Raw genomic sequence first — 139,971 nt, 5'->3', positions numbered from 1 at the left:
GGAGGCAAGTGGCTGGAATGCATGAGCCACTCACAATTGCCAGGAGAACTGAGGGCTGGGACTAAGGTTAAGGCACCTGGTGGGGGGAGGGGTGGAGTTTTACCTCATAGAATTTGTAAATTTATTAATTGCTAGTTTTCTCAATTTCATTCTGTTGTGTCCCCCTCCTATCTTCTCCCCAAATAAAGTTCTCTCTCTTTTTTTTTTTTACTGAGTGCTTGCAAGTATTGCCCATCAAGGTGGTGTATACAGTTCCCCAGGCTTCTGGTTGGGGGCTTGAGTCGGCATTAGTTAAATCTTTAAAGAATCCCCTAGAAAATTGAACCCAGCCCTTTTTGCTGCCATCGGCACCTGGCAGAAGAGTTACGCAGAGTTGAGTAAGAATGATTGTCTCCATTCTACTGATGGGGACAATAAGGGACAGAGAGGTCCAATGATTTGCTCAATATCATACAGTAGTCAGTGGCAGAGGTGAGAATAGAACAGACGTCTTCTGACTAATAGCCGGATCAAACTGCTTCCCTTGTAAACCAAATATCTCATAAACTAAGCCAAAGAGATATTTTCACCCACAGGTGTTAAGGAGGAAAAAATGGTGGATACAAAGGAACCTGTTCACAGCAAGCTTGGATAAATACGTTGGGCTCTAGTAGCCTGAATGTAGGCCCAGAAGCCAGGACTTTCTGAGTTCTGTTTCTGGCTGTTTTCCTAACTTCATTTATGGCCTTTGACAAATAATTTAATTTTCTATCTCAGCTTCCTTATCTGTAAAATAGGGATGAGAATAATAGGGCTGAGAGGTTTAATTGTTTAATGTTTGACAAGAGCGTTGACAAGGAAGGCTGCTATGTATTTAGTGAAGTAGAATGTGACACATTGTCTTTCAGGAAGCTATAGCCTGCCCTTGCAGGGGGTGCCATTAGTAGCACAACAGCTCTTTTCTCTCTCTGCTGTGGTACTTGGGTAGTGTTTTAACCCATGCTACAGCCACTGTACTTGGAGCACTCACACCCCAAAAACTCTGATGCAGGTGGCATGCCAGAGGTGAGGCTGGGGCCAGGAAGGGGGCAAGTGCATAGCTACAGACAGCCTCTGTGCCACCAGCACCCATAGGGAAGCCAAGGGAGGCAGTCATAACTGGGCAGTCCAGCTTAAGTGTCACTGAGGGTCATTTCAGCTCCCAGAGCACCCTGGAACCAGAAAGATTGCTGCTGTGTAATCCTTCTCCTTTACCTGGCAGCCCTTAACGGGATGCAATCCTGAAGAGAACTAGACCAGTTCACAAGAGAGGGTGCCTCTGCCATTGGATGCAAATGAGCTCCTGATTTTCCCAAGCATCTGTCTGCAGGCTGGGCTCTCTTTCCCCCCTGCTGCAGCTTTGGGGCGGGGGCAGGGGTTCACAGCAGCCCAGGAATCTCCTGGCTGGTGTAAGAGAGAGGTGAACAGGGATGGCCGCCCTCATTGGTAAAAACAACAAGCTCTTGGCATAGGAGGCAGGGGGGTTGTACTCAGTCTCTCTCTCCCGCATCTCCTCCCCATGGCTGACAGCTCCATTTCCAAGCTGTTGGATGGAACATCTCTCTTTGGGACACTCAGCCCAACTGGTTTCTCTGGCTGTCATTCAGCTGGGAAAAGCCCCCATGCCCTAGACTTGGACTTTGTCTCCTAACCACATCCCCAGCACCCTGAGTGCCGTGGCAGCTGAAAGTGTGGGTTGGAGTCTGCCCACAGAGATTGGCACTACCAGGCTACCACCAAGGGCAGCTCCTCGTGGTACCATTCCCCAAATGGATCTTGCAGGTCCAATGGAATCCATGCCAATGGATGCACCCAGACTTGGCTCATAATGATATTTTTCTGTGAAAATAATGATTTCACTGAAGGAGGGTGCCAGTGTATTAAAAAAGTAAGAGGGAAAGCATTTTTCATGGTGAACACTTGCTGTCAATATAGATAATGAGTTACTTGATGCTAGTTCCTTTCTTTCCTAGGACTAAACGGCCATGGACGTTTGTGAAAAGCAGATATTATTCAGCTATTTGTGAGCAGCTTGCAGACACTGGTAGCGCAGGGTCATTGCATCTCTAATTTTTTTTTCCTTTGGGCAGGTGGCCTAGCAGCATGGCAGCTGATCCTCTTTTTTAAAAAATTAATTTTAATTGAATGCACTGCTAGAGATGCCTTAAATTGACTCTTTTTGTTTAAATTTCCTATGGGAATTTGCCCCAAGACCTCTATTCTAGCGATAACTTATTCTGGCCAATGGAGCCAGTGTATATTTATTGTATATCTCTTCGCTCCTTCTCTGGCTTCTGCTACTATGAGCACTGCGGTTGCTCATGACTAGAAAATTACTCAAGTGTGAACTGTTTCACTGTCTGTCACTTTCCTCATTAGGCTAGTGAGAAAATGTATCTATGACTCTGTCACACAGTCCTCATTAGGTTAGCAGCATATTGGGCTCATTTCGTCTTTTAAAGAGGGCTGCAGGAAAATGGTTGTTTAGTTGATGCTCCTCAGTAATAATTGTAAATAGTAAAAGCAGGGCTCAACTTATTCCCCTCTGAAATAATTGGGATGTTTGCACTGTCTGACTCATGGAATTGTCACCGTTAGAGGTTTGCAGGAGGATGTATAATCTCATTTCTTATTCTGAGAAGATGTAGAGGTAGATGCTTGAGGTAATAAGTATTAACTGTGCAATGGGGTGGCAAATACAGGACCGGAGCAGTACCATATTTGGTATCTGCTTCTCCTTCTTGCTTATACCAGAATAAATCTGGAGTAACTCCATTGAAGTCAATGCATTTTCACCTGTGTTAGATTGATATGAGTGAGATGAGAATCAGACCTAATGGGCATAGGTCTAGTGGAGCCAGGAACTGCTGAGTTCTAAGCCCCTGTTTCACTTTGGGACAGATTCAGCCAAAAAGGTGCAGTCACACATAATGTACAACTCTCTGCATCAGTTGTGCCCCAGAGGGAATTCTCCCCAAGAGAGGGCTGGATGGAAGTGGTACTGCTGCCAAACATCCCACTGGGTTTATGCTGGGAGATGTGGTGTGATGAATTAGCGCATGCCTTCTCTCTGACTAATGTTCCTTACATACATTGGCTCCCTGGTCCTTCTTCAAAATAAAGGTAAGCTTTCACTTTCCACATTGGGGAAACCTGAGCTGAAATGGCCCCAATGACTCCTATGTGCTTTCAAAAGGCATTTAACTATTGCTGTGTCTGAATTTCCTTATTTAAAAGGAGCAATGCTAAGGACTTGTCTACAATGGGGCATTTTAGCCCTCAGAGTAGCTACACCAACTTATCTCTACCCATGCAGACCCCTACGGCGGACATGCTGCACTGGTGTAAACTGTGACTTGTACCACTTAAGATGCACATGTTGGACTGGTGTTCCATCTCTACGCTGGGTGTTTGCGCTGGGGCAACTACATCAGTGGCTAAAAACACCAATACAAAGAAGGCCTATCCTACCAAATTCCTGGCTGTTGCTAGGATTAATAAGTGAAGGTTTTGTAAAGTGCTTTGCATATAAAGGGTGCTAAACTGCCATTAGAAAACTTGTTTACCAGGGAGGCTGTTTTTGTGATTTCCTTTTGATGGTCTATTTATGATTTCTCACATTTTCTCATTTTTTATTCATGGGGACAAAGAACTGTAATCTAGATTGCACACTGCCACATGCAGGCTTGACACATGAATCTTGGTAGAAACGTAGGGTAATTTCTAGGTGTAACATCAGACTTGCAGTGTTTATGATCCATTTTTGTTCTACCATATAAACTTTCTTTCATTAGCATTTGTGTAGAGCATGGTGATGCACTGTGGCTAATTAGGTTCATGGCAGATATGTGTCCCCCATTTTATCAAAATCTTATGGCCTCTTTCCTTATTTAAAGTTAATATTAGACTCAACATTAAATTGGTTATCAAGTGCTTGACTTGCTCTGCATATATTCTAATACTTTATACATATGATTCTTCTAATTATCTGCATTTACAAATTCAGAGGCAGTTAGCCCTGAAATTGCAAGAAATGTGAATGAAGTTAGAAGATCCTATTTCCTTCTTAGTTTGAGTTTAACTCTGTGATTTGAAGGCCAAGGTAAATAGAACAGTGGGATCAGATGGCTCAGGGTACTATTACTGGGAAATAGAATATTTACCTCCTAGACTCATGGGTCAAACATTGGTAAGTGGTTGCTTTTTATTGGTGGCCCAGCTGAAATGAGTTTCAGTGCAGATCAGAGGGAATGGATATCCACGTTACAAGAAACATGACCATTTGAAGAAGTGGTGATCTCATTAGAAGCCATTCCCTGAATAGATAGAGAATGCAAACTTCCCTCTTAACTAGAGTGTTCCTTTATGTCCCAGATGGGGTATATTGGTGAATATGGAAGCTTGCATTGCCACTGCCTGCTCTGTACCTGTAATATAGCTAGCTGAGGTGACTTGTCTCCTTCTGCTTTCACCAGCACTAAATTCACTAAAGACTGGTCTATGAACCCACACTGGTGAGTTGATTCTGATGAAAGTAGTCCTATTGCTCACCAGTGTGAGTAAGAGGTTCACAATCTAGTTCAGGTTCAAAATTGCTTGAAATCAAATTTTAGTTGTTACTTTTCCTGTAGGTATAATTCTGCTTCAGACAACCAAACTTTTGAGGAAAATAATTCACTTATAACAACGTTATTCCTCCCGCCTGCCCTCTTTCTAATAATTCTTTCTTAATGCCTAGGTATAGGAAATTGAGTTTTTGCCATTCTGACTGCTAGTAAGGGGATTCTGAGAGTTTCTATGAGCAATAAGCATGAAAAGAGCTTGAAAAGAGTCCAGGGGGTGACAGCATTAACACAAAACAAAAAGCACAAATCTTCAAAATGCTTGAAGGTTACATGCTTTAAATTATTCATTAAACAATGCATTATAACCATCCTCCCAAAAGTCCACAATTGTAGTTTAAAAAAAAAAAGACCAAATCACTTTTCCTTAAAGGCTTATACAAGTTAATGTTGATCATTTTCATGTAATTAAAAGCAACCTTGACATATGATGAAAGATCAAAGAATGTTTTCTGTCTCACAGAATGATGCCTCTTGAGCTAATTTTTCTGTAAAGCAACATTCTCACAAAGAGATATTGGTTTCCTGGTCATAATTACCTTTGGACTCTACATATGGACCATTCAAAGGACTGTGGACAGTACCAATCCCTTGTTATTATTTTTATTTTTATTACAGCCAGGAGAAGCCAACAATAGATGATTTGGCTTGTTAGCATGCATAAGCAATCAAAAGCCTTCTGCAATCAGAAAAGTAAATAAGTAACTATATAGCATGAAGACATTATGCATAAAATGTCTTGAACAGGGGTCCCACTAATATTATATGACCTGCTTTATAGAACCATATCTTTAGCAGACTAAGTGGTTAATTGTTATTGATTAGCTCTGCCCATTGTTCCAATATCAGACATTATTGAAATAATCACCATATCCTTCATTAAACATGCATCTGTTTTCATGGGAATGCATTTTTAAATAAGAAGTGTTATTTGAATATTATTGGTTTCACTGGTTGTTCAGGCACTTAGTACTGTGGTTGCCCAATCTGTCATAGTTAATCAACTCTCATCTCTTAACACTGGCTGCAGTTATCAATGAGGTGAGGATTAATATTCTGGGCGAAACAGATGATAAATCATTTGTATATAATTAGTGTACAGCAAGGTTACAGCTGACATGAATTTTTATCTTAATTATGAGAGAAATTTGTTCCATTAATTTAATTTAGTTTGCATGAGTGGCTAGACACCTAGCAAAGTTAATCTTACACCTGTCATTACAACATTAAGGAGAGTCTCATTTTCAAGCTGTAGACACAGATACTCTAAGTATATAAGGATAATATTGCTCATTCTGATTCAAAAGTAGATGATTGTAGACAGAAGATGTAGAGGCTACTCTTTTTAAAGTCATCCCAAAGGATTTATGTGAGAATACAGAGGAGATTCAAATCATGTTGCCAGTGTATTCAATATTACTTCTATTATTCCTTCTAAGCTAGGTACAAAGCACTTACGCACAAGAGGAGAGGGGCTTTTTGTTTTTAAATTACCTATAAATAAATAAACTGGAGGATATCTGACATAGTGAAATACTATTTGTATGACATGATATGTAAACTGATAATTGTATTAAAGGCAATGGATGAAGAAATATATACTACTTAGGTTCTAACCTTGATGTTTATCTGGAAAAGAGTAATTCATAACTTGATCTACTGGTAAATGGCAATTATGCAGGAATTCCTGAGGTTTCAGCACACTAAATAAACCTAAATCCTGTACTAATTATCCAAGCAACTATTAAGTCTGATAAATCATACATGATTGATAGATAAGGTGGGGCTGTTTGGGTAGCAGGATATGGTGTTAGTTATTTATTTTGCTAATAATTAACCAAGAATATAAATGAAAAAAGCCTAGTTGTGGCATCCTTTCTAAAAATGTTTACATTTATAGATTTGTTGATTATAGTTATTTTATCCTGGCTATATGACTTTTTGCAAAAAAGAATACCCTATACCTTGGTTTTTTAATACCTAATGAAATGAGACTGAATACAGTAGATGCTCAAATGTAACTGAAAATGGCAGTCTGCACCAGCACAAGTACAAAATACATATTTGTAATATAAGCCACAGTCTCCTTCACATTTGCGGTATAAAAATAACCCTTGAACAGAAACATTAATTGAACAGTAACTCAGATTAATGTTTTGTAATATTAGTTCACAATTACTACTCTCAGATAGGGTCAAGAAGTATATAGTTGAATATTCACAAAGAAATGGCTGATTTAAAAACAAAGAGCGCTAATGGAATTCAATAGTGCTTTTCAGTCATTCTACTTGGCATCTCTATTACCTGAAATGATTCACAGTCCATTATGGGAGCTTCCATGCTAATAGAATGTCTATCTTCTGTAATACAGACACATCAGGGCACTAACTGAGAATCTGTCACAATGAATTTCATCTAGATTTCACTTCATCTCTTCATGGACTGTAAAATTTGCTCTTGTACAATGCCTAAATTTACTGTGGGTAATTGAGAGAGATCTATAGATGCAGCACTCGGTATAAAGCAGTTTTCCAAAGATCTATTGTAAATTGTGTAGATTTGGTTCAGTTGGGAAATGATTATGAAGTGCTGAACATCAGTCTTTGCTAATTAAATGTTTTGGTGAGCTCTGAAAATATTTTGAATGGATTCTGGTGGATAGAAAGTGAAAATGTATCTTTCATAGCTGAGAAGGCAATGCAGAGAGTTTTTTGAAATGTAAGAAACCTTAAAGGGGCCAACAAATGAGTTTGAACACAGGCTTCATTACCTTTTGTAAGACTTATGGATCATATCAAGCAGACATATGATTTCTTTTATCTGTCTTGCGTTTACATAGTGCAATGTGGGATATCATCCACAAAATCTGGCCTCCTGTAGTTCTTTGGAAAATCTTTCATCAAAATTGCAGGTAACTCAATTTTGCTTCTGCAATTGAGCTTATTATCCCTAACTAAAGATGCTGCTATTAAGTTATGTGCATGGATTGTTGATAAAGAATTAAAATAATATTTAATGCATGGCTCATTTTTCCCAATGAATACTTAATACACTGCTCATAAAGTATATATACTGAGCATTTTCAAACCATTTTTTAAAATTTTACTTGTTCCCATCAAAAACTAAACCGAATTATTGGCTGCCCTTAACAATCATAGACTTTAATATTTGTTAGCCAATTAGAATTGTGATATATTCTATAGCTTTTTTCCTAAGCCACAAACTGAATAATAGCATCATGCTTCAGTGCAAGTGAAGTGATCTCAGCCTTTACATTAGGAGAAAATCAGAATGGTATGACTGCAGTTCATTACTGAAATAGGTAACTGATGAACTGAAAAGACAAAGGGCATTGTTAAATGAAATGTCATTATTAGAGCTGCTCATGTTTAACAAATGTACTGCGAGTTAATTCAGTGGTGTTTTCTACAAAGTTCTCTGCAGAATGTTCACCATTCATTATTTTTACATTCTTTACATGCCCGACATAGTTTTTAATTTCTTTAAGGAAAGTGTCAACTAAATCCTAACTAAAGAGCGACTAAACCAAAGCAAGGAATGTGAAATCTAGGTTTAATTCCTGCACTTATATTACTTTCACTCCATAGGCCCCAAAACATGTGTCTGGTTTTTTACTGTATTTATTTAAGGATTCAATAAACAGAAATGTTTTAAGGCCCAATCCCATCTGAATGAAATGAAAATGTTACCACTGACTTTAATGGGATCAGGATCCAGCCTTTACGCTGCAGTTCAACAATCCATCCCTGTTCAGCAAAGCACTTAAGGGGCTTAACCTTAAGCAAGTACTTAAGTGCTTTGCTAAACTGGGGCCTTAATGTCTAAGTATAAACTTTTACCTTATATTTGGAAGTGTACAAATGTGATATTTTGATATTCAATAAAAATTCTATCACCGTCAGCATCTGTAGGAAACTGTTTGCATTGCTCTGGAGGTGATAAAAATAATTTATGGGCCTCAATATTTTTCGCAATAAGGAATGAACTCAGCTTTTGGCAATCTCAGGTAGTTAGTGAAGCTTTTCTGCTACATTTATGGATTTATTTGAGCTACATATTCTTTGACCTGGATTTTAGATTTATTGGCAGATACAAAAGTCACAGTAAATAACCTAAAATGCAATTGATGCTCTGTACATTTTGTGCATGGGCTGATTGACAGATTAAGAAGAGCCGCTCCTTCACAAGTGATTGAAACTGGATGTGCTGCTTGTTATAAATATGTCTAGCAGCATGTCATGCACATTTTTAAAGCAAAATTCTAATATTACAGCAAGATTAAAAGCATATTCAAAACATGATGTGTATAGATACGAACTTGAAAAGAAAATATGTAGTTATGCATGCTACGATAAGGGCAGTCAAATCCTGAGAGTGATGCTGAAGCTCTTGCAAGCAGTCCCATTGGCCTGGGACTTCACTCAGGAGTAATGCTACAGAATCCACCCCTCAGACTTCAGGGCATAAACTGATTCACAGATGGGTCAAGAAGGAATTTTTCTGTCCACTCTAAGAATTTACACTATTTTCATCACCATAATATCGGAGGACCTGATCATAGCCCATTGAAGTCAATGGGAGTCTTTTCATTGACTTCAATGGGCTTTTGAAAGATAGTGCCCGATCTCCATAGTATCGGAGTCTCTCTGCTGCAGTACTGCATAATTAGCTAGGTGCATTAGGGGGATAGGATAGTGTTCACTTTTCTTTTAATTATTAAGTACTAGACATGAACATACACAGGATGCTGAACTCGATGTGCCAGTGTTGTGATCTAAAATGGTGCTTTATACATATGACTATGCTAAAAGCCTGCTTGATTGCATTAGTGTATTAGTTACAAATTGGTACAATTTTTATATATATATATATATAACTCCTTAGGTGAAGGTAACTTTTATATATACACTGCTACCTCGATATAACGCCACCCAATATAACACAAATTTGGATATAATGCGGTAAAGCAGTGCTCCGGGGGAAGGGGGGGCTGTGCACTCTGTGGATCAAAGCAAGTTCAATATAACATGGTTTCACTTATAACGCGGTAAGAATTTTTGGCTCTCAAGGACAGCATTATGTCGAGGTAGAGGTGTGTGTATATATATATATATATATATATATATATATGTATGTATAAATTGTACCAATTTGTAACTAACATGGTAAGAAAATCAAGCAGGCTTTCAACATAGTGATCAATCAAACAAACTACATTAAAGGGAAGATAATCTGACTTTCAGTTTTCCCTTCACCTTGTTCTTCTTCTCAGGGAAGGAATATCAAAGGTGAAGCTAAATTTCTATGTTGAAATTTCTATCTCGATCCTTTCCCCCTTTGGAAGTTAAAAAAAATCTCATCAGATGTGAGATGAAGTTAAAGTGTCAGTTTGGATTTTAAAAGATTAAGAGTAATCTTGTTGCGCTTGTTGTTTGAAACAACTTGTTAGTACCACTTTCATGCAGCTTTTTTGGCTTTACCTCCATTCTTATTTGGCATTTTAAAATAGTTTTAAAGCATCCCAGGCAAATAAACTTATATTTTTAAATACTCTGATAATACACATTATTTGAAAAAATGAATTGAAAATGCACTGACTTGAAATTGAGCTTCAGCCTCACATGGTCAGATATGGGTTTAAAATGGAAATATTGACAGACCATTAACAGCATCCCAGTCAGAAATGTTCTGACATTTCATTTAGCAGCATAATATGACTTTGACTTTCCATTAAGCAATACTTGCTGATACTAAAACATGCCTAGTTCATCCCAGTGATGATCAATACACCGGACACACACTTTTTACTTTATGAATATGTATCAAGAGCTATTCAGGGTAGGCAGCAGTACAACTTAGAAGGGGAAATAAATTTGCTTTTTATTTTCATCCATTTGCTTAACTGCAACGCCATCTGTTGTTGACACATAGAAATGATTCTGCAAAATCTTAGAAAAAGCCATGGCATACACAAGATATTACTAAATTATTTTGAAGCTTCCCATATTTAAAGTCGTTGTAAGAGATCGGATGGAATCTCTCTCTCCATATGCATTTGTCCCAAGGTGCACTGTGCAACTTCAACCATTATTAGATATTTTTAAAATAGCTCCAGAGACATTAAGAAATTGGTCCAGCTCCCATTGAAATCAATGGTAAAACGCCCACTGATTTCAATGGCAGCAAGACTGGGCCCTTAATAAAGATTACTGCTTTATTACACGCAGTCCTGTGCATGTTAACTCCTAACCCAATCACATCCTCACCAATCCACCAGTGATGCCAACCTTAATAACCCCATTGTTCCCTTCACCCACTCCTTTCTCTCACATAGTTCCCCTATAGATGGAATGCCCTCCCCAAGCCTGTTAGCTGAACCACTTCTCTTGCTTCTTTCAAATCCCTCCTAAAACCCCTCTTCTTCCATCTCACCTAAGAGCACTGAAAGGGAAGAGGAAGAGTTGGGAGTGGGAGGAGAAGGAAAGTAACTGGAGTTTAAGGAAATTATCAGGAATCATGAAGATGTGCACACACCTTGTGGAGTAGCCGTGTGATCTTATGTCTCTAATCCTTGTGCTTTCTCTCCTCTTCCCTGACATGGCCCTGATTCAGGAAAGAATTTAAACATCTGTGTAAGTCCATTTTTTATTTAGGACACCACTTGAGCCCATGCTTAATTTTAAGCATGTTTTTATATTCCAGTGAAATCAAGGAGATTTATTCAGGTACTTCAAGTTATGCACATACTAAAATACTGTTCTGAATTCATTTCCTTAGTTCATTTGTTCATGGTCCTTGCTTGCTGACTTTGACTGTATGTTATGTGGGGCTTGGTCTGTCCCAAATTGCTGATAGTCTCACTGAGACTATGTGTCTACTGTTTTTATTTTATTTATTTTGAGGCATCCAAGCAAATTTCGTTGTCTTGAAAAATAAAAAATATATTATTATTTCCATTGCCTCAAACAAGTAGAAGGATATTCAGTATGGACAACAGCTTAGGTTAAATGAGAAACCTTGCTGCATCTAAACAGAAATTCAAACAATCTGATTTGCAACCAAGAATATGAAAGAGGTTCTAAAGGTTAAAAGTATTCTGTCACCTTCACATGCTGTTAGAGACAGGAAAGAGGCTATAAACGTGACCCTTCTGCTTCATGTGTACGTTCACCAGTCTCACCTGATATATTTATATATTCTTTGACCATATTAAGGGCCTGATCCAAAACCCGCTGAAGTCAATAGAACTGTTTCCACTGAGTTCAGTAGCCTCTGGATCACACCCAAAGAACTATTGTTGATGTGCTAGCTGAAATAATGCTATAAGACTAATCATGTTTCAAGCTTGGGGGATTAATCTGATGGCCTGCAAGGTACTGAAGGTTTCCCACCCCTCTCCCTTAAATGATAGCATTACACAATTATTTACAGTCATTATGGACATTTTAGTCTTCCTCTGAAGCACCAGGTGTGGGATGCTACCAGAAGCAAGTTACTAGAGTAAATGATCCAAACAGAACTCATGTGGTAACTCCTACTGTCTGTTTAGTTTACTGAGAAATTTTAGATTCTGAAAAGATCAATAGTCAATAACTTTGCAAAGAAAAGCAAGATATACTCTATCCTGCCTCATGCACCAGCAACAAAATTACCAGTTCATTCCTGATCTCAGAATCTGTATCACCATTGATGGTAAGTGATGAGCTATGAGGTGGAAAGAACATAGCTTGATTTTCAGATACTATGTTGAGCCACAGTGCTGGTAGGAAAAATTGTTTTGCCTTGTAAATGGTGAAAATTTTATATGGAAGTCAGCAAAGACACCTAACGTCATATTTCCTAGCAGAGTGACCTTTTAAGAGCAAGCAGCCATTTATGGGAAATTAAAACATGATTTTGGTTCCTCCTTTGCCCTAAGTTATGTTCTGATTGGCTATCTTCAAGAGGTTTATTAGAGATCATACTTCTGTTTGGATCCCCTAAAAACACCTTTACACCATGATACAGGTAATTTATAGAACCGAATACATATCTTAGATATGTTAAATGAGAAAGGTTTGCCCTAGAGATGCAAGCATAAGTTTGTTCCGTTTCTCTCCCCATCCCATCCCCACCTTCTTATTTTCTTTATTTTTTAATTTGGTTTACAATTTAGAATTGTAGTTCCAGTCCCAATTCCTCCAGGACATTGGGCAAGTCAGTTAATTTCTTCTTTGCCCAGAGTTTCTTGTGAGTGCATGTCTAGAAATCCACCTCTTCTGGGGTATCTGCCTGGCATTTATGCAGGCAGTCTACACAGCAGTGACCAGTCTGGTACCTGACCCAGAAGTTCTGCCTCTGCTGACAAGTTTATGGTTCTGCTTCTGCTTCCCTTCCTGGCATAACAGGCTTTATCCCTACCTACTTACGCCTGTACTGGCCTCTTCATTTTGGAGCCTTCTAGTCCTCTTCATTTGCCCCACTGCTGCAGGCAGATGCTATATTTCTCGCTTGCACATGGCACAGGCCTCTTCTCGCTGAACAACTGAGATCTTTGACTTCTTGCTCTCGGTACAGCTGCATCAGTTTTCCCCCACTACACATACCTCCATGCCTTCTCAGGCTGCCTTCTGGCTTTTAGGTTTGCTCTTCTCCCTCACTTCCCATACACCTCCTAAAGTGGTTCCTGGGCCAGATTCTCAGCCCTCCTGACACACCCACTGGAAGCATCAGGTACAGCCGGCCCTGTCTTGCTTCCCAAATGCAAAGCCAGTGTGGATGGCCCTGCCCAGGCATTCTCTTATCAGTCCTGGGAGAAGAACATCAGGCAAAGGACATACAGACACGAGAGGAGTCTGTCACTGAGGAAACAGAGAGCTCCCAAAGACAAAATGGGTGGTCATACCTGTGAGAATATATGCACTGTTTTTTTAAACCTGTAGCAGGAAGGGGTCAGAGCAAGGCTGTAGCCAGAATCTCTATGGAGGAGCAGAGAGAGAGCAAGAGTATCTTTAAACTTGATAGAGTAGTAAGGAGGACAAAAGCATATTTATCTCTCTGTGAAAGGTATAACCTGCAAATTAACTAGCACAACTCACTATATTTTCCTCACTAGAAGAAAATACTGGATTCTAGCTAATTCTGCTCCATGCTGACTGTGCCAAGCTGACAATTTATATAATGCCATTGGAGGACATTGCTTTCCTTGCCTATCCTCTGGCTTCCCAACCCCACCAGAATCCTTCAAAATGAAAAGGAGTGAAATTCTGCTAAGCATCCCTGCAGGCGGCAGAAGTTGATATGGACGTCATTTTCCTTTATGGACAATCTGATGAAGAAAAGCAACATATGTATATGGTAGCTGTCAAGCTGTCTGGAGTGGCTCGAGAGCTTGAGTACCTCAGGGCAGACTATTACAAACCAGGGCACAAACCCCAAAGTGGTTTTAAGTTCTATAATTAGATTTCAGCAACCGAACGTGAAGTGTGAACCCTTTAGGTACTATACCAGCTTTAACATGGAGTCACAGACAGTCCCCTTGGATATTCCGGTTTATCTTGCCACCTAGGCAAGCTTGCCTGTGAGACAGATGGTCCCTTACACCAAAAATCACAACATTCAGGTTACTCCTCATCCCAAAGGACCAGTCACTTACCCTAGGTCAATTCCACCTTAGATCCTACGTCAGAGACATAGCTTGTAGCCAGTGCTACAATGAATTAACTAAAGATTTAGTAACCAAGAAAAAGAAATAGTTATTTACAGGGTTAATGCAGGCAAACATTTACACACAAATGAGTCACAGTCTAAGGTTCCAAAAGGTAATAGAAGCTTCTGTAATAAGCAAGCTCTATATGTCCATTAGGGCTCACCCAGGCTTAGCACTGGGGATCTTTTGTTTATGCCTAGTAATCCTTGCCTCTCAGAGTCCGAGCAGCATAAAGATGCAGGTTCTTCCATAGTTCAAGCTGATAGGATGAGTCCCCTTAAATGTCTCCTCTTCGCGGACGTGGACAGTGCTTAAGTTGTAATGAAAGAGGTGCTGGGGCTTAGCCCTGGCAAGCCCTGGCACAAATTAAGCATGATGCAACCCCTATCCCACATATCCCATTCACCCCAACCTGCCTCTCCCCCATCCCGCACACACCCCCTATCACAGCCTGTCCCTTATGGGCCCCCCAAACTGCACCCCATTACAAACACCCACCCCAAACATACCCTTCCCCCCTCCCCCGCCCTGCATGTTTGTCCTGGGGGGATGGTGCTTTGATTTCCCAATGGGGCAGGGGACATGGGAGAGCAGTACTGGCCCCCCAACTACCCCCATTCCCATGGTTCTCTCAATGTGGGGGGTGTTATTTTTCCATCCCACCCATCACTCCTGTACAATGGGGCTGTGGTTCCCATTACCTGAACCTGGATTGCTCTGCTCTCGGCCTGGATCGGGGGGCTGCAGCAAAAAACCTGCAGCCAGCCCTGCCCCAGCTACTAATTAAGCCCTGAACATGAGGGGAGCAATCAGCAAAGTCTTTTGTCCTCTGATGTTACGCAATAGTTTGTCTGGTGTCTACAGACCTTTTTTTGTTAGATGGGAGACAACTCCTGTGGTAAACTAGTATTTCACACTTATTAATGCTTCTCTCCTGACTGTGGGGGTTTACAGTTTCAGAGCAAACACCTAAATATTACCTTAGAACATGGGATATAGATATTTTAAGTGAGCTGATCTCTCGAGGCTTGTGCAAAAAGGGCAATGATCGGGACATGCTGCAGTGCAGAATGAAGTTAAAGGAGCTGAGGCAGGCGTACCATAAGGTGAGGGAGGCAAACCGTCACTCCCACCAACCACAAAGCTCCTGATTAAAGGAAACATCCAGCATCTCTGACTGGCTCACTATTTAAGCCACAAGGAGGCACGGGAAATTGTATGAGCAACTACGTGAATCCTTGTCTGGTTGCTACATCAGACCCTGTTTCTTGACTGACTCCTGAGCCTGCCTTGTTCCTGATTCCTGCCCTCCTGCCTTGTTCCAGATCCTTGTTTCTACACCCCACTCCAGCTCTGATGCTTGGCTTGATTCCTCACTCTGACTCTGACCAATAGGCCTGATCACCACTGCTCTGACCATTAGGTTAGACCACCTACTTCACAGTCTATGACACCTTAATCTCTTTCCTTTCAGAGTCCTCCAGGTACTCAGGCCCCTCAGGCCTGTGCTCTCTGAATCCCCAAGGCAGGTCTCCAGAAGCCTTCTCCAACTGCTTCCCTCAAGAATCCTATCAAGAGCTTGCCCTCAGCTGCTCCTCTCTTGTCTCCAGCAGCACTCCAGTGCAGGTTCTGAAAGGAAGCTCTCTACTTCTCTCTCTTTCCTAGTTCCTCTTCCCTGACTTCTCTTTCAACCAGTCAGCAGTAGCCAATTAGGCACTGGTGCCTTCCCTTTCAGCCAGTTGGGTAGCAAACAATCACTTACAGCTGCCTTCTCTTTTACTGTAAGACAGGGACAGAACCACATCAGGGTATTTATCCTTCCAGCTGAGGGAAGGTTGTTCCAAGCTTCAGAGAGCCACCCAGCTCAAATCCCTGGATGGGCCAGCACCTGTAATGCAATGTGCCTGGGTGGGTTGTCACCAACAGGGATCGAACCAGGACCTCTGGATCAAAAACTATGAGCCTTTTACACTAGCTCTTAGGTTACAGGCATTTGATAAGCCAGTTGTGGCTTTTTGCCACCAAAGGAGGTGTGGGAGACAAGCTGGGGATGGAAAGATGCATCTCCTCTCTCCCTCCATTTTGGACAAAGATAGAGGTGACCTTAAATTTGGAGGTTGAGTGGATGGTTGAATTCTTGTCTGTTCCATCTTTCCCCCTGCAGCCTTCTCCACTACCTATCACTACATTAAACAATAATAAGCAAACATATCACCTGGCTATTTGTGCTAAAATAATCAGCAGTGAAATAGTTGATGATGTTTTAATTGACATCATTCGGCCTCTCAGTTATCGCCCACTGAGAAGAAGAGGAGCAGTTCACACCTCTTTCCACGCAGTGGTTTTATATTGTCTGTAGATTCAGATACCATGGCACAGTCTTAGACTAGGTGACAATCATGTGGGGTATTGACTTATTTTATTAAATTAAAACTTAGATTCTGGACCAATATCATGTAGTAACATTAAAAAAAACCCTAGAAATTATGGGGCAATTTTTATGCATGTTTGGTCACATTATACACGGAACTCTGGTTAACATGCAGATAAGGAACTTTCTCTGTTCACCTATTCCTAATATGTACCCAATTTTTGGCTGGATTTACTGAGGTCAAAAGACTTGACAAAGCTTTCAAAGTGAGCCAATTACTCCCCACAAATCAGAACCCATGATCCTTGTGAAAAGCAGTCCTTTGCATGAACCAAAATTCCACAAAGTATTTTCTTAAGTAATAAGAATAGTTAGATAACTCGTCAATTGATTCTCAACTAAACTCAAGTTAGTTTGGTGTTGAACATTAATGGAATGGGCTGGAGTGTCATAGTGAAACAAGAACCTTTTCAGGCAAGTAATGTACTTTATTTGTCATCAATACTCAGGTTCAATTCATGCTGAAATTAACTGACTATGATTTGCAAATAATTGTCGGTTCAGCATCTGTTCTTATTTCCAAAGTCTGAATAAGACAGAGTGATGGAAGTTAATTTGTTTTTCTTAGTAATTGCTTCTGGAGAATATTAGAGTCTTTGAAAAGAACATTATACCAAACTTTTCAAAAATCAAAGGAAAGGCTTGGATCACAGACAGAAAATTCTTGATATGTCCAATATAATAAAACTTGGACTTCATTTCATGGAGACCATAAAATCTGTTCCATTGTCTCCAAAAAAATGGCCTACAACAGTTCAGAGAACATTTGAATCAAAATGATAAGAAGCATTGTCCAGGATTTCCCCAGTGATTACAGGGAAGGGATGAGGTAAAGCCAACCTCAATTTATATATTTTAGGGCTATCAATTAATCGCAGTTAACTCACGCGATTAACTCAAAAAAATTAATTGTGTTTAATTGCACTGTTAAACAATAGAATAACAATTGAAATTTATTAAATATTTTTGGATGTTTTCTACATTTTCAAATATATTGATTTCAGTTACAACACAGAATACAAAGTGTACAGTGCTCACTTTATATTTATTTTGATTACAAATATTTGCACTGTAAAAAACAAAATAAATAGTATTTTACAATCCACCTCATACAAGTACTGTAATGCAATCTCTTTATCATGAAAGTTGAACTTACAAATGTAGAATTATGTACAAAAATATAACTGCATTCAAAAATAAAACAATGTAAAACTTTAGAGCCTACAGGTCCATTCAATCCTAATTCAGCCAATCGCTCAGACAAACAAGTTTGGTTAAAATTTGCAGAAGATAATGATGCCCGCTCCTTGTTTACAATGGCACCTGAAAGTGAGAACAGGTGTTTGCATGGCACTTTTGTAGCCGGCATTGCAAGGTATTTACGTGTCAGATATGCTACATATTTGTATGCCCCTTCATTCTTCATCATAAACCAAAATTCCACAATGCTCCTTCATTGAGAAGCTGACTTTCAAGGCCCTAGGTGCTCTGGAGGAGTGACACTGGTGTCAGAATACAGGACTGGAGTCAGACAAACAATATTTAAATGTTAATATTATCTGCAAAGAAATTAAAACATGAGTGAGTGAAGGAAAGGATGAACCTAGGTAAAGTCTAAACCCAGGTCTGTTATTTAAAAAGGTGAAAATATACATCTGAGCAGATACAACAATTTGGATCCGCATCTGATCCCTGTCTGTATTCTTTACCATCTTTGCAAACTGGGGATCAGATGCGGATCCAAATGTTTGTATCTGCACAGGGCTCTAACAGTGAGATAGGGTGCTGGTGCGGATGTGGATACATAGAGAAGGTGGAGTGCATATCATCGGTCAGATAAAAGGTAATTATCATGGATGCTGTCAAGGCCAATTCCCCACTCTGGGACTTCGAGTGCAGAAGGTGGGGGCCTGCAAGGACTCCAAAAATTAATACTGGCCACTCCAGGCTTGTATTAAACTCCCAAGTTTACAGCTTTTTTCTGCCCTTGGATTGGTAGATACTGCCACCACCCAAGTGCAAAACCCCTTTGAGAACCCAGGAAGGCGCACTTGGGAATTCCTTCCTGTGGGGTACCCTCAAGCCCTTTCACCCCACCTCCGAGGAAGAGCTGAGAAAGAAAAAAAAAAGGAAATCAGCTGTTGCTACCAGCTAATTAAATAATGTGTGCACAAACCTCTTAACACACAAAAATCCAATTCTGTTCTTAAAAAAGGTAAATTTTATTAATTAAAAAAAGAAGAAATATATCTGGGAATTTAGGCTTTTGCTAGATTAAAAAAAACAACCACAAGGATTAAACATCAAGAATAGCTCTCTTGAGGTGCATCTTAAAGGTTACAAGCATCGAGGAGTCCACAAGCCATAAAGAAATAAAAGGAGAGAAACCTAATCATGTCTTCCTAGACATTTCCTGATCTACTTACATATCTGGGGTTTCAAATGAGTAGTTTCTAGGTATGATACCAATGATTTTTCATACCAGGCCCCAAGCTTCTTACAGCATAGATCCAAGTATCAGAGGGGTAGCTGTGTTAGTCTGTATACACAAAAACAATGAGAGATGCACTTCTGAAGAAGTGGGGTTTTTTTACCCACGAAAGCTTATGCCCAAATAAATCTGTTAGTCTTTAAGGTGCTACTGGACTCCTGGTTGTTTTTACAGCATAGTTGCAGCCCTGTCTGTCTCTCCCCAGAGAACAACCACAGACAGACAAAAGGGGGATTTTGTTTCAATTTTAAAAACTTCTAGCCTTCCCATTGGCTCTTTTGGCCAGGCGCCCACTTACTTCCTTTTACCTATGCATAGCAGTGAGACTTTTTAACCCTTTACTGATAGAGCAATTAGAGAACAGCTCCTAAGAGGGCTTTTATAGCTACTGGCTGCCTGGGTGTTCATAAAAGGGAGCTACTCCCCACCCCCTTCATTTATCACAGATGAGGATCCACATTTTTGTATCTGAACAGGAGGATTCTATGAATAAGTGTTTTCAGGATCAGACCCTAAGACTCTTCTTCAGCATAGCACTCAAAAGTAAATTTAAGCACGAGTAACCCCATCCCTATTTTAAAAAAATCACCTAAACCTGTGTTAACTTCAGTGGGGTTGAAGCATGTGCTTAAGTGCTTTGCTGAATAGGATTGGACTTAAGCAAGTACTTTGCTGCATCAGGACCGGAAGTCCCAACCTGCAGTGAATCTAATACAGCGTTTCCATGGCTGCATGGGGCCACCAGGGGCTTTTCTTGAGGCCACAGACTCCTGAGTGGTGTGACTGCACCGGGAGGGGCAGCAGTGGCCCCTCCTCCTCCCTGTTGCTCCTGGATGCACTGGCTTGGGGTCAGGGGCGGCTCTAGACATTTCGCCGCCCCAAGCACGGCGTCATGCCACAGGGGGCGCTCTGCCGCTCGCCGGTCCCGGGGCTCCGGTGGACCTCCCGCAGGCGTGCCTGCGGAGGGTCCTCTAGTCCCGCGGATCTGGTGGACCTCCCGCAGGCGTGCCTGCGGAGGGTCCTCTAGTCCCGCGGCTCCGGTGGACCTCCTGCAGGCGTGCCTGCGGGAGGTCCACCGGAGCCGCAGGACCAGCGGACCCTCCGCAGGCATGCCGCCGAAGGGTCCCTGCCTGCCGCCCTCCCGGCGACCGCCAGAGTGCCTCCCGTAGCATGCCGCCCCAAGCATGCGCTTGGCGTGCTGGGGCCTGGAGCCGCCCCTGCCTGGGGTTGGTTGCTGGAGCCACCAGCGGGGGTTGGGCCCTGCCTGCCTCTGGGGCACAACACTGAAGGAGCAGAGAGCCAGTGAGTTCCCCACTTTCCCAGAGGTGGTGGGGCTCAGGCTTTAGGCTGCAGCTCTGGGGTAGTAGGGTGGCAGACTCTGGCAGTGGGGCTTTGGGTTCCAGCACCAGGTTCCAGCTGTTAGGGCTGGGCCCTAGGCTCCAGCCATGTGGCTTCAGACTCCCTCCTTGGGCCCCATCCCCCTGCCAGGGGGCATCAGGCTCTGGCCATCTGCTGCCTCCCGCAACACCCCATCCAGTGCTTAATTTGTCCCCGGGTTTGCTGGGGCTGAGTAAGTCTGCTGTAAAAAGTGGTACTTGTACCGTTATTAATATCACTTTTCACAACAGACTTACTAGCTAGCAATAAATAAATGGACGTGTACATGTGCATATTTATTTGTTTTTCCTAAAGCTAATCAATAAGTATTTTAGGGAAGTGTGTGAGAGCAGCCACTGGCAAGAGTTGGTGGCCGCACTCTGAGGCCACCAAATAATTTGTCCTGAGAACCCCGATCTACCAGGTGCACTGGGTTTGCTAGCATGGCGCTTATATTTGGGGGAGAAAATTAGGGGCATGCTTTTAAACTCCCACTGATAGTTCAGTAACTAACAAGCCTACAGTACTCGCAATGAATACTATTGCACAGCACTAGCAGCAACGGCGAGACACCCATAGGGGATGCAGGAAACTTTTGCAATAGAGAGAAAAAAATCGGGATAAGTAGTTGCGTTTACAAAAGATGCATCTGGCAGGGCTTACACACGTGCCCACAAATGCTTTTAAACCGCCTCGCAACCCCCCCGTGAAACGCAGAGCGGAGGGAAATCCCGGATTCCCTGGATGCTGGGGGCTAATGCACGCAAAGGGGGCTGAGGACAAATGCCCTGGCCTGGCAGGGAGGCTGCCCCGGCCCTTCCTACAATTAACCCCCTGCCTGCTGCCAGCGGGCACCCGCAGCCCCCGGCGCGCTGTGTTCCAAGCGGTCACATGACCCGCCTGTCACCCTTCCGCGCCCGCCCCCTTCAGCGGCGAATGGCGCGGCCCGAACGTGCTTGCGCGCACGGAGGGCGGGGGCGCAGGCGCGGGGACATAGCGGAGCCGGGCGCGCGGGGGCGGGACACCCCCGTGGCCGTTGGTGGGCGGGGGCAGCGCGGGTGACAGCGGCAGCCGCGCGGCGCAGGCTGGCAGGCTGGAGAGCGGCGGCGATGGGCGCCCCCAAGGGACACGGGTACCAGGCTCCGCAGGAGGTACGGCCCCCGCCTGCCCCTCCGGGGGCACCGAGCTGCCCCGTGCGCTGACTCCCTCCGTCCCTGCCCGGCTGGAGGGTCTGAGCCCGGCGTGGCCTGCCCGCCGCCTCCTGGGGCGGCTTCTGCCTCTCCCCTGTCCCGGGGGCTGCCAGGCCTGGCGGCTCCCCCGGCTGGAGGGTCTGAGCCCGGCGTGGCCTGCCCGGTGACGGGCCCTGGGCTTTGGCATCAGGCCCAGATCCTGGGGCGTTCGGGGTGCGGGGCTCGGCTCCCTGGGGGAAGGGGGCTGCCCGGGCCAGGGGGCTGCGGTTCTCGCCCTGGCTGCAGCCCTCTGCTCATCTGTGCAGTGTTGTGCGTGTGAGTGGCGGGTCCCTTCCCAGTGTGAACGCTCCCACATCAGCGTCAGATACCAGGAGACTCCCAGATTGTGAAGAGGTTGGACCCTCACGTTTCTACCGAACGCAAACAGCGGAGACGCTTTGGGCTGCCCGGATTGTTTTACTTTATTAATACTGCAAAGGCAGCAACTTCCCAGCCTTGCTTCCTTTTTCCTGCATTGACTTCGGGGTTAAAAGAGACAGGATGTTTCTAGCCAATTGAGCATAAGGCCTGGAGCCCGGAACTTGTGAATTTCATTCCTAGCTCTACAGCTGACTCTTCTTCAAGGGTTTGGAGTGTCATGGAAATTCTCCTTTCCCCACATTTCCTACCTGTAAAATGGGGGTAACAACACTTATTACACAGGAGTGTTGTGTGAATTAATTAGTTGATGTTTGCATAGTGCTTTGGCAATAATAATAATAATAATAAAAGCTTCATATAGGTGCTCAATATTAGTGCTGCTATTGCCCTACTCTGGGCTGTTGAAAATGGTTTGTTTGGTTTAAAGGAAACAGTTGAATCCCACAACAGTTTCTCATACTATCTTCATACAACGTTTGTGAAAACATTACATTTAAGATGTAGTATTGTATAAACCCTGCAGAGTTGACAGAAAACTGCAGAATCACAGGTATGTTACCTGTGCTGTGGCAGTTGGTGCCCAGATTGTTTGGATTTACTTGAAGAATAGATGGGACAGGGAGATCTAATGAAGAGAAGGAACTGACATGGATTCAATTTGAATGCAACAGCTGAATTGTTTATTTACAAGAGGGAGAAAACACCACATTTAGAGAAGAGATGCAGACTGATTGAAATAGAAGGGCAAGAGTGATTGGTCAATAATGCATAGGTTTTCTCAAACAGGACAAAACATTTCATGTTAAAGCCACCTAGAAACAAATACTTGCCTGATGTTTTTCCATGTGTGCAATTGTTGTAATTGCCATAAAGATGTTATCAGATTGCAAATGGGAAGGAAGTGTGTGAGAAAATCTCTATTAACATACATGTGGTCTATATTAAGGAAAAAATTGGGGAAATTAATTTTGAGTCCTAATGTTAGGTTGTTGGAGGAGTAGAGTGAATACAATATTTTAAAATTAAGGTTAACTTTATGTTTGTTAGGTTGAAACCAGAGAAGATGAAGAACAAAACATCAAATTGACTGAAATTTTGGAGTTGCTGGTGGCAGCTGGGTATTTCAGGGCAAGAATCAAAGGGTTATCACCCTTTGACAAGGTGAGATTATAATCCAGGATTATTAATTAGATATAGTTTACTGTATTTACTAAATATGGTTTTCAAATTCTGCTTAATAGTTCCAGGTAGTAAGGAGGAGGGGACATCAGCAGTAAATTAAATTATTTTTATTTTTTATATAGTGCCACTAATGTAGTGAAGATATCCGCAAAACTGTGTCCCTGTCTTGGGGAACTAAGGCACCCATTCTGCAGTTACTCATATGAGTGGTCCTATTGATTTCAGTGGGACTATTCACATGCATAAAGCTAAGCACATACATAACTATTTGCAGAATTAGGGCCTAAAATTCTGAAGTAGGTGTGTGGGGAATTTAGCTGGAACTAGTTTCATGGCTAAACAAACAAGGACCTAAATTTGTTGAATATGAAAACTTGTTTGCGTTGTGGCATGGTCATTGTAAAAGCTACTATTCATACTGAAAATGAGGAGTAATGGGGGCAAGTTGAAAGAAGGTTAAGGAAGTTATTAGGTGTGGAGTTTCATGAAAGAATGGAACAACTTACCTAGTGAAGCTGTTTTGGGACTGTTGCTGGAAATCTTTTGGGAGGGGTTAGGTAATTCTGTGGAAAGGCAGTTACAGGGACCTTCATCCTCAAATACAGGAAGTAAGTCATGCTGTACAGAGTATATGCTTAGAGAGGTTCCTTTGTTGGTTTAACATTTGACTTGATGATAAATCCCTGAACCTTGTTTTGAAAATGAATCCCTTGTAGCTATGGCAGAGCCTTTGAAAATGGGCTCTTTCATTTCTTTCAATAGTTTGCTTGTACGTAGAATAGTCGTGCTGTCCTATAAACTTTTTTGCTTGTTAAAACTGCAAACTATTATATTTATAGAGCCATAGGCAGTCACAGCACTTTACAAGCACAAATATAAGTATGCCTAAGGAAGACTATCTAAGGCCCTGATTCTGTAACTGGATCTGTGGAAATGAACACTTCAGTGGTACTTACACACATCCAGTTGTGGGACTGGCGCCTTGTATCCTGATCCTGCTGTGGCGTTATTTACATACATAAGTGTTTGTAGTGAAACTCTATAGGCTGTTATGGTATAGAATATTTTATAGGACTTTTTGTTAATTGTTTAACAAATATTGTTATAATAAAAATACCCCCCCTTCTACCGACTGTCTCACTAGATAGTCAAGTATGAGAAACAAACTAGACACTAATATACAAGGATTATTTCATAACTATGCTGAGTGTTTTATATTAGAGAGGCAGTGTGGTGTAGTGGAAAGGGTACTGGACTGAAAGTCAGGAAACCTGGATTCTATTTAGATTCTGCCACTGGCCTGCTGTGAGAGCTTGGGTAAGTCACTTCACCTCTCTGTGCCTGTTACCTCTTCTATTCTTTGTTGTGTATTTAGGTTTTGCAAATATGTACACATGGTTAACTTTGAGTGAGTAGACCCTTTGAAATCAATGAGACTGCTCTGGTGTTTTGAATTGAGCATGTTCATAAATATTTGAAGGTTTGGGGCCTAAGATAGAGATCTCTTAAGGTCAGGGGCTTTCCGTCACTGTTTGTATAGTGCCTAACATGTGGGGGGTTTGTGTGCTACTTCTAATGCAAATAATAACTGTGGAAAAACTTGGGTTAGGTAAATGAGAACGCACGTTCCAATCTTTGTTTATTGAGTTTGTATAGCTCATGATCTCTAAAACAGTCACTTCATCACTTTTTAAAAATCTTTATTCCATTCTTCATGGTTGACAGTGTACTTGGATTTTCATCTACTTGCATGTCAGAGAACTCAGTGTCTCAAGAAAACTAGGAAATCAAGTTTAAAAAAAATGAAACATCACAAATGGTGGTCCTCTATTTCTCTTCTCTTCACTATATTTTGATGAGATATTAGATGGCATTTGAATCGTGCTGTATTGGAGATGGGGGAGGAGACTAAAAACATGAAGCCATATTGGTTGGATTTAAATCATATTTGTTTCAAAATTTCCTTTTGAACCATATTTTTGTTCATTTTTTAGGTAGTTGGTGGCATGACCTGGTGCATCACTACTTGCAGCTTTGACATTGATGTTGATCTGTTGTTTCAGGAAAACTCTACAATTGGTCAGAAAATGTAAGTTGATGAAGTGGGAACAATGGTTTGGCTTTTCATATTGTAAAAAATTTGATACAAATCACCATCATGTTTATACACGTGAAACCTGTACAGGGGATCAGTGTTACTGAGAAATTTCCTGTTTTGTCCTGGAGCAGCGAACCGCGGCAAGTGGGAGCCACGATTGGCTGAACCCGCAGACATGGCAAATAAACAAACTGACCCTGCCTGCCAGGGGCTTTCCCTGAACAGGTGGCGGACCGGCTTTGAGAACCACTGTTGTAGACCACAATTAAAATTTGCAGGAAGTAACTAAGGATGGACAGTGCCAGGCAAGTTGCATTAAAAGCCCATTTTTCCACTTCAGTTAAGTGGAATATAGTTTCAGCTACTATATCTGCATCTGTGTTTCCCCTCTTGATTTTCAGTGATGTTTACAATCATGTTATTTTTTTAAAAAGTTATTTTTCTCCCCTGTTGCTTTGAGAGACATCCACATCACCAGGGGAAATGAGCTATACACAAAGTACTCTTAAATGCACAAAGAAACACAAAATAGAGATGAATGTATTTTTATCTCTTATAAAAATCTTAGGTGTTAGTTTTAATGGTAGCAGGACAAAAAAAATCAGTTGTGTCCTTAAAAAGAGAGTCACCCTTCATACTGTTACTTTAATGAAAACATTTTAGTTGATTTTTTTTAAATTTAATACAGAGAAGTTTGAATTTAAACATTCCCATGGATTATTTGGAACTCAAAAAAATAAAGGACAGTGCTAGTCAACAAGTATCAAAGTGAAACTTTATAGTCTGTTTTAATTGTTCTAGCTGAAGAAAATGCCAAAACAGTGAGAAAATAGCAGAAATAGCAGAAATTGTTAGAATACTATTTGGATGTTTAATAATCTAAGTGTTAGTAGTATAAATAAGGATATTTGTTTTTAAAAATATATATATATATATTTTAAACTGTTAGTGTCTCTCAGTGTTTCCATGCAGCTCTCAGGGTGGTGATAATAGGGATTAATTAGCAAGTATTCTGTTGATATTGTCAGTGCACATTTTGCCAGCTCTTATTAGACAATGTTCTAATAATAATCTTAAGTCAGCTATTATAAATGTAATCAAAATAAGTATGGAAGCATAAATTAACATCACAGTTATGTTTGTTACATGATTTCTTGACCCTCTGGGACAAAAATATTTTAAACGGATTGCATGTACTCTTGGTTGTACAAAGAAAGAAGACTATTGCATCTCATTAACACATTGACATAGTGGAAATTACATCACAGGCTGAGCCATCTAGAAGAGGAATTACAAAATTCGCATACAGCTGTTTCTCTTATAATGAACATTGGCTCTTCAGGCACTATCCTTAGTTTCTGGATCTTTTCTCTTTTCCGTCCCACTTTCTCCCATCCTTCTGGGCAATTTTCCTTCAAAATATCAGCAGCTCTTTAGGATGATAGTCTCTGCCACTGATGTCAGTATCTGGACACTTTTTTTTTTCCTTTGGGAAAATATATCACATCAGTGACTCTTAAGTTGTCTATAAAGATTGACTTCCTGAGTATGAGCACCAATTGGTTGTATATCAGCTTAATTCTTTGTGGTCAGGAAAGAATGCTTTACTCTGAAATCGGTGACAAAACTCCTGTTAATTCAGTGGTGCAAGATTGAACCCCAGTAGAGTTATCCCCCTGTTAAGCTACCTTTCACTTTAATAGCACTTTTATGAGCTGCAGAAGAACATTTTTTCTCAGCAAACTGGATTATATATACTCCAGCTGATTGGACTTTGTACATGTAAGCAGCATTCTTGGTAGATATTTCACTTTTACAATATTCTAGCTATTTCATGGTTTTTGTAGGAGAGGGTGCTTAATTAGTAACAACAGCAGAGATCCACTCAGTTTTAAGTTTCAGATTTTTCATTCTGAAATTGAACTTTCTTTGATTAAAATATATAATGTTTTAAAGTTAGTCTCTCTATCTTTGAGCAGTTAATTGTATGTGCATGGTAACAGAAACATATGTATAAAATAGATATCCCTCATGATCATGCATGCTCTGCATCTGATCAGCCTAAGATATTTTAAATTTGATGTTAAGTAATGGAAATTAAGAAACAAGCAGTAGGCTTATTAAATTTAAAAAAATATGACTTCAGAACTGTGCTCATAAAACAAGAGTTTTTTTTTTCCAGATTGTGTTATCCAGTTTCAGCCAATAGAGGGCACTTTCAAACTACTACATAGTTTGGAAATTAATATCCTAGGACCGACATGGCTACAACAACATTGCATAGTTTGGAAAGGTCATTCTTCAAAATTTAAACAATTTTATTGTATACACTTTGATATTTTTCTTTTAAAATAGTGCCTTAACAGAGAAAATTGTGTCTGTCTTACCAAAAATGAAGTGCCCCCATCGTTTGGAGCCGCATCAGATCCAGGGATTGGATTTCATTCACATATTCCCTGTTGTACAGGTAATAGCTTTGTTGTGCATCACACTTTTTAAACAAAGCAAAAGCCTTAAAACTTATAGAGGACTTTTAATACCTGTGTGACTTCTGAACTTTATATCTTCTGCAAGTTTGTTCTGCGTTGGAATGAAATATCAGGTTAAACTTTTTTTAAAGGTAAATATTTTGAAACAGCAGGATGTCTTTATATAAAATGGAATTCTGAAGCACACTCTGACCCACATAAAGAACAAAACTGTCTGGATTACCTACAACATTGGCCTGGATTCTGCATGCAGTAGTGTCTGCCAGTTGAAAGAAATCTTGTTTTAGGATCTGCTAGTGTGGTGGTTTTTTAGCCCATGTAGGGTCCTGGTGCAGTAAGATATTCCTTGCAAAGTGTAATAAATATATGGCATAAGTTACAAGTAAAGTGGCTGAAAACACAGGGTATAAAAGAGATTAAAAGATGCTCATTTTTTTTTAAAGTGATGGGGATCAGAGGAGTATAAAGAGAAAGAAGAAAGGAAAGAATTAAAAATGGGGGGTGGAAAGAGTCAGCCTGCTTCTGCTCAGAAATTCTTTAAAGATGAACAGCAAGGGAAAAAGCTAAAACATTCCAGTCACTAGCTTGATGCTTTCTGGTTAAACTGTCCCACATCGTTTTCTTAGGTTTTATTTTGTATTTTGCTTTTTGGACTGAGTTTGAGTGAAATCTAAATAATTGACTGATTTTTTTTTTTTAATCCAATCGAGGCAAAATTCCAATGAACATTCCTAGTAATTGACTTCCTTGGCTCTTTCGAAATCAACTTTGACAATTGGTTTTTCATCTTGGGTGGGAGAGGCAATGGGATTTTGATGTCGAACTCAACATTTTTCAGTAATTGTCACTGATTTGGAAAATCCATGAAAATAAATGTACAGTGAGAATTAAAGTTCTTAGTGAAATAGTAGACATGAATATATGGGACAAACCATATGTGAATATATCTAGTTCTGAAATGCATTGTTACACAAATAATGTAGCTCAATGTGCTAGGTGACTCAAAAAACCTAGAAAGAGACAGTTCTTGCCTAAAGGAACTTACAAACTAAGGCTCTGGGTCTGCATTGTGATTTACTCTGGGGAACTACTGCACCTACACAGAGACCTGTTAAAGTCAGTGACCCATGTGGTTCACAATATAGGATCAGGGCACTCACTCTCTCCCTACTGCTTCAGTCATGCTTGTCTGTAGGGAGTGCACGTGACTCCTATTAGCAAATATTTCCAACAGCCAGAAATGGGACACTGGATGGGAAAGGCTCTGTGTTACTACAGAGAATTCTTTCCCAGGTGGGTCTTGCCCACCTATCAGAGTCTATCTGATCACCATAATTGGAGTTGGGAAGGAATTTTTTCCCAGATCAGATTTGCAGAGGGTGGGGGGTGTTCTACCTTCCTCTGTAGTGTGGGGCACAGGTCACTTGCTGGTTTGAGCTAGAGTAAATGGAGAAATGTCTGTAGCTTGAAGTCTTTAAATCAGTATTTGAGGACTTCAGTGACTCCGACAGAGGTTATGGGCCTATTACAGGCGTGGGTGACTGAGGTTCTGTGGCCTGCGATGTTCAGGAGGTCAGACTAGATGATCATGATGGTCCCTTCTAGCCTTAAAGTCTGAGTCTATGGGGTGTGGGAAGGCCTGGGTTACAGACACAGTATGTATGTTACGTAGTTTATGACCTCTTTTGTTGGCTCTGTTGGTACGTACAAAAATAGGGAAGACGAAGATAATAAAATAGCTAATGTTATAGAGCTATTTATGGAGTAAATCACTGAGGTGTCACACATCCATAAAAACTTTGAGTTTTGAAATATTTGATTTTTTTTTGCATACAAAATACTTAGAAATAAATTGTTGCATAATAGTATCAATGTTCTCTTTAGTGGCTGGTGAAACGTGCAATAGAAACTAGAGAAGAAATGGGAGACTATATCCGCTCGTACTCCATATCCCAGTTTCAGAAAACTCGTAGTCTACCAGAGGTAAGACCTAGCTAAATCTTTGTTTTCTCTCAAAATATGTTTATACATAGATGGGGCTGTCTCATCAGTTGCTGTAAATCTGTGTAACTGCATTGAAGTTGATAATACTATGCTGATTTACCTTAGCTGAGGATCTGGCCATGATTTTAGTCTATAACTGGATGGGTCTAACTATGAGGATTACTGTTAGAAAAGCAAGTAAACACCAGAATCCAAATTGAAGGTCCATCTGTGTATATCAGGGGAGATGAATTCTTGCTGACTCCAAATAGTTCATAAGTATGATATTATAAACCTTTGCTTAGAGCCACTGTTTCAGCCCAGAAAGTGACAATAGCAAATTGTTACAGTTGCAACAGCTCTGGGCAAAATATGTCTGATAATGCTAGTCATATTAGCCTGGAGGTTGAGATATGTAATATGTCCTTTTCTGAACAAATCCATTGGGATTAGTTCTCTGTAGGTACATTAGTTATCTTCACAATGGCTTATAGAAATGAAATACTAAGGAGTTTACAGTTGCGTAGCAGACTACTTTTGCTTAAACTGTGTGGAGTAGAATTCTACTGTGATGGGCTGATTTGCTGTGCAATCCCTTTTTATTTCCTTGAGGTTGTGAAACAACATCTCTGAATATGTAACTGAAAACTTTATACCCTCTTGCCCATCTTTCCCCACTCTTCAGCTGAACTTGTTATGAAATTGTGGTATTCAATTTCATTGTCTTTAAGGAAGTATGAGTTTACAAACATCTAGGTACATCTTTCACTTGCTCATTTTAATTGGTTGTCTGAGGTTACTGTTGTGTTTCCATAGACCATTTGTGCTAGGAATATTATGGATATCTAGAGTTAGACCTCCTTTTCCATTTTGGGGAGGTGCAGTTGCTATTTCAGGTTTGGTTTGGTTAACCAGTGAGATTGCTGATGCAGACTGGTGTATGTCTGAAATTTTCAAATGCCACTAAGGGAGTTAGGTGCACAAATCCCCTTGATGTTCATTCAGAGTTGGACTCCTAAACCCCATAGGATCCTTTGATAATGTTGGATGAGTGGTAACAAAAGAGAGATTAAAAAACTCAAATGTCTAAACTATAATAATAGATCCACTTCCTAAAACAGCTGTATTTTGAATACAGAATTGTGAGAGGAAGGATAGGCTGCAACTGGGGATAACTGGTTTCAATTCCCCGCTCTGTTACAGATACAGACTTCCTATGTGACACTAGGCAAGTCATTGAGCCTCTCTCTGCTTCAGTATCCTCATTAAAATGGAAATAATGCTTCCCAAACTGAAATCTAAGTGACCATTACAGTAACTCCTCACTTAATGTCCTCCCGCTTAACATTGTTTCAAAGTTACGTCGCTGCTCAATTAGGGAGCATGCTCGTTTAAAGTTGTGCAATGCTCCCTTATAACATCGTTTGGCTGCCTGCTCTGTCCACTGCTTGTAAGATTCTGTAGAAGAGTAGTGACTTTACAAGGGAACATTGCACAAGTTCCTCTTCTCCACCTCCTCCCCCTCCCTCACAGTGCTTCCGCCACTGCCAAACAGCTGTTTGCCGGCGCTTAGGACTTTGGTGGGGGGAAAGGAGCGTGGATGCAGCTGCTCCGGAGAGGAGGTGGAGTGGGGGTGGGAAGAGGTGGGCCTAGAGTGGAGCGGGGACAGGAAGAGACGGGCCTGGAGCATTCCCTGGCAAAGTCGGTGCTTGTTCTTTTCCGGGGAAGCTGCTGCTGTGAAGGTGCTTCCTAGCGTTCTTGCCTGCAGCAGGCTGTGCCTGTGTGGGGTAAGCCGGGGCACTTCCAAACCACAGTACAGTGCAGTACTGTACAGTATATAATGCCTTTTGTCTGCCCCACCAAAATTTCCTTGAAACATAATCCCCCGCATTTACATTAAATCTTATGGGAAAATTGTATTAATTTAACGTAGTTTCCCTTAAAGTTGCATTTTTCAGGAACGTTACTATGACGTTAAGTGAGGAGTTACTGTACACTGAAACACTTATTTTCCTCTGCAATACGTCCATGTTAATTTGTCTTGCGATTTCACCAAGGATCCCCAGTCTTGGGTAGGACACTATTGTACCAGTGCTGTACAAACTGAGAACAAACAGACTGTTGATGCAATTGTAGAGTTAAGTGTACTTTACTGAATAATTGAACAGCTCATTTAGGAACCAGTTGACAAGTCTGCTTGCTAAGTGCATTAGTAGTGTTGAGGCTTACGCTTAATTTTTTTGGTTTTTAATTGTGTCAATTAATTGTCTTGCAGGATGATGAGTTTATGCAAAGGAAAGAGAAGGCTATCAAAACAGTTGCCGGTATCTTTGTAAGTACAATATATTAAGCTTTTATGATCAAGCTTCAGAACCTAAATGTTTAAAGACCTTTTTGTGAGTAATGAAATGTGATATTTAATTCTAATTAATGCAACTGCTACTGGGTTTTCTCATGAGGAGGTCCCAATTAGGTGCTGCATGTCAGATCCCTTTCTCAGAAAGGGTCATAGATGCTAACATTTCCCATTACAAACCTTTAGGTGTATAATGCACCGCCGGCATAAAACACGTCAGTTGCCACTGCAGGGAGTGTCTTTCCATGCCATCAAACAAAAGTCACAAGATGGCACATACATCATTAAAACTCTAGGAGACTAAAACATTCATTTGAAACTGTCAGAAACAGGAATAATTTACTCTTAAAATGGAAACAAGCCCTGGAAATTAAATGTATTTAAATCTCAAAACTTGTTTTCATTGTAACTACTTGCTATAACTAACAACCAAAATATGAGCACTCCTTGCAAGTTATGCCTACTTGGCAATGTTTTTTCCTCAAGGCATTCAAACTCTGGAGAGTTGATAGTCTTTTATTTTTCTCCTTCTTTAAAGATATAGCTTCTAACTCTTCAAATGTCAAAACTGAAAAAGAAGCTGCTGCTATCAGAAAGCATGTTATTGCAAATAATGTTATGAATCAGATAATGCCACCAAGGATTAGTATATCGTGTACTTTAATTGTCATTCTGTCTTACCTGAATTAAAATGTCTAGATAGCAGGTAGGCATCTCTGTGCCCTTGTTTGCTGAACAATTTGTATCTCTAATCCAACTACCCATTTACTTTCAATGTCAGCAATTTGCTTCCCTTGTCCTTGATGCTCTCTGTACATTCAAAGGCTAAACTTTTGAAAAGTGACTAGTGATTTTGGTGGCCTCAATTTTGGGGTATTCAAATAAACCCTGCAGAGAGGCCTGATTTTCAGAAAATGGTAAGTACCTGCCCTCTGGGGGTGGAAAATATTCCCCATTAATGTGGGTGGAGCTGAGTAACCCAGAAATGTATGCTCCCCAAAATGACAGTCAGCCTTGAAATTCTTGTCTGTAGATTTTAAGGCCACTGTGATCACCTAGTTGACTGCCTAAATAAAACACACCAAAGAACTTCACACCATAATTCCTGCTGCGTTGATGGGAATTATTCTTCCATGTTACATAAGTCAACATTTTTGAGGAAAATAAGACTGAGGTTAAACTAGAGCATATATTTTAGGGAGCGATCCAATCTAGATTAAGAGTCTCAAAATGGCGGTCAACGTATCACTTCCCTTGACAGTCTGTTCCATGGTTAATTACCCTCCCTGTTAAAAATGTTAGTTCAATTCTGCCGTAATTGACCCCTCATCTTTCTTTCAACTACTGTCTGTTGTTATGACCCTTTGAGTAACTCCACTCCAATAGTCCATATTTCATGTGAAGCTGGAAATTAATTTATCTTCCCATTCTAGGTTTGCCCTTTTCCATTTGCATACTCTGATAACATTGCTTCTGTTGCATAAGGAATGCAATCTTCTTGTTTATCAGCCACATCATATAAATTAAAGAGGCGCTGTCATGCTGAGAGGCAAACTCCTAATGTGTAACACATCACATCCCCCTCTAAATCCACTGAACTTTCACCTGTCTTTCAAAGTTGTTCGAAGTTAAAGATATATTTATCATTAGAAGATTTTGACCAATCTCAGCCATAGTTTGCTCTTGTTTCTTCAATGAAATCATAATGCTGGATGTATGATTTTGGTCACCAGTACAAAGAAGTGGTGGTCTTAAAAAAACGGGATTGATGTTGATGAAGCAGCTGCGTTTTAGTGGCTACATTGTCTGCTGTTCAGTCTCCTCAGAGAAGCTTCCTGCTTTTGTGTATGCCCATCGGGGAGGGATAGATCAGTGGTTTGAGCATTGGCCTGCTAAACCCAGGGTTGTGAGTTCAATCCTTGAGGGGGCCATTTGGGGAACTGGGGTAAAAATCTGGGGATTGATCCTGCTTTGAGCAGGGGGTTGGACTAGATGACCTCCTGAGGTCTCTTCCACCCTAATATTCTATGGTTCTATGATCAGCAACAGAGGAACAGCTTCACGGGCATAGTCCATGCCATGAATGCCTATGTTTAGGTGAAATAACAGCCAGACATCATCCCTTTATACTTTTCTCCCTTCTGGTCATCCTAATTTATCATAAAAGATCAACAGAACACCCCTCATGAGGTTGATCCACAGAACAGGGTTCCCACTCACACTATCTTGATTTCATTGCCATACATCTACATAGTACATCAAGTTCAGGATCCTTCATCCCAATAGATTTCATTCCTTTCCCCCTCCCCATTCAGACTGAAGACTAGATTCTTGCCTGAACTGAAATCCCAGCAACTAGGATTCCAGAATGTGAGCCTTTTTGCCCCAGAAACTTGGAATGTCCTCAGTGGTCATAGACCTTGATGTGATGGCAGCAACCTAGTGGTGGTGATGCACACTTTGTCCCACTTGTCTGAGCTCCTTAACTTTCACTCTGCACTGCACGGAGTCCCTGCTGTGCCCAGTCATAGTCATAGCCTTCAAATCTTTTTTTTTTTTTTTTTTTTTTTTTTTTTTGGAACTTTTAGCAGTGAATCCTCTCCCCCCCCCTCAGATATCAGATCCCCGTACCTCCCGAGCGTCCATGCTGGGGGCTCTTTTCTTTTCTCACTGCATTGCATTGTGTGCTGATGCTGTGTGCGTGGCGTGGTCACCTGTGATGATGATGCGCTGTCGAGAAGCAGGAAAAGAAGTTTCAAAGTTTCGGGGCTTTTCCCTTCTACCTGGCATCCGATCCAGCAGTGCATGCAGTGTCGAAAGCGGTCAGTGGTGCACTGTGATAGCTCCCGAGGCCAATACCGTTGATTGCACACACTACACCACTATTATGATAATAATAATAATAGCGCTACTCTCTCCTCGGGCAGGCAGGAGAACTAATTTTAAAGAGAAAAAAAAAATAAAAGGTGTGCCTCCTAGTGGGTGTGTGTGGTTGTAGTGTATTTTTTTTTCGCTAAAAACGCCTAAACTAGTGTAAAAAAGTGTAGACCAGGCCTCAGTCTGCAGAGTTCACAGGCAGGATGGAACTTGACCATGCATCTCTGTTTTTTGTAGATTTCAGGGAATGCTGATTTGTGGAAAGAGGCAAATCCAAGTCATTCCCTCCACCTTTCTCCAGAAGCTGGGTATTCCTAATATGTAGGCTTGGAAGGAATAGATTTTTATTGGCAAATGTCAATAAACGTTGACTTCACCCAATACACACAAACAGTCGAAAAAAATATTTCCATCAATGATATTAGAAAGAAATAGACAAAGTAAGAAAAATGCTACTTTAGAACTTAATAGTTTGATTTAAGGATAGTTTTATGTGGTTTTTGACGTGATGCTAAAACACAACTGTCAACAGTTGTAAAGCTTTAACTTTTGACTCTCAACATGTACTGTCATTCCATAATTATTGTTTGACCTCACATCATATCCTGCAACTCTGAAAATTTAAATCAATAAAAATCTTAAAGCATAAAAATAAACGTCAATATCCATCAAAATTATTAAAAAAACAAAAATCAAATTCTGCCAAGCCTTATTAATGTAGATAAAATTCAATTGTTAGACCTTGTATTGGTTCTCCACTTTCTCACACTAACTTGAATAAGAACAGGAGAAGGAAGGGGTCTTAGAGTCAACCATGTTTTATAATTGTTTCAGCAATTATAAAAAAAAATATAGTTGGACAAATTTTTTTTAATATAAATGGCCTGTATTACCCTCCCCCCCATTTTTGTTCCAGGATGAATCTTCCTGCAGATATCATGGACACATGTTAAGGAAGCTTATGATCTTGTTCATTGCTTTAGAAAAGACCCAAATGAAGCGCTGAAGCAGCTCAACTTGAGCATCTTCTCAAAAGGAAGACATGGCTTGCCTTGTTGGTTTTTTTTTTTTTCCACTCCTGCTCCCAGCCCCCACCAATACCGTTTACCCAGTATAAATACATCAGACCACCTCTGGTACCTGTCCTGCACCTGTTGACTGCCCATCAGCGTTTTCTGACTTTCTTAGCTTTCCCAAGGTTTATGCCACCCAACTGGTGGTCAGATTGCACACGGAAAGTTTAATTCTCTTACTGGGAATGTTGAAATCACAGTCTTAGCTCAAACATGGGTGGATTTGCATTTCAAACTATCCTCTAAGGAAAAAACCTGCATGTTTCCACAGGCTTTACCTTGGATGTTCCTTTGAAATCCCAGAGGTTAGTTAGGTTTCCTGTTCTGGGACACTGATGGATTGAAGTCCCCAGTTTTGATCTGGTTGGACAGGAGGCAGGACATGCAGCACTAACTCTGGGAAAGTGCTGGACGTTCTGGGATTTGAGGTCACCCAGGGCTAAATATGCAGTGAGTAAAATATATTTATTTGTTCGTGGTGACAAAGGAGTGGATGCTTGTTTTTATAATGTAGAATCTGCGAGCTCTTCTCCACTAGATTATAGATAACTGCAGCGCTTTAATTTTTAGAGTTAAATGATATGAGTTAGGACAGGCCCATGGTATTCTTGAGTAGGGAGAACAGCCACCACATCTGCTGAATACTAGTGGTATAGGGTTCCACGCCAGCTCAGAATAAGGCATTAAAAGAGAATAGTAGGGATTGCCTACCTCTGGATTGGAGGTGGATTAATTTTGTACCAGCTTCAGTCTCACACACAGGAGAGAGACATAAAGGTTGCTCTCTGTGTATCATCTTTAATGTTGATTCCACCATTACATTTTCTTGCATACTGTCTTTTCTAGTCTTCCACGGTAGGAAGCAGTTTGTGCATTTGTGCAAAACCCCCTCCTTCTCAAAACTAACACTAATCTGAAATACACAGGCCCCTTCCTTTTCAAAGCGAGCAGGAAATTGTGATATAGAAATCAATTTGGCGCTGATATTGGATTGCATAGTACAACATGCATGTTCACCATGCAGTATGGATTCTTACTAGTAGAACATAAGATAATACTGGTTTATAGGAGTTGTGGGTCCATAATGCTGAATACCTAGCAGAAATCCTTCTGAGGAAAGAAACCACCAGTTTACTTTGGCATCAGAATTTATAGTGCTGTATCTCTGCATAGGGAGAACTTCAAACAAAAAAGCCTTGGTGACATTTAACAAAACCTCAGATCACCAGGTAAGAGCCATGAAGAATTTATTCTGTGCATTTGACTCTCAGCTCCATATTTATCTTTAAATTTGCATAATTTTTAATCAGAGTAGACCAAGCTGAGCTGCAACTAGAAGAAAAAATAGGCTTCAGATTGTTCTAAAGTAAACACTTTTTTACGTTTAATCTTAAAATAATGCAGCATATATCAGTCATCTCATAATTATTTGAAATATTATTTCAATTCCATGTATAACATGAGCTAGAAAATTTACCTGCTTCTGAGGCTTTGATTTACATAGTAGCTGATCTGAAGCCCTGGGGCTCATTTTATATCTTAGCTTTCTGTTGCTCTTATCATTGTGTAGTATTCAAGTGCATTGCAGAAATTTTATTAGGACTAGGTATACAGTGCTATTTTCCGCTAGTATTTCCCGGCATGCCTTTTTCCTCTGCTTCTTGCCACCTGCGACAGTGATACTGAAAGGCCCCTTTATCTTTACAGGTCTCTATTTGTTCTTTTTTCTGTTGTTGAACTGACCACGTCTGACATAGATGGTTCAAAGAGCTCTCCTCTTTTTCACTTGCTCTGTGTAGGACTCTCCCAACACATTATTGGACTTAGACAAGGATTTTCAAAAACTTTGAGAGTCAAGGCAGTTATGGTCCTATTAAAGTAATTGTTGCTTTTGGACACCTAAAGAACCACAGAATGTAGAAATGCCTTCTTCCAAATTTTGAAGCCCCATAATCTCTGAGACTAAGTAGGCTGATCAATGCTTTAGTCACTCTCAGACTCGACTCCTGCAATACGCTTACCTGGGGCTGACTGTATGGGCCACATGGAGCTACAATGAGCTACTCTGCCCCTTAAATGGAATGAACTTAAATGGAGAGAGTATATCATACTGGTACTTCAGTCTGCACTGACTGCCTCTACAGTTCCAGACCCAGCCTGAGATGCTGATCTTGATTCCCAAATCCCTTTGCTTGGACCCATCTCAGTGACCGTCTCTCCTTCTACTGCCCTCCATGGCAGCTGTGATTAACAAGCCCACTGCATCTGCCCTCCCCCGCCCCCCCCCTTTTCTCCAGGGTGAAATTTCTGGGTATCATGGGCAGAGAGCTCTCAGTGGAAAGTCCTAGAGTGTAGAACTCCTTACCACCAGAGATCAGGAAGACCCCAAGTCTTTGTGAGCTTGGAAAGTATCGGCAGAGATGTGTTTGTGGTTGGGGGTGGGTGATATTGGAAGAGGGGAGGCTTTGAAGAGCTCAGGGGCCCTTCGCAGTAGAACTTGTAGTTATTTTGTATGTGTAGATGCTATGACTATAGTGTGTGTGTATTTCTAACTCACAGATATGTGAAGAGAACTGTCAGATGAAAAAGGGTTTCATGCTGGTGTGAGTGTAGTGAAAGAAAGGTTTCATGGGCCATGGTTGCTTTTTGTACTGATGTTGTGTGATGTGCTGAGGTTGCTATGGTAAATTCTTGAGAATTAAATAGGAGAATGTTGGGTGTTTTTTTTTTTTTTAAGCATTCTTACCAGTATGGAAGGTAGCTCTAGACTATGCACAATGGCTGTTCTTTGAACCTCCGTATCTGCTTTGTTTAAACCAGGGGATAAAGTTTTTAAAACATATAGTACTATTATGATCCTGTCTACACATTTGTTCCTTCCTTCTCTCCCCTATGTAAAATACTGTTACTTTGAGATTAGACCCTGACTGTTTTTATTATGTATATTTTTCCTGTGAGGTATAGCTATAAAGTGGATTTCTGAGCTATAACCTCTCATCTTGAGATCTAAATACTGACATTTCAGCACTTTTTGGCACTAAAACAAGGACATCTGGCTGCATTAACTAATACCCAAGTAATTTTTGCAATCTCTTAACATTAAAGCAGGAGACATAGTGGTTAGGTGGGTGGCAGAGGAATTGGAATACAGTTACATTGGGAGATGGCTAATTTACATTTTTACTTCGGCTCTCTTTTTATATATATATGTGTGTGTGTGTAAGCCTGTTAAAAATCTTAAAGGACAATATTATACTTCTGCTGCATTTGGACAACTGTCATGAATTTTAAATGGCTTCTATAGCACTTGCATTGATACCCAGTAACTTTTTAATTAAAAAAAAAAGTGTTTCCTGCTGTAAAGCTGCCAAAACTCATCAAAACACTTAAAAACGAGAGGGGAAAAGAGGAGGCTCTGATGTATTTTCATGATACTTAGTGAGCAAAGCTAGAAAGCAGATTCTGGGAACACCAATGTTCTTTGTCAGTGTATCTGTAAAAGGGTAAAAACTGTTTTGACAGTGTGTCTAGAGAAAAGTGTAGAGCAGCTCGGATGCCCCTGTTCTATACTGATAGATGATTTTTGTTTGTTCTTTTGTTTAATAGGTCTGGAGTTTTGTTCTCTTAATCAGAGTGGATTTGATTTAAATCATGATTAAAATCACTAGTCAGGAAGACTCTATTTCAGGGGTTGGCAACCTATGCCATGTGTGCTAAAGACGGCATGCGAGCCTTTTTTTTTTTTAAATGGCATGCTGCTGCCTGCAGGAGTCCGGCAGGCAGCAGCATGCCATTAAAAATCCTGCCCGGTTCGGCCCGCTCTTCTCTGCCCTCAGCTCCCCCGCCTGCGGGGGCAAGGGGCAGAGGGCAGAAGCTAGGTCCTGCTGGTTCCCCTGCCTCTTCCTGTAGTATGCTGGGTTCCTGCTGCTCCTACGCCTCTCCATCCCTCCCTGCCTGCCTGCCGATCAGCCGATGGCCCTTGTGAGGAAGGGGGTCGGGAAGGAGCAGAGTCAGCGTGCTCGCTGCTCCCGGCAGAGGCAGAGAAGAAGCAGGGGCAGGGCCTTGGAGAAGTGGGGGTGTGGAATAGGGGCATATCCCTTCCAGCCCCCTGCCCTGACCCCACCCCCCCACACACCCAGCCCTCTGCCCAGATCCCCGCAGCCCCGCGAGCCCTGTACCCCCCTCATACACACCTAGCCCTCTGCTTGACTACTTCACTCCCCCCACCCCACGACCCCAGCCCTGACTCTGGCACTCCACACATTCCCACCCCCTCCCCTGACACCTGCGCCCCCACATCCCCAATCCCACCCTGAGCACCAAACAGGAGCTCCTGCACCCTCCCCCACGTTCCCACCTGCACCCCTTGCACCAAATGGGAGCTGCCCAGGAAAGTGCCCCACACCGAAACCTCCTGCCCCAACCCTCAGCTCCCTCCCTCATTCTGGCTCCTGGCCAGACCCTTCACCCTCAGCCCTGTGCTCAGTGCAGAGAGAGGAAGAGAATGGGACAGAACCAGGGAGAAGGTAGGTACCCACTGTATGTGGGCAGGGCCGGGACCCCAGACCGGCAGGGGGCTGAGCGGGTCCGGCAGCCGGGATCCTGGCTGGCAGGAGCTGGCGGATGGAACAGCTGAGCGGCAGTGGGCTGCCGGTCTGGGGTTCTGGCTGCCGGACCCTTGCCAGCTGGGGTCCTGGCCGCAGGCCCCACTCAGCCCGTTGCCGGCCTAGCTGAACAGAATCCCAGACCAGCAGCGGGTTGAGTGGGATGGTGGTGTAAGATCAACATTTTCATTTAATTTTAAATGAAGCTTCTTAAACATTTTGAAAACCTTGTTTATTTTACAATACAATAGTTTAATTATATAATATATAGACTTGTAGAGAGAGACCTTCTAAAAAAAACCTTAAAATGTATTACCGGCACGCGAAACCTTAAATTAAAGTGAATAAATGAAGACTTGGCACACCACTTCTGAAAGGTTGCCAACCCCTGCTCTATTTAATCATGGATCTCTACATAAAAGTGCATTCTTGTTGGTTGTTATAACCTTAACACACATTTTTCACAACTCAGAGATAGATGTAGGTTTCATTTTTAGAAAGTGTACACTATACATTTTTAAGTGATTTATTTTGAAAACTTTTCAGATTAGTTTTACAGCTATATCAGAAAATGAATGATTGTTTGGTTATTTCATTTACCAAAGGTAATTGAAGTAGATATTTATGAAGTCATTAGGAGGTGAACTATTTCCAATTCAACAAGTTAATCATTAATATTTGGAGGATTTTCTTGCCATGCTGTATTAGGAGGAGAACATCACCAGACAGACATTTAAATTGTTTTATTTAACTAAAACAACAACGTTGCATATTCTGGATTTTTTTCTTCAACAGCAAACACATAATATTTTAACAAAACAAGCATATGAAATTTTGAATGTAGTTAAACATTCAAGTTTAAAATCAGGTTTGTTTTTGTTAAAATTGTTTTTATCTAAAATAGTGAAATGAAATTTAAAAAAATAAATAAATCAACTGTCAGCCAGATCAACATGAGAAACTTAAAATATTGGCTTCTGCAGCTAACAGTTGTCTTCACCTTCATTTTCCTATTTGTTCATAATCTGGAAAAGAAAAACAAGCTTTCCTGTTTTTCAGGTCCTAAACGATTTCTCAATTTGGAATGAATTAGTCCAAAGGAAGAAAATATTCTTTCTATACCAGCAGAAGAAGCTACTGCTGTTAAAAGTGAGATTATCACTTCAACAGTCTCTGAATACAAGTGCTTAAGTGACTTCCACCACTTCACTGGTGTGACTTTCTTTAAAACATCAGCAGACATATATTTCTTGAATGGTTCACCCTTAGCTTTGAAGTTTATTATGGCATTATTAGTTGGCATTATGGAAGGATGATTGCTAGATGTCCATGTCATAGCCAACTCCTCTTCTTCAGCAGTTAAGGTTTGACCCTGGTACCGAGTATTGAGAATATTTGCAAGAAAATGAGCTGTCCCATTCATTTTTTAATGCTTGTAATTTAACTCTGTCACTGCAAGATTTCTCTTTTAAAGCTCATGCTCCAATACGTTTGTTATAGTCTATAAGGTGCCACAGGACTCTTTGCTGTTTTTATACATCCAGATTAACATGGCTTCCCCTCTGATCTTTTAAAGATCTTACTCAGTTCCTTCCATATTTCAACAGTGTTGGCAATAAAACAGCTATTTCCCTGCATTTTGTTCAAGGCTACAGAAATAGGCTTCAGGGTAACTCAGCATTGTTCAACATTTCTTTTAAGCCCAATGTCGAGAACTCTGGCTGTGACAGTGCCATCTATTTTTTCACAATTTTGTTCACAAACTGTCATCGGATTAGGCCAGTTCTTGATATAGTGCTTAAAACAGTCCACTACCGAGTTCCATCACACGTCTTGTGAGAGAGTTAGCTTGGTTCCTCCCACTTTTTTCAGAGCAGCTGCTGCAAAGTGGTTGTTACGGAAGAATTTTGGAATTTCAACAACATTAGCCTTTATTTCTGTAACACTGACGTCGTTGGCTAGGAGATGCATCAAATGATTACTGCAACTGTATGTTATTAGCTTGGGAGACTCTTCTCGTCTTGTCTAATATGCAGCTTGGTCACAGACAATGCTGCAAATGTATTTATTTGATTTTTTTTTCAGTTATAGCTTTTACTGCTACTTCTTGAAAATATTCTGCTGTGTGTGCATTTCCTGATGTATCAATTATTTCTGTAGGAAGACATTATCTTCTGTTGTCACACAAGCACATACAATAGGATCATTGTGGACATTGCTCCACCCATCAAGACTCAGGTTAACAATTTCCCCCTCTAGACCTTTTGCACACTGCTCAATTTCTCTTTCATACACTTTATCCAGCAATTGGCCTGCGACATCTGCTCTGTTGGGTGGACTGTATCCTGGTCTTAATGACAGAACCATGTTAATGAAGTGCGGGTTCTCAATCAGACGGAAAGGAGAGTTCGTTGCATAAACAAACTTGGCAATTTTTTTTATCAATTACCTCTTTTTGTAATCTGCTGGTTCTTATCACAAACTTATCTATGATTGTCAAGTACCAGCCTGCCGCAAAGAGCTCAGTTTAACTGTTCTGGTTGCCTAGAAAAGTGTGTCTTTTCAGAGTTGGTTCTATGCAAGGAAATGCAGTTGAAGCCGATCTCACCTAACCTTGGTTTCTGAAATGTGGAGATTTTTCACAGGAACCAACAGGAACTGCAGAGGTGCAAATGGAAGCTTGCAGAATCTCCATTATAAAAGTTACCTCTTACAGGAGTAGGCTGTACGCACTTCAGCTGCTACAAACTAACCTTGGTTTCAAATGCACTTTTCTCTGTCAGTTGTTGGTTTTCATCATCCTGCTGCTTTAGACATTTAATTGGTTCTCTAGTTATCGTAGGTTGAGTCTACAGTATTGCCTTGTTTATATTGGAAACTGTCCTGCTTCCAGCCATTAGTGGCCAAGTATGTAGCTGCCTCTTGGCATAGACAAGGAGAGCCAGAAAAGCGAAGCTTACAGTAGTAATTCCCACCAGAGTAAACTGTAGCTTTCCTGGTCTATGCTAAGCTATTTAGGTAGTTGAAATGGGGGTGCATTCCCAGTGTAGATAAGACTAAAGAAAATTGAGACCTGTAATTTTCCATCTTTGTAACTTCAGAGGTTGGGGGTCTATCACTCTTGTTTTTTTCCTCCCTGCTCAAAGTATCATTAAACAGCACAGCAGTAAAAAAAAAAAAAAAATACCTGTGCTCTGTCTTCACTATAGCTTCCACTGTTGCTACCATCAGTGTTGCTGGTAGGTGTCTTATGGAGACAAGGCCGTGGAAACTTGCAAGCCAGACAACTTGAGTTTATGATGCAGAAAATGAGCAGAATAACTTTTCTTGCAGGGAAGAAACCCTCCCAAACCTTCATTCTACATAATTAAGTAGTGGGGAAAAGTCACCTTTGCAGGTCATCCTTATGTCCTTGCACTGGAATTTGTGGGAAGAGATCATCTTCTCTAAAAGAGGATCAAATAAATGTAGTCACTATTACTAATTATTAATATTCCCTTTGCCAGCCTTCAGTCCTGGCCATAACCATAAATTTCATTTCATATTCCCTTGGAGTACAGCGGGTAGGTCTTTAAGTCCATAGTTTTAATAATTAATCCAGATGACCGAATAATCTTTTCAATGGAACTAGAGCTGCTACTGATGAAAGATGAATGTGCTGTGAAATTGAGATTCTCAGTAAGTAGTTTAACGTTCATCTACACAATTATCTGATGCTAAGACTAATATTTGTGGTGTATTTGTGCATGCTATAATTGCTATGATGAATTCCAGTCCTTAGCATAGGTCGAGACAGGGAGACACCTGATAGTAAAAGCTCTCAAAGTCCAGATCCAGTGGCTGGAAGGAGAAGCTAGACAAATTCAGACTAGAAATAAGGTGTAGATAAAAGTGAGAGTAATTGGCAACTTACTAAGAGACTTGGTTGATTCTTGCTCACTTGAAGTCTTTATAAATCAGAATTTCTAAAGATATGTTTTACTTTATCAAGAAGTTATGGGCTTGATGCAAGAGTTGCTGGGTGAAAATCTTGGTCTGTTACACAGGAGGTCAGACTAGAAAATCACTATTGTCTCTTCTGGCTTTTTTAAATCTTTGAAGCCATCATCCCACATGATAAAATACCACATCCACTAGTTTTCCTGATACTGGCTAAGTATGGAAAAATATGAGGCTTGCTTTTCCCTGTGTTTAACATTTAGTTGCATTACCAGCCTCAAGCATTCAAACATCATGAATCAAGCCCCTCCAAAACATGAGATTGGCTTAAAATTTGTGACATTTTTTAAAAAATGGGGTGGGGTATTACCTTTCTGGTCTTAGAGCCTTTAAGGTTCATGTTTTCAAGCTTCTCTGCAGCCATGAGGGCTAGGGCTAGAAATGTGCATTTTTGAGAGAAAGAGAGAGCTGACTCGCACTTAGTCAACTGACTCTGATAGCTGGGGCTTTAAGAAAAACACCAAACATTACAAACCTGGCAGTAAAATCAGAAGAGTTGACAACACATCTTTTGATCTGTTTTTCCAGTATTTTCACTGCCCGTAGTACTTATGGATCTTCATTTTTAATGTTTTATAGAGATTTATAAATCACTTTTTAAAAACAATTGTTCCAGTTGCAGAATGTCTCATGTATTTGCCTCTCCCTGCACCAAACAAATGACAAAAATAGCCCCATTAAAAGTGCTTCATATCCTGGTTCCAGTAGTTCTTTTGTTACTTCCCGGAAGTACTCTTAGGTCTTTGTTATACATAAAAGTTGTACTGCTTCGTTATACGAATATAGTTTGTAGTATGGCCCCACAGTGTAGTATATTTGTGCTTATACCGGTATAACTGTTCCCACATAGGAAGGAGAATAAGCTATTCTGGTATAAGGCATCTAGATGTGGCCTTAGTGATCCTGCATGGTACAGTAGAACCTCAGTTATGAACACCTTGGGAATGGAGGTTGTTCATAACTCTGAACAAAACGTTACGTTTCTTTCAAAAGGTTACAACTGAACATTGATTTAATACAGCTTTGAAACTTTACCATGCAGAAGAAAAATGCTGCTTTTAACCCTATTAATTTATATGAAACAAGGACAGACAGTTTCCTTACCTCATTAAATGTTTTTTAAACTTCCCTTTATTTGTTTTAGTAGTTTAACACAGTGCTGTACTGTACAGTATTTGCTTTTATTGGTCTCTTCTGCTGATGATTGCATACCTCAGGTTCTAAATGAGGGGTGTGGTTGACTGGTCAGTTCATAACTCTGAGATTCTACTGTATTTAGTGCACTTCTCTCCAACTAGTATTTAATTGTATCAAACATTCTTTAACTTAGCTACATTATGGCATTGATTAATTTTGGTTGATAGAATGCTGGGAATTTTTTTCCCTGCATGCTTTTTTTCCTTACAATATAATAGAATCCGTTTCCCCCTCCTATGTGACTGGCTAAAGGAGCAGTCATTAAGTAGATAGTAATTAAATTTAATTATCCAATTAAGACATAATTCCCAGTCACTGAAGCTGTCTGTTTAATTATAGGTTTTTTTCATTTAAACAGGCATCTGTTTTGGTTTTGGCCATCTTTTCAGATGTCCTTAAAATGGCAAATTGAACAAATTATGCCTTTTGTGAAATATTCATGTGTAATATTAGAAAAAAAAAGAAGAGGGGAGAAAGAAAAGAGGTGCTCTAGGAAGCCTTTTAGGTCTAACTTGGTCAGGGTGTACAAACCTAATTGCAGAAACAGAATTCAAAGCCACATGGCATGGATGGAGGAGGTGGGCTGTTGAACGTGGGATTGCTCATTATCCATTTAGAAAATAAAACCATTTATTTAGGAGACGTTCTTGACAATCTCTGAATTCGTTTACTATCTTGTAGGAGGTTTATAAACCCCAGAGAAAATACAAACGTCAGGCTGGAGCAGAAGAGCTGCTAGATGAGGAGTCTAAGGTTCATGCCACACTTTTAGAATATGGCAGGTGAGTGGGTCTCATCAGTGTTAACTGTTCACTTATCCTGATGTGGTTCAAATGCTTTATATTGTATAAGCCTAGCAACCTATGTTTTTTTGTTTGTTTGGAACCCTTTTATTTTCATGCAGACTGCTCAGGTTTAAAGAGATGTTTGGTTTCACATTTTTAAGTTTACTTAAACTATAAACACTTTGGGGCAAGGGCTGTCTTGTTGATATGTACAGTGCCTAACACAGTGGAGATTCATTCCCTGAGTGAGGTCTGTTAACACCACTACCATATAAATGATAGTTTATTGTACATGGTTGATCTCTGCTTGTTTAAAAAAAAAAAAAAAAAGTCTAGATTCCTGACACTTCTAACTGGGTTGAGACTTTCAGCTGTGATCTTTAACCAATGTTGGCTTTCAGGAAGTCTGAAAGAAAGGGGATTGAAGTGCAGTGGGGTTATTGTTTTGTTTTGAAATGGTGAGGATGTGGTTAATACCTCAGGAGACTGAATTGTGGCTATAGAACTGATGCTGCCTGTGCTTTGCCAACAAACTTCCAGATGAAGAGAGACAGCTAACTGAAAATAAATATTTGCAAATATCTGTTGCCTTTTTGAAATCTTTCCAGTTTCTTATGAGATGAAATTGGGAGAGGGGGGGAGAAACATGTTCAGTATTTGGGAAGAAAGAACTGGGGTTACTAATAAACTTTGTTTCCGACTTCTATTTCTAATATTTTCTTAGCTTAATAATACTTAAGCCTCCCTTACTAGATGACTTTTCCACTGTGATCTCTTTCTAAGTTCTTCAGCTAGTATTGAGTTTTATATCCTTCTTCCTTCCTTGTATCTTTTTTTCATCCCTCCTCCCCTACCTTAGATTTACTGACTCTTTACTGTGAGTATTTTCCTTTTTGTTCCTTTTGATTTTTATTTTAAGGCAGCATCGGTGCCCTGAGTTGGAGCATGCTTTGTAACGTTTCCTCTCATTCTCTGTGTATTTGGCGATGGCAGCATGGACTAACTAACATTTTCTTTCCTGCTCATTGACAATAATAGTGGAATAAAATCTGCAGTATGTTATTAACAGAACTTTTGAGGTATATGTGGAATGCAAATATGAGAAAAGACTCTCCTTTCACTCAGCACACATGCTTGCACTTTTGAATGCTATACATAAGCTAACCAAAGAACATTATTTTTCAATGAATTTCAATATAGATATTAAATATTAGCAGGTTGGCATGGAAAAATAAGTATTTGCCATTGAGTGTAAGTAGTTCTAGTGGGATCTCTGGATCTGTTCAGAACACTACTCTATCATCACAATCTCTCTAGTGCTTCAAGAAATAAGATGCCTGTTGTGTACTCCTCACTTAAAGTCATCCTGGTTAACTTTTTGTTTCAAGGTTAAGTTGCTGATCAATTAGGGAACATGATTGATTAAAGTTGTGAAATGCTTCCTTCTAATGTGTCAAGTATCAGAGGGGTAGCCGTGTTAGTCTGGATCTGTAAAAGCAGCAAAGAGTCCTGTGGCACCTTATAGACTAACAGACGTTTTGGAGCATGAGCTTTCTTGGGTGAATACCCACTTCGTCGGATGCATGTAGTGGAAATTTCCAGGGGCAGGTATATATATGCAAGCAAGAAGCAGGCTAGAGACGTCTGTTAGTCTATAAGGTGCCACAGGACTCTTTGCTGCTTCCTTCTAATGTCCTTTGGCAGTCGCCTGTTTTGTCCACTGCTTGCAGGAAGAGCAGCCTGTTGCAGCTAGCTGGTGGGAACCAGGGTGGACCAGCAGCCCCCCATCAGCTCCCCACTCCCTAAGTTCCCTGTGCAGCAGCTGTCCCTCCCACCACTGCCATGTGCTGCTCCTGCCCTCTGCCTTGGAGCTGCTACCAGAGATACCTGTTTGCTGTACAGGGGGAGGGGAAAAGGGGGGGGTCTCCCCCTCCGCCCTGCTCCTGCACCCTGCTTACTCCATCTTCCATAGAGCAGGGGGAACACACCATGGATGGAGGGAGGTTCTAGGCAGTAGCTGCCATCTCTGGTCTCAGCAATCTGATTAATTAACAAGGCAGTGTACTTAAGCCTGGGGTCAGCTACTTAAAGGGGAAATGCCCATTTTCTCTCACACACAGGGTGTGTGTCTCTGTCTGCCCTCCCTCCTTTCCTGCTGCCTTGTAGAGTGTTAACCCTTGAGGGCTCAGTCAATTGCTAGTTCATTTAGCAGTAAGGCATTCCCTGGGAAATATCCCACCCTCTGACTCCTCCACCTCAATGAAGCTTCACAATCATCATCACTGTGTACCAGTATTAAATAGTTTGTTTAAAACTTATACTGTGTGTGTGTGTGTGTATGTGTATATATATATATATATAGTCTTTTGTCTGGTGAAAAAAAATTCTCTGGAGCCTAACCCCCTCATTAATTCTTATGTGGAAATTGGATTCGCTTAACATCGTTTCGCTTAGTCGCATTTTTCAGGAATGTAACTACGTTAAGTGAGGAGTTCCTGTATATAGTAGCTAATAATTCTGTAACAAATCTAACACTTACAAAAACTGTGTGCCATAATCTTGAAATGAGACAGCCGCACATTTGTGACTGAAAATGAGTAAATGTTCCTTAGCTACTGTGTTGAGAAATCTTGCAATATGCTTTGAAACGAGTCAGTGGGAGTTTGTCCAAAGGCTGCAGAATTTTGCTGATTTCTAATTGAAATATTCCCATGAATCTACTGTTTTTAAAAATACCTTCTTGAATGAATAAAATTGCTGGCTTCTCCCTGAAGTTTCTGTTCATTTGGAAAACTTCGTATTTTAAAAGGGCAATTAAGGGTGGAATTAATTATAATTAGTTTTTAATTACTTGTGACTTGTAGCCACTTCTTTCATAATGAATTTTGTTTTTACTTTTATAAAGAAAAATGTTACAGTTGGGAGTGGCTATTGCATTCCATTAAACATCAGTCTCTGCTACACTCCAATTTACTATTAGAAAATATTCTTTGCAATGATCTAAGCTAGACTTTTTTTTTAATGAAATATTAGTTTCTGCACCAGTTGGTGGCACTCTGCTGGGAATGATTTTGACTTGTGTGCTAGTAGATTCTCTCTCCCCCTCCCCCCCCGCTGTTAGGACAGCCCATTTAAATCCTGAGAATTCTGGTTTAGATCAGCAGATTTGACCCCAGCAAGCGAGAGTAAAAAAAATCTCAGGAACATAAAATTCTGGGTAGTGGTGTGGCTTTTTTAAATTAAAGGAAGGTTTTGGTGTTCTTCCAGGCCCACTACATTTAAGAATCTGAATGGGCAGTTTGAAAGGTGGAGTAAACCAAGGAAACTTTCATCTTGTGGATGATCAGTAATGATTTTGGCTTAAATGTTGCAGAACATTTGGAGGCTTGGTCAGGATACACCTGAAGAAAGAGGAACCAAACTGATAGAAAGAACAGATAAAGCTGCAGCATAAGGAGGTTTAAACTAGGACTTTAGAAGAAAGGGCAAGTACTGAGAGAGCAAATAAAAATAGGGATGGACAGGCATTGAAGGATAAAAAGGTCTTGTAGTGGAAATGAGGTTTTTGTTAGATCCAGTCATGAATTAATGAGAACTCATGAAACAATGTGCTTAAAATACAAGGTTTGTTAAAAAGCTCATGTACAAATTCAATGAGCTTCAGTAGGAAATGAAAGGAGACTAGAGGCATGCAGTTTGCAGGGTAGTGGGCATGACTGGAAATTTGTTAGACTGATGGTTTGAGCTGATATTAGCCCCCTTAGTTATTACAGTATGTATACCATGCTGTTAGGAACTGAAGAAATTTAGGCTGATTTATAAAAAGTGAAGGGAACTTGGAGAAAACTAGGAATATTGCAGAGTTGTAATGGATTAAGTATGGATATCTTGCATAACACATTATAACAGGAATGTTATGGGACTCCTGACTAGAGAGAATCATTTTTGATATGGCACAATAAGCAACAAACGAGGACATGTGATATGTACAGAATTATGATTACAGAGAAGATCTGAAACTCTGGCATAAACTGCTTTGCATTTGATCAGAGAAGAAAGTTTGTGTGATCATAGGTCTGCATTGAACCTGCCAGCCAAAAGTGGTGGTAGTCAGAGAGAGGAGAAAGATAAAATATATAGTAAAAGTTGTTGAGGAGAATGGGAAGCAGAAATCAGAGTTTAATAGACTAAGGATGATTACAAAAGCTTAAGTGCTAGCAAAGGGGCAAACATTATAAAGTTTAGACTCGTAGTATTAGGTATAATGTAGGATGATGTAAATTAAAATAAAATAAGCAGCTGTACTTAAGGAATGAGACACATTCCACAAAGGTGTAAGTGGTAAGCTTAAATGTTGTAACTGCCATAATAGTATTGGAATGGACCATTGATCCCGTTCCAACAAATGCATATCAGACATAGTACAGTAATTGAATCAGGCTGTCTCTATACAATACCTTAGTCCGAACTAATGCGGGTGTAAATTCTAGTTCCCACCAGCATCTTGCACACTAAGTGGCCCATGTGGACCCTGCTGATGCACACTAAAAGTTCCTTAGTACATGTTAATATAATCCTGTTTGAAACAAGACTACATTTATCATGTGCACTAGCCCTAAGACTCCTTCACCGCAGACATAGTAATTATAAAGCCCATTTAGCCTTCTACTCCATTCCTTCCAAATGCCTGGAGAAACAGATGGGCATTACTATATACAGTTATGGCGTGTGGCATAATATGGCTATAGACACTGAATATCTGCTGCCATATTCTCATTTGTCTTTTATTCTGCTAGTCTTTCTATGTTTAAAGCTCATAGGTTGGCCAAAACCCTAATCCGAAGCCCAGAAATCTGAGTTCTGTGGGTTTTGGTTCAGGGCTTATATCACCATCTCTTATTTACATATCACAAAATAATTTGGGGGCAAAGGTTCTAATATATCAGTTTGTAGTACAGTCGATGCTATAAGGCATGGTATATGCATAAGTTTTGTACCAGTGTAACTGTACCTGTTAGGATTGTGATTTATATATTTATTTATTGATGAAATAGTTATACTGGTATAACCCCTGGTGTGGATGCAATTATATAGAGGACTTTTATAGCTAATTCCCCTTCCCATATGGGAACAGCTATGCCAGTATAAAGCACCTTTAAACTGATATCACTGCATCCAGAAGAGGAGGATTGTACTGCTTTAACTTTACCAGCACAGTCAAAGTAGTACAACTTTCTAGTGTAGATAAGGTTCTTAAGGCTTGGAGTTGTGTTGGCATAATCAAAGGCTGAATTTGACCCTGAAAATACAAAGGTTGAAGGAGATAAGTGGGCAGCTAGTGGGAAACAACCCTGATATCACTGAGAGCCTTTGTTAAAATTTTTACTACTTTTATTCACAAGATGTTAGAAACTCTTTCTACAGCAAACACCACTTTAAACAGTCTTATCTCCAAATAATTTTTCCAGGAATGCCAAGCTTGTGTGTGTGTGTGTATACACATACAGTTGTTTTTTTTTGGTGGGTCTTTATAATGCTGAGCTTGGTTACTCATTTCTGACCTAAAAACATTTGGTTACTTGTGAAAAGTTGTGCATAACAACAAAATACACTCTGTTTAAAAAAGTGGGTTAGCAGGGGATAAGCTTTTCTTTGAGGAAAAAATTAAACCAAAAGCCCATTTGTGTGTATGTATTGTGACAAAGTTCCTTCTCTACCTTAGTAGGTCCTGTGCTTATTGGTGGATTTGCTCGCCTCACAGATTCACCCTGTGGGTTGGGAAACAGCCCAGAGACCTTCCCCTCTGGTAGAAGCCACAGTCCAGGTCAATTCCTCCTGTGTTTGATCAGGAGTTGGGAGGTTTGGGGGGAACCTGGGCCTGTCCTCTTCTCGGGGTTCCAGCCCAGGGCCCTGTGGACTGCAGCTGTCTAGAGTGCCTCCTGGTACAGTTGCATGACAGCTACAAGTCCCTGGGCTACTCCCCCATGGGCTCCTCCCAACACGTTCTTTGTCCTCACAATTGGGCCTTCCTCCTGATGTCTGATAATGCTTGTACTTCTCAGTCCTCCAGCAGTATGTCTGCCCACTCCCAGCTCCTCGCATAAATTTCCTCTCCTCTGGCTCCCTTTGGCCTGACTGGAGTGAGCCCTTTTATAGCATGAGAGGGGCCTTAATTAGAGTCAGGTGCTTAACAGCCTCACCTGACTCTTAGCAGGTTAATTGGAGTCAGGTGTTCTCATTAGCCTGGAGTAGCCCCTGCTCTGTTCACTCAGGGAACAGAAAACTGCTTCTCCAGTGGCCAGTATATCTCCCTTCTACTACTCTGCTGTTCCCAACTGGCCTGGATCTAGCACAGTATTTAGTGCTGTAAGGACTTAAGGCCTTGATATAGGAAAAAAAATTGCAATTCAGAGAAGCGTTTAAGCATTGCACGAGTCCTCTTCATTGACTTTAGTGGAACTTAAGTGCTTTCGTGAATCAGGCATATATAAATAACTGCTAAGGTTTACTTTCCTCCACCAATGCTTAAGCCTTCCCTACGTAAGAGCATGTTGCTTTCCAGACATGAGCACTATAGAATGTTGATTGCAGCTCTGTGGAATTACAGTATAGAAAGATTGGTGGGGAAATGAAAATTTAAATTGAAAATATGCCATAAAGTCTATTTTATTGGGGCATTCAGTAACTAACCCTAAGCTGGCTTTTTTGTTGTGTTACAGAATTTACCTCTTAGTGCATTTCTTAGGTATAGAAAAATAATACATGTGTATTTATGAAATTGAGAATATTGGTTGTTCCAGCAACACATTTCTTTGACTTTTTTCATGTGCGTTTTAGGAGGTATGGATTTAGCAGACAAGCAGGCAAAATGGAGAAGGTAAGGGGTAATATTGATTACTGATATAAATTAAGAAACAGTGTGGTCAAAGAGGAAGGAATTGTATTTTTTCTCTTCTAAAGAAACCTCAATTCTGGAAAATCTTGAAGGAAGGCTATGAAGTCAGCAGGCTTGTGTGTTTTGTTGCCTTTTTTTTAATTGCTAAATGAAACTAAAGCTTTGCAGCCCATGAAAGATATAATTGATTTCTGCCTCTTTTTTTTTTTTAAATTCTCTCCTGACATTGAAAATACTCCTTAAAAAGGTCATGTCAGGCTGCTTTCACAATGTTTGACACAAATCCAATAACAGACTGCTAAGTCATTTGATTAGATAAAAATGTTTTCAAGCAATGATCACGCAAAGGATAATATGCTGTGATACAAATGTATTATGCTGTGCCTTGAACAAAATATTGTAGGATTGTCCCTTCTTATAGCTAATGTGACCATGCTTTGTTTTTGCTTTCAATGAAATAATGCTCTTACTAGTACTGTGCATATACAATTTTTAGGGCTGTCAATTTAATCGTAGTTCACTGACACAATTAACTCAAAAAAATTAAAAAATTATGATTAATCACAGTTTTAATTGCATTGTTAAACAATGGAATACCAATTGAAATTTATTTAATATTTTTTGAAGTTTTTCTACATTTTCAAATATATTGATTTCAATTACAACACAGAATACGAAGTGTAGAGTGCTCACTTTATTATTATTTATATTACAAATATTTGCACTGTAAAAATGATAAATGAAATAGTACTTTTCAGTTCACCTCATACAAGTACTGTAGTGAGATCTCTTTATTGTGAAAGTGCAACTTACAAAATGTAGAATTTCTTTTGTTACATAACTGCACTCAAAAACAAAACAATGCAGAACTTTAGAGCCTACAAGTCTACTCAGTCTTGTTCAGCTAATTGCTAAAACAAACAAGTCTGTTTACATTTATGGGAGATAATGCTGCTGCTTTTTATTTACAATGTCACCTGAAAGTGAGACCAGGCGTATGCATGGGTCTTTTGTAGCCAGCATTGCAAGGTATTTATGTGCCAGATATGCTAAACATTCATATGCCTCTTCATGCTTCGGCCACCATTCCAGAGGACATGCTTCCATGCTGATGACACTCGTTTTAAAAAAAAAAAAGTGTTTATTAAATTTGTGACTGAACTCCTTGGGGGAGAATTGTATGTCTCCGGATGTGTTTTACCTGCATTCTACCATGTATTTCATGTTTTAATAGTCTCGGATGATGACTCAGCACGTCATTCATTTTAAGAACACGTTCGCTGCAGTTTTGACAAAACGCAAAGAGGGTACCAATGTGAGATTTCTAAAGATCGCTACAGCACTCGACCCAAGGTTTGAGAATCTGAAGTGCCTTCCAAAACCGAAAGGGACAAGGTGTGGAGCATGTCTTAAAAGAGCAACATACACTAAGACATAGTGTACTTAGATTTCCAGAAAGCCTTTGACAAGGTCCCTCACCAAAGGCTCTTACGTAAATTAAGCTGTCATGGGATAAAAGGGAAGGTCCTTTCATGGATTGAGAACTGGTTAAAGGACAGGGAACAAAGGGTAGGAATTAATGGTAAATTCTCAGAATGGAGAGGGGTAACTAGTGGTGTTCCCCAAGGGTCAGTCCTAGGACCAATCCTATTCAATTTATTCATAAATGATCTGGAGAAAGGGGTAAACAGTGAGGTGGCAAAGTTTGCAGATGACACTAAACTACTCAAGATAGTTAAGACCAAAGCAGATTGTGAAGAACTTCACAAAGATCTCACAAAACTAAGTGATTGGGCAACAAAATGGCAAATGAAATTTAATGTGGATAAATGTAAAGTAATGCACATTGGAAAAAATAACCCCAACTGTACATACAACATGATGGGGGCTAATTTAGCTACAACGAGTTAGGAAAAAGATCTTGGAGTTATCGTGGATAGTTCTCTGAAGATGTCCACGCAGTGTGCAGAGGCGGTCAAAAAAGCAAACAGGATGTTAGGAATAATTAAAAAGGGGATAGAGAATAAGACTGAGAATATATTATTGCCCTTATATAAATCCATGGTACGCCCACATCTCGAATACTGTGTACAGATGTGGTCTCCTCACCTCAAAAAAGATATTCTAGCACTAGAAAAGGTTCAGAAAAGAGCAACTAAAATGATTAGGGGTTTAGAGAGGGTCCCATATGAGGAAAGATTAAAGAGGCTAGGACTCTTCAGTTTGGAAAAGAGGAGACTAAGGGGGGATATGATAGAGGTATATAAAATCATGAGTGATGTTGAGAAAGTGGATAAGGAAAAGTTATTTACTTATTCCCATAATACAAGAACTAGGGGTCACCAAATGAAATTAATAGGCAGCAGGTTTAAAACAAATAAAAGGAAGTTCTTCTTCACGCAGCGCACAGTCAACTTGTGGAACTCCTTACCTGAGGAGGTTGTGAAGGCTAGGACTATAACAATGTTTAAAAGGGGACTGGATAAATTCATGGTGGCTAAGTCCATAAATGGCTATTAACCAGGATGGGTAAGAATGGTGTCCCTAGCCTCTGTTCGTCAGAGGATGGAGATGGATGGCAGGAGAGAGATCACTTGATCATTGCCTGTTAGGTTCACTCCCTCAGGGGCACCTGGCATTGGCCACTGTCGGTAGACAGATACTGGGCTAGATGGACCTTTGGTCTGACCCGGTACGGCCTTTCTTATGTTCTTATGTTCTTAACATTCCGATGCTGAAACTACAAAACCTGAACCACTAAAAAAGAAAATCAGCCTTCTGCTGGTGACATCTGACTCACATGATGAAAATGAACATGCTTCTGTCTGCACTGTCTTTGGATAATTATCAAGCAGAACCCATCATCAGCATGGACTCATGCCCTCTGGAATGGTGGTTGAAACATGAAGTAACATATGACTCTTTCGTGCATCTGGCATGTAAATATCCTGCGACACTGGCTACAACAGTGCCATGTGAGCCCCTGTTCTCACTTTCAGGAGACATTGTAAACAAGAAGTGGGCAGCATTATCTGCAAATGTAAACAAACTTGTTTGAGCAATTGGCTGAACAAGAAGTGGGAAAATATTGGAAAATACAGAAAACATCCATAAATATTTATTGTATTTTATTTCTTAACAATGCGATTAATCATGAATACTCTTTTAAATCGCTTGACAGCCCTAAAAATTGTATAATTTAATACACCCATAGAAATAGAACATGCTGCAGCACAATATTACTTTGTTTCAGTAACAAGATGTTCTTACTGATATAGATAATGCATCAAATTGTGAGCATATCCTGTTGCAGGTTGGTAGGAAAGCATAATATGGTTAGCGGTGGGGTATGCGAAGAACCAGCAGCAAGCCAAAGTTTAACTTATAAATTTGATATTCAGGTAATATAAAATAAGATATTTCTAACTCTGTGGCTGCGGGTGAAAAAATAAACCAATCTGCAACTGTGACTGAGGTGCAGTCCATAAAATATGACCATGTCCCTTCACAAATTCCTATTGGCTTTGTTAGCCAATATGTCAGAGTGTCGCCATTTGTCATCTGAATTAAGCCACTACAAGAGAGAGGACTTAAATGTTTGGGCAGAGTGATGACGTGGTGTCAAGAAATACAGTATAAATCTCTGGGGAATGCTACTTAACAGAATTAATTCTTCTGAAAGTGGACAGTCCCCCATTTTATATTTAAAATGTGTTTTCAGGTGCACAGATTTTAAACCACTCCTTTGATCTCGATTTAGACTTTATGTATATTAAAATACACTTGTAAAAAATGCTGCTTTCTGATATTTGACCTGCTGTACCATACACAGAGATGGGGGGGTGGGGACTAAATAGCCATCAGTCTTACACAGGCTGGATTCCCATTAAACTCAAGTGAGTTGCACTTGCTTGGGCAGGGCCTGAACTTGCACACTAGGCAGTATAGAACAATATATTTCAGTTAGTTAAATATAACAGCTGAATTACGGTTTCCTCCTTGTTTTACTTTCATAACCCTTTGATTGCTTGTATTATTTTATCATGTAGCTATGTGGTATATTTATTTTCCTTAAACAGGCTGAAGACAAGAAAATGGTACTACCTACAGGACTTGCAGGGGCAGGAAAGGCTGATGCCTATGATGATGACGACCTTCAAGCTGCTGAAGAGGTGTGATACACATATATACACACACGCACGCGTGCGTGCGCAGAGGGCTTAGATATTAATAGCTTGGCGACAATGTAAAAAGCACAGCATGTTCTCTTCCCTCTCCGCAAAGAGGAAAGGTTCAATAGGTTAGCAGAGCAATGAGTTCCTTTCAGTTAGGGAAATATGGGATAATAAACAGATGCACAAAAAGTAAATGTTCACTTAGGATTTTCCATGTAAAAACCTGGCCAACATTTTGTTTTGCAACCATGGAGTCATTCCTACTTAGGACCTGATCCTGTTAATGCCGTTTTGGGAAAGGAGTAGCTCAGTGGCCTCATCTCCCATTGACAATGATGGGAGCTGAGTGTCATAGGCGCCACATGAACTGAGTCCTTACTGTAATCAGAGAACTTTCTGGGTGGAATAATTTTAGCAACTGCTACATTTTCTCTTCTGTTAGGAGCATTCAAATAGAATGCAAATTGGATTGATTGGCTGATGAGAACACTCCTAGAACAGAAGTATACTAAGTATTTAAAGACCTCTAATGCTAATTGTTTTGTTCACATGTTATCTCTTATCTTGCAATGATATCTTTTCTCATTAGCTTCGCATTAAAACACTGATGACTGGAATGGCTGCAATGGCAACAGAAGAGGTAAGCAATACTTAAAGCAAAGCAGCAATTTCAACATTTATGTGCATTGAGATATCTTAGTCATCAGAATTCAAACCAAATTTATCAGCAGAGAGAATCCCATTGACTTGATTAGGATTTGGGGTTGGGCCCAAAGTGCATTGAGACTTTGATAGTCAGATAAAAGGACTGGTGTGTCCTTACAGAGATTAAAATAATAGAGTGCTCCAATCCCAGAAGTCTGGTTTTTTGCTGTATAATAAATCAGTTCAACACGGTTAACAACACTTAAATTACTTGTGCCCCTGAATTTCCTCTCTATATCTGCCACTGGCTTTGAAAGCTGTCATTGTTCCTGAAATATGGTTAATAGTTGTATGTCTGCATGAGGTACTGAAATTATATATTAAAAATGGATGCAGGGAAAGATGATTGAGCATGAGACAGGACTTTTCATAAGACTTCTGACTTAAAATCCTTCACCCTAAAATAATGATTGTGGCCTTTGCATAATCCTAGTGCTGCTTATTAAGTGGTTTCTGCATAAATAAACATACTACAATGCAACTGCCCTTGAAATGGCATTTAAACATATGAAGCCTTTGTGTAACCTAGACTTTCTAACACTTTTACTTATAGAGCTAAGGTAGGGATCTGATGGGGTATTTCTCTTACTGGAAAAATACTGCGCGCATTTCATTGCATTCAACACATCACATCTAGGATTTGATAACTTTGACATAACATCTAAATGTTGCTTGTTTGCATTATTATCCTTTCCCTGCAATTTCATAGTGATTCCGGCTGTATCAATAAACATAGTAAACATTGTCTGTACTATTTTGAAAATCTTGATACCTTTCACATTTTCTGATGTACCAAATGGACAGAAATTCATTTGACAAATGGTGGACATGACCGATTTGCCTTGTGATCAGATGTGTCCTTGAATTCTTCATTTTAGGAGAGAGATTTGGCTTCCCTAAACACGTGATTTAGGATTAACACTATTTCACACACCTACATGGCAATAATTTGGCTCAAAAGTTGGTGATCCAAATTGATTCCTGTTACAGAATGCTATTTTATGCACAATGCAAAAATATATATTGCCCAAGAGCTAAAGCACTTTGACAATCTGCAAAGGTGACTTCAAATTTAGTTGAATTATTGGCGCTATGAAGGAAGCCTCAGTAGTTACATTTCTTCCTGGAGGGCATGTAAGAAGCTTCATTTGTTTACTGAGTTCTGGGGAAGATGAACTTCATTACATGCTTCATTCTTTTATAAACAGATTTGATTACATTAAAATAGTATTATATTTATATAGTTCCGGGGGAGGTGCTTTACAAACAAACCTACAATTTATTACTACAGATTGTCCCAAAGTTTCAATAAATGCTTCTTGGTTTAATTGCAGGGCAGGTTAACAGCTAGCACAGTAGGTCAGATTGTTGGACTCCAATCTGATGAGATCAAGCAGATAGTGTCGGAGTATGCTGAAAAGGTATGTTTCTTTTCTGGTTACATTTTATCAAATCATATTTGATCATTTAGGCCCTGGTAAGACAATTAGTTTGCAGTGGCTTCTATAAAGCAGCATTTCTGACAGTGCTAAATAGTGAAAACACGATTCAGGAAAATATCCCTAAGCAGGAAAACGTTTAAGCACGTGCTTAGGTCTTGTTGGAACCTGGAAGTCAATGCGAATTATGTGCTTAATAGCTTTCCTGAATAGGGATGAGCTTAAGCATGTGCTTAAGTTCTTTGCTGAGTTGGGGCCTGAATCAACACCCTGTTCTGTGACTGAGAACAGCCTTGGAACAAAGGCCCTGATCCTGCTGATACGTGCTTACCTGATTGGCTTTAAGCACACAAATAGTCCCCTGGGCTTCAGTGGGACTGCTTATGTGAGTAAAGATGAGCACAAGCATAAGTGTTTGTGGAACTGGGACATTACTCTCATTGGAACCCCATTCCCAGTCATATGACTGGGTGCTGATTCAGTAACTAGCATTGTCAAAACCAAATCCTTGCTGCTTCATTAATCAAGGCAATTAGTTTTGTTTGTTTGTTAGCTCAATTTATTGTATTCTACTGAGATTGTTTTTTACAGTACTGTGAAAAGAAAATCTGGCTCTTCGAGCAATTAATACGTATAATACATCACTGCCAGATATGAGTTATAGGTCGTTCTTATGTCCAATAGTCTTCTCATATTTCTTCCTTTTCGTTGACACTTATGAGGTATGGAGCTTTCCCACTTATGAGATAAACCCTATAACTCAACAGAGGCTATGGCAAATTCCCTGCCTTTCTCTATTATAAAGGAATGGAAGAACAGAAGCCATGGGGTCATATTTCAATGTTACATTTCTTCTGTTCTGAAAGAAGGCAGCAGGACCTTGACTATTACAGTAGAACGATGATTAATAATCTAGAAAATAAGAACTGATTCAAGTCAGACCAAAATGTATCACATGTAAAATTGAATTTACTAGATATTACAGAACAGGATCCTTCCTCATGTGCATGTAATAGAAGAGGAAGTTGAGGGTATTATCAAACACAGCTCATTGAAGCATTAACAACTTCCCAATTTCCAGAAACCTCTATTTAAATCCCAAATTAAAGGGTAATTGGCAGTGACATCCCTGTCCTTGATGGAGTTGCTGTTCTTCCCCAGCTTTGTTAATCTTGATCATTCTTGCCAGGCGTGACGTGTCCAAAAGCCCAGAAAGATTCTGAGAACTGGTTTTTGCCTTTTGCATGTACCATATTGTGTCAAGATAGGTGTTTAAATAATAATTTCAAAAGGTGGTTGCATCTACAAGGCCTCCCTCTACCATTCTTAACTTTGAATTCCTCCCACTGTTTCAAAGAATACAGGTCGTGTACTCTCAAAGTACTTGCTGCACATTCCCAGTGAAGTTAGTCTTTTATAAGTTTATTTGCCATGCAGGGTTTCCTCCTTTCATTGCTATAAGATGATGTTTTTCTTTAAGAAGATAAATGACTGGATTCTGCAGTCCTGCACCTCTCTTGAAAGAGTGGGTTTATCACAAGGTTGGGGGAGCCTCCCTTTTTAAAATCTTGACAGAATGTTGCTATGAAGCATATGTTTTTCCACCGCCTTTTTAAAGGGCCGTTTGTACCAAATTAGGTTTGCTCTTACTAAGGTGTGAGAGATTCCTCTAATGTGAGTATGCCAGATGGTGCCCACTTCAATACACACAAGTATTGTTTGCATTAGGAAAGCTTCTTTGCTGTTTCTTAACTGGGAAGGAAATTATACAAGTGACAGAACTAAAAGAATTGGATGTGTGAAGTGTCAAAAATACCTCTTTTAAAAAAAAAAAAAATACATAAAGGATTGTTCTTATCAGTGCCAGCACTGACTGCTGTCTGCAAAGTGATTACATGGTGAGAGAGTTAAGTCAGAATATTGGTCAAGGCTTGTGTGGGTAAAAATGTTTCCATGTCTACACTCTTCTATTAGAAGCTAACGTGCACCATATAAATTCAGTTGGAATATCATAAAATAAGCATATTAATAGTTCAGTGTGATTAATAACTGTGTCACTGAAAGACTGTGTATGTGTTTTTTGGTTTTGTTTGGTATTTTTTAATACTGGAACCTGAAATGTATGAAGGCAAGAAGAAAGGCAATGTACTAGCATTGCCTTCCTGTGTATGAAAAGCTTTAGGATAAAATTATCGCAGATTATATCGAACTGTAGTGAAAGTGCAAAACACACCAGCACTACTGTTAGAGTTCTTCTGATTGAACCTGTCTTGAATGCTTCACTTGATTTAGTTTATTACGAATGGGTTATTTGTAAGGCTGTGTTTTAGTCACAGGTGTTTTTCGTAAAAAGTCATGGACAGGTCACAGGTAGTCAACAAAAATTCATGGCCTGTGACCTTTCCATGACTTGTACTATATCTTGGGGATGGGGCGGCCCGGGGGAGTGCTGGGGAGGTTATCTGGGGCAGGGGTGCGCCGCAGATGCTGGGGGGGGCAGGTGGCGGTGTGCAACCCAGGACTCCCGCTGGTGCTGGAGGGTGATTGGCGGGGCTGGCAGGCTCCCTACCTGGCTCCATGTCTCCTTGGAAGCGGCAACATCCATCAGCTCCTAGGCGGACGTACTGCCACGCATCTCTGCGTCATGCCTCATCCCTCAAGGATTAATAATAGAATTAGGGCTGTCAATCTATTAAAAATTAATCGCGATTACTCGTGCAATTAAAAAAAATTAATCTCAATCGCACTGTTAAATAATAGAATACCATTTATTTAAATGTTTTGGATGTTTTCTACATTTTCAAATATCTTGATTTTAATTATAACACAGAATACAAAGTGTACAGTAGTTCACTTTATATTTATTTTTTATGACAAATACTTGCACTGGAAAGAAACAAAATAAATTGTATTTTTAATTCGCCTAATACAAGTACCATAGTGCAATCACTTTATCATGAAAGTTGAACTTTCAAATGTAGAATTATGTACAAAAAATAACTGAACTCAAAACCAAAACAATGTAGAATTTAAGTGCCCAGAAGTCCACCCAGTCCTATTTCCTGTTCAGCTAATAGCTCAGACAAACAAGTTTGTTTACATTTGCAGGAGATAATGCTGCCCGCTTCTTGTTTACATTGTCACCTGAAAGTGAGAACAGGCATTCACATGGCACTATTGTAGCTGGCGTCGCAAGATATTTACATGCTAGATGCACTAAAGATTTATATGTCCCTTCATGCATCAGCCATCATTTCAGAGGACATGTGTCCATGCTGATGACGGGTTCTGCTTGATAACAGTCCAAGGCAGCACAGACCGACTCATGTTCATTTTCATCATCTGAGTTAGATGCCACCAGCAGAAGGTTGATTTTTCTTTTTTGGTGGTTCAGGTTTTGGAGTTTCTGTATTGGAGTTTCTGCTTTGGAGTGTTGCTCTTTTAAGACTTCTGAAAGCATGTTCCACACCTCATCCCTCTCAGATTTTGGAAGGCACTTCAGATTCCTAAACCTTGGGTCGAGTTCTGTAGTTACCTGTAGAAATCTCACATTGGTACCTTCTTTGCTTTTTGTCGAATCTGCAGCGAAAGTGTTCTTAAAATGAACAACATGTGCTGAGTCATCATCTGAGACTGCTGTAACATGAAATACATGGCAGAATGTGGGTAAAACAGAGCCGGAGACATACAATTCTCCCCCAAGGAGTTCAGTCACAAATTTAATTAACGCTTTCTTTTTCCTTTTTCCTTTCGTTTTGGAAAAAAAAAGAGTCATCAGCATGGAAGCATGTTCTCTGGAATGGTGGCCGAATGTTTAGAATATCTGGCATGTTAATACCTTGCAATGCTGGCCACAAAAGTCCCATGCAAACTTCTGTTTTCACTTTCTAGTGACATTGTAAATAAGAAGTGAGGTAATGTTTTATTTCCAGTAAATGTAAACAAACTTGTTTGTCTTATGATTGGTTGAACAAGAAGTAGGACTGAGTGGACTTGTAGGCTCTAAAGTTTTGCATTTGTTTTGTTTTTGAGTGCAGTTACGTAACAAAAAAAATCTACGTTTTGTAAGTTGCATTTTAATGATAGAGATTGCACTACAGTACTTATATGAGGTGAATTGAAAACTATCTTTTTTATCCCATTTTTACAGTGCAAATATTTGTAATAAAAATATAAAGTGAGCGGTGTACACTTTGTATTCTGTGTTGTAGTTGAAATAAATATATTTGAAAATGTGGAAAAATATTTCATAAACAGAATACCAATTGAAATTTAACAGTGCAATTAACTGTGATTAATCACGATTAATTTGTTTAAGTTAATCGTGGGAGTTAACTACGATTAATCGACAGCCCTAAATAGAATACAAAGTTTTCCACTTGTAGTGCATTGGCTTCTATTGATTGTGAACAAAAATTGATTTGTTGATTATTTGTATGATCCAAAGAGTGTGTTAAGTGCTGATTTGAAGATGACCTATGTGTTGTGAAGAGGTTACGATTTAAACATCAATTCAAAGTGGTCATTCAACAGTCTGCATGTAATGAGTTGTATGTAGGTCTCAGGCTAACTCCAAAAGGAAACTGGTCACAAACATACATCTCAGCCTGTGATTTGTCCCTTTGAGTCAGGGTGGAAACATGAAATGTTTGGGGAGAAGTGAGGCCATCATGTTGGAAGGAATCTTTCATTGCCACTAGCTATACTGCGACTAACTGTGGACAAATAGATTTCTATCTACAGAGCTGTCGATCTGGCACTTTTTATCAACATTAAATTCATGCAGAGTCCTAACAAAACCGACAAATTACATTTTTAAACCCTCCTAGCTTCTTGCACTTGTGTATTCAAATAGCAAGTAAAAAAAAGTCTGTCAAACCCTGTGCCCTTTATAGTCCTGAAGAGATAATGAAGACGTCCTGAGAAAATGAAATCAAAGGGAACCCTCCGCTGAAAATGCATCTATATGGACATTTAGTCCCAAAGGATGGGTTTTATTTATGCCAAAGAACAAAGTTCTGCCCCTGCAGCCCTAGTAACCTAGTAACATCTCAATCTTTAAACTTCTCTGTGCAGACCAGGTTTATATTTAACAAAACTATTCTCCAATTCCTGGTACCTTGTTTTCAAAAACATTAGATAGGATTTGTAAGTGCTCAGCAGCTCTCAGAATTAATACCATTTGTGTGGACAAAAAATGGAATTATGCTAACTACTTTCTTAACCACAGCCACTACTCATGTACAACAAAAGCTCTTAAGGGAAAAGAGAACTTTTCAGCTCTTAACCTTCATGAGAAGCTCTAATGAGTATGCACTTACTGTGGGTACTCGGTCAGATTGTACCTCTGGCTGTTCCTCCTCTTGGGAGAAAATAAATGATGGTCCTTGTCAAGTTGCAGCCAAATATAAGGTTTTAAATAAAACAGTCTTTCTTGGCTCTGATGCTGTCCAGTATGAGTGCAAATGTATGACAGACTTCTAGAACTCCCTTCGCCTGAGGTCAGTGATTATACCAGATTGCAGCTAGGTGGACGTGACCACTATCTGCTATCCAAAGCCATTAACTGAGCTTTCACTGCCTTTCATGATCTTAGGTCACCGTGCATCGTAAATGATGGTCAATGAATGAAAAGGGGATAGTAGATTGTGGCAATGATGACCAAAGTCCCTATCTGAATCCAGTCATCAGCAGAAGGAATTTGCAAGTCCTTGTGCTGGAGTAGTTGGAGATTCTAAAGTCATTGTAGCCCTCCTTCACCAAAAGCTTCCACAGTCTTGCAGAACTTTCATGGTAGTGGGCCAGCTAATCAGACCCAACTGCCTTTTTCTGGATAAGCTGAGACAAACTAAAAACAGCACAGTCACTTGTGAAAGCCTAGAAATGAGATAAACCTTGCTCTAAAAGTCACTGAATTCAAGCTCTCTGGGACCCATGCGTGGGAGGAAATTTAAAGAGCTGTGGACCTTGCTTGAACACCCTACTTGACAAACTATGGTGGCAGCTCACAGAGCACCACTTCCTAGCATGATTTCTGACTCAAATTCCCCTCCTCAAGAAACCAGGAGTTAAACTATTTTTTCCAGCTCAGTGGACATAGTACCAGAGAGGAGGAGATAATAGTACTGCAGTCAGCCAAAGCTGAGCTGGATGGGTCAGTCTCTCACCTGCAGGCTCTGAAAGCTGTGGTGGTAATCTGTTACCATTTACAACTGAAACCATTGCCCCTCTGATTAGTGAAAAACGCTTGGGAATAATTAGGGCCACTCCTTTGAGAGAGACCTTCTTATGGGCAGTATAAACTATCTATAGGCTTGGCAGAATTAGATTAAATATCAATGTTTATTTTTAAGCATTTTAATAGATTTTATTTATTTAAATTTTCTCAATTGTAAGAAATTGAGGGGTGTGACAAACAATAGTTGTCAGATATTGAGATTCAAAAAGTTAGCATTATAACCTTTAAACACCAGTTGTCAACAAATGCCAAAATTTTCAAAGTAAATATCCATAAATCAAATAAGGTTTCAAGCAGCATTTTTTTTACTCTATCTGTAAATTTAAGTTATTGATAGAAGTGTGTGTGTGTGTGTGTGTGTGTGTGTGTGTGAAATCAGTGTATCATGACATTTACCAATTAAAAATGTAATCCTTCCAAGCCTGTCTACTATCTATCCTAAAGGACACACAACTTCCTGAGCACAGAATGGATCAATCACCTGATGTAAACAATCTTTTCAGTTGCTCCTTCCTAAACTACAGTTGCTATAAAAGAGACAGTGCGCCAATGGTAGTGTACTTTACTACCTTACTATGTGTTAATCTCCTTACAGTGTGGGGCTACAACCTGGATAATGCATGGGGATGGTGTTCCTCCTCCTGATGCCTGATTTCCTATGGGCTAGGGACAAAGATTCATATATTCATTTGATTAAGGGTGGAAAGGATTACATCATCTTTCACCTAGTTATTTTTCCTGTATTGAACTCAGTAACCAGTGCTTGACTAAAGCATATTTTCCAGAAAGGCAGCCAGTCGTGATTTGAAGATTTCAGTAAGTGGAGAATCCACCACTTCTCTTGGTAGTTTGTTTCAAATGTCCTTTGAACATACTTAGTTATGAAATGCTGCTGGCTGATCGCTTACAGGATTTCGCAGGAGAAGAGTCCTGCTAAAGGGATTTAATTCTTGCTTTTCAGATCCCTGCTCCTTCAGTTATAGGACATGCTGCTACTGGAGATCAGACTGAGCTACAGCCACCTTTAGTGCATGATGCAAAACTTTTCTGAAGGCGTTCTTCTCACTACTAAGAGAAACAGTGACCTAAGCTACATGTTCTCTGGCAAACAAGGACCTGAGATTGCATCCATTCATATTAGCAACTGTAAAACTGAGAGAAACTAAGAGCTTGGTTTCTCTTGCAAGGGACTTGTTACCTAGATGTGTGCTTTTCAGCCTAGGGGAGGCAGCATGGCAACAGTGCTCATGCTCTTGGTAAGCCTCATCTGGTATAATAAACTCTTGAGGGCTGTTGCAGCCAACTTCAGTTAGAGCAGCTCTGAGGCTTACAAGTAGTTGTCAACAAGGACAAAATGATCATGAATGCTGGTAGTGGGATATGCTTTTGTGGTGGGTAATCATGCTGTTTTGTGTTTTTCCCATATATACTCGTTCATTAGCCCGTTCATTTATAAATCAACCCCCCAAAATGGATAGGTAAAAATAGCAAAAACTGTATGACCCTTTCATAAGCAGACCCTATATTTCAGGGGTTGGAAAACTTTGGCTCCCGGCCCGTCAGGGTAAGCCGCTAGTGGGTTGGGACGTTTTGTTTACCTGGACCGTTCACAGGCATGGAGCTCCTCGGCTCCCAGTGGCTGTGGTTTGCCATTCCTAGACAATAGGAGCTGCCAGAAGTGGCACCATTTCCCGCAGCTCCCGTTGGCTGGAAACGGCAAACCACTTCCACAGGAAGCTGAGGGGCTCTGTGCTTCTGAATGCTCCAGGTAAACAAAATGACAATGTATTAGATATTCATTTCAATGATTCCATAGAGTTTAAAATCATCAAATTTTGGTGTAGATCCGTTTATAAACTGACCCCTGCTCTTTGATGTCTTTTTTTTTTTTTTTACCAAAAGTATTCGGCTTATGAATGAGTATATACGGTAATTCTCCCTCTCCTTCCCTTCCCCATAACTCAGAGTTGCTATATCTGATCATATCATCTGTAAGGACTGAACTTGAGCAGCTCTGGATATGAAAACATCAGCCTCTGCTACTTAAGCTGAAGTACCAGGATGAAATCTTGGTTTCGCGGAAGTCTGAGAGTTGTACCATTGACTTCAGAGAGTGCAGGATTTCACCCTAGCTGCCATAGTTGGGAGTCAGTAGCTGACTCATACTGTGTGGTCTCTCCACTAGAGGAGACAGTGACACTATGGTAGCCTGAGTTACACAATCATGCCCAATATATTATTCCTTGAAGTTGATAGGACTTTTATACAAAATACATTTTTTCTCTTGATTGTTTAATCTTTAAGGATGTTAACTCCTAGTATTAGTTGTGGTCTAGTTAAGCTGAATGAAACATAGGCAGTCACAGGTGAACGTTGGCCAGTTTCCCCAATTTATTTTCTTTCAGGACCGTAGAGCTTTAACCCCAGTGCACTCTTCTTTTGTGTTCTTTTTATAGCTTTGTTTTATACATCAAAACTGCACATCAGGAACAGCTTCCTTTTAAATCCATTACAAAAGTCTGTGTGAAACCAAAATAAGCCATCAGGCCTATAGTGTTCTGAGTACAGGTAGCAGCAGTTGAAACTATCAGAAGGGTAGCCGTGTTAGTCTGGATCTGTAAAAGCAGCAAAGAGTCCTCTGGCACCGTATAGACTAACAGACGTATTGGAGCATGAGCTGCATCCGACAAAGTGGGTATTCACCCACGAAAGCTCATGCTCCAATACGTCTGTTAGTCTATAAGGTGCCACAGGACTCTTTGCCAGTTGAAACTGTGGTCGTTTTATCATGCACACCCAGTATTTCCACAGCTGCATCAAAAAAAGAGACTGAAGTTTGGACATCATGAATTTTACAGAAAGATAGATCAAAATCCTTTCTAAGTATAGAGATACATTTGAGTACTAGACTGAAATGTAAGGAGAACTGCAGAATCCTTAGTACCTGGGGCACAGTTTGCAAATTGACGGCTGATTCACCAGTGTATCCTCATTGATTTTTTTTTCTCAGTGTAGTTATACTGGTTAAAACTAGAGTTGCACAGTAGTGAATCAGGCTCATTGTGCTGAGATTTCTGTTGTCTCCTGATACTGATGCTGCTGTTTCCGGAGTCAATACTTGGCTGAAATTTAGAGCAGCGTGAGGGCTGCTCTTTCCTACCTCGTTTACTAACAGCTTCAAAGTACTGAAACAGCAGCTGTAGTTATCACAACAAAGGTTGGCAAACTATAAGTCAAATAAAGGCACCATTTATAAAACTGTATGCTGCATTGATTCTCTTTGGATTCATCCTCCAAAAGTGTGTGCATAGTGGCCACTAATAGTGAGGTGTTAGTGTGCACCAGTCCCAGGGAAGATAGATGCCATTCACTGCCTCAGTTTCCTCTCCATAGAAATATGTTCCAGAAAGTCTGATTTCTGCAGCCCATTCATTTTCCAGAGCTTTAAGAGCAAGATCCATTGTGCATATATTTTAATAAGACAGAATTGCATATTTTGTACCACTCAGGGATTTATTATTTTCTTCTGATAGAAACCATTCAGCTTATTTTCATAATTATATGTATTTTTAGCAAACCATTATTTTCCACCCACATGGGGCATATCTGGAGTGTTCTCCAACTGTTGGTTATAGGAACAAAGATACCTAACTGCTGCTAAGCCTGAATCTTCTACAGAGAAGCAGGGTGTGAATTCTTTGCTTTTTTCCTCCCTAAGAAACTGCTCAGTCTAATGATTCAATTCTATTTCTTCTACCCTTGGAGGGTTTACAGTAGTAATATAGCTGTGTGAAAGAGAAAGACCTCATTACGAAGGAGAGGACTCATTGCCTCCGTTTCTATCCTCTTTCCCACACAAAATCTATGTGGGGAGATGGGTTCATAAAATCTATAAGTAGCAGATTTTTTCCCCCTGGGATTCTTAGGTTTCAAGTTACAATGGATTCTTGATCATTATTTACTTACTGTATTTTACAAACATGTTTTTTAACTATGGATTTTTTTTGTTCAAGTACTGTATTGCAAAATCAGGCCAGTCCCAGTATTTTCATAACAAATCCATTTGGGGCAATGGTACAGTCACAAAAGATGTGGAGAGGGGATGCAGGAGTGAGAATGCATTGGTCCTACATCTGCATGGAGTGGGACATACACATGATAGTAAAAAGTTGACGATGTGTCCCCTTCATGCCACTAAGTTGCTACATGTATTATAGACTCATAGACTTTAAGGTCAGAAGGGACCATTATGATCATCTAGTCTGACCTCATGCACAATGCAGGCCACAGAATCTCACCCACCCACTCCTGTAACAAACCCCTAACCTATGTCTGAGATATTGAAGTCTTCAAATCATGGTTTGAAGACCTCAAGCTGCAGAGAATCCTCCAGCAAGTGACCTGTGCCCCATGCTGCAGAGGAAGGCAAAAAACCTCTAGGGCCTCTGCCAATCTGCCCTGGAGGAAAATTCCTTCCCGACCCCAAATATGGCGATCAGTTAAACCCTGAACACGTGGGCAAGACTCACCAGCCAGCACCTAGGAAAGAATTCTCTGTAGTAACTCAGATCCCAACCCATCTAACATCCCATCACAGACCACTGGGCATACTTATCTGCTGATAATCAAAGATCAGTTGCCAAATTAATTGCCAAAATTAGGCTATCCCATCATACCATCCTCTCCATAAACTTATCAAGTTTAGTCTTGAAGCCAGATACTTACTGACGAAGGGGATATTCACCCACGAAAGCTTATACTCCAATACATCTGTTAGTCTTAAAGGTGCCACAGGGGACTCAGTTAGTTTCTTACTATAAATTTACACTGCAGCTGGCTGTGCCTGTCCCAGAGGGAGCGGAAGAGCTGAGGAGAGTTTTAGGGTGGATAGAACAGGATCAGTTTGTAGGTGGCAGGGGGTGATCTTCGTCTGGTGATTGCACAATCCCCAGGCCTCTGAATGGGCATTTCGTACATTTAAATAAATACAATGATGCAACTCTTGTGATGGTGGACACCTCACACACAGCTTCGAGGTCAGAACACATTTTGCTTGGAACTTTGGCATTAGCACTGAGGTTCTCTCATATTTTTTAAACTCACCCATATGATTTCCAGTTGTCAGTTGGACCATGATGAACAGAAGGTATTTCCTTCACATCTCACCCAAAGGATGGCATGTCTGAGATAGTGGGACAAATATTGAATAATCACTGGGAAACTACAGAGAAATGGCTTTTTGGAGAGAATGCTCCAAATGAAGTGTGAAGTCTGATGGGGAAGGAGCCAAGAGGTAATAAGGGGTGTTTGTGGATTGGAAAGTAGTAGTGGCTGATGACAATCAAGGTGTAAGGTTCAGGCAAGAGCCTGAATACTTGTGAATAAAGAGAACCTTTTGTGATTGGACAGCTGGTGTGGAGAGACAGGTGGGGAGGAAAAAATGAAACTTGTGTGTAATAAACAAAAGGGAATAAAACCAAGGAAGAATGTGCAAGCTCTTTTAATTCCTTTAAGATTTACACATTTAATAACAATACATTTTATAATTCATTAATGATCACCTGTCAGACTTTCTAAACTCTTGCATATCAGTTTATTTATAAGTATATCTATGTTGCTGATCACCCTAAAAACTGGGCATCACAATTCAGTTATATCAAACACAAACTTCCTTTTTAAACAGTAGAGCAGTGATACTCAGACCTCATTGGTTCAGGAGCCAAATTAATGATCAACATTACCCAAAAGAGACACAGTAGCATGAATTCATTGTTTTATTTACTATAGTACTAGTCGTATTTAACCAGTATGACAGAGGAAATATTTATTTAATATATATATATATATTATATATATATGTTTAATCCTGAGCTAACATATTTCATGTGAGAAATATACAAATAAATAAATATATATATATATATAAATTTATTTGTATATTTCTCACATGAAATATGTTAGCTCAGGATTAAACAAAGACTGTGAATGGCTAGCCAACTACAAAAGCAGTTTCTCCTCCCTTGGCTTTCATACCTCAACTGCTAGAACAGGGCCTCATTCTCCCTGATTGAACTAACCTTTTTATCTCTAGCCTGATTCTTGCTTGCATATATATATACCTGCCTCTGGAAATTTCCACTACATGCATCCGACAGAGTGGGTATTCACCCACGAAAGCTCATGCTCTAGTACGTCTGTTAGTCTATAAGATGCCACAGGACTCTTTGCTGCTTTTACAGATCCAGACTAACATGGCTACCCCTCTGATACATAACTCAGGAGAACGTATTTGAAGACCAAAGTTGTCAAGGTGGCGTATATTTTGTATAAAGCTCTGCCAGACAAGGGGTGTGAATCAACTTAAATAGATTTGTAAAAATAGTGTAGAAATAGACAATGTAAGTGGGTCAGTTCTGCAGTGGCCTGATCTTCCATAAGTGCTGAGCATCTCCAGCTCCTGAGTGAAGTTGGTGGGCATCTACAGGTACTCAGCCCCACTGAATATTAAAAAATAAGCTTCTAGGATGCTGCCTTCTCTTAATGTTAAAATGTAAATAACTGAATTTTGGACACTGCCTTATCTGGCAATAAAACAGAATTTTAAGAATCTTTTCATGAAGTTAGGGGTTAATGAGAACTTCACCAGCTTGTCTTGACAGATGTGGGCAGAAAAGAGAGTGGTGCCTTTATGAGCAAACTCTTGACAGCTGAATGGATATAGCCTGAGATGCTAGATTTCCAGCTAGGATTAACTCCAAAATCTTAGACTTGTATAGGAGAGGATCTTGAATACTGCGTGCAGATGTGGTTGTCCCATCTTAAAAAAAATATATATATATATATTGGAAAAGGTTCAGAAAAGAGTAACAAAAATGAGTAGGGGGATGGAATGGCTTCTGTATGAGGAGAGATTAATAAAACTGGGACTGTCTTTTAGTACTCACTTCCTTGGTCTTGACCACCTGGTCATCCATTTGTCTAGTCATGTTCCATAGGACAGTTTCATTTTGAGAAACGTGTTCCTTTCAAAAACTTAAGAATATTAGGTATTAAGTATGTTTGGCCAACCTTGAAACTGCCATGAAACTTTACTAGTAACTCTGAAACAAAACCTAATTTCCTCTCCTCATCACAATGATATAAAGAGTAATAATCTACCCAGCATAAACAATTACTAAAATTTTGTACAATGTACATGTAAGGTGTCAATGGAAAAGTTAGTCTATCAAATATGATTATCCTGGTAAAGTTCATGTATCATCTCTGTATCTGAAGTTATGAATTTTGGCCACGGACTTGTATCTTATACATGTGGGTATTCCTTGGTAACACCCAGCAGATAAGATTTATGTCAAGGCTAGATAGCTTTGCATTAATGGCCAAAAACACTTAACTCTCACATACAGTGAGCCATAGAAGAAATTCATTCTGACCAGATAACTCTTCCTGCAGATGCCTCAGCCTCCAAGGAGCTATCCCCTGTGAGTCATCAAGCCATATAAGGACATGTGATAGGCTCATGTGACCCTGGGCCCCATCTTATGCCAGTAACTTTCCACAAACTAGGTTGTGAGATTTGTTTGAGACAGTAAATTTCCAGGCATGTGGCAAAGGATATAAAAGACTCCCCTGCAATTTCCATTTTGCCGTTTTCATTCCCTAGTTCTCTGGACTATGGATTTACTACTAAAAGGAGCATATTGAGCTATGGACTGAGGACCTTCCAATCTTTTAGAAGTTACCAGAGAGACTTTATAAGCTAGCAGTTTATACCGTGACTCCTACAAACTTCATATAAGAACTTTGCAGTTATTAACCATTATATATTCTTTTATTCTTCCTCTTAATATTAACTGTTAGTTTCTAATTACTAAAGGATTGGCCTCAGCATGATTATTGAATAAGATCTGAGTTATCAGCCACATAGCCAGGACTGTATATCTCTTGAGATATATTTGAGCCAGGACCCTATATTTGATTAAATTGGTTTTCAGTAACTATTCGTCATAGAGTCCAGTGTCTGGGCAGTGAGACTAGAGCTGCATCTTTGACTTCCTGTTAAGCAGTCTGGTGAGAGAGAAGTTTACTTTTGTTTTTCGGTTGGTGTAATCTCATGCTAGAATAGCCTCCAGTTTTGGATGAGTCTACCCTAGATCTCAGTAGTTTGTCCTGAATTTGGTATTCTCAGCTGTGACCCACTGAGGCCCGGTGACAACTTCCAAAGGAAAGAGCCAGAGAATTTTAAAATGTGTAAGTAAAAAAATTCAGTTGGCAGTGTGCTCAGGATGTAATTAAACTGGGGAGCAATAGTCATCTTGGTTTTTTATTTGTTACTCTTCCCTTCTGGGGTGGGTGGGAGGAAGAAAGCATGTTTTGATGGCTAAAGACTGGTGCCAGTTTATCCTAGAACTAGAAAAAAGTGGGGGAAAAAGATGATTGACAATATGTGGGATACAGAACTCTGAATTCTCTCTGAAATAATCTAATAGCCCGTCAGTATACAGGGACCATCTAGAGCATGTTTCACCTATTTTGTTGCTAGCTCTGTTTTAATAGATACAGGGTCATGAAAACCTTTGGCCCCCACATTCCTGTGGTGTAAACTGGACACATTTCCACTCTCTAAGGGACAAACATAAGAGTTTGACACGACATCTAACTGGGAGTACTGATGCCCCAGGAGCATGGCTTAGTCAGTCAGAACTAACAGGGATTCAAGGCTGCCTACAAAAGTTTCTCTCATCAAGCAGATCTCTTTTGGAGCCATGTGACACATTCAGTCTACCGTCCCTGTCGAAACTCCGGACAGGGCAGAAACTGCAGTATTGCCTGCCCTCCTCAGGCACTGCTTTCTTGGCCCAGCATATAATTTGGACTCATACTCCACATGCATGTTTGCCAGCTTTGTTCAATTTAGTCCTTTTGCATCTACGGCAACAAAACGTTCTTGAATCAAAAACCTTCTTGATCAACTTTTTTTTGGGGGGAGGGGTATCAAATTTGTCATGAACTAAATATACAGAAGATATCATCAACATGGTATTGTGAAAGTTACATGTCATGTGGGTGTTCTAGCAAGACTAGCACACTTTAAATTGTATGTTTTAAGAACAAAGTTTCTTTTCTCTGGCAATCTAAAATGAAAGTTAAAGTTACAAAAAGTCTTTACCTGTTATGTGCTACTCCTCTCCAGAGACTGGACAATTTTCTAGTGTTTGATAAATGTCTGTAACATTTAATATTGATGTAGAGTAGGTTAGAGTGCCTTGGGTGGTGTTTGAACCCACTAGAAAGCTAGTGTTTTTAATAAGTTGCTTTATAAGGTACCTTTCACATTGGACTTGGTTTCAAGCAAGAGCCAAGACACTGACAGATTCTGTTCTGTAATATAATTTGTCTATGCCACCTGGTCCTCTTCAGTTTTGAGTGTTGAACATAAGGAATAATAGTGTACTTGAGGGACATGGGAGGGTGGGCGGGAAATGGACTTGATGGCCCATAACTTTTCTTTCATCTCTCCATTATCTGATTATATGACTGAACTATTTTGGAATGGTCCTTAGGGGTAAGGTTTGACTCCATTTGGTAACGCAGTTTTGGGAAATTTGCACTGTTGCTTCTTGTGCTGCATGTCTTCTTTTTGGGAAGAGGTCTTTAGATCCTGGGGTTAACAACTCCCATAACCTTTCAAAGTCACTTATTTCACCATGGAAAGAGAGAATCTGGACAGAATGAATAAATTGTGGATTGAACTCACAGTGCTGCTTGGTTTTTGATACTCAAATAATTTTTTTAAGCTTGATTTAGCTTTAGACTTCAGCTGGTATATGATCAGTAAATGCCATAGCATGCAGTATCTTACTTTAAAAGACTGAAGAGATTCTGATAATTAGTGGAGAGGATATTCAGCAGAATAATGTAGATTGTTCCCTCTGGTAACTGCACTGTCATAAATGGCCACTGGTGTTCTGTAGCTGAGCCACTAAAGGGGATTATAATCAACACTGGTGTTGCCGCCACAAAGTCATTGGTTAAAATGAAGTTCAGCTTCAGCTATTTGTATTCAGGTGCACAAAAGCTACAATCTAGATTTTCACTGAGTATTATTCATATATGCATCCTAACTGAAGGCTGCATGAAAGAGTAACATTGATAGTTACTGGCTTATGAATGTCGCAGATTCTGTAGAGGAATAAGTTAAGGGCTCTGTCTAAAGTGGTAATGAATTATGGTTGTGTAGACTTGATAAGTCTAGTCTTGCACAAATCACATGCCGGCAAGATATCAAAAGCCTGAATAGATCAACATAAACAAGATGCTAAAATTGAAAGCTAAAAAAGCTGTTATAAATGTGTATTGAACAGGAATAAGCCATAAATTGAAACAGCCGAGTTGAGGAACTCAATACATCTGTTTCTTTTGAAATCTTAAAACTGGGAATCGATGTGACTGATGCTAAAGGCATATTTTTCCTTAGTTCTTAGATGAAAAATGTTTTATTAATTCAGTCTCTGTAGAACAAAGCTTATACAGTTTGATTGTAAATATCTTATTCAGAACCATTGTTCATTTTTGGTAATTGAGAGACAAACAACAAATAGGGACAAGTAGGTTTGTTTTTTTTTATATTAGGCTTTCACCATTACAAGATGTAATATAAAACTTGTGTATAACTCAGATTATGTAAAACAGTGATAAACATACCAGTTATAAAGCTGTTTACCAAGTCAAATAATGTCTCTGTTCATCGTTTCCTAATTGTAATGTCGTTAGATGAAACCACAACAAACTTTATAGCTTCAAATTAGTTTTTACAGACATGGTTACCTAAATTTGTTTTTATTTTCACACAAAAAATGCAGTCCTAGTCAGTATGAGCCCCACCCCCCATTGAATAGAATGAAACTTTTATTTATATTTTTACTGATCATTTGTCAGAAGGGCATGTCCAGCTAAGACACACAGATTACAAATGACCAGGGCTTCAAACAAGTGCGGTCAGGACAGGAAAGTTGGATTTCTAGTAAGTTGTGGGAGAAGCAGCAACGGCACTTGGTGAAATCCTATGCAGGGGGAAAAGGTGATAAGACTGGGAAGATGGTAGTGGTGCGCTATGACTCTTTGGGCTCAACCCAGACTGGTAAAGGGGTTGTAACCAGTTCTGGGTGCCTTTGATGCCATGTTGCTGCGGCATGCAGCCCTGACACCAGCAACCAGCATACAAGCGTGTACAGAAACTCCCCACTTAACGTCCTCTCGCTTAATGTTGTTTCGATCTTGCGTCCCTGCTCAATTACAGAACATGCTCCATTTAAACTTGTGCAATACTTTACTATAATGTTGTTTTGTCTGCCTGCTTTGTCCACAGCTGGCAGCCCCCCATCAGCTCCCCTGTGCCCCCCGCCTGCTGGCAGACCCTGTGGATTAGCGCCTCCCCCCACCTCTTGCCCGCGGCAATCAGCTGGCTTGCAGTGTTCAAGAGGGTGGGGGAGAGGAGCGAGGACTAGGCGCGCAGGCTCCCCCTGCCTTCCGAACGCTGCAGACCAGCTGATTGCCATGGGCAGGAGGCAGAGGAGGGAGGGGGGAGCCTGCACACTGAGTCCTCGCTCCTCCTGCCCCCTGAATGTTGCAAGCGAGCTGATTGCCGTGGGCAGGAGGGAGGAGCGAGGACGCAGCGTGTGGAGTGAAAGGGGAAGAAGAGGTGGGTTAAGGGTAGGGGCTTGGGGGAAGGGGTGGTGTGGGCAGGCCAAGGGTTGCTTGCAGAGTAGGGGAAGCTGCTGTGCAACGTGCTTCTCTTACCTTACTGCACCTTCAGCCTCCTTGCCTGCCTGATTGTCTCCAGTGCCAGTGGGCCGTGCCTCTGTGGGGTAAGGCGAGGGCACATCCCAACTACTGTATGGCAAAAAATGTTTCCCTGGAACCTAACGTGTCTCCCCTCTCCCCCCCCCCCCATTTATATTCATTCTTATGGGGAAATTGGATTCGCTTAACATCATTCCACTTAGTTACATTTTTCAGGAACATAACTAAAATGTTCAGTGAAGAGTTACTGTAGGTCACACCCTGACTTCCACTGCCTGGTTACTTTTTGCAGAGTGACCCCCAACAACCCGCAATCCCAAATTTCCTTTAGATAGACAGTATACTGCAGCCTGTTAGTTTAAGTGGGGTTAAGAATAACTCTGATTTCAGTCACAGCCCAGAAGAGGTTTATAGTAAAAGTAAAACAAATTTATTTAACAAAAGGACAGAGCATTAAGTAATACCAAGTATAAGGGGAAAAGATAGAAAGGGTTATAAGCAAACAAAAGTAAAAATATCCTTCCAAGACTAGAACTTATTTTCAGCAAGTTAGTCTTTTGCCAAAGCAGGTTCTCTAAACATTAGTTCCCAAAGTCTTCAATCCCCGTAGTTTCTGTGACTTTTTTATTTTTTATTTTTAAAGAGCTCTGGCTCCTTTAATTCCTCAAGTGATGGATATCTCAAATGTCTTTTTGCGCCCCCCTACCCCCCATGTCACCCTATAGTTCATTGTCTCTGTTAGAAGAGGCAGGAAGTCTTCCTGCTGTTTTTCCCTTCCAGGGGACTTCCCATCCCCTTTCTGACTTGTGTGCAAATGGGGCTTCTATTATTTTTTGATTCGTAATGGTTAATTTACATTGGAGACAGATGGGTAGCTTCTGTTTTTGTCTGGTTAGTCAGAGACTTTAAAGCATAATCCAATGAGTATCCATAATTTTTCATATATAGCATTGATGCATATATTTCACAAGGCTATTTATCGCCAGTCTCTCTCAGGCTTTCATAAGACCTTACTCGATACACTTTTATAATACAGTAATATTGTATTCAATCAGTTGATTCAGCTGCTTATCATATGAGATTCAGACCCCCCTATTTATAGTTAAGAATTGTTGCTCTAATTTCCTTAAGCAGAAGGAACTTCGTTCAGATTTCTTTAATTAGACAAAACTCTTACAAGAGTAAACTTGGGAGGCAAATGTTCTCTCATCCTGCTTTCTATGGGCTCTGTGCTAGCACTGCATCTAGTACCCTGAGACCCTAATCCCTGTTGCAGTTTCTGGTGGCTATGGGTTTACAAATGATAGCAGATTTTTAGCTTGTGGCCAAAAATTAGGTATTGCCATACTTATTGTCCATGAGAGTTTGCAACTTAAGTTCACAGAGCCCATAGAAAGTAGGGTGAGAGAAAAACATTTGCGTTCCACATTTAGTCTTATTGGAGTTTTGTCACATTAAAGAATTCTGAACAAAGTTCCTTCTAATTAAATAAGTTAGGATAATAATTCTTTCCCTAGCAGTATAGATCTACTCTTTACCTTAGGAAAATCGTGTGGTTTTTAAATATAGTTGATATTTTTAGTACACCTCTACTTCAATATAACGCTGTCCTCGGGAGCCAAAAAATCTACCGCGTTATATCCAAATTCGTGTTATATTGGGTCGCGTTATATCGAGGTAGAGGTGTATCTATAGAAAATGCTTAGGATTTTTCAGTTGTTCCTGTGCAGGTTCTGGTTTGCATTTCAATTTAATAGTGATATTTTAAAAAATTGTTTTGTTAGTCATTAACTGTGTGACATCTGCACTTCTTATCACAGTCCTCAGATCTTAGGCTCCAGCTCAGTCAAGCGACCCCATTAAATTCAATATATTGATATAGAAGAAGTCATTGGGGCTTATGAATGTGCTTAAATACTTTGCTGAGTTGAGGTCTTAATCACGATGCTTGAACTATTCATTGCATTTCATGGATCATAATACTCTTCCAAAGTTTAATCTACTATTTGTTGATGTAACTTTTCCTCATGCATTACTTGTCCATTTGTCTGTCTTTCTGCATAGAAATTAAACCGGTATTTTGGAATGCAGTACATTTACAGTTGGCAAGGGAATGTTATTGGCCAAAGTAACTGAAAAAAGTGTCATGTTGAACTGTACTCATCTTTTGTTGTTTCACAGCATTTTCTCATGTAGAAGAAATGTATGATATGTGGCTTTAAGTATGAGTTGTTAGACTGAGATGCCTGAGATTAACCTCTTCTTTTAAAAGAGACATAAATATATCAAATCACAAAACTGCTTTTCTGTGTAAATTATGTAGAAATATGGCCTTTAGAAAAGAAAAAAGGAAGGGGGGGGGGGGAAGGAAACTTCCATCTCTACTTTGTCTAAATTAAGCTGTTAACAAAGACTTCTCTATGTGATCTGTTAAGGGCAGATTTCGGAAGCAAGTAGATGTCAAAAGAGTATGGAGTTCTCCCAATAATATTTTACCTATATATAGTTCAGTAGCTACCAAAATAAGGTTATTATTGGAATGGTCTATGATAAAGTCCTCATACCTTTGACAGACTTCATAAATTAGCACCTAAATGAGTGGAAAGTGGGTTTTTTTGCTGATGAAATGTCAAAAGTTAATTGGAATGAGAAGGGAGCCTGAAGTAGATGAAGCAATTAAAAATCTTTGTTATGATGAAATGACAAATAGATAAGGGGAGATTTTCAAAGGCACCAATGGTCATTAGATACATAACACTCAGTGAGGTGCCTAATTGCCATTTTTTGCCTTTGAAAAACTCCTCTTGATCTATTGTTGATATACTCTCCCATTATAAATAATACTGCTGGTAAAGAATTTTTCAGTCAATCTATCTCTTAGTCTATAGGCAGCAGGAATCTGGATCCAAGTTGCTATAGTCATGCTCTCTATAGAAGACTATTGGAAATGCAGTCTCAATTGAGTAATTAACCAAGGTTCTAGGTTCACAGGAATGGAGAGGATTTGAGAAGAAAATTAACTGATCGAGGATGTGGTTTCAGTATAGGAATAAGCCTGAACCAATATTCCAAATCAAACACCCTAAAGCTTGTTTGTTCATCTTCAAGATCAAACACTGAGGGTTTGGGACCATATTTGCTTCAAAACAGGGTGCGTAAAGCCAGACTACATTGGGAAACTGTCCCATTCCTAACAGTGAGAGCTGTTTGAAAATTGTTCCCATTTTTTTCTTGCATCTTTTTTACAAACTTTTGTTTCAGCCACACCACCCTTGAACTGCTGTTAAGAACAGTTGTACTGCTGTAACAGGCTCATCCCTTTACAGTATACTGCAAATGTTAATACAGCTTAATAGAAGAGATGTTATTTTAGCTCATTACTGTAGAATACTGTAGTGTTTTAGAAGGGTTTTTCAAGAAGACTTAATCCACTTTCTTGCAATTCTTAAAATATATGCACATCCCTGCATCCATTATACAATTCATCTGTACAGTTGCCTGCTGACCTCAGTGGAAGCCACATGCAATGATGAAGCCAGCGTAGTGGGAGTAAATTACCTCACATCTGCTTTCTGTGGGGTTCTTACACTTTCCTATGAGATAGCTGGTGTTGGTTACTCTTAGAGACAGAATACTGGACTAGGTGGACCATAATTCCTATCCACTGTGTCTGTTCCTGTGTTCCTATGTCCCTGTAAAGCAAATACTGGCGATGTGCAATTCAACCCTCTGTTTTGTTGACTTTGATTTATTTTCAGCAATCTGAGCTTTCTTCTGAGGAGCGTCCAGAAAGACTCGGAGCTGCCCAGCAGCACCGAAGGAAAATGGCATCACTAAGCAAGCAAATCTCGCAGAAAACCAAACTTTTGGAAGAGGTAGGCTTGTGTGGGTAACAAACAAAAAGCGTCGGTAAATGTATTTGACCACAGTGCTTTTGCCATTCAGAAGATATTTGAAAACTACACTCTGTACCAGTAACTTGTGTCATGCTGAACATTACTTTAAGTATCTTTTAATGTCTTGCTTGCACATTTTTACTAAGACAATTATGTGACTATTATGCTAAAGAATAGGATACTCTTGTGAATGTGATGCTGCGTACAAAAGTTCCTTTCATATCTAAATTGCAAAATTCTAAAAGAAATACTAGTTTCTAGTATTTCTTTCTAGTTCTTTTTTTCTCCACCTCCGCTGTTGGAGTGTGGTATTGAAATGGTGACAAACCAGTATGTTCAAGTAGTAGTTGTAATGGTCATTCAGAGATGCTTGGTGAATGCTCAGCTTCTCACGTGTCTACTCTTCCCAGCCCACATCTGTACACCAGTGTAAGGGTCATCCACAGTCTGGCTCAATAAAATCTCATGGTTGCTTGCTATACATCTTGAAGACTTTTGTGTAGGGGGTTCAGCATTTTTTATGGGTAAATCTATGGTAAAGTTATCAATGGAGCATAGTTTTTTGAACATAGCTCAGTTATCTGAATCTAACATTAAACAAACACAAGGTTAGGACTAAGTTATGGAATGGAACCCATACATGTGTATATGTATGCATTGACAATTTGAAGTATTAATTAAATTTAATCTTAAATTAAATTTTACACTTTTCCTGCTTCCTACTTTCCCCTTCCCAACCAAAAAAAGTTAGATTGAAGCTTTTTGGCTAACTTACAAATTTTTGTAAAGAAAGTTGGGTTATTTTACTTAAACTTTAATATGACAGCTAATTAAAAATGCTAGTAAACGTTAGATTGGATCTTATAATGGAACACACAGAACTGGATTAATTTCTTTTTCTGTCAAAGCTAATGCAATTCCACATCTTTATTGCCTTCTGGCCTACCCCATCTGTCATAAACTGTTAGCACTTTAATAGATATCCTAGTTTATTTAAAACTAGCACTATATCTCCACTATAAAAGTCCTATCATTTATTTTCATCATACTTCCTGGATATTCTTATGCTATTCTAACATTTAATGGATCAAGTGTGTGTGTGATATGTAGGCTTTGTCTGTGTCTTTGTGTGTATAATTCATATTGTAGCATGAAAAAGCCATTAACTTTGTCTGCACTTTATTCTCAAAGTAGGAAAAACCAAACAGATGAAATGCTTTTAAAATGTGTGGCAAAATGTGAGTGTTATATCAATAATAAGTAGTGTGAATATAGTATTACTAATCTCCAAGGCTCAAAATTCAAAAGTAAGGCCCAAAAAATCATGGGATTGGCTTAAAAATCATAACATCTTAACCAAAAAAATAAAATAAAAAAAAATTGCCATCAGGATACACTCACTTCAGGTATTTTTCTCCAAAAATATGAGCTAGAAACTTCCTCTTTTACTTTATTTTTTTTAAAAGAAAACTGAGATTCTCATGCAATCTCTTGATCCCAGATGGGGCTTTAAGAAATACACCAAAAATCATGACTATCAACAGTGTGTATGTAATGCATATTATTCAGTGTGCCTTACAAACAACCAATCCTCATGGATCAAGTAAATAAATGACCTCCATTTTGGAGACCCAGGGTAAGGCAGAAGGAAGTGAGGCAGAGAGGCTTTTTTGTACTGAGGCATGGAGGGAGTATGTGTCCTCCAGTATTAGAACTCAATGGATCCTTGCTGCCAGTCATGTGCTAAAGCTATTTGATTGTGCCACAGTGTGTTGTACATACATAAACATATCAGCTTGTGGTACACTTGCTTCCTCTGATCCACATACATGCAAAATGAAGAGTGAGATAAGGAGAGCTGCAGTTTCAAAAGCAGAGAGAGATCAGAACACCAGACCCCTTGCCCTAACCTGTGGATTAGGAGAGAGGATCATCTCAAGCTGATTTTTGTGGGGGCGAGGGGAAAAGACGAGTCATGTGCTCCAGCATAAGTTGAAGTGGTCTTGGGACTTCTCTAACCTACTTCTGCTGACACTGGCCCAAGACACTGTGTGACTGCTGGAGCACACTGTGCTCTAGCCCTGCTGCTTCTCTGCCCTCTCTCTACGAGGTATAGCTGAGCAGAGGGGAAGCTGCCACAGGTGCTGGATCTGTGCCAGCTGAGCACACCCTATGCTAAGGGAATTCTCAGCTGGATAGATTTGGTAGCTATGCAGCCACTGTGCTGCTCCAGTGGCACATGGACTGGAAAGCAGGAGAGTCTGGCTCTGTATTTTTCTCCTCCCTCCTCCTGCCCTTTAAAAAAAATATTTTTTTTTGTTAATTAAATGTTTGTGTTAAATGTGTGTCTGTCACTTGCTCCTGTGCCAGTAATCATGAGCACAATAGTCAGAAGAATCCTACTGGAACAGATGGTCCATTTCTTCCACAGTACTAAACGCTTGTGAGCATTGGACCAGTAGTACAGAAATAGCTCTTTAATCTGGAGTATATTAAATGTGTTGACTTTTCTCCCTTTACTTTCGTTTCTGAGCCGTTCCCCTGGTTGTGTGAAATAACTACACAAACAACAACAGGGAAGAGGAAAAACCATTTAAAAAAACCATGAAAATGTGCTTGTGAAACAAGTAATGCCACTTGGCAGAACTTTATCTCCCTAATATTACACTTTTGCATAGTATCGAGTAATACTATTGACTCTCTAGTTTGTAGGATAATTTCCTTTATAAGCCCAAATATAGCCCCTTCTTTAACTTTACAGTAAAGCTCTTTTCTTAATTTTTTTGTTACCTCTGGCCAGAGGAGAATTTTGTTTTTCCTTGGGAGGTTTGAGTGGGAAGAGGGTTTAAAGTTAATTGGTTGCAGTGTTTTTGAGAGATGGCTTTTAGGTTTCAAGTTTTGAAGTCTTAAATCCCAATACTGCAATAAGCTTGGTTCATAGTTCAAAAACTGCTTAGTTTAAAAAAATATGTAATTTTGTTTTATATGTTAATCCTTAGTGAGAACTGGCAAACATGATTAAAGGTTAAATTCTAATTTTTGGAGTTTTTGGAACTCTTAATTCTGAATCCTCAGGAACAGAATAGGGGAGAGGGATAGCTCAGTGGTTTGAGCATTGGCCTGCTAAACCCAGGGTTGTGAGTTCAATCCTTGAGGGGGCCATTTAGGGCTTTTGGGATTGGTCCTGCTTTGAGCATGTGGTTGGACTAGATGATCTCCTGAGGTTCCTTTCAATCCTAATAATCTATGAATCTATTATAAATTCTATATGTAGTCTTGCAACAAAAAGATCACATAGTTGTGGATCTAAACACTCCATTAACTCAACTTGTAATTTTTGCATCATTTGTCCTCCCGTCTTCTGACCCCAATTCCATTTCTGCTGTAACTATTTGTAGTGTTATGTGTAAACAGAAATTTTATGGAATAGTTTTTTTGTTTTTTAAAGGTATTTGAGCACCAAACTCCCATTGAAATCAATGGGAATTAGGCATCTGAATTCCTCTAAAAAACTGGGCCTAAAGTCAAGGACCTTATTATTATTTACCTGTAAAGTACTATGTCTCTATTGTTTCATGTTTTATCAGAGGAGCCTGTAAATTCTGTGTGACAAGGTGAAATAGTCAGTAGAGTTTTCCTCGCTGCTGTCATCTTAGACTTTTGTCATATATTTACTGTTAATAATGACACAATAGGTTGATGCATATTAAGAAAATACCCTGCTGCTGCTAAAATCTTCTTTCCTTCTGACTGTTACTTGAAAAAATCCGTGACAATGATCAGAACAATAATGTACAGCACAGTGTCTCCCAAATGTACCAAATTGTCTGGAAGAGTAGAGGTAGCTTGTTAACATGGCCCTCATTCCAGTCTAGCTATGAAATATAAGGTAACTGGTCTAGATTATTGTTAAAACCTTTTTGGAGTTCCACAGCACAAAGATTCCATCCCACAAGTCACCAGTCCATTGACAACTGTTTGTTCTATACCTAATGCGTCTGGAGAGTTCATCAGAAAACATCTGACATGTTTATTGGAATTTTCCAGCCAAAATTCATGTAATAGAGTGTAGACTAAGAATCTGACAGGGAAAGACTGTGATTCCGACAGCTTTCCTATTGTGTAGAAGACAGCCATTGTGAACCTCAATGTAATAAATAACTCAATAGCTCAAATATTGCCATTCTCCATTACAGGTGTAATAAGTGTGAATGTGGAATCAAACTCTTCTTTTTCTTTAATAATAGTTGCAAGCTAAATGTGCTGACCTGCAAGCAGGCTGTAATGAAGCAAAGAAGACATTAACTGAGGTAATCTTTCTTTCTTCGTCCTCTGTAAAATGTGACATTTCTTCTGCTTCCCTCTTCAGGGAACATATGCATATAGAAGGATGAAAAGAACAAATTTAGAATGTGTGCATGTGTGATGGTAGTAGTAATATCAAACTATAACACTACTTTTCTCATCCTTTGTTTTATGAAGTTAACATTTAATATTAGACAGACACAAGTTGTATTTCTTTGAAACTGGTGTTGGCCAGCTAGATCTCTACTTTTTTATTGCTCCATAGACAAAATATACATGAAGGGTGGGATTTTGAAAAGCTTCCAGCATTGGCCTAACTCTGTTCCCACTGAGAAACATTTGGAAAATCAAATCAGAGAGTCCTAATAGTATAAAGGGGATTTTTTTTTCCTGATCATATTTGGGACACTGAGAGAGTACTTCTGGTGGAGTGTGACCAGGATATAGGCAGAATGTACAGAAACTACTGGAGTTGTGGCTGATGAAACTAACTCAACTCATTCTGTTGAAACTGTGGGTATAGCTAATTTGCTGATGCCAGTCTGTTGGTTCTCTGCATGATTTTGGGGAGATAAAACAGTGGATGGTCATAAATTCAGGTGAGATTGTAATCTCTCAATTCCATCAAAAATAAACACGTATTTTTTTAAAATGAATTTTCCTGGGCTGGCTGCCTGCCTCTCTGGATTAGTAATAGAATATATGGAATCTTTCATCTCTTGGTCATCATTTTGAATTTTAGCCCAGTTTGGTCAAGACTAAAGATTGTTTCCATCTGATAGCTGTTTGATATCTAATTTGACATGCATCCCAAATAAATGGGTAGCCACGTCCCCATCCCCAATGGCTAACTCAGTAGTAAAACTAATAATTAAATGGGTAAAGAAATTAACTATTACCATAGAGATGATCCTTCCCCAGCTGCATTGAAGCATGCTGGTGGAGAGGAAAACTGGTATTTTTGCGGGGTGGTTTTGCAACCAGTGCACTGGGTTTGGAATACTTAGATTTGATAGAACTGCTAATACAGTATCATGCTGGCTCAGCTAGGCACTTAATCCAGTGCTATTTAATCTAAATACTAGAGCTGGTCAGAACATTTTTCAATGAAATTTCATTTTGTCAAAATATGCTGTTTTGTTGAATCCAGAACGTTTTGATGAAGTTTTCATTGGGATGGATTTCTTGATTCAGGGGCTCTCTGGTAACCTGAGGCTTTCATCTCTTGACAACCTACATTCAAAAGGCTTCGGTTTCATTCCCATGTGGAACAAAAACAAATTTTGAAAGCTGCCGCAAAATGGTGGTGTCATCGTCCTCTCGACAGCTCTGTAAATAGCATGCAGTTTACTGGGCATAGGTGTTTTGGATAGGATCCCTAAAACAGAGGTCTTGTCTGTTCTGTGTGGTCATTAAAGATCCCAGAGTATGTTTTGTATGATAAATGGCTGGCCCCATGGCACTGACTGTCCTCCCCTTCACGTATGGGCTAATTGGATTTCACCCTTCACCCTTGGGATTACTGATTTTCAATACTATTTCATATAAATAGAGAGATAGATAGTATATGAAATATTGTCTCCTTTCGGGACAGAAGATGCTATGCATATATAAGTACTCCTAATCTCGTCTGTAGGGACTCCTCCCTCCATGACAGTCAGTGGGTATGTCTGCACTCCACACTAAACCCAGGTCCGTGGGACTCTGAATCCAAGCCCGTGCTTGAGCATACTGAATTGTAAACTTAGGTTTACAATTGGTGGACCAAGGTGTCTCAGCCATGCTGACATGTTCATGCTGCACTACGCAGACCTTCTGATTTGGGTATGCAGCTTGTGCTACATCCACCTTGCAAAGTAACAGTGTTTGGTCCTAAATCTCAGTAGGACTTGGGCTTTGACCCACCTTAGTAGCAGGGTCCTAAAACCTGGTCCTGAGTATTACTGACCTGAGTCTGGGTGATTTCTGTGTGGACATAAAGTGGGGCTCAGGCTCAAACCTGAGTTAGAGCCCAGGCTTCGTGTGCAGGGTAGACATACCCATTTGACATCTTCTGTGAAAGTTAGATTCGCTAATAGGGAGAGGAAAGAGAACTGTTGTCAGAAAAATCTCTGTAGAAGGCCATTAAATCAGAAGAACAAAAGCAGCAAAGTACAGGATGAGCTATCTGATTTTTAAGATTGACATGCAGTGCAGTTTTAGAAATGGTCAATATTTAACAGTTGGCATTTGGCTCTGTAGTATTGGTTTCATAATCTGGTATACATTTGCTGTACTATAGAGAGCCTATTCATTTTGTATATAAATCCATACATATCAACATCAGGTTACCAAGGAAATGAACAGAAATGTAATTGCAACACCATATTAAATGTAGGGAACAAAGAAAGAAATAGTCTGTGATGCCATGGAAACACAGTAAAAATGTGATTAGATGTTAACTGTAAAGTTTTTTTTTTTAATGTCTTTCTTGAACCCTTCTACATGTAGTTAATTCTGACTTTAAAGTATGGTTACGTTTAAAATGTTAGGAAACTTAGTTTTATTTTGAAGTCTTGGAGCATTGTAGTGACCTAATTGAAGGTTTCTGTCATGATGTCAGAGTAATGAGGTTTTCTATACCACCTGTGACTATAGTATCAAAGCTAATGGGGTTCATTTCAGTAGAAGAGATTAGTTTTAGCTAAGGGTTTGGAATATATAGCCAGAAACAGACTATTGAACTAGGTATGTCATTTGTGCGATTCGATATGTCAGTTTGTGTTCCTTCTTTTTTGCCACTCGTGGGGTACAGAATCTCTAAGTGCACTTGTGTCCTTTTGTTTAACAGTTTGCATGTTTTCAAGTTTTATTTTCAAGACTTCCTAGTATTCAGCTCTTGCTACAATCATTGGTGGTATGCTGGGTCTTTAGGCACTACCGGAATACTAGTAATATCATAATCTCAGGTTTGAGAGGCTCTGGAATATTCACCCTCCCTTAGAGTGCCAGTAGTGATCAACACCTCCCAGCACCTGTAGAACCTCAGTGAGTGGAAATGGACAGAACTCAATAAGAGGTATTTGGCACTTTCAGACATGGGTCTGGTGCCAACAGTGCAGCCATTAGCATCTGAATCTGAGCAGTTGTATTCTCAAAGAAAGCCCGAACACTTGCTGCAGCGGAAGATAATTCCACTGTTTGTCCATAAAACTGCATCTTGGAATCTTATGAGTTGTTTACTTTTAACAAAAGCTTTGTGGTTCACCTTTAAGGTTCGTCACTACTCAAGCTGTTCTTTGATGAAACTGCACCACATGTCGTGCATGAATCCCTGCCAGTGCCATGGAGAATCCATCCCTAGTACATCATCTTTATAGGTTTCCTTGGTCTTGGGGCTTTCACCACCTTAGCAGGGACAAAGTGATCTTTATTTATAGTTTGTAAGCCCATCTATGTTGCTAAAACATATAGTGATAAAGATAATGTAAGCATAATCTTTTTCCTCTTCAGTTTCTGTTCCCAGGAGAAATAGAACTGTACTGTAAAATTACACAATATGGGGGAATCGGTCCATAAACCATGCATGTAAAATTCATATTAACAGCAGAAAATCTTTAATATTTAACATCCAGTCCCTTTGTCTCTCTCATCACTGTACAAGAATGTAGCACATTTACGACTAGATTGTTGTCTTGAAGCACAACTCTTCACGTGCACAAGGGGTAGCAAATAAACTGCACCACTCACAAGTAGCCCTGGGAGGTGGTGTGAGTGGGAGAGACCTCACTAAGGCCTTCTCTAGGTTAGATATTAAAGCTGGGATGTGTACATTGTTGTTAATTAGTCCATTCTAATTAATACCTTCCAGTGCTCTAGTCCAGACCAAGCTATTGTACTTCAGCCTGTGCTCAGCTTGGTTGAGCTAAAGCCTTGCCTCCCTTCTGAGCTTTAAGCTGATCAGTGTAGTTTGTACCAGTGGTCATACATCCCCCACTCCTTCCTCTTTGCTACCTGGGGATAGTAGTTTACTGCTGGCCTCTGCTAGTAGCGAAGTACAACTCCCCCACACTGGTTCAACTTCTTGGACCAATAAGAACAAGAAGTGTAGCAAAGACTCCCCCCATTCCTCTGCTCCTCCCTGTCTACACACTGTAGGGAGGGAGTAAGCACATTATTAGCTCTGCTTAGGCCTATATCCCTGCACTGGAGGTCCAGGCAGCCCATATAGGTATGTAAGGCAGATTCTGGTTCCCCTGTGTAGGTATATAGTCTGAATCTCAGTTTTATGCTTAAATGGTGGGCTACAAAAGTTCATTGGAAGAAGAAAGAGCACAGAAGTCTTGAAGCAGTCAGTTAGAATATTTCTTTTCTACAACCCCAATCTGATTTTAATTTTAGATGTTTTTGTTAAACATGATCTGTTGACCTTTCACATTTTGGCAAGGTTTTTATGAGTGACTCATACAGCCCTGAAAAAAATGAAATATGACAGTTCTACTCGTATGTAGATGGGTTCCTGAATTAAGAGAGACAGGAGCATTTGGTACAGTCTTGTGCAATGTAGAATTCATTTGTCCATCTTGCTGTGGAACAGGGATTCTACGTATTGATTTGGGAGGGCAAGATAGAGGGCAAGTGCAGTGGTCAGTAAATTCAGCATGTTTGCAGTACTCATACCTGGTAAGGGAATTCTGCTAACCTTGGAAAGAAATCTTACTTGTTAATGATGGCTAAGAAATAAAGCCAGAGATTCTAGGGAATTCTCTAAAGCTTTTATTTGGAGAAAGCTTATCTCCTTGGCTTCATTGTGTGGGAAGGCAGAGAAACATGAATCGTTCTGTGTGCGCAAATGTATTTACATGTTTTATTAATTGCATCCCTTAGGTTAAGAGTTACAGTGATAAATTGGACAAGGAGCTGGCAGCCTTAGAAACGGTGGAATCCCAAGCAGATTCTAGGTATATTTTCTTCATTTATGTGACTTATGATCATTGGAAACTGCTGGCTTCTGCAATGTAGCATTCAGTGCTTATTTCTTATTCAGCCTAAATGTATAATTAACATATGGCTGTGAGGAGTCTGTTTTCAGCTTAGTGGACAGCAGTGTGACGGGTGCAGAGTGCACCTCGGGGTGCAGCTTGGGACTGTGGGACTGCTGTGCCTCCTTATCTCTCTCCAGCCTGGGCTGACTCTCAGTGCCATGCTAGTGACCAGCTGCAAACAGGTGCGGTTAGCACTCAGCACAACCGCATGTGGAGGCCTGCACCCGGCTAGATTGCATGAATGCTCCCAGAGCCACTCATGAATCCCACAGAGAAAGGCATCAGAGCCAAATTCTCTCAGCACTGTACCTCAGGAATATACCATCTTGCACTGCTCAAGATGAGCAGTGCAAATTTATTAATCGGTTCACCACTTCATCAATGGAAAGTGGATATACACTAGCTTTTGCAAACCTGAGCAGTTTTGCCACACGCTTCAGGCAAACTCACTGGTAAAGATGAACAGTTAAACAGATTTATTGACTACAAAAGATATATTTAAATTATTATAAAAAGTCAGAGTTAGTTACCAAAAGAAAATAAAAGATAAGCACGTAGTCTTAACTCTCAACCCTCTTAGACTGAGCAACATCTAGATTAAGCAGTTTTTTCACCCCACTGGATATTGTGGTCCTTAATATACAAGTTTGTCCCTTAAACCTAGGCCAGCCTCCTCGGTTGGAGTCTTCAGTCTTCTTCGGAATGTCTTGGTTGCTTGCAGCATAGGTGGGGGTAGGAGAAAGGCCAAGCACGGGGTCCCTGTGTTCTGTTTTATACTCTGTCCCATGTGCTTGGGGAACACAAGTCCAGGCGTACCTGGGGGCATTGCTGAATCTCCAGGCAAAGTTGAGCAATTCCCCTGGTGTGGCCTCGGCTCATCCAGGTGAGTCATTGACTTGTAGCTCCCTTGCTGGACAGTAGCTGTTGATGGGTTGTACTTTGGTTACTTTCCTTGCTGTTGCCACTGGGGAGCTAATATCTGGTTGATTCTCCAACTTACAGCATGTTTTAATGACAACCATAACACATGATTCATAACTTCATATGCATTAATGATATAGAGGAATTTAGAGTGCCACAAGGGGTGGGGGGGAGAAGATTTTTTTTTTAAAGGCATAAATAGAAGTTAAGACTCCAGCTCCAATTGAAAGTTAGTAGAAGTAAGAAACTCCTATTAAAATTTCACCTTTAAAATTTCACCCAACATGACCATAATCAGCAATTAAAAATGAAACTCTTCCTGTATTGGAGACGTTTAGATTTGTACTGCAACCAGAGGGGCCCAAGGCCGTTTTGACAAGATGATAAAGCCTCCCTATCCATTTTCCCCCCTACTTAAAGCCCATGTCTTGAAAAAACTACACTATATATCAGATGGGAGGCGCTCTCAGAATTTTTTATAGGTAACAGAGGACTGGAATGAAGCATCATAAAAGCATAATCTGTGCAGTACCAAATCTTAATTATTTTCCATGGCACCATAATGATGATTGTTTGTGTTTTAGTTTAGCTCAGTAGCAGGAAAACTTGTTTAAAATAACCTTGTTCTAATAGCTTAATTTTCCTTGTGTGTAAATTTAGAAACTGAAAGAATTAATGTAGTTTGCTGTGTCTTCTAATTTAGCATATTGCAGAACCTACGAGCACTGGTGGCTATGAATGAAAATCTCAAAAGTCAAGAGCAAGAGTTCAGAGCTCATTGTAGAGTAAGTGTCTCTCTCTGTCTGTCTCTCTCTTGCTACATGAAGATTGATCAAAATTGGTAAATGTAATTGCCCACCTCCACCTGCCCTGTACTAGGTTTGTTTATTGGCATTTACTGGTAATGTCAGATCCATTTTGAATAATGCCAACCCAGTCCATGACAGAATTGTGGAGAATCACCTAGATCTGTCACCTAATGTATCTCTGAAACTAGGCTGGACAACCCTGCAGGTCCAGCTCTGGATTAGCCAGAAGTGCTTGCCATTGGTCTTTAGACACCCTTTGCTAGGACACAAAATCAACCACCTATTCATTTGTATCTAAACTGTGGCATCCCTCAAGGTTCTGTCTTGTGTTACATGTCATTCAGCTTGCGTAGTACAGAAGAGGCCCCTTGGAAGGATCATTTCTAAATGTAGGTAATAGTGTCATCAGTATGTTGGTGCACAGTTACGTGTCTTCTTACTCCATGAACCATGCTACAAATAACACCACTGAAAAGCCTATTCAGTGTTGGACCTAGCTACACTAGATACCCATCTATCTTATTCACTGAGACAGCTTGGTCTCCTCTTGGACAGTGCAGCTAACAGTGCCCAGGACCTACTTCTTGGTCAAGGGCCACTGGCTTTGGAAAACCCACCAGAAGAGAGAAGCCCAAGATCAAGCCTTCCTACTTTCAGAGTATGTTTCAGTGCATAATTAATGTGTTTTCTGCTCGGTTCGCTGCTATGGTGATGCACACCCTGGAAATATGATAAAGATCAGAGAGATTGAATTGTTTTCCTTCTCTAGTTCCTGTTTCAACAACAGCTAAAGAGATTTTGTTTAAACATAACGAAAAAGAAGAAATGTCATCCCTCAGCAGAGACTAAGCATGGAACATTTTAGCCCCAAAGATGAATAATTTGAAAAGTTGTGAAAACAGAGGGTTATAATGGAAATAATTTTGCAGCCTTTAACTTGTCTTGAGTGCAGTTGTGGTGGTGGTGTCTACATATGGCAGACCAGTGTCAGAGTGCTGGTATTTTAACATTCCTACATTTCTCCAGTCCTGCTTTCCATATTATGTGTTAGTTGCTTAAGATGCATCCAAAGTATATATTCCACAAGAAAGAAATATGGCTATTTCTACTTGAAAAGCAAGGCATGCAGTTTAACATAATGAAGTATCAGAGGGGTAGCCGTGTTAGTCTGGATCTGTTGAATACCCACTTCTTCAGATGCATCTTCTTGCATCTGAAGAAGTGGGTATTCATATAACATAATGAAGAACATTTGCCTCCTTCTCCCCTTAGCGCAGAGTGCTATTTAATGTTCCCAATACATGTACATCATGAAGTACTATCTAATGAAGAAGTTATTAAAATACAGATTTGGGCTTTTTTTCTTTGAAGGTAACTATAATGTTTTTGTTGCTTTTAAAGGAAGAGATGGCCCGCCTACAGCAAAATATTGAGAGTTTGAAAGCCGAAGCAGAGGAAAATGGGGAAGAAAAGGTAAACAGCAAATGTCAAAAGGCTAATTTTTCATTAGTATTTAAAAATATTCATTGGGTAATTTTCTTCCTTTTTACACCTGTGTTGTATTAAAAAAATCCACCACCAATTGGAATTTGAGACATACAGCCACCAACTGGCATAGAATAATGCATGTGCTTCACTTAACACAGATGAGTAGTCTCATAGAAGCCCTTGATCACAAATGTATTAATGTCAATGGATTTACTCCAGTTTTACACTTGTGGTAACTGAGAATATAATCTGATTTACAACTTTTATGGTTTAACTGCATGTTACTGTACTTAGCAATTGTCTCTTTGGAGGAGGTGGTCTCAGTGAAAAGGCTACTTAGCAATCTAAAATATCTCTCTCTAAGGCCTAAAGCTAGTAAAATATGCAATTATTTATGTAGTGTAAATGACATTCAGAACTTAAATTTTGTTTTTCATTCAGCTTCATTGACCCACTCTCCTTAAAATAATATAAAAATGTTGGCAATATTTTGGATATCCTTAAAGGTGAACAAAATAAAGAATTCAATCTGTGTGGGTTTTTTTGTTTTTTTTTTTATAATTGCTGACCAAAAGCCTCTTTTTTTTAAGACAATGCTTTAATTCTGTTGGTGTGCCTATTAATCAGAAATTATCTTTGGTTTCACAAATTTTAGGAACCTAATAAGATTATAGACCAGCAATACAAAACTGAAAAAGATAAGCTTCAAAAGATCCGACTATTACTGGTGAGTACAAAGTGATTTTCTGTTTGTTTGGTTTTTGGCAAACTTAGTAGGGCAGAATTTTTGAAGTTTTCTTAGCTAAGCGCTTAAATGTATTTCTGTAAATTTCTTCAACATTTGTAAGTGTAAGCAAGTACCTTTTATAATTAGTGTTGTGAAATAAATTTTGAGGCTTAACAAAACTTAACAGATATATTAACTCTCCTTTGTGCAGGTATTTTTTATTAGCTTATTTAGCAGGTTATTTCTGAATCTTGCTATCTTTTATCCATTTAAAATGATAAAATGATCCATTTTTTTTCTCCCTTCCTTTCACTCAGGCCCGAAGAAATAGAGAGATAGCTATTTTACAACGCAAGATTGATGAGGTACCCAGCAGAGCGGAGTTAACTCAGTATCAGAAGAGATTTATCGAACTTTATGGTCAGGGTACGTATATCAAACAGAAATGTACTCCTGAAGGCTAACCAGTGAAAGGAGCGTAATCACATTATAGGCTTATGGTGCATGACAACAGCACCTGCTAATTCTGTTCTATTTAAGGGTCATTGGACATTCACATTGTATACCCCTCTTTTCAAGGTTTTATAAACTGGCTATAAAAATTCCCTTGAGGCTGAAACTTGATGCACAAGATCTTTGGAATAATTGTTCTTTTGTTTGCAGTAGGTTCAGTCTCTTGCATCAATGATTAGTGTTTAGAAAGCCCTTAATCCACCGTTTACAGGGAAAGTGTCTACATCTGACTCATGTTTTATTAATCACAGTTAACATTGGTTTACCATTTTTGTATGACCTGTGTGTGTTTTCTTTATAAGTATGTGGTTCTGACAAACAATGTCAAGAAATCTGTAGTTAAGGCTGGCTCTCTTAAACACCTCATGTCCCATTTATTGCTGGAGGTTAGAGGAGTTAAAACAGAAAATTGTCAGGTTTTACAAACGTGCTGCGATATCTAGGCAGAAGAAGAGTGTGAGCCATGTCTCTCAATTTCTTCCCTACCAATCTTTAATTCAGATATTATGGCCCAAATTTTTAGAAGTATGTGTGCCCCCAGATAATAAAATTAGGCATGCAAATTGACCATTCTGTATATATGCTTCTAAATGTATTCCTGTAATCATGATGTCAGGAAAGGAGGAACGCATACTATGCATCTGTTGGTATGTATATACTATATGTACTTTGTGTGTGTTGTATGTACAGCTGTGAACAGTGCATAGTCAGACGTATACACAGAGTACCGTATATGTTACACACATACAAACTATTTTAAAAGAACACTAAGGTTTCTTTGTCAAGAACCCAAAAATTAGGAAATGCCGGAATTAAGGTTGCCAGTGTAATTTTAATTGGCTCCCTTGTGCATATGCAGTGTGGTAGTCTTTAATTACATGATCAACTACTCTTTTTTTTTTTTTTTGGCACAGCAACCCAGCCTCATTCAGTGCACAGAATGGACAATGCTCATTTAGTTAGCAGCTATTCAATATTTTGTTTTCGCTTCATTGTTCAGTGTGTGGCCCCAGGACCTATTTGCTGCACACTATTCAAATCCTGCTCTATAGACAGAGACTATTAATTTCCTTATGGGATTTTCGAGGGTGCTCATCTTTGTGGTATCTGAGAGCTTGACAAATATTCATGAATTTATTTTCACAACACCCCGGTGAAATGAGACGGTATTATCCCTGTTTTACGGATGGGTGCTGAGGCACAGAGATATTAGGGTCAGAAGTATCCACTAATTTTGGGTGCACAATTTGAGACCCCCAAAGCCTGAATTGTCAGAATGCATGTCATTCTATAGTACACAATATATTCAAACCTGGGCTGGAGCATGATCATTGTGGATGGAATGAAGCTGTGAAGTTCACTAAATGGTCAGAGGGTTCTCTTCATGCTCAGTAAGAGTGCAGACAGGGAATTAGTGTGGAATAGGTAGTGTGTCTTAAATTCACATCCTAACTTACTGCACATTAACTTCCTCATGTAGACAAGTTTTGTCTTCTTAAAAAAGCTAATCAGGCTGAATGCTGTACCCCTTCAGCACTGGCATTAATTCCAACTCCTCCGAACCCTTTTTTGAGACTATTATAAAAAAGACTGTTCAGTTCTGCACTCTGACTCATGAAATCCCATGATACGACAGTATTTGGGTTGTTAGCACTGTATGGGGAATACTGAAATGCAGAAAGACCATTGCACTGAGGATTTTAAAATTTCATGAAAACATTTGTATTAATACTAGGTTGTGTAAACAATAATAAATCCCCCTAAACATATTGGAGGGGGCAGTGCCTCATATGCTCTTTCATTGCTCTGTTGTTTTTCTTTTGCTTTTAGTGTCAGCAACTCACAAAGAAACCAAGCAGTTCTTTACCCTCTATAATACATTGGATGATAAGAAGGTATATTTGGAAAAAGAGGTAAGAACGTGTTTTTAGATGTTTAGCCCATGATAGGAAAATAGGATACTGCTGAGTTTCTGTGTAATAGACACTGGACTAGGTCTTATCTATGCAAGGTACAGGTAATTATCGCAAAAGGTCAGAACTGAGAAGAAATTGACTTGGGTCTAAAACTCTGTTTACAGAATGTTTGTGGAAATCTTTGGTTTAATTCTGTTAGGAAAATTTCTGCTTATATATTTTGTGTGCATGTGTATGTATTGTTTTTAATAGAAGGGCCAACACCAGAAATAGATATCTGAATTATTCAATTTAGGCTCAAAAGGTGAATAAAATTAGTATTCTGACACACACCACTTACATTTTGGCTTCACAAAATCAGATTAACCTGAGGGTTAGCTATCCAGTCTCTGCATTAGTTTAGGGACCAGTGCTACAGCCAGTGACTTCAGTTACCAAAGTAAATTGACATCAGTGGCAGCAAAGTCAGGTTCTTAGGGTCTGATTCTGTTCCCCTTGAATTCAGTGACAGAACCTTCATTGACTTCAAGGGGGCAGGACCAAGCCCTTACTTATCATGAAAACAGGCTCTTCATTAAAGAGTTCTTCTGCTCCTACTGCCTATTTCACCTCCTTCCCCCATCCAGAAGTTTAAAGCCAAATTCCTCTCTGGGGTAACACAATTGAAGTCAGTGGACTTATGCCAACAATGAATTTTACCCTTCTGTGATGTTATGGATAGACTAGACTTCAGTAAGGACTGGAGGAATAAGCAGGAGCAGCAAATACATTTCTGATAAAGATCTTGACTCCACATGACTGTTTGTTTTTTCATAATAAAGGATTTACTGGCATTTCAAAGTTTATAAAATATAAAGCAATGCTTTACTGGTTACATTTAAGTAACGGAAGATGCTTTGGTGTCATGAATCCTACATCAGTAAATAGAACAACATCTTAATCAATAAAGATTGTTTTAACAGTTCACATGGGTTTTTGTAAACAGTTCTAATCATATTATGGTCAGATGAAAATATACATTTCTTTCTTCAGTAAAATACATGATAGCACAACAAGAATTGCATTAGCTAGTAAAAGTAGAGCCTGACACTGCATGCTTCTCATTGTATTTTAATGAAACAAGAACAGAACATTGTTTAAACACTTTTACAAAGGCAGCCATTAATTGCTTTGAGTACTAGATGGTACCTATACAGTACCATTAAGTGAGCACAGTCTCTGCCCTCTAAGAGTAGGGGTGGCATAGAGAGCTGCAATCTAAAAATCCATCATCTTTTTCCTGAATAGTAGATTCTGACAAATATACTAGATATGAGTATTTGAATCAGGTGAGAGAATCAGGGAATTCAGTTTCCCTTTGAGGAAACAGTTGATTCTGGCAGTCTCTTGCCATGAAAATCATCTGAAAAAAAAACAGATTAAAAAGTCAAGAACTCAGATATATGTGTGTGTGTATATTATGCATGTAACATGTTCCAAAATGCAAGACCTGTTTCGTCCTTTCACGGTCCCGTTTAGTTAGTGTACAGTGACCTAAGACCTGCCCATGACAGCCCTGGAAAGTTACTCAGTAGGAAAGGAGGAGTTATCAGTTAGTAATGGACAAGTGTCTAAAGGTCTGGAAATTTGGTTTCTGATAAGCATCCAAAGTTCAGAAGTGAAATCATCATTCTGTTGAAGTCAATAGCAAAACTCATGGACTTCAGTAGGGCCAGGATTTTGCTATATGCAAAATTCATTCAGCCTTATCAACTCTTCCTTGAACTGGCAATCCTGCAAAACTGGGCTTTACACAGATTTACTGAAGTTCTTTGTTTGTCAGTGTGGGGAAAGCCACCAAAACAACCTTCTGATGGTGCTATAATGAATTAAGACTCTACACATTTACCTTTGTTTAAGAGATGGCTGCAGTACTGAGGTATGCCCTGCCCATGGCACTATGGAGAGTGTTCTGTTGTAATGCAAATGTTGTAGCTTAGATTCTGACATTGGGATAACTTCTGTGAAGTTCCAGTTCAGCAGAGCACATAAGGAAGTATGCCTAAATACTGTACTGAATCGAGCAATACAGCTGAGAATGTTCGTTGGGTTTTTTTTCTTTTCTTTTCTTTTCTTTTTAATTAGGCCAATGATAAGCAAAATAGGACATCCTGCTATTTTTTGACTTACCTGTATTGATAATTAGGACATGATCTAGGAATGTCATTTTATGAAGGATATCTACAGTTCATTTATCATTAAATATTTTTCTCTGTTCTTCTCAAATGTATTCAACAAGTCATTTATATAAGATCAGCAGGACAAAATTATCACTGCAGCATAGATGTAGCTTACCTCTTGGTCTGATAAAATTGTCATTAATGTTTTGTCTTCCTCAAAAGCATTTAAAAATGATCTCCTGGTGAGATCTGATGCTGAATTTTACTAGACAAAGAATTGAGTCAGCTGTATATATTCAGGTTTACAGTTAAATCTGTGTTTATATATTACATGTGGACTTTATTGGCAAAACATCTGAACATATATCCCATGATATGAGAATTATGAGACTAGTGCCAACTGTTAGAGATTTAATCTGTGTAAAGGGGGTTGGGGGAGAGAGGGAAATAATATTACACCAGTAATGCCTGGCTATAAATATTTATCTAATAAATTCTAGAAAGATATTACCAGATGCCTTGCTTTATCTGTTTGCATTATATCCATTTTATTTGCCAGAATGATTGTGTTGTGCACTATTCTAAATGAACAGACAATTTGCAGATCACATATTCTTTATTTTGCATGGCACATTAAGTAGCAACTATGGAACTCATGATATTGCTTTAATGTCTTCTGTGGATTAGCCTTTACTGCAGATTTTTATAACATTTACTGAGGGTACAGGCGTACAAACTAATCTCTTTTCACTGATTGCTTCTGAAATAGAAATGAACTTATTAAAGACAGAGGTGACAGATTTTAGACCAGAAGTGCTTGATTGTTAAATAATGTATATCAAGGCTGATAGTCTCTTTTCTTTTGTAAATATATTGAAAAGAAACCTGGAGTAGTTTTGCCCAAAGTAACTCAATACTTAAGTACAAACTGTGAGAAGAGTTTTACTTTTACCTAACTGTATACTTATGAATGCAATTTAAAAAGGCAGTCATAACATACATCAAAGGTTTCCAGTGGATTATGCTCATCTCAAGAGATGTCTGAGTGGTTTTTGATGTCAAGAATGTACAATATGGTTTCAGTTTTCTTGTTGATTTTACTGTAGAAAAAAGGCTTCAATGAACAAATATTTTGTATTAGTATCATATAAACCCATGGGTGGCCAACCTGAGCCTGAGAAGGATCCAGAATTTACCAATGTACATTGCCAAAGAGCAGCCCCACCATCCGCTCCCTCCCTCCCGCCCCCAGCGCTTCCCACCCACCAGCAGCCCCACCGATCAGCGCCTCCTCCCCATGCCGCCTGCCTACCACAATCAGCTGTTTCACAGTGTAGGAGGCTCTGGTGGGGAAAGGAGGAAGAGCGATGGCACGGCAGGCTCGGGGGAAGGGGTGGAGTGGGGGTCAGGACCTGGGGCAGAGCCGGGGTTGAGCAGTGAGCACCCTGACACATTGAAAAGTTTGCACCTGTAGCTCTAGCCCCAGAGTCGGAACCTATGCAAGGAGCCAGATATTGACTTCCAAAGAGCCGCATGCGGCTCTGGAGCCACAGGTTGGCCACCTCTGATATAAACCAAATGTCCCTTTACCCTTTTGGGTCTTGGTTTTCTTAAGATTCTTTGGGAGGTATTTCTTATTACAAAAAAATAAAACAAAAAACCTTGAAGTATTCTGTGTATAGAGTGATTTCAAAATAGTAATGAATAACTCATTGCTAGGGGTGGAATTGTGACATCAAAGGTATATATGCTCATACACTTGATTTTTACAAAATTTGCAAAGCATTACTTTTTAAAATGCTGTGACTGTTGGGAACCCACTTTCAAATTGTCATATTTTTCTACTGACTTTGTAGATATGAAATGTAACCCTATAGCTCTCTGACATGGTCACAAAATACTGCTTTTTCATTTGTTAGATATTTTGCAGGATACATTAATGTAAGATATGTAACAACATCGCCCATCCTTAAGGATGTCCTGTTCGTTAGTATTGACAGAAATAAGCAAAGGTCGACTTTTTAGCTTTTTTCCAAAGTTGGATAGAATATACTATTTTAGTTATTGTATCAGAGAGGGAGAAAATTTACACAATGAAAATGAAGTAGAATTGGGTGGGAAATGGCTTTTTTCTCCTGTTCTACACTGGGAGAAAAATGAGACATTTTGAAGTTTTTCAACAAAAAAATGAGACGCACAGAATCTCTTTCTCTTTCTCAATAGCCTGGTTATTAAGGCATTCATGTGGGAGATTTAAACAGGCATCTCCCACATACCAGGTGATTGCCCTAACCACCAGGCTATTTGCTATTTCAGGGTGGTCTCTTGGTCTGGTTTTGACCAGAAATTCTGTCTTGGACCTGAGAAACCTTTCCCAACAAAAGTTTAGTTGAAACTGGCATATTCTTGCAGAAAGTTGTTGGTTTTGTGTTTTGGTGTTTTTGTTGTGTTTCTCAGAAAACATCCGTGGGTCAAAACAAAAATTTTGTCAAAAAATTTCTGACCTCTAGTAATATTCTTAACCTGTAAGTAGTAAGAAGCGGATTTCTCCATGCTCATAATACTCTTTTGAAATCATTGATTTAAATCCGTTAGGTTGGGGCTTGATTCAGCAAACTCTAACATGCAGTGTGCTTATCATATTCCCATTGGGAATACACACATTAGTAAACACTAAGTATAGTATTTACAGAATTGGATTCTTGCAGTACAGATGGCACATTTTCAAACATTCGTCGTCAAAAGGCAAAATCGTACCTTGGAAAACCTCACTACTTGTCCACTGGAAACTAATATGAACTATTCAAAGCTATGATAAAGCATCCCATCATCAACCATTCCTCTGATTTTTCTTTTTCTCTAAATGTGTTGGAGAGAATACTAAGATTCCCAAGCAAGTCTCAATTTTCATTTTGTATGAAAGAGTCGTTCCATATGCTGTTAGGTACAAGCTTGCAAAGAGCCTTTGAATGTGTATTAATAAATCAAGTAATTATGGAGGAAGTTTTCAAAGGCACAAATCACAGGTGCCTAACTCTGATTGAATGTTAATGTGTCTAAAGTGTCATTTGTGCCAACCAGTTGCCTGGTTTGCATGTCCAAGTGAAGTTTTTTCCACAAGGAAATGAATTTTTTAACAGATCTTTTGAATTCAGTTTTTTTCATTCAGGCCCTTTGGAAATGTGTGGGTCTGCTCTGAAAACTGCATTGTGAAATCCCATATTTAATGGTTTACCTGTGGAATGTGCCTAGTTTACTACTAAAGATGTTTGTTCCACTTCAAGGGCTGCAAACACGGTTTGGCGTCCATGAGTCAAGCAGGGTCCTTTCATGTATCCCATTATTTTCAGTAATATAAGTTCTGCAGGCCACATGGTGCCCCTTACTACACCTGTTCACCTTAATTGTGTTATACATTCAACCCTCAAGTGGTTTGGTTTGGGAAATCTGCCTATATAGCAGAATTTTCACTAGTGTCGTTATATCGATATAGTTAAGCTGTAACATAGATGTGCTGCATTTATGATGTAAGCTCTGCTTTACATTGGTGCAGCTTCTCCACCAGTGCAGATTTTTCTAAATAAACAGGCCCTTAACCCTGCACTAGTTAACAGGAGTGAAAAGCAGTAAAACTGTTCTTGTTGCTAAGGTAAGCGATTGTAACTGTCTCAGTACATGCAGACAGCCTCATGTAATGCTCTGCAAAACAAGATGATGGCATTTTTATGCAGTTGACTTTCTTCTGAGCTGAATCACATTTTAAAGTAACTGAAAATCTGTGTTGGTGTTGGAGAGGAGAATGCACATTTTCAACTATGTGTTTTTGTCTTCACCAGGTTAACTTGCTGAACTCAATTCATGATAATTTCCAGCAGTAAGTAACTTGAGTCATTAGCTCTTGGTATCTACTCATACATCTATAGTTGGTTGGAAAAATTGGGGTGGAAATTGTTCAAAAATGCTTGCAAAACTTTGATTCTTATTTAAACTTTATACTTTCTGAAATTTAATGGCCAGTTCTGAGTAAGATCCAGTACATGTTTTGTAATTTTTGATAGCCACATGCTATAGCTTGGCACAAATGAAGTAATATAATTACTTAAGAACACACGTGGAATGTACGTGTTAATAATACTTTGCTCTTGGTATTGTATTGTGTTAAATTATGATAAAACTGCTCAGAACACTTTTTTCATACTTCTAACTTACCGGCATTTTTAAAAACCTTGTTTGACATATTTGTCAAGTTGGGCTTGTGCTGTATGAAAATAACTACAGACGCCACACGTTTCTTAACTATAACTTAGGCATATGTTTGTTATAGCCTAGAGTTGCTATGATAAACCTCTTCTTTAAAAAAGTGATGGTTGGATCACAGAAGTCTCGGAGTGAAATCTTGGCCATTGACTTCAGTGTGGCCAGGGTTTCACCCTTGGCCTTTACAGCCTGTTGAGCAATACTCCAATGTGAATTTTTGCAAATGTACTTCTATTGTTGTCCAGTGAAGTGAAGAATGGGAGAGAAACTAGGGTGTTAAATAGTTTTGAACTATTATTCTGTTATTAAATAGCTTGATATTTTAGTGCATGACATATTTTGCTCATCATAATGAAATCATGACTTTTTAAATTTTCCTATAAATTTGTACCCTTTGCTTTTGTTATCCTGATAAAGCCGTGTATCGACTCTGACCATTTTCTTGCCATGACAAGCAACCACCCCAACTATAACAGAAACATTTTTAACTTGTTAATTGTAACAAACAAACTAAATATATTGATGGTTGTGACAAGTCCTCTGCCCGCCTCTCTTCCTGGGGCCCACTGGTTGCCCCAATAAAGCTCAGAGAGGCTTTATTTACACAACGTTCTCCCACCACCAGTGTTATGCTATGTACTGAGCTTGCAGGCCTGATAATCTCTTCTCCTAACCAGAGTCTGCCCTCAGCCTGGAGACTGACCTTCCCCTGACCATTCCCCCTTCTGGCTGCCAGCCAGCTTTTATAGCCCTTGAATCCTCAGGCCCGCAGGTGCAGCCAATTCTAAAGGCCAGGCACCAGGCTTCTCCCCAGCCCCAATCTATTTCCCCTGATTGGGGCTGGCTGGGCAGGGGCTAATTAGGTGCCTTTGCACCAGCACCCTGCTACAACGGTTCACTTGGGCAGTTTATACTTAGATAACCACTTTATCTTTAAAATTGCTACAGTTTTATAGTTAAGCATGGAATAGTATAACATTGTTTGTACTTTACACCAAAATAATTATTAAATCAAAAATGTAAATTATAACCACTAAAACAAAACTCTGCTTAAAGTTCTTACTGACATGCCAGTCCTCTAATGCATTCCTGCTTTCCACATAAGCTACTCTTTTTAAACACGTACTTTGAAACCATGCTTTTGGTCCATCAATAGCTCTTATCGCTGCCCAAAACACTAGCAAAGGGAACAATCCTGCACAAGGCAGGGAGATGAACTGGGTGATCTAATAGAGTTGGTGATATATCCCAGTGGACCTATGACAGTTTACACCAGCTGATCATCTGTCCCTCTGTCTTTTATCTTGGATTGTCTGAATCTGCTTTTTATCCCTTTACACTCTGCAGAAAAAACAGCTGTAGTTTTAAGCCCAAATATTCATATTGCGTAGGTCTATTTTGAAAGTTCTACATTCAAGATAGATAAAAATTGTAGAGGAAATTCTTTTTTTGTCCAACTCCCTCCCCCCTCAGTCAGTATCCATTTTTCTTCCAGAGCAATGGCCTCTTCTGGTGCTCGTGAGCAGTTTCTGCGGCAGATGGAACAGATTGTAGAAGGAATTAAACAGAATCGAATGAAGGTTAGACTGTTCCTTCTTGTTTTCTTTGGCAGAAGCTTGGAATTATTTCAGACAAGTCTGGATGGTTTAAAAAAAATGGTGTGATGAGATGTAAACTAATTAAACATCTGACAAGTCTCATCATTTCTATTTTGTACTCTTCCCTAATAAGAGCCTGTAACTAAAATTTTAGTGAATAGACCAGAACTGCATCTTTATACCAGCATGTTTCTCACTCCAGACAGGTTGCAGCATTTGAGTTAGATTCTGGTATTACAATGTGGATCAGTCATCGGGACTCATAGCCTGATTCAGCACCACTGAAGTTGGGAGTTAGGCCTTTGGTGTCCATGGCAGTGGGGTCTGGTGCTCAGTGGACTGCTCTCGTGCACATTTCTCCAGTCTCTTTAAGGCTGTTCTTCAGTGGCAGCAGTAGCAAAGCTGAAACTAAAGAGATCATAGGCAGTCTTGTGCACTGAAGGATGGTTCTGAGTACGTTTTGAAGTTGCTTGTTCCTTTGTAAATATAATGTAATTATTGCCATTTGGATGTCTTTGTTTTTTTATTTTTCTTTCTTTGCTTTATTCCTTTCACCTAAAAAAGTATTATTGATTCCCCCAAATAATGCTTTAACACTTGTGAGTCTTATCCTAGTTAATGACATCATGTCAACGGGTCCTAGTGGATGAACCCACTGAGGTTCCCTATTCTTAAGAACTAAGAATCATGTGTGACATTAGGATTTCTATAATTATATTCTTTCTTTCTTTCTTTTGAAATCTCAAGCATGACAGAGTATCAGGGAAGACACTAGACCAGAAGTCACACATTGAGAGTTACAGACTGTCCATGCTGTTTCTTTGTTATTGGGATAAATAGCCACACAAGGACTTCCAGATATTAATATGATGAAACCTATGTATAGAGAACATGGATACAGTGGAATTCAGTTTAGCATGAAGCTCTTCTGTAAAAATGGAGAATGTATTATTAGCCACTGTCCTGGAGGAGATAGATGTTTCAGTACTTCAAAATTTGCAGTGAATTGTCTCTAATTATTTGGGCAGTGGTTTTTTAATAGAATGGACAAATTCTGCCTGGCATAAACAGTAGTGAAGTTGGTTATTTACTTTGGTCAATTTTTTCATTAGCAAGCCCATTGAGATCCCTTGATTTTGAGGCACTTAAGATTATGGAAATATTTCGGAGAAGCATATTTTTTACTCATGAAGATGGCAGTAATTATGCCTGTTTGTTCTGGAAGGCTGACAAACTCTTTAATGACACTTAATTGCTGCAGCAACAACCCCAGCAAACTCTAAAAATGTCAACAGTTGTTCAAAGTTGTTCTTCCTCCTCCCCCTCTGCTACTCCACAAATTGTTTAATTGGTGACAGCTGAGAAAATCAAAGGGATTTTGTGGGGGAGTGGGGGAAGAGGAGCCTTATTGATATCTCTTGTACTCCTTCCTTCATCTATTATGAATTGACCCCTTGCCTCTAAGACCAGGCAAGCCCCCACTGCTCTCCTGTTTGATTCCACTTAAGAAAACAAAAGTTCAGCCATTTACTTATCCAGAAAAAAAAGATGTAGAGTCTGACTATCATTGGTTGGTGACAATACAGCATCTGCAACTGCTATGTGAGAGAAGGCTGCGAGGTGTCAGTCCTGCTGCACTGAAGACAGAGGTAGTGTTGCCATTGAAGCCATTGAAAATTGGGAAACTGACTGTTTCTGCTTGTGCATCTTAAGTCTCTTTCATTGTGGCTCATAGTATCACTGTTGTGGGAGGAACTGGCATGGTTGGGATCTTTAAGATGGTTGTGAACTAAATTTTCTTTTCTGCCCTGGCGTGTAGATTCCTAGAGAGCATAGCGTGGCTCTGGAATCCTTTAGAGTGTGAAGTGATGCATCAGTCTTCGGAGTCCTGGTACTGAATATCAGGGACTGCTGTCTTCGCAATCATAAGGTCCCTAGAAAAGCAAAATTCCTGCGGTACCATCATTGTGATCAGTACCATCAGAGGTTGTCAATGCTGATTTGTCAGTACCAACCATCTTTTATGGGACACATGGTCTGAAGAGAGTTGCTTTGAGGCGGTCAGTGCTGAGGACTTCACCGTCAGTACCAGTAAGGTCTCCGCTCTCATCTCTGGCAGCAGTGCCGCTGCTTCAGAGCCTGGGCCCTTGAGGTCTTTAGGCCCTGAGGCGGAACTTGTCGTCTTAATACAGTGTTTTGGAGCTGCTGGTGCCGAGGTGACCAATTGCGTCAGGGATCTCCTCTGGCTCGTCAGGAGGTCAGTTTGAGGGCTTGCAGCTCTCTTTTTGGAGGCTTTGTGAGGGGAGTTGGCTCACCGCTCTCCCTCCCTACAAGTTGAAGGCTCCAGGGATGATCTCCGCCAGGGAGAGGATTCAGTACCAGAGTCGGACGCTGGTTTAAAAGCACCCTCTATGAGGAGGGGTTTCAATTTTAACTCTTGGTTCATTCGGGATCTAACCTTCAGTTGCTAGCAGAAGGTGCACTTCTGCGGGATGTGAGCATCTCTGGGGCACCAGATGCAGCGGGAGTGTCTGTCTGTAACTGGATTCATGTAGGGCTAGCAATCTAGAAACCATTTTCGCCGGGTACTTCTTATTCTGCATATTTTAAAAAGCGTGAAAGAATTAGCAGCAACAGGTGCATCTCATCTATCCTCTGCAAAGGGGATTATATCTTTAGAACAGTGTTTTGCTTTAGGATGTTAGTGTATGCGCTCAAGAGCAGCATTGGGTCTTCGGCTCATGACTCCGTTACAGATTGTCATGCTGAATGGCCTCCTCTGGAATAAAATAACTGTGTAGGTGTTCCGAGGATTAGCAAGCCTGTAGGTCGATAACAAACATCTCTTTGAACAAGAATTAATTCAAACTAAAGCGGTTCTGAGATGGCAAAACACTGGTATAAAATACTCATATTCTTCGCCTCTTGGTTTTTATATTGATCCCTCACCTAGCAGAAGCTTCTTGCCTTACTCCTTTGAACAGGCAGATTAGCTGCATGTGGAAGGGTGTTCACACTCTCTCTCTCTCTTCATATGGAAGGGTGTGTTCGTTCTCTCTCTCTCTCTCTCTCTCTCAAACCAGTTTCAGCAGATTTTCCTGCCCCCTGAACTTCATCCACAGTCACTTTCCCAAGAGACTGAACTTAGATTTTCCCCACCTCTACCTTGAAATAAAAGGTTCTTAACTTAAATGTGTTGGGCCTGATTCTTGCTGACGCTAAAGCCACTTTAGTGTCAGATATAGGTGCAAAAATGGGTATAAATATAATCTTATTCCTATTTTAAGGAGTCTTTACATTGCCAAGAGCAGTTTTAAAGGGGCCTTAATGTAAATGAAAATCTCACCTGTTATTTCTTTGTTGATCACCAAAAATGTGCTTGCTATACAGACCATGCATTAGTACATATTTGTTAATGAGCATTTGTATGTAATGCCTTAGGGTTATCGTCAGAGACCCTACAGGTACAGTCTCTCCCTGAATAATCAAGTTTAGATTTGACATGACCAGCCACAAGGAGAGGTATTAGGCAAAGGTGGGATGATGGAGGTTTAACTTTGTTCATATTGTATTCGTTTCTGATTGTTTTCATTAATAAATGAAATAAATACAATTTTAAAATAATTTTACATTAAGTGTTCAAAGTTTGATGAGGGGAGTGCAAGTCCTTGCTGGCAAGATTGAGGAAGGTTATGAGGGATTTGAGCAGGAGAGGGATAGACATAGTCAATGCAGCAGGGTTTTTCACTTGACTGAATATTCTTTGCCCTTCTCTTTGCTAAGAGATGTACTTCAGAAGACAAGCAGCAGACTGCTCCATTGTGCTAAAGGCAGGAGGAGCATTTTGTCTCCCATCAGTAGCACTCCCAGCAGAGCCTGTCTGCTCTTGTTTATGTACACCAAGTGCCAAGCCACTAGCACTGATCCTCTTCACTCTGCCTTAGGTGCTGGAAACTCAGAATGCAGCTTTTCAATATGAACTACCGGTGTGTTTGATAGGGTCTCTCTTCAGGGAGCATCCTGGTTCTTTGTTTGGAATAACAATAGCACAAATTGCAGGTGCTTCCCAAACAGCTCACATTAAAGTTTTATAGCAGTAGAAAGTGCCTCTGTGATGAATTTCTCTAAATGGGTATGATCCATTTATAGGCCCAGTTCTCCACTGCCTGGAATCTTGTGTGATCCCTTACCTCTGTGCAAACTGCTACCAAATCAGAATAACAACACTGCACACCCTCTCTGAACAGGAGTATATGACTACATAAGGCAGTGGAGAATCAGCCCCAGTGTCTCATACAGGAACAGACAAGATAGAAATTATATATACAGGGTATATCTGGAACATGAAGAATGTTATATTTTTAAATACGGGTTCATCTTTTACTTACAGCACGCCATCTGGAGTCATTGGCTGGAGACAGAAAGCATCAAGTAGTAAAATACTTGCATTAAAAATGTCAGAGTACTTTTTGTTTCTGACCCTTAGATTGAGAGTAGTTGAATTTTTCTACTAAATTTGCCAGATTAATGTATGATTTTCCAAAGTTAATAGAAGATGGAGACAGCCACCTTAGATGCCCAATCAAGCCTTCGCTACTGCATCAATGACTTTTGTTGTAAAAGCAGCAAAGAGTCCTGTGACACCTTATAGACTAACAGACGTATTGGAGCATGAGCATTTGTGGGTGAATACCCACTTCTTCAGATGCATGTACAGTCACGAAAGCTCATGCTCCAATACGTCTGTTAGTCAGTAAGGTGCCACAGAACTCTTTGCTTCTTTTACAGATCCAGAGTAACACGGCTACCCCTCTGATTTTTGTTGTAAAAATATTTTGGGTGTTTTTATCACCTGTAATTTTAATTTCAATAAATTGTTTGCCATATTTGAATGCTAGTCCATAAATAAGGTCCTGATCTCACAAAGCCATATGCATGCTCAACATGTCCACTGTAAGTAATTCCATTGACTCAGAGTAAGTCTTTGCAAAATCTAAGCCTAAATATTTGTTGCATTGAAGGAATCAGTCGAGTCCATTATGTGTCTTTTATGAAGCATCTTTCTCTAATGTCTATTTGGAAATATTTTTGATGTTTCTGGTCCTTATACAGTACATGGTCTTTCATTCTTTATGCACATTAAAAACAGATAGAAAAGAAGAAACAAGAAAACAAAATGCGAAGAGACCAGTTAAATGATGAATACCTGGAACTGCTAGAGAAACAGAGGCTTTACTTTAAAACGGTGAAAGAATTTAAAGAGGTAAGATCATTTTTGTTTGTATTGGGTAGAGAGAATTTGAGCCAGTGGGTTTAAGAATAATCTTAAAAGCCATCCTGCTCAAAGACGTCACTTTGAGATGGATCACAAATATTCCAATTGTTAACAGGCAAATGTCTAGATGTGTTGGCTTGCCAAGAAATACTTTCATGTCAGATAATTTTCACAAGCCTCCTTTGGGTTATCTATCTCTTGAGTCAAACCAAAGGAGAGGGTTAAGCTCTCAGGAAACCCCCAGTCATCTTTCCAATTCACTTCATATTATTGTAGAGAATTGGTCTTTATTACTGGAACTTCTGCAGTAGGGGTGGAACTAAAGATCTTTCATTGGCCTATAAATTGTGATTTTTTAAAAATTTATTATTCAGCTCATTAAAATCTCATTGAGAAGAACCCTGGTACAGGGATGCAAATTGGTTTGCAATTTAAAATATTTTAATTAGTTATTAGAACAGGTCTGATTTGCTTGCAAGTTAAAGGCAGCCTTCCTGGGTAGTTGGAGGTAGTGAGATTTTCAAAAGAAGTCGTTGGCCTAATCTGCCCCCTTGAAGTCAGTGGTGTGTTTACCATTGGACAACTCACTTTTTGAAAATCCCATCAAGAAGAGTTAAGTTTTAATGGTCTGCTTTTTTTTAGACATGTGCATGTCCATAGTGGCTCAATTAAAGGTTTGTTTTTCAACATACAGTAACAATCCCTGTTAAAATAATGACGATTGCTTCTCTATTTATCTTGTCTTCCTCCATAGAAAAAGATATTTCTTTTATCCATCTATTATTGTATCATCCTATGTGTAGATTGTTCTCTCATCCTATGCATTGATTGTAAATTCTTTGAGTTCTGATCCTGGATGATATGCTGGAAAGACTTGTCAGATACACGGGAATGGATGCAGGGAGGTATGGCAAGTTTGAGGAAGTAGATTAGTGAGTCTTCCATGTAGCACTGACAGTGGACTGAGGTATAGGTTTGCTCCGGCACTTAACCCTTCTGTAAAATGGGTATACTATTTAGCTAGTCCACTGAGCTGCTGTACTTCGAGATCCTTGCATGGAAGCTACTGTAACGAAAACTGAAGGTGAGGCAGTTCAGCATTTATATTTTGCATTCTCTTGCGTGTCGTAATTTATGATTTCTCAGTTTACATAACGTTTTGGCAGTGGGACATGCCATGATCATCTGTACCAGATATGTTCAGTGTTTCATAGTTGACAAAGATAGGGCATCCTGACCTTCTCAATGTTCTTGGACTTGGGGATTTCTTTCATAGTTGATTATCTATAATACAGAGGATGGGTTGGAGTGTATTTCAGATACTAAGCAATTCTTTAACCATTCAGGTAACTGTACAAAACATTTTAATTATGGGCTGTTTATCAAAGCTTTTGAATAGATTGCTGTTGTCTAGTGGAATCTTTTTTGGAAACCCATGAAAGGGACTATAATCAGTGCAGCATGGAGGTGATGAAGATATATGCAAGGAGCTGTCTTTGTATGAAGGGCACAAGTTTGGTCCATGTTTCCTGATGGCAGTTGTTAAATTAATAGAATAGGAATGTTGTTAACATATAGCCTTTTGTGGCATGAGAATCTGTCTTTTGAAGAAGAGGGGAAGAGTAGTAGGTTTTTGTAGAGGTTCTGATACTGCAATTTATGTAGAGGTTCTTAAATTGTGTGATACTGTCTGCACGATGTATATTTTTTTCTCTAGTAAAATAATAGAGGAAATGCACAGTCTTGTCATCTAAACATTGCAAAAGTACTGTTAATATTTCATTGATTTAGCCTTCCCAGTGCTTCTGTTAATTATTGTCTCTTTGAGAGCGAATGCCAAAATAGCACTACCGTGCAAAAGATCTTTGGGCTTTGCATGTTAGAAAAGGCTGCTTTCTCTAATCTATCGTAGTTCACTGAGTTATTTCCCCTGCCTTGTATCATATATCTCTGGGAGACTGACAAGCTGCTTAGTCACTTTATGACTATGGTAGGAGTTCCCATCCTCTCTAGCAATTAAGCTTCCGTGGAGAGTGAAAAAATCCCTCCTTACCAGTTGTCTTCTAAGGGAATTTCCACACCATGGCATGTCTCCTGTTTTGTCTCCTGGAAGATGATAGTAACCTTATTGGGAACAGAAAACAAGCTCATAATTCTTGACCTTGCTGTAGTGGTTCTCTGAAAATAGACTGTGCAAAATGGCATTGCAGGATTCCAGATCAGGTATCAATGACCTTCATTTCAAATTAGTTCAGTTTATAAGGAAAAAGATGATTTTCATAACTACCAGCAACATAAACTCAATTTGGGACTGACCATAAAGCTAGATTCTTTCTGTCTTGTGCATCATCACCTGTAATAATGATCCTGCCATTGGAACCAAGTTAACAATTCCGTTGATGATTTCATGAGTCAAAAAAACTCCAGCTCACTCTGCGTTGCCGTGGATTGCAGAGCAGGCAGGCACAAAAACTAGTAAAATCATTTTTGTCACTAAAGTAAGAAGGCTTAAATCACTAGTTAGATGATGTCACTGTCACTTAGTCACGTTATAACCATACGTGGGCTCCATCCAGACCCATGTTATCACCTTTTTTTGTCACCAAAGGAGCATGAAAGAGCCATAAAGTTGCCCTAAAGAGACAAATGGAGATTCCTTTTGCATTCCTCCTTGTCAGCTCTCACAACATAGAAGGCTTTGTCTTGATGATGTGAATATAGGTACCATAACTATTATAGTTAACATTTAAAAATCTATTTACTTTTATCAACAGGAGTGCCGTAAGAATGAAATGCTGCTATCCAAGCTGAAAGCCAGTTCTTCCTGAGGACCTCCTCTAGCCAGTGAATTTTATAATTGATTGATCGGTCCATAAATTGAATACTTTCTGTGGTAACATTGCAGTTATCAATGCCTAGATACATGTATATTGCTATGTCTTTATTTTTCAATCTGTATTCCGTTCTGCATTACTTTGTCCAGTGGCTGTTTATTCCTGATCACCTCCATTACACAGTAAAGCGTTAATGCAGTACAGTAAATTAGGAATGTTGTCTAATTTTATTTATTTGTTTTTCACGATGAGGAAGATAGGATTATTTTGTACTTTGGATTTAATACTGCACTAGTTCTAACTTCAGGACAATATATATATGTATTGTAATTTTGTAACATACTTGAAAAAATAAATCCAGACACCATGAAGAGAGTGTAGTAAATAAGCAGTGATTTGATAAATTTAGCCAAAAGTGAAACAGAGAATTTGTTTTCACCTTTTTTCACCTGCTAAGAAGCCAGATTTTACTTCAGTTTTACATTTTAGCCATAGATAAGATTTCAGACAATAAGAAATGTGAAGCCTGGTGGTTAAGACTCAAGCAAATGGAATCTTAACTTGCATAATTCTCTAGTGTAAGATTATAGACTTCTGTATTTTTATTACAGCAAGTGTAGCTGTTGTATACCACTTTCTTTGAAAATTCAGTATTAGGTAGAGGGGGATTGCTATTAACTAACTAGTTCCAGACAAATTAGATTTTAATCACTAAGATCTTCAAGTATCACTGGTTGGGTTGAAAAATCCATCTGTCAACACAAATTCTCCGTCAGCTGCAATTTGGAAAGATTAAGCCCCAGATCTTCTGCTGGTGTAAACTGGTGTAGCTCCTTTGCAGTCAGTGAAGCTCTGAAAACTTAAAAACTTGTTGAACCCCCTTGTGAATTTTTATAGAACATCTGTATACGGTATTTTATAGTTCGGACGGCTTGTACACAACAGCAAGTTGTTTGGACTAGACTTGCTAATGTACAACATCCTCTTTTGCTAAAAAACCCAAGTTCTTCATTGTGTTCAGTAACATGGACAACAGTGCTATTAAATTACTGTCTATGGCAGGTGAATGTGAAATAAAAATGTTTGGAACCCAATGATCTGCAGCTGTTATATTTAAGAGTCTCTTCTTTAGAAGCCTTAATAGATTTTTGATTAAGAATGCATAACAGCATTCACTGACTTGTATAAATGTTTATTCTTAATATCTCACATACTGATGGGTATATATTATTCCAGTGTGCCTCTTCTGCACATTAACCACCTGAGCTGCCACCTTTGTGTTTTGAGTTTTTTTCCTCTCTATGGAATTCGTAAAAACAATAAAACTCCACAGTATATGTAAGAAAGGCCTATATCAGGGTAGATTGCCTTTCTGATCATCAGTGTGGGATGCAGAATTGTGCATCTGTGTCACTGGAAGGAATATTTATAAAGGCATCACCCTAGAAGGCCTGATCCAACTCTCAATGAAGTCAGTAGCAGGATTTGACCTTGGAATCAAAGGCCACTGCACTGCATTTAAAGTGAGAAATCTGTGTAATGTGGGGTGAGAAGTGGAAGCTTATGTGTAGCAAGGTCATGAAAATTCTGTCTGGTAAATTGTTTTAAGCTCTTTCAAACCATAGGAGACTATGTTCAATACCACATATTGGCCCATCAACAGGCTCCTGGATGGGTCTATCAGTCCATCTTGAAAATGTATACACAGTAAATCAGTGTCTTCTACATTATTCTTAATGGCATAAGAATCTTAACAGATTAACATTAAAAATATGATCAATCAGAAAGCTCAGCAGCAAAACCAGTTTTCAGACAATGATTTGTAAAATCTGTTAAAACTTCCAAAATCATTAGCTTTTTTAAAAAAAAAAGGGAAAAAATAGAATCTATTATTCTGGCAAGAACCTCTTTTTGGAGAACATGTAAGCATATTGGAAAAGACTCTGATCTAGCAATGTAAAGGTGTAGTAAAGTGGTCACAATAAGGTTAACTGGGTTACCCTGAGTATTATGGGATGAAGCCATGCTCCACCCTTCTTGTTTTGTAAGTGGGAGTTCCCATCTCCCTCGCCCCAACACACACATGCTTTCTGTGGGATCCAGTTGAACAAAGCAACAAGTTCCCAGCCTGTAGACACTTTGAGTAAAGTGTTTTTGTTGAACTGAACAGTCCCTTTGCAAAAAGAGTCCTTCAAGAGAGCAGAAACAGACCCTTGGGAATAGCGCCTATGTTGAGCAGCTTTCTCTAACGGAGAGATGCCAGAGCCACCATACGCTAGCCCTGCTGTCAGCCCCTGATGTTGGAGGGTAGGGAAGGGAGGTGTGGGTCCAACTATTCTTTGCTTCCATAGCCAATGGGTAAAGTAGAGCATTGTTAGAGAAATCCTAAGGTTTCTCTGATACTGGGGGCCATGATGGACCCATAAAGGGACCAGAACAGAGTACTTGAAAACACTTCTGGTTGACAGCCTTGGTTTCTTTTTGCACTCAGCATGGGACAGACTAATAAGGGTCAGGCCACCACTGTGTGCTCACTCGCTGGCTCTGAAGGAACACACTTCTAAATGCTGTGCTGCCATAACGAGGATGCAAACGTGTAACCTAAGGCCTTGATCCTGCCAACTCTTACACCCTGGAGCTAGGATTGTGACTGAAGATGCTTTGGTATTATGCAGTGTTATGTAATTGAAGAGAATGTTTTTAAACAGCCACATTATTTTCACCTTCCTTGAAAGCAACAGCTCGTTTGCCAAACTGAAGGGCAAAGTCAGTAAAGAAATAGTCTAAGTGGGTTCTTCAAACAAGGAAGGGTCATAAATAAATGGTTGACAGTTTCCTTTGAAACAATGAATTTCAATTTAGACCTTGCCTGTGCTAGAAATTAAAATGTTAAAATCACTTTACACAATGATGTATTACTATTCCATCAGTGGAATAAGGAAAAGTAAATCAAGAAAGCACTGGGCAGTAGGCTGGGTACTGGGACCTGCGTAAGCTAATGAAGTGCTGGCATATAGAACTCTTTAGTGTTGTGTGTGCAATGATCTGGGGAGTACTTGAAATTTTGTTACCCCAGCCTAAATTCCCATGACACCAATCTGGAATTGCAGAGGCTCACACTGAATAGAAAATGCAAACATGCAATGAGAAGAATGAACTGTTTCAGTGCATGCCAGGATGAGCGTGGTCATAGAGTGATATCCTGCAAAGGGCTGAGTGCCCTTTGCTCCCCCTGATTTACTAGAAATTGAGAGCTGATCCTCACCTTTCTGGAATGGGCACACAATCCAGTTGAAAAACTCTGACTTCAGTAGCTGCAGGATCAGGCCCCTAATTATTACATCAGGTGGGAATAACCAGTTCAGTAAGTGCATACACCTGTGACTAAATTTCACCAGTGTAGTGGGGAGGCCAGGTGCAGGTTTACATACTCCACCTACTGTCCAGTGGTGGAATTGCAGTGGTAAGGTGGTATGTACATTCCCCTGTTTGTCTAGGTGAATTAAAGACATTTTTGTCCCAGTCTAATCTTGTTACTATTTTATTATTGATATACCATAGTGTGTGTCCTTTACTCATGTAAGGGAAATACTCTTTGGAGTGTCAGGGCAAGATGGTGGACTAAGCAGCAGTACTCTGGTGTTTCTGGGAACCAGGGTTGAGGAAGATAATCGGAAAGTCAGACAACGTACAAAGGACAACCAAACTGATTGGACTGGTGAGAGTAAGGGAGGTAAATTATATTGTAGGCTTTAAAAGAGAAGATCTGGGGAGATGTGATCGGTCTATAAATACCTCAGAGGTTACAAAATAAATGAAGGAATGAAATATTTTTAGTCTCTGGAAACTGTAGGAAAAGGAGAAATGGTTTGAAGCTAAGGAAGGCAAAGTTTGATTAGATGTTAAAGAAAAGATCTGAACAAAAAGATCAATTGAACAGTCAAGCAGACTCCCAAGGGAAATGGAACCATTACTTCAAAACTCAAAATCAGATTAGATAAGACTGTTGCAAGCTACAAGCAGCAGTCCTGCAAAATGCAAGTCTGAGGGTACGTCTTCACTATCAGTGGGTAGCAATCGATTTCTTGGGGATCGATATATTGCGTCTCATCTAGACGCGACATATCAATCCCCGAACGCGCTCCTGTCGATGCCGGAACTCCACCAACGCGAACGGCGATAGTGGAGTCGACATGGGGAGCCGCGGACGTCGATCCCGCACCGTGAGGACGGTAGTTAACTCGATCTAAGATACTTTGACTTCAGCTACGCTATTCACGTAGCTGAAGTTGCGTATCTTAGATTGATTCCCCCCCCCCCAGTGTAGACCAGCCCTTAATTAGATCTTCCAAGTGGTTAACCAGGATGAGTAAAATCTGCCCCGATGTGGAGGTAGATTATCTCACATCTGCTGAGCTCCTAGACCTTTCTCTGGGCACTGTTAGAGGCAGGATGCTGGGCTAAATGGACCTTGGACCAGTATGCCAATTCCCCTGTATTTGAGAATTGTAATGAACACACTGAATGAGAATCAGTTTCTACTTTGTAAAATATTTGCTATCTAAATTTTGGGTCCACATTTTGTCATCAGCAAAAGTCAATTAAAAATTCCATTCTCAAAAGTACAAGCCCGTGGGGGGGTGAGGTGTGTGTGAGAGAGAGATCTTAACTCAAATTAGCTGCTGGAGATTGTGGAGCCAATTTCTTAACACTTTGCCCCATCATTCATGCTGAAGATTAATTCAACAGTTTAAAAAATAAAAACCTGCCTATGGATTGTGAAGTAAGACTTCTAGCAAATCTGTTGTACACTAGTAGATTCCTCTAGGGGTTTAATTCACAATTCAGTAAACCTCATTAGTTTGGCCCACTAATATATGCGTTGCTGTGGAATAACAGTTTGCCTGATTTGTCTTATAACAGGCTTATTCAAAGTGATACGAGCTACGAAAGTGAAATCTTGGAAGAGTGTTGCCCTTTTCATAATGTACTAAAAATACTGTAATGATAAATAATTATAGCATGTGTAATAAGCATGTCATAAAACCAAATTTTATATTTCCAAGATCACTGCTTTTATAATTTATATTCAGGTAAAGGAGAAAATCCCTGGAAATACTCATTTTTAGGAGGGGGTTTGTGAGACTTGACATTTTAGTAAAGGGGGTTCACGGGTTGTTAAAGTTTGGGAGCCTCTGCTTTAGAGTAGCTGTTTTAACCTCTTTAGATATACATGCTGGGAGCTGTGCTGCTAAACATTCTTTAATCCAGCCTGGAGCTAAGGGTAACAACACAGTAGTAATTTTTAAGATGTGAATTCTATGCAACACTTGACGTGGAGGAGAGGGGAAACTGTATGCTGCACCTTCTCCCTTTTCTTTCAATTGAAATAAAGATGCAAATATGGGTAAATAATAACTGGAACAGATCACCAAGAGATGGGGTAAATAAGCACCACTTGGAATTTTTAAATCAAGACTAGAGGGCTCCCTGATGATACTCTAGTTCTATCATGTTATGGGCTCAATGCCTGAATTACTGGGTGAAACTCTGTAGCCTGTATTCTGCAGGAAGTCAACTGAAGATGAGGGCTTTAAAAATCTATAAAACTGATGGTGAGAAGCAGGGCTACATCATATATAACATACATGTTAACATAAGCCCCATATAGCACATCCCCTTTGCGCTCAGCTCAGATTCTGTTGGATGGCTGATTTAATAAATGAATTAAAAAGTCTTAAGAGAACAGACGTTAAGTCCGGACATGTGCTGTTGTCCTTCTAAACACAGGCACATAAAGGTATACCAGACTTTTTTTTATAATAGAGCTTATTTTAAATGGCAGCACAGCACTAAGAAGATTCCTCTATCTATAGTACATGATTCTGATCTCGCAACAGTACAAAGCAAAAGGAACTACACTGAGTTATACACTAATGTAAATCTGGTGCCAGTGAGAGCAGAAGCGTCAAGTCACTGCACCACCACAGACTTCCTCTGTGAGTATGGGCAAGTTACTTATAGCTAGATTTTTAAAGGTATTTTAGCATCTAAAGATGGAGATAGGTGCCTAACAGGATTTTCAAAAGCACCTATCTGCATCCTTGAGTGCCTAGATACCTTTTAAAATCTGGCCCTTAGTCCCTCTGTGCCTCAATTGTCATCTGTAAAATGGGATTAATAATCCCTTTCTCCCACCCTTTGTCAGTCTTATCTATGTAGATTGCAAGATCTTCTGGGCAGGGGCTGTCTCTTATGTATATATACAGCAACCAGCAAAATGGGATCCCAGTCTCAGATGAGGTCCCCAGGCCACTACTATTATATAAAAACAACTCTGGATTTGTATAATGCAGTGCAGCCCTTTCAAGCCTCCCAATACTCGTGATATATCAGTTCAATAAGATGGTAAACTGAGGCACATAAAAGTTAGGTGGCTGTCTCAGGTCATAAGAAAGTTGCTTTCAGAGCAAGGAATAGAACCTACATGACTGGCGACTGGCCCTTTGCTCTAACACTTGAAAACGGTCTCCAATCCTTTCTTCCTTGTGGATACCAACTACAGCTCATGAGGAAAAGTTACTTGTTAGTAGATAATGGAGCCTAAAGATTGTCGTGCCTTTAAGTGAAGGAAATACTCATGTGAGATATCGCTTGTTAGGATCTTTCTTTAAACAACATGCCTTGTGTAAATATTTGACTTTTAACTAGAGAATCCGGTAATTCCCTTCAGTAGGAGCTGTCAGAGTGCAAATGATCACAGAGAGTTTCATTGTTTTGTTTTTTTATTTATAAAATGTGTTTGATCAGAAAACTATCAGTGCATGTACAATTGAAAAAATAAATCAGTTACATGGAGTGGCACAACACCAACTGAAGAACTGTGGGCCTCGGCTGGTGTACATGGGCACAGCTCCACTGATTTCCGTGATGCAACATTGATTTACACCAGCTGAGGATCTAGCCCCAGCTCTCCTTTTCCCCCACCCACTCTTGGCAGAAAGCAGAATATCAATTTCTTACCAAAAATCCCCACTCTTTGGGGAGAAAATCTGTAAAAAAGAGAAACTTTCCAGTGTGCCTTGAAAGTCAGCAGACTTGGAGCCGCAATGTGGCCTGAAAATGTTCTAACAACAGCTCCTCACGTTTAAATTGACGGGCCAGCAGCCCATAACTCCCCAAGGCATCACAAGAAGAAAGGGAAGAATGTTGGTGGACTTATGCTCTTCAACTCCCATCTGTGGTCCTTGTGCATAATTCTTCTGCTTCTCTTCCCATCTACTTTAGATCTAAATATCAGCTAGAGCTAGAGCTCTATCAGCTAGAGCAGAAAGGCCACAAGAGACGTGACTTCCTTTCTCCTCTAATGCTCAGAGTTAACTCCTAAGTGGTTATGGCAGTAAAGAGATTTAAAAAGTACTACAGAGAACAAGAGAGCCTAGTACGCTCGGAGTTTGGTGTTGCAAGCCAGAGCCGCTATCCCAGAACTTCATGAAACACCAGTCTTCCAATGAGGAGTGTGTGCTTCCATCACATTCAAGAGGGGCATATATAAGTCCCTCTGAAGTTCTGTGCTGCACTAGGATGAAGTACAGTGGTATCCTAGCTGCCCTTAGCCTGCATGGGGGTGAGATGACTACAGTACCCCTGTAACCACTCTGGCTGAACTCACCCAGTGTTGAGTTGTGAACTTGGGCAACATTTCCTCTGACCTTCCCAAAGAGTGGTGTATGAAAGAGAGGACAAATCTCTAGTTCTGTACATTCGCTGAAAAGCAGAGCACCCCAATCCAGTTTTAATTCTATGAAAGTTAAGTTTCGATGAGAAGGGAGAGGTGATCTTGGCTTCCCCTCAGCGCTATGAAACCTTTTCAGGTACACTGCAATGAGCTTTGTTAAAAGCAAAGTAAAACAAGTCGTGGCTGATCACAAATTCAGCATCATTTTTTCATTGTCAGAACCTCTTCTACAGACATTTAATAATGCTGCTCTGGTGAATCCCTCCTAATAAAACCAAACGTGGAATCTAATTCTTTAGAAAAATGGTGCTAGAATCCTGTGGCTTTGTGCAGGTTGAGGGTAGAATCCATGCAATCAGCACCCTGATAGATATGCTAATTAACTTGATGATGGCCAGAGAACAGACTGCACTGCAGCGACACAGAAAAATAGATAAGTGGCACATGTGTTTCTGCCAAGCCTGTTTACAGGAGTGAATGTACCTTGCTAGTGCTATAAAAAAATAATACGTGTAAACCCCATTGTACAACAGTACCAGGGGACATCCCAAACATGGAGCTCATCATGGGTGCAGAAAACAGAGTGGCAGCCCTGCAGCGCTTAAGAGAACTGCAGGGATAAAACCTAAGGGCCAACTCCTCAACTGGTATAAATTGACTTTATTGGAATGGTGCAGATTTACACCAACTGGGGATCTGGCCCTAAAACGCCACTCCTGTAACCTAAGGGGACATAACTGACCTTCAGTTTCAGTTAACTCAGAGTTCACCTTTACTTATAATTTATAGGAGTGGACCAATGGTAGCACGAGTGCTGTGCCCTTGGTTCACCTCGGGCTGCGTTCTTGCTCTAGTAGGGCTGCTTAACTTCGTCCAATTTATTTTATTTAAATACTATCAAAAAAGATATCAAAGTGCATTTGTCTTCCCCCCCCCCCCCCAAGACATTCATGAAATTAAACTAGCATCAGGACTGTGCACCAATCAGTCCGAGCTATTGCTTAACTGGCAGAGTTTGCATTGATGCCTGTGCCCATTAAGAAGATTCTACTACCTGGCAGCAACACGTGGCTGGATAGAGTTAGTCTGGTTAGATGGGATTAGTGTGATGCTAGATGTTTTTAATTAACTTCTTCCAGGATTTAGCACAAATCGATTCAAATCCTAGAGAAGGGAAACATTCACCCCTTCAGTCTTCTATCATCGTCTTTCCTCAGCACAGCTCAGTGTACATGCATTTCAGTGGGAGACTGTACAGGGTAAGTAGGTTTATGTCCCAACACACAGGTGTTCAGTGTAGTTCTTCACTGCTGCAAAATCCCTTTAGATAGTGGCTGCTCCTTACAATCAGACATTTCACAGGCACATATTTCCTCCACTAAGTCAGTGTATTACATGGCAATGTAACCATCCCTCTTTTATCTCTGCCTTACAAAAAGGTTTTTGAAGGCATTGTTGTAATTTTTGTTAAATGCTGTATAAATAAGAGGATTAAAGAAAGAATTGGAGTAGCCAAGCCAGAGAAAGATGCTTTTCCAGACCGGTGGAATGTTGCAGGAACAGAGGGGGCTTATTAATTCCGTGATAAAGAAAGGTATCCAGCAAAGTACAAAAACTCCAATTAAAATGCCAACCATCAAAGCTGCTTTTTTCTCTTTCTGTTCCCTCCATGTTTCTCCATCTGTCTGGAAAGTGATAGTCGCGTGGCGAGCTGTAAACACCATCTGTGGTTCATGGGAAGCTTCTTTCACCTCAAAACAAAAGCAAACATGGATTCTTACCAAAACAGTTTGTTTGAGTCAAATTATTATTATTTCTTAAATGACAGCATAACATCTGTGCGCTTACAACCAATGGCCCAGGCACCAGTCCTTGCATGCTAAAAGAAAATGCCATGAAGTGCTAAAACTACTGGGCTTCTAATCATGTTGGAAAGGTAAGTGCTACAGAGGAGCACAGGTATACTGGTCTTTCCTCTCTTTTAATGCATAGTACTTTGGCACTTGTTCTGTGGATAGGTTGGCACCTAGAATTTGTTTGGTTTGTTATAAGAAAAGAAGATTGAAACAGTTTAATAAATAAATAAATAAACAATGGCCCAGGAATTCTGGAAGCTGGGTTTTTTTCTGTTTCTTTTCATCAGTGTATTGATATGAGGGAGAGTGCTGTAACCATGGGTTACAAAGATACAGTAGACACTTGGGAGTACTGTCACAAAATGGGACTCTCTCAGTGTAACGAAGAGAAAAGCCTGTCTTTGTAGTATCTGTGGAATGGATCCCTACTGGATTTCATGCCAGGAAGCTGCTGTGCATGTCTGATGGGCCAATCAATGCTTTTGAGGTAGTTGCACAAGTGTTATTGTAACCCACTGGTGAGGGGGAATCTATGGCTTCTACAACTAGGGGCACTCAAATCAGCCCAGCTGCTCAGAGGCAGAGTGGAAGACAACACTGCCAATGATTATTGTGTCCCTCAGATCTGGGAGGGAGCCATCTTCTCTTGGTTATCTGTCAAGCAAGGGGAGGGACTTTCAGAGACCATGAGCCTCTTAAACTGCACTCTTGCCGGACCACCCAATGGTAGGTTGGGCACAGGTGGGAAAGGGGAGAAGATAATATTCCCCATTACAGCAAGTGGAAAATTTTCCCATCAAACTTTGTTTTTGCTGGAAATTTGGGTTTTTGATTTTTACAAGAAAAATGTCTGCTTTCTGTGGAAAATTTCAATATTTCATCAAAAACCCAAATGCCTAAAAACTGGAGGGGTTTTGATTTTCAACACAAAACTGAAATATTTTTATTCAAAAAGTCATTGTGGTGCCTCATCTGAATTGTTGTTCAAGTGCCTTATGCTTCAATTCTCCTCTATGGGCTCTCAGGTGGGACAACATTTCCCATTGTGCATCACGTCCAGGGACTCCTATCATGCACCCTCTCCCCACACCAAGAGGGGAGGAAATGGTGCATCATGGGACAAGTAGTCTGGCCAGAGAACCCAGCCCATAAAGGAGAATGGGAGCATAATGCACCCCACCTACAACTCCCATGAACCACCACAATTCTGAATTAATTTCAAATTTTGATTTTCAAAGTTGACTTCACACAGGGGGAAAAGAACTATTTTCCAACCAGCTCTACTCCCAACCTCACAAACGATATCAATTTTGTTTAGTGGGAGACACCAATTCAAGACCCCCACAATCCATGCCCTCTACCCCTCAGTAGTTTCACAAGGTGTGTAGAAACTTCAGTGGTTCTAGAGCAGGTGAAAAAAAAAAAAAGACCAAAAAAACCACCAAGAGCTGTTTGGAAGGGTGAGGAATGGTTTCACTTGCAGAGGGAATGCAGATTGGTTTGTATAACAATGAGAATTAATGCGTGCCTTACTATCATGCAGCATGGGCCCAGCTTTTACGCATAGGAAATACACCTCTGTGACTTTTCTGTCACACTTAAAGCATCCGTACGTTTTCAGCTCTGATAGGCAATCCGATTGAGGACAGCACAATAAAACACACACAATTTAAGGCCTAAGCCCTTAAAACTCCCATTAAAAGTGAAAATTTAATAGGAGTTGCGAGGACTCGGCACCTCTCAGGAGATGGCCCCTCATTCAGAAATTAGCTCTGTGTTCTACATACATATTCCTCCTGTGTGTATAAACTTTATAATAGCAATTGACCCTCTGTTTAATATGAGGACAGTAGCAGCCAAGAGACTGAAACGTTGGCAAATGCTAAACTATCACTCATCAAGATGGATATCCCTACCTTCACCCAGAGATGTGAGACATGACTGCAGAATGTAAGAACCAGGTGATTAGGGCTGCTGGGGAAGGAGTAGAGGAAAATGAAATGCATCACATTTGTTCCAAAAATGTAAATAGGATGGCACTCCTGTAGCAGGGTCACATAATTTGTCTGCAGGAGGGCTAGCTCTGCATATCTTTAATCATGGTCTGCAAAAAGGACTCAAAACACATTGTGCGAATGTAAATTAGTGACAGACATTGGACAATTACTACTTCCGCATGCTTGTTAGGAAGAGCTGGATGAGGGAATCTATTGCTTGTTTACTATACTTAAACTTTCCTTGTGAGGTAGAGCCAGAGGTCAGCTGTCTATCATGGCATTTTCTTTCCCATACTACAGGTAAGGTTTCTTGAAGCTTTGTACGTGGAGTGTAGAAACTGTGTATAGAATGAGGCATGCAGAAACTCTGGCACTGGGACTCCACTGCCTTGTGTGGTCATTTACATTGCTTCGAGCAGGGATTTGAACCTCATGCTACCGCATCCCAGGGGTGTCCTAACAATTGGGATAGTTGCTCAGGTTCTCTCTCTCTAGCCCAATGAAAAAGTGATTTATACACACTGCAACAGCAGAGATGGAGAGACACCAACCACAGAATACCCAATACCTGACAGTGAGGGCTCTCACCTGGGCTATGGGAGGTCGGGGTTCAAGGCCCCCACTCCAGATCAGTGAGAATAGGGATTTGCAAACAGGTCTCCCATGTTTTAGGAGATTGGCCTAACTGCTGTTGGATAGAATTGGGTAGGTTGGACCCTTGCCTGACCTAGTTTAGGTGCCTAAATCCAGGAGAGGGCTCACAGTGATGAATCCTGAGTAGAGTTGGGGTCCTTACTACCTGTGAGGGGCAGCCCAAGGTTTGCCCCTCTCAGCTTGCTGGTTTCTGTGAATCCCTTTCTTAGGCACCTAACTCAGGGCTATGGATTTTGCTTTGCCTAAGCATAAGACACTGCAATGCCTACAGTCACCTTTGTGGATCTAGCCTCAGGAAATCTTCAAGCTATCACCTGATCCCTGGCCTCACAGCATCAGCTGGGGCTATGCTCAATTTCTCTTAAAGGGGCCAGCCACTGCATGACAGGTGGCCTTTTACACCCACTTTGCACAGGCTTACTTCATTACACAAGATGTAAGGCAAAGAAGAATCAGGCCCTTGGGTGTATGCCAGAGGTAGAAGCCAGTTCACTGTTGTACGACTGGGGAGGAGGGTGGTATAACCTGCTGGAGTAATGCAGCAGAGATAAAGCACTGAGAGCATCAGAAATATTTATCAGCATAAATAAAAGAGGCCTGAGTTAGAACCAAGTGTTCACACTGAATTCCCTGGCTGTTTTGGTCTGTGTCACAAGTCACGTTAAGGCTAGAAGATCAGTGTATTTTTCCAGGTTGGTTTGCTCGGTTTTAAGCACAGTTATTAGTTTCCATCATTTTTGATTACCTGCTAGAACATCCATCCAGTTAGATACACAGACACGGGTTGGAGCACTTTTTAAAATAGTCTGCAGCAATCAATTACATTCCATAAATCAAGGTTTTAAATGTTTGTCTATAGGGGAATAAATGCACTCTTCACACTTCGCATGAATCATCTTTTTCTCTGGGAAGCACACGGCTGGTGAAACTCATCCAAAATTAATTATTTCCCCCCTTCCCCAAAATTCATTGGAGGGAGAAAGGATGATTTCACCCACTGTTTAAATTTTGCCTACAGCACAACATACTTCAGATGCTTTGCTGCTAATGCAGTATGCGTCTGGAGCCTGATCCAGATCATATTGAAATCAACAGAAATTCTCCCACTGATTTAGGCTTAATTATTCTAATATTTCTTTGGATTTAAATAATTTATACTTCCCATGGCTACTGTTGGTGGCTCACCAATGAATTTTTTGGGTCCCAATGCTGCTTTGGGGTTTCTGAGCACTGTTCTTCCAATATGAATATTAAATAATAAAAGTACAAATTGCAGTCTACTGCTTCTGCAAACAATAGCATTGTGTCTTACTCAGTGGCCGCGATGTGTCTGAAAGGTCCACATTTCTTAGGAATGTTCTGTACTGTTGCATGAACTCCAGCAGACTGGAGGTATTTAAATGTGATTTGCCCCAGTTTAGCTCAACAGCTTTTCAACAGATTCATCTTCAAATGAGCCTGAGGTGAGCAGAGAGAGGAATATATTGCTCCATAAGGTCATCAAATCACCAAAAGGTTCTTTAAGAATCAGAGATTTCTCACATGCAATTTGCACTTATAGGCCTCCTATGAATATTTAACATTCTCTCAAAAAGGAAATTAAGGCCCTGATCCAGCAAAGTGCTTGAACATGGACGTTAAGCCTGTGCTTTTCTCAACTGGGGCCTAAAGGAATTGCATGAAAAGTGGAAGATAACTTTCCAGAATGATTTCCATCATTCTAACTCTTATCACCCTACATACCTGATACCTTCCAGCTGATTTCTAGCTGGCTTGGGGCGTTTTCCTAGGCAGCTCCATTCTTACACTTGATACAACAAAATGTTGGCCCTGAGCCTTGACTGTGTTGAGGCTCCTCTATGCTACCTCATGAACACAGAGGCTTTAAAGCCAAAGTAACTGGCCACAAGGTGATTATTGCAGTATAAGGAGATCCTGGGTGTCACAGATGGTTGAAGGGAGAAGATCCAGACATGGAGCATCGCCTCTGCAAACAGATCAGGAAGATGTTGCATCTCCCACAGTTTCTGCAATGTCTAGGTGGGGGTGCAGGTCCAAACAACATTTTAGCTCCATTCAGCCCTAACAATTGTTACAGTCCTTCTTACGGGTCTGATCCAACTCCCATTGAAGTGATGTCAATGGAAAGTAGATCAAACCCTACATCCCCTTTGCAATCCCATCTCCAATTCTGGAGCAGATTCTGTGCCATCCCAGTTCCCAGAGTAGTTGAGAGCAGCCTCAGAGCTACCTTACACTAGAGGAATTCTCCCCCAGGTTTAAATTGCTGAGGACACTGGCAAAAAGTAGAATTAGTGGAGCCCAAAATGACTGTAGTCAATGGAACTACTTGCAAAAGGATTATTCAAGCTCAGAGAGGAGAAGAGAAGAGAGGGGCAGAGGACCCAGAGCAGCGCCAAGAGGAAAACCCACACCGCCCTGCCTGATTATGTCATACAGGGACGCTGAACAAAGCGGAACATACTGCATAACTGAGTAGAGTCGAGAGCTCTGAATGCAAGGCCTGATCCACAGCCCATTGATGTCAATGGAAAGACACTCGTTAACCTTTTGAGCTTTGGATCAGTATACAAAGATGAAAGCTTTGTATGTACATTATAAAAAATAGTGTTAGCAGCTGGACGAGATCCTGAAAGATAGTCACCCACCTCCCATTAAAATCAGTAAAGTTAGACTCCTAAATGCCTTTGAAGATCTGGGCCCTTGTGTCTAGCTCTTCATGCTTAACCTGGGGCCTGATCCTGAAACACTTTCTCATGCAAGTAACTAATCTTTATGGGCCAGATTCTGCTATCCTTGCTCACCCTGAGCAATACCTTTCTTCACAAGGAGACCCACTGATGTTACTGGCACTCTTAATAGTATCTGTCTCTGAGAGTAATCTCATTTATTTCAACAGGCCTCTTCCCAAAGATAAGGTATTGCTCACTGTGAAAAAGCATTTCACAGACTGTGGCTCTATGTGACAAGAACCATGAGATTAATCATGTAAGTAAAGGACCAGTCATATGAGTAAAGGTTAGAGAATCAAGTCTTTGGTTGTTATAAAAGAAATGATATCTAAAAGGACCAGTCTAATTTCAGGATCTGACTCTGCAGTCCTTGCACAGACAAAACTCCCATTGATTTCAGTGGGAAATAAGAAATAAGTGTCTGTGTGTTTAAAAAAAGGAAAAGAAAACCCTGAATTTTTGCATATTCTTCATTACGTAACAGAAGGGTCTCAGACATTTCGTTTTCCTTCCTCTTAAAAAAACCACAAAATGATTTAACAGTGTTTTTTAAAACTCCTTGGTTCGGATTTTAGTCAAAATTCTGCTCACAGCTACACTGGATTAACTACACTCAGATCAGCTGAGTTATTCTGGATTTACACCGTTGTAACTAAGCGTAGGAATTGGCCCTAGGTATGCCAAGTCTCAGCCTGGAGACAATTATCCTTCTCCTATATATAATTATATGCACACTGACAGTTTGTAAAGCACCTTGGGGTCTGGTTCTGGTGGCTGAAAGGCACTATACAGAAGGAAGTTATAATTATAATGATTCTTCCATCTGGAGCATCGGTTTCTTCAGGCAATTTTGATAGCATTTAACTCCTGTGGCTTCAAATCTGTTCCTCCTTAATCTCAGTTGCTAGAAAAATGCCAACCAGGGTTTCAAGGTGTGGGTTGCAACCGTGGCAGGCAGTTCTAATCCAGTGTCACAATATGTAATCCTCCTGGCACAGCATGGCACGCTCTCCCCACAGGCATCACTATTACTACTCATCTTCAGTTTGAGAAGCACTACCAGCCTTTGACGTCTATTGCTGATAGCATTTCTAGTGTTAGTCATTAGAACTGCTGCATTACAGCACTCAATGCTAGAAATGCTGGGGGACAGAGTGGCCAGGGGTGTACAGAAGGAGTTAAGGAGTGAAGCTGGATGTCGCAGGGTGGGGTAAGAGGAGACTGGGAAGGGGAAGAAGAAAGTGAAATGAGGAATAGAAGTGAAAAGAGAAATGGCGAAAAGACAGAAAACAGGAGAGTTAGTGGACACAAGAAAAGGGAGACAGAGTCAAGACAGGCTTCAACCACAAAACTACCATCAATTGGACCTGGACGTGGAAGGAGCAAGAAGGAATAGCTGGATCACCTGACTTAAGGAGGAAAGAGACATGCCCCTTATTCCAGAAATGCTGATCCCTACTTTTTTGTGTTCCACTTTGACAAATTCTCTGCTATATCCCAATTTTATGCAAACTTTAAAAAAAAAAATCTTGGCATTTCAGCTCTTCCTGTGGAACGACAGTGATGTTTTGGGAAGAAGGCTCAGATCTACATCCCCTCTGGTTTTCCTTAAACTCTCCACAATCTGGTATTTTTCCAGTGGTATTTTGGACTTGATCCTGCTCCCACTGAAGCCAATGGAAAAACTCCCATTGACTTCAGTGTGACTGGGACCAAGCTTTTTATGAGGGCATCACGATCTCTTACATCAGGAATAAACTATGCAAAAAAAATATATTTTTCTTCCTTCTCCACATGTTAATTTCTGAGCAGTCTTCTTTGCCTACCAAGCCTCTAGAGCAATAAGTGCTCAGAGCATTGCCTCAGGCGTTTAGCTCTTCCACCAGGTGTAAAGATTTCCCTGGGGATTAGGATGATGCTTTTTAAACCTGCAAATGAAGCTTAATATTTTTCAGCCATAGTGTAAAGTCCTCACTATCTACTATACTATCACTGTCATGGATTCAACATGTATTTAAAAATAAACAAACAAAAATACAGGAATTAATTTTGCTTAAATTACTGAAAAAGATGAGAGAGATGCAGAATCCTAGTAGTATTGTCTCAATTAAATTAGTTTTCCAAAATAATAGCCCATAAAGTTTTCTACTGCATGAGTGTCTGTGGGAGAGCAAATGCGTTGTACGTATTCAGTTTGGTTTTTGTCTTTGGGAATCAATTTGTAGATAAATCCCAAGCAACATATTTATCATATTTGTAATTAGAGAAGTAAACTTGGCAGGAAATCTGGTGCAAAAGGGTAGGAGGGGAGGAATGCATTTCCAAAGGCTTGAGGCACTCATCTTTTCTAACACATTTTCTGACTTAGTGCAGGCGATAGCTCTGGAATGACTGTTTCGTTTATAAGCCAATTTAAACCATATGCATCTCTTTATTTTAAGACATAAGGTCCCAGTCCTGTGAGGTGCCAAGTGCCTCTTACAAGCTGCTGATGCTGTCAGTACTCACTAGAGTGAATGCAAACCTTCACATGTGACGTGTCCATTGTAACATGATATGTACCACTGACTTCAATCTGAAGTTGAAGTCAATGCAACTATTTCTAGGACAAGCCAGAAAACAATTCCATTCCACAAAACATTCAAGGTTTTGAAATATGTTTTTGTTTTGATGCCGAATGAAAATGAGATCTTTCAAAAATTTTCACAAGAGAACTATCAACCCACCCCCAAATAGCCAGTAGCCCTATGACTAGAGTACTCACCTGGGATAGGGTGGCTCTGAATCAGAACCAGGACTGGAATGTGGGTCTCCCATGTCCCAGCTGAGTGCCCTAACCACCAGCGTACTGGCTGTTCTGGGTAAGCTGCTCTTTCCCCACTGGGACCCAAGAAATCTTCAAAGGAAATTTATAAAAATAATAATAATAGGAAATATACCAATCTCCTAGAACTGGAAAGGACCTTGAAAGGTCATTGAGTCCAGCCCCCTGCCTTCACTAGCAGGACCAAGTACTGATTTTTGCCCCAGATCCCTAAGTGGCCCCCTCAAGGACTGAACTCACAACCCTGGGTTTAGCAGGCCAATGCTCAAACCACTGAGCGATTCCTCCCTGCCCCCCACCCCCAACATTGGTTTGGACAAAATGGCATTTTTAAATGGAAAAAAGTTTTGTTTAAGTTTTCCCACTCGCTCTACTGCTTGTATATGAGTGAGGTTTGACAGGGCCAGGTACCCAGTGCTGAGCACCTCACCATACTTATTTTGTAACATTCACTCAGTCCGCATTTGGTTACACCAACTTTAAAATGCTTGGTCAGGAAGGGGGGAAACAAACCATCAGGAATTATTCTGTAGTTTCAGAACAGAGTAGGGAGGAGGATGGGTGTGTATCAGGAGACTGAGTGGTTGTAGAAAGAGAGGAAAGTAGACATGAACATAGATGAATTCATTTAGAACTCAATCCACTACCCTTTCTCTCCGTCATGTTGAGTAGTACCTCACTGCACAGGCAGCCCCACTGAAATTATTTGGAATTACTGGTGCAGTACGGTATTACTGTGAGTAAGGGGGCAGAACTGGGCTCTTGAGGTCCGTTAAAACATGGCCTTCTAAGTCTCCTAATCCTGCAAACTCTTCCTCAGGAGAATAGTTCTGACTTACATGAGTAGTATTGAAATCAATGAGACTACTCACCCAAGTAGGTGTTTTCAGAACCAGGATCAACATTTGAGAACTTAAAGGAGAGAATATGAACGTTTTAAACAGCTGGCAATCATTACATGATAAATGGATCACTTACTAATATTGTGGAATAAGTATTATATTACCATTTTCCTCTTTTGTGTTCCGCTTGATTCCATAATTTTAAGTATAAAATAAAATGAAAGGAGTGAAGATGGGGAGAGACATACAACACAGTGTGTACAGATTAAACACATACCCTAACAGCACATGCTGTACAGCTCTATTTCTATCTTTATCTGAACAATTTTCTGAAAGAGAAACGCAGGAACACTGGATTCATATTTAGGACTTTTTAAATGGACCACGATATTGCAATTATTATCTAATCTCTCTCTATATATATATATACACACAGACACTTAAGAACACTGAAAGAAAATGAGAAAAATGTGAATAACTTTTATCCCATAACAATGGTAAATGGTCCATTGACAGTCGGTTATTAGCCACTGTTTAAAAGGCTACCATCTTCACTTTAGCATCTGTTTATATTTATATACACTCTAAGTCTAAGAGAAATATATGTGCATGACTATATTATTTTCTCTATACTTGGGCATGAAGGCAGAATTCAGTTAAAGGGTGTTAAATCACGAAGCACAAGGGGAATGGGAGAGGAGCTTATGGTTAGATAGATAGATGACTTTAGTTTAGAATTAGATAGTTATTACAGGCTGCCAGCCCAACTGTGCCTCCCTGCCCCGCTCCTCGCACCCCTCCCCGTGCAAACCAGCTGTGCCCGCCCGTGCAGCCCAGCGGCACGGTGCCCGCCGCGGCTCTTTACCGGGCCCCGCTCCGGCAGCGGCAGGACCGCGTTCCTCCGGCGCCGGCCGATCCGGAACCGGGCCGCCTTGTAGATCTTCCAGTAGACGAAGAGCACGACGCAGAGCGGCAGGTAGAAGGCGCCGCAGGTGGAGAAGACGGCGTAGGAGGGCTCCTGGCTGACCTGGCAGCGCTGCTGCGCCGGGCTGTAGGTCTCGCCCCAGCCGGAGAGCGGCGCCAGGGAGATGACGGCGGAGAGCGCCCAGGTGAGGCCGATCATGGCGTTGGAGACGCGGCGGCGGGCGCGCAGGGTGTACTCCAGGTGGCGGCTGAGGGACCAGTAGCGGTCCAGGGCGATGGCCGTCACGTTCCAGATGCTGGCGGTGCAGCACAGCACGTCGAAGGAGATCCACACGTGGCACAGCGCCCGGCCCAGCCGCCAGCGCCGCCCGGCCGACAGCTCCTTCACCAGGCTCAGCGGCATGACCAGCGCCGCCACCAGCACGTCGGACACGGCGGTGGAGGCCACCAGGTTGTGGGGCACCCGGTGGAAGGTCTTGACCCGCAGGATGGTCACCAGCACCAGCAGGTTCCAGAGGAAGGTGGCGACGGTCAGGAGGGCCAGCAGGGTGAGGATGAGGATGCTGAAGATGGAGAAGGGCTCCCGGCTCCTCCAGCCGCCGCCCCCCAGCTCCGGGGTGGAGTTGCCCCCCGCCGGGGCGGAGGACGCGTTGATGGCCAGGGCTGGCGGGCCGGGGATTCTGGATGCCCAGGGAGCCGGACTCTGGGCCATCCCCGGCAGCGGGCGGGGAGCAGCGCGGGGCTAGGCGGGTTGCGCGCCCAGAGGGAAGCCGCCGCGGGTCCGTTCTTCCCGGCGCGGGGTACAAGCCGCCGGAGAGACGCGCTCCCGGGATCTCCGGAGCCTGCCCCTCGCTCCCCGCCCAATGCCCCGCGGCCGAGCGCGCAGCGAAGCGAAGTGAGTCCCGGCAAGAGCCACGCTAGTGCTGCCTCCCTTCAGCGGCTGCTCCCCGCCGTTGCCATGTGCTCCCGCCTGCCTCCCCGGCAGGGAGGGGGGCGCTGTGCCGCTGTAGCGTGACACCGGCTCCCCGCTCGCCCCCAGTCCCGCGGCCCAGGCTCCCGCTGCACCAAAGGGCGAAGGGAAAGCGAGGCTCGCGGGGGTCCGCCTGCGGGGGGACTTCGGGCGCGGGGCGGAGCAGGAGGCGCTTCTGCGGGCGGCAATCGGGCGGCGGCGGGACTGGAGAAAAGCCTTTGCAACCCCTTGTCCTGCCCCCTCTCCCCGCAGGCAGGTGCCCGCCAGACACAACGAGCGCCAAACCCAGGGCTCTCAGCCCGCCCATCTGTAACAGCCAGAGCACCCTACCACAACCAACCAACCCACCCACCCCTCTCCTCCAACAACCAGAGCACCCTACCGCAACCAACCCACCCCTGCCAGAGCACCCTACCACAACCAGCCAACCCACCCACCCCTCTCCTCCAGCAACCAGAGCACCCTACCCCAACCCACCAACCCACCCACCCCACGCCGCCACCAACCACAGCCCCCAACCGCAACCAACCCACCCCAGCCAGAGCACCCTACCACAACCAACCAACCCACCTGCCCGTTTCCTTTAACAGTCAGAGCACTCTACCACAACCAACCAGGCAACCCACCACTCAGTAACAGCCAGAGCACCCTACCACAACCTATCAACCTACCCCTCTCCTCTAATGGCCAGAGTAGCCCACACCCCTCTCCTGTAACAGCCAGAGCACCCTACCACAACCAACCAACCCACCCCTCTCCTCTAACAGCCAGAGCACCCCCCAAAAACCAACTAACCCACCTCTCTGTAACAGCCAGAGCACCCTACCACAACCAACCAAGCTACCTCTCTCCTGTGATAGCCAGAGCACCCTATCCTCATATCTCTTCCTCTGTAACAGCCAGGGCACCCACCCCTCCTCCAACCATCCCACCTGTCCCTTCCTCTCTTACAGCCACAGACCTCACCCTCAATCAACTCACGCTCTGTAACAGCCAGAGCACCCTACTCCCCACCAACCCACCCCCTTTCTCAGTAACAGCCAGAGCACTCTACCCCCACAACCCCTCTTGTTACAACCAGAGCACCCTCTCCCCAACCAACCTACCCACTCCCTCCTCTGTTACAACCAGAACACTCCATCCCTCCCTGCAACATCCCACCCCCACACACCCTGTACTAACCAAAGAATCCTACCCCCCCCCACTCAGCCTCCCATCTCTGTAACAACCAGAGAACCCCACCCCCATCTAAACAGTTAGAACACCCATCTCCACCAAGGTGCAACCAGATATGTCCTAAGGAGGGGGCTCAGGGAAAGGACCCCTCTCCAGTAGGGCACATGTCCTGAGCAGAGAAGAATGAAGAGCTCAGGGTGACCCTCAGGCATAGCTTGCAGAGGGCAGAGCCAGCTGCAGGCAGGTTTGCGGGGCTGTAGCCAGCATAGGAAGCGTCTGCTCTCCTGCCCCCCCCCCCACCAACTCCCTGTGCCAGGGCAGGGCCTAGCCTAGAGAGCACAGGGGGAGGTGCTGTACATTCCTGTGTACCCCTGTGGCCCCACTCCCCGTGGAGAGACCCTGCATCTATGGGGGAAGTGCTAGGGCCTCCCCTCCCAGCCCAGAGCACCAGGACTTGGCAGAGGGGGTTCCCCCATTGGGCAAGGGTACAGATAGCACAGTCCATTACCTCCTCTGTGGGCAATGCACTGCTTCCTCCTCTGTACCAGCACTCCTACCCCTCCCTCCTGTCTAACAGTCAGGACACCCCTTCCTTTCTAGCAAATAACTAACGCACTGCCTTCTCTGTCAGAGCCAGAGCACCCTGATCTTTCCCTTCTCTCTGCCCGCTCCTCCTATATCACAGCCAGGGCATTCACTCCTCCTAAACAGATTAATAGATCTTAAGGCTAGAAGGGATTGTTATAATCATCTAGTTTGACTTTTATTTGCAAGCCCCAGAACCTCACCCATTAATTTTTGCAGCAGGCCCGTAACTCCTGTTTGAGCTATTGCAGGTGTTTTAGAAAGAAATCAAGACTGGATGCAAAGACTTCAAGTGACAGAGAATCCACCACATCCCTAGGTAAGTTGTTCCAATGGTTAATTTCTCTGACTGTTTAAAAATTTGCACCTTATTTCTAGACCGAATTTCTCTAGTTCTAGCTTCCAAACATGACATCTTGTTACGTCGTCTTCTGTAGATTAAATAGCCATCCACTATCAACACATGATTTTACAAAAATGGAAGAGTAGGCTTATGCCTAGCATAGTGCAGTGGTACTTTGCCCTGACTGAAGGAGAAGTCAGGGAAGTAATAGCTTTTAACCGTAGAGAGCAATTCAATTAATTTGAAGAAATTTGGACCCATTTTGAGATACATTTGGATAAAAAAAGTTGAGATGGCTGAAAAACTGCCAGACCTCCATTTCTCTGAACCCCTTCTCTTTTTTCCTCTTCTCCCTACCTAGATATGTCTTCTCTTTTATTACTGTTACCCCCATCCTAACATTGTCTATGTAGTAGTACTCTGTGGTCCTGAAGTTTTGACAGGTTGTAAAATTGCATAATTCCGTTGGAGCTCCTGTGAAGCCCATGTATTTGGAAACAAAGGAGCTATAAGTCATTTACCTTTTTCTGCTTTTTATTGTCTGCTTCTTTATGAAAATGAATCACAAAAAAAAAAGATATCTCTTCCCCCTGGAGATACTTGTAGATTGTGATCAAGTCAGCTCTTTGCTTTCTTTTGAATAAACTAAATAGACTGAACTTCTTTAGTCTTTCAGTGTAATGCATTTTCCAGACCTTAAACCATTCTTGTAACTCTTTTCTGAACCCTTTCCAGTATTTCAACATTCTTTTTGAAATGTGGACACCAAACGACACACAATATTCCAGTAATGATCCCATTAAGGCGGTATACAGAGGTAACACCAGCTGCCTACTCCTACCTGATATGTAACCAAGGATCATATTAGCTATAGATTGCAAGGGGAGCTCCTGTTCAATTGATTGTCTGTCTGCAATTACCCCCAAGTCCTTTTCATTGTCACTACATTCCAGGATACTATCTCCCATCTTGTCAGTGTGACCCAATTCTTTGTTCCTAAATGTATGACCTTGCATATGGCTGAATTAAAAAGCATGTTGTTCAAATGAGCCCACCTTAGCAAGCTATTCAGGTTGGTGTCTGTCTGACTCGTCATCATCATTATTTACCACTTCTGCAATTTTTGTGCAAATTTTACCATTAATGATTTCTCTCCAGATCGTTGACAAAGCTATAGAATAACATTGGGGCAAGAGCAGCTCCCTGTGAGACCCTCTAGAAACATTCTCATGGGAGGATGATTCCCATTTACAATTACTTTTGTCAGTCTATCAGTTAAACAGTCTTTCATCCATTTAGCATGGGCCACAATGATTTTGTATAGTGCGTCTCCTTTCTTAGGTAGAAACTCACATCTCTTTCCCTCCTGACCAGCTTCTCCAGGCTGCACAGATTCCCTGCCACCACTATAATATTCCCAGCAAGCCAGACTGCCTAACCAGGCCAGCATCTGCACTTTTCTCTCTCTTCGAAGGCCATGGACAGCATGATGGCATGAAGTTTTTAGTTATGACACAACTCTTTATAAGCAAGTGCATGTATTCTTAAGGTGAAATCATTATAGAAAAAACTATTTAAAAAAATAAAAGACCTTATACACATGCTAAAAAGCTTACCAGGGGTCACCTCAACTGCAACCCTGTGCTTTAGTAGATGTCAGTCCTTCAAAACCCTCAACTGAGTTTTCCCCATGGTTACAAGTTCATGACTGTCTCAGATTTAGAACCAGAACCACCATAAATAGTTCAATTTTACCTTTACTTGGGCCTTTGATCTTGGCCTCGTGTAACAGGTGATCAGCAGACAAAGACCCTCTTCTCAGAGTATAGTTGCAAAAGGCTGGCTTGTTGCATAATCAGAGGTGGAATTTGCATTAACCTATCCCTAGGTATTTCCCATGAAATCCATTTCACACATATTGTCCCAATAGTCCATGCTTTTCTGGCACATTGTTCAATGTAGTCCTTTGGTTATCCAGGCCTTATGTCACATCTCCTCCCTAGAGACGTTACATACAATACCAGCCCACAATAATACATAAATGTTGCATTTAGTATAATGGACCCCAAAGAGACTTCAACTCAATTCATTAAAGCTTTTCAAGGATATTACAGGAAATTTTCAATCTGTCACATTGCTCCCCCTTTCATAGAAGAACAGAGCAGGGGTATATGACACATACCGCAAGGACCTCCTGGCACCCCACTCCTAGTCAGAACATCTGCTGTTACTACTTATTAATTCAAATATCATACATTTGTTCAGCTGGTAAACAATTCCAGTGATCATACCAGAATACAGTTTAATGAGAACATTTCAGGTCAGTCCCTGTGCTCACACCCTCTTAGGCAAAGGTGAGGTGTGCTCCCTTCCCCCAAACTCTCTCAGGTTTTAAGTCTCAACTGACCACTCTGAAATCATAGTTTTTCAAGGATATTGCAGGAAATGGCTATATCTGTCACAAAATGCCTTACAAAATTTTACATATATTATGGCAACTCAGTTAGTTACCTTTATCAGCCTAACTTGTGATCTCGCCAATAAACAATATCAAGTTTGTTTGAGGAGATCTATTTTCCATTATACCATATTGATTAACTATTGTACTTCCTCCTCGGTGATGGACAGCATAACCCTACCCATCTCTACTCCTAAATAACCAATCCACTCCTCCTTCATAACAAGAGTCCCCAACCACAACAGTTCCTCACTGCCTCTTTCATAGTGATAATTAGACCCACCAAAGCTTTAATCAGTGCTAAAATTTAAAGTGGAATAGAAGTGGGAAAGTTGACCAATGCTCTTCACCCTTGTCAGATAGGGGGAAACAAACAGAGAAAAGATGGCAGAGAAAAGGTGAAATACATACCTTCCGCTTTTCTCCCTAATTTCAGCACTAACTCTTGAAACATCTGAAAGGATTGTTGGAAGAATACTGATGCCCAGAACAATTGCCATCTTCACTAGTACTATTCTGAGCAATACACTTGAAGGCAACTGGCTCCAGTTTGAGAGAAGAGTGAGTTCTTATTGCAAATCAAGCAATTTATACCTACTCCATATGACTTGCATCTAATCAATCAACTGTTATTGAGGCAAATTTAATACTAATCAGTAGAAGAAATAGAACATGGTTTAAAGTAAATAACTTTGAAATTCCTGGGAATCAGTTTGCCTCTATGGTTCTTGAATCAGAGTAATTGAAAGCAAAAATCCTTTCCTGCTTCCACGAAATGAAGCCAATGTGCTTTTCTTAGGTGATTTTCCTTATTCAGTAAAATAAGAGAACAACTAGTTATTACATTACACAAACTCATTCAAAAGAAATATCCATCCCATTTTTTTTTTAAAAAAGCATAAATTTAAAATTTGTGGGATACATCGGTCCTTCCAGCTTGTGTCACAGTATTGGTTACACTTAGATAGGGGACA

The 139,971-nt window shown here is 40.4% G+C and overlaps 2 protein-coding genes and 1 long non-coding RNA gene across 4 annotated transcripts; 1 reads left to right on the top strand and 2 right to left on the bottom strand.

Moving 5' to 3' along the window:
- Positions 1-21,704: 21,704 nt before the first annotated feature.
- CCDC93 (coiled-coil domain containing 93) lies at positions 21,705-115,079 on the top strand. The gene is made up of 23 exons (XM_039494538.1): positions 21,705-21,799; positions 23,306-23,419; positions 25,435-25,529; positions 27,894-28,005; positions 29,912-30,010; positions 32,286-32,342; positions 46,798-46,898; positions 53,739-53,778; positions 57,876-57,968; positions 58,561-58,611; positions 60,011-60,097; positions 81,914-82,030; positions 86,299-86,361; positions 91,223-91,296; positions 93,005-93,086; positions 94,512-94,583; positions 95,254-95,325; positions 95,643-95,751; positions 97,669-97,751; positions 103,750-103,787; positions 105,666-105,750; positions 110,918-111,031; positions 113,818-115,079. The coding sequence occupies exons 1-23, from the start codon at positions 21,758-21,760 to the stop codon at positions 113,869-113,871; spliced, it is 1,854 nt and encodes a 617-aa protein (XP_039350472.1). The 5' UTR covers positions 21,705-21,757; the 3' UTR covers positions 113,872-115,079.
- Positions 111,463-113,528, bottom strand: LOC120374612. The gene is made up of 2 exons (XR_005586174.1): positions 113,097-113,528; positions 111,463-112,327 (listed from the first exon to the last, which is right to left on the bottom strand). It is a non-coding gene; the product is annotated as an uncharacterized LOC120374612 (long non-coding RNA).
- Positions 115,080-121,681: 6,602 nt separating the features above from the next.
- Positions 121,682-139,546, bottom strand: LOC120374313 (5-hydroxytryptamine receptor 5A-like). 2 transcript variants are annotated; one of them, XM_039493733.1, is made up of 2 exons: positions 133,407-134,211; positions 121,682-123,366 (listed from the first exon to the last, which is right to left on the bottom strand). In XM_039493733.1, exons 1-2 carry the CDS (start codon positions 134,175-134,177, stop codon positions 123,034-123,036), a joined length of 1,104 nt encoding a protein of 367 aa, XP_039349667.1. In that variant the 5' UTR covers positions 134,178-134,211; the 3' UTR covers positions 121,682-123,033. The 2 variants fall into 2 exon arrangements, 1 of the variants encoding a protein (XP_039349667.1); XR_005586000.1 differs by lacking the exon at positions 133,407-134,211 and adding an exon at positions 139,409-139,546 and having other exon boundaries at positions 123,230-123,366.
- Between the last annotated feature and the right edge of the window lie 425 nt (positions 139,547-139,971).

The sequence above is a fragment of the Mauremys reevesii genome, linkage group 11 (genome assembly GCF_016161935.1).
Source record: "Mauremys reevesii isolate NIE-2019 linkage group 11, ASM1616193v1, whole genome shotgun sequence".
In the NCBI taxonomy this organism is placed as follows: Eukaryota; Metazoa; Chordata; order Testudines; family Geoemydidae; genus Mauremys; species Mauremys reevesii.
This window is presented reverse-complemented; position numbering and strand designations above follow the sequence as displayed.

Coding starts and splice junctions, on each gene's coding strand:
- CCDC93 (XM_039494538.1), top strand. CDS start 21,758: ATGGGCGCCCCCAAGGGACACGGGTACCAGGCTCCGCAGGAG. Junction 46,899..53,738: donor ACACTTTTAGAATATGGCAG/GTGAGTGGGTCT, acceptor TGTGCGTTTTAG/GAGGTATGGATTTAGCAGAC. Junction 82,031..86,298: donor AAACCAAACTTTTGGAAGAG/GTAGGCTTGTGT, acceptor CTTTAATAATAG/TTGCAAGCTAAATGTGCTGA.
- LOC120374313 (XM_039493733.1), bottom strand. CDS start 134,177: ATGGCCCAGAGTCCGGCTCCCTGGGCATCCAGAATCCCCGGCCCGCCA. Junction 123,367..133,406: donor CGCTGCCGGAGCGGGGCCCG/GTAAAGAGCCGC, acceptor TTTTGTTTTGAG/GTGAAAGAAGCTTCCCATGA.